General features: G+C 37.7%; 7 protein-coding genes, 1 long non-coding RNA gene and 3 other non-coding genes across 18 annotated transcripts; 2 read left to right on the top strand and 9 right to left on the bottom strand.

Moving 5' to 3' along the window:
* Positions 1–2,266: 2,266 nt before the first annotated feature.
* Positions 2,267–17,465, bottom strand: LOC127643286 (LIM domain transcription factor LMO4.1-like). 3 transcript variants are annotated; one of them, XM_052125958.1, is made up of 5 exons: positions 17,100–17,465; positions 10,573–10,818; positions 6,287–6,383; positions 4,375–4,533; positions 2,267–3,810 (listed from the first exon to the last, which is right to left on the bottom strand). In XM_052125958.1, the coding sequence occupies exons 2-5, from the start codon at positions 10,809–10,811 to the stop codon at positions 3,802–3,804; spliced, it is 504 nt and encodes a 167-aa protein (XP_051981918.1). In that variant the 5' UTR covers positions 10,812–10,818; positions 17,100–17,465; the 3' UTR covers positions 2,267–3,801. The 3 variants fall into 3 exon arrangements, with proteins under 3 accessions (XP_051981918.1, XP_051981919.1, XP_051981920.1); XM_052125959.1 differs by having other exon boundaries at positions 10,573–10,814; XM_052125960.1 differs by lacking the exon at positions 17,100–17,465 and adding an exon at positions 14,363–14,442.
* Positions 17,466–24,624: 7,159 nt separating this feature from the next.
* Positions 24,625–29,363, bottom strand: LOC127643074 (CCN family member 1-like). The gene is made up of 5 exons (XM_052125629.1): positions 29,059–29,363; positions 28,195–28,408; positions 26,790–27,140; positions 25,658–25,860; positions 24,625–25,392 (listed from the first exon to the last, which is right to left on the bottom strand). The coding sequence occupies exons 1-5, from the start codon at positions 29,131–29,133 to the stop codon at positions 25,081–25,083; spliced, it is 1,155 nt and encodes a 384-aa protein (XP_051981589.1). The 5' UTR covers positions 29,134–29,363; the 3' UTR covers positions 24,625–25,080.
* A 20,933-nt stretch (positions 29,364–50,296) lies between these two features.
* On the bottom strand, positions 50,297–54,863 carry LOC127642895 (uncharacterized). The gene is made up of 5 exons (XR_007970435.1): positions 54,725–54,863; positions 52,457–52,714; positions 50,834–50,913; positions 50,448–50,543; positions 50,297–50,367 (listed from the first exon to the last, which is right to left on the bottom strand). It is a non-coding gene; the product is annotated as an uncharacterized LOC127642895 (long non-coding RNA).
* On the bottom strand, positions 50,625–50,751 carry LOC127643340 (small nucleolar RNA SNORA65). Its single transcript, XR_007970492.1, has one exon. It is a non-coding gene; the product is annotated as a small nucleolar RNA SNORA65 (small nucleolar RNA).
* On the bottom strand, positions 51,077–51,203 carry LOC127643341 (small nucleolar RNA SNORA65). Its single transcript, XR_007970493.1, has one exon. It is a non-coding gene; the product is annotated as a small nucleolar RNA SNORA65 (small nucleolar RNA).
* LOC127643339 (small nucleolar RNA SNORA65) lies at positions 52,784–52,910 on the bottom strand. The gene has a single exon (XR_007970491.1). It is a non-coding gene; the product is annotated as a small nucleolar RNA SNORA65 (small nucleolar RNA).
* A 90-nt stretch (positions 54,864–54,953) lies between the features above and the next one.
* Positions 54,954–82,731, top strand: LOC127642914 (E3 ubiquitin-protein ligase LRSAM1-like). Of its 2 annotated transcripts, none has more exons than XM_052125361.1 (25): positions 54,954–55,050; positions 55,349–55,520; positions 55,669–55,725; positions 58,590–58,634; positions 58,724–58,801; positions 58,894–58,962; positions 59,475–59,559; positions 60,352–60,473; positions 60,632–60,722; positions 60,942–61,051; positions 61,322–61,351; positions 61,447–61,557; positions 64,934–65,067; positions 65,203–65,247; positions 65,610–65,680; positions 65,998–66,097; positions 66,293–66,380; positions 68,327–68,401; positions 68,876–68,956; positions 69,819–69,914; positions 78,270–78,368; positions 78,466–78,597; positions 78,714–78,783; positions 78,964–79,124; positions 80,826–82,731. In XM_052125361.1, the coding sequence occupies exons 2-25, from the start codon at positions 55,449–55,451 to the stop codon at positions 80,946–80,948; spliced, it is 2,145 nt and encodes a 714-aa protein (XP_051981321.1). In that variant the 5' UTR covers positions 54,954–55,050; positions 55,349–55,448; the 3' UTR covers positions 80,949–82,731. The 2 variants fall into 2 exon arrangements, with proteins under 2 accessions (XP_051981321.1, XP_051981320.1); XM_052125360.1 differs by having other exon boundaries at positions 61,435–61,557.
* Positions 82,726–103,089, bottom strand: fkbp15a (FKBP prolyl isomerase family member 15a). Of its 3 annotated transcripts, none has more exons than XM_052125357.1 (25): positions 102,888–103,089; positions 99,654–99,760; positions 99,424–99,502; positions 99,267–99,336; positions 97,899–97,973; positions 97,714–97,812; positions 95,831–95,980; positions 94,938–95,006; positions 94,682–94,825; positions 94,444–94,574; positions 94,169–94,217; positions 93,957–94,076; positions 93,393–93,483; positions 93,221–93,297; positions 88,289–88,337; positions 88,053–88,159; positions 87,854–87,952; positions 87,680–87,774; positions 87,143–87,239; positions 86,874–87,045; positions 86,157–86,293; positions 85,156–85,308; positions 83,253–83,318; positions 83,068–83,176; positions 82,726–82,872 (listed from the first exon to the last, which is right to left on the bottom strand). In XM_052125357.1, the coding sequence occupies exons 1-24, from the start codon at positions 102,950–102,952 to the stop codon at positions 83,090–83,092; spliced, it is 2,388 nt and encodes a 795-aa protein (XP_051981317.1). In that variant the 5' UTR covers positions 102,953–103,089; the 3' UTR covers positions 82,726–82,872; positions 83,068–83,089. The 3 variants fall into 3 exon arrangements, with proteins under 3 accessions (XP_051981317.1, XP_051981318.1, XP_051981319.1); XM_052125358.1 differs by having other exon boundaries at positions 87,149–87,239; XM_052125359.1 differs by lacking the exon at positions 102,888–103,089 and adding an exon at positions 101,664–101,780.
* A 1,182-nt stretch (positions 103,090–104,271) lies between these two features.
* Positions 104,272–112,583, bottom strand: crata (carnitine O-acetyltransferase a). Its single transcript, XM_052120864.1, has 14 exons — positions 112,438–112,583; positions 110,721–110,999; positions 110,439–110,557; positions 108,756–108,809; positions 108,255–108,420; positions 107,833–108,007; positions 107,361–107,539; positions 107,128–107,228; positions 106,911–107,030; positions 106,390–106,512; positions 106,138–106,273; positions 105,536–105,598; positions 105,276–105,413; positions 104,272–104,962 (listed from the first exon to the last, which is right to left on the bottom strand). The coding sequence occupies exons 1-14, from the start codon at positions 112,462–112,464 to the stop codon at positions 104,747–104,749; spliced, it is 1,896 nt and encodes a 631-aa protein (XP_051976824.1). The 5' UTR covers positions 112,465–112,583; the 3' UTR covers positions 104,272–104,746.
* A 1,515-nt stretch (positions 112,584–114,098) lies between these two features.
* LOC127639048 (serine/threonine-protein phosphatase 2A activator-like) lies at positions 114,099–131,081 on the top strand. Of its 3 annotated transcripts, XM_052120877.1 has the most exons (10): positions 114,099–114,142; positions 117,400–117,509; positions 119,908–119,994; positions 120,133–120,258; positions 123,476–123,593; positions 123,996–124,095; positions 124,364–124,488; positions 124,711–124,811; positions 125,783–125,890; positions 128,052–131,080. In XM_052120877.1, the coding sequence occupies exons 1-10, from the start codon at positions 114,118–114,120 to the stop codon at positions 128,124–128,126; spliced, it is 975 nt and encodes a 324-aa protein (XP_051976837.1). In that variant the 5' UTR covers positions 114,099–114,117; the 3' UTR covers positions 128,127–131,080. The 3 variants fall into 3 exon arrangements, with proteins under 3 accessions (XP_051976837.1, XP_051976847.1, XP_051976851.1); XM_052120887.1 differs by lacking the exon at positions 125,783–125,890 and having other exon boundaries at positions 128,052–131,081; XM_052120891.1 differs by lacking the exon at positions 114,099–114,142 and having other exon boundaries at positions 119,905–119,994.
* A 3,280-nt stretch (positions 131,082–134,361) lies between these two features.
* Positions 134,362–136,612, bottom strand: LOC127642281 (immediate early response gene 5-like protein). Its single transcript, XM_052124897.1, has one exon. The coding sequence runs from the start codon at positions 136,464–136,466 to the stop codon at positions 135,561–135,563; it is 906 nt and encodes a 301-aa protein (XP_051980857.1). The 5' UTR covers positions 136,467–136,612; the 3' UTR covers positions 134,362–135,560.
* Between the last annotated feature and the right edge of the window lie 7,567 nt (positions 136,613–144,179).

Below are 144,179 nucleotides of genomic sequence, written 5' to 3'. Positions count from 1 at the left end.
TGTTGCACATATAAAACTGTGTAAAACCAGATCTCAGCCAGCAATTACAGAAAGTAGTAACCATATTTGTGATTTCTTTATTTTAATAATTATATGAATATTTTTTTGATCAACATCCACTGAAATGCACACAGAATGAAATCTAGACTTAATTTTGTGGCCTCACATATTTTCTTATGAAACATTTTCAATCCATATAGTCACATTTGTTTCGTCTATCTGAAGGTGTGTGTGACCTATATGGTTGTAGTACAGGCCAATTACAGTGTTTCGATGGTTGATTTTGTTATGTTGTAGGTTACCATGTTGAAGTCTAAGGCCTGTGCCTCTCTCACAGTCTGATAAAAAATATCCCTTCATCTATTCTGCTTTTTCCCAAACTTCACACAACATGAGGTGAGGAAACAATGTAATTACACCAATTTGCATGTGTTAATTGGATTAATTAGTGAATTGAAGGGGGGAGGAGAGACTGCACACAAGTCATCACAAACAAGGGCTTCTCTAAATCAGTACACTTAAAAATAAAGTTTCTCATTCCTTTACAAGTTGTCAAAGCCGTGTGTTAGAGCTCTGATTTCAGAAACCGTTAATTAGCTTTTGAATATTGTAAACTAATTAGAGATGCACAGTTAAAGCATGATTGGTTTGAATGCAAAGAGCTACTCGAATGGCCAAAGGAGTTTTTATTTTATTTTTTGAGATTCACAAACCCATCCTCTCACTTATCAAGATTTGGAGATAATTGCAATTAGGATCATTTGCATAAGTTAATTAATTTCTCTGCTAATTTACTTAACGATTGCAGGCCACAGAATAAATAATGTTGTGCCAGCTTCAGAACATGGACTCAGGACAGATGTGATCGGAGGTTAAAAAGAGGGTGCAGGCAGATCTAAAGGCATTTTTGAAGAAGGTTGGCTTGATGAGGCTCTCCAAATGATTTCGGATTGGTTAAACAATATGACATGGAAATGACAATCTGAATAAAAATATACTGTATAATACTGTAAGCATTCATCATACACGGTCTGTAATCGAACCACTAATACTGCACTTGTTGACCCTACTGTAAGTGTGTATAAACACTTTGATTAAATTTTGGTTCGATTAAAACAAACTCTGGTGCGATTGCTCTGTTAGTGCGGTTCATTTGAACAAGTGTGAACGCTGCCATCCGAACCTTGGTGCACACCAAACAAGTGGGCCAAGACCCCCTGAATAGTCTGTCTTGGTCTGCTTCCAAACGAACTCTGGTGCGGTTTGACTGATAAATGAACGCAGCATGGACCAAAGATGTCTAAATGGACCCATAACAGGATGTGATGTCACAAGATGCGACCCTAAAAATCACGTGATTTGATAACATAGTAAGAGCGGTGTACGCAAAACAAAATGAGCAAAGGGCAAACATGGAGCAATGAGGAGGTAAAGTTCCTTATTAACATTTGGTCCGACAAGTATATTTCCAGTATACTGGAAAAAAGTGTTCAAAATGTTCAGTGATAGGTTAAGGGAACGTGGGTCCAACAAGCACATGTAGCTCAGCAGCCACCATTTTTCTGTAAGTTCATAAGATTCGTCGCAAAATATACGTCATAAAAGATGTCCAATTAGGTTGTGACCTTATACTTATGCCTTTTGTTTTGTATCTTAAGGTTCGTTGTTAAAAATGCAAGTGTGAACACTAAGCGAACCAGGATTAAATGTATCATTTTCTTTTTTGGTCTGGACCAAGAGAACTGAACTACAAGTGTGAACACACCCTAAGGACGTTCAAGGTGTAAATGTTTTCAGTTTGTGTGGTCTCTTTTAATCAAACCCCATGGCCTTGGTGTTGCAAGCGGCATGCTCTGAACTACAGAAACCCTTTAGCTTCAACTGCAGTTCAGATAGTTACATAGTTGATCATTTGTTCTGATCGTTTTAAATAAATTGTGAACCATATGGCACTGCGAAGGCAAAAAAAAAAAAAAACATCTGGCTGTGCCCATGTGTTTATACTAATGAACATTTCATTATATTAGGAAAACACAAGCTGTTTTTTTTCAGTGTGATCTAAACTTCAGACTTTGAAACCCAAACCACACAGAATAATTTAAATTGAAGTCACAACTGGCTTTTACACCTCTTACCCACCCACCCACATAGACTGGTCCACACATACACAGCAATAATGAGGTATGCTTGGCTTACATTTTTCTCAGAAGAAACACAGGGGAAAATAACTTTTTTTTTTTTTTTATTAATCGTAAAAGTAAATTGGAAAGGAACACCTTGTGATTGCGTCCAGAAGTGAAAAAAGAGAGATGGTTTAATGAGCTAATTAAATAAACAAGATAGGGGAGTTAAATGCCAAAAAGCAATTACTGAAATGCCATAATGAGAACTTTTCAAACCTCAGCAAATCAGATCAGAAAAAGACAGATTTAGAGGAAGTAATGAAATCCTAAGAGAGGGACCAGCCGGGGAAAAAAAAAAAAACTTGGGAATAAATTTAGTTTTTGATAAGCAGTTGTCAATGATGCATCAGACCTCCCTTTAGCAAGACCCACAGATTGAAATAAAGACAGAAGAGAAAGTGCCAGTCCAAATGCCTTACAATACTCTCTTTAATGATGCAGATGCAAGAGCTTGTGTTGAAATATGGAGGTAATGAACCACTCTTTGACCAGGAATTAATTGTGAGCTGCCTCGCTTTCCAGTATCCAGACAGACAAACATGCCAAGCCAAAACCTTTAACACTGTATTTGTGATGGTTATAGTTATTTAATTAAGTACTTTAATCCTTTACAGATATCTTATAACATTTTGAATGTTCCTCCATTTAAACAAAGTGTGCAAGGAAACAGATCCACCATTTAACACGATACAACAGCACAAAAAATAAATATTTACAAATTCACTCTCCTCCTCCCCCACTCTCCCAGCTTTTAAGCAAAAGTCTTGGCAGACACTGAATACCAGTCTCTAGAGGATATGCATACAGACATATTATTTAAAATCAACCAAATCATAAAAATAAATATAAAAAAAACAAGCTTTTTCCTCTACAGACTATGGCTCTTTCAATAGGAGTGCTTCAAATATCTGTACGGTGCATGTGTATAATTACTTGCTAATAGGAAGTAACTGACAAAGGAGGGAAAACTCAACATAAAATATTTTTAGGCACCAGAGCCACCAGAACTTTAAAAAAAAGAGAGAAAACTTGCACTTAAAGTGAAAAGGTCCTGTAAATAAATGGCAACCGCCACTTGAACAAAATGTGAACAATCACATGCTCAATGAAGGAGTGTTTTAACAGTCACTTGAACTATGGAATTCTTTTTGTGAGCGAGATATTTATCATCATACTAACATACAAAAACATCCATAGACCTCCATAGTCCATAGTGTTATGTAACATCCATAACATTCATGAGAAACTTCTCAAAGGGGAAAAAACAATGAGTATCACCCAGCTATAGAGAACTGCTCATTTATGGAGTCTAAGTCTTTCAAGGTCAGGCAGTCCCAGAAAGGCCACAAATGAGTGCATATGGTAATTTTCATCCTCGATGTCTTTTGTCAACTTGATAATGTTTCCCTCATAAGGGGGTGATTGTCTCGCAAAAGACTCATTGTACTTGCGTAGCTCTGTATTCTTCGAAGGTGGCTTTATGCACATAGTGGAGTGGAAGATCTTGGGTGTGGGAGGACATTCACAATGAGAGAATAGAGGGAAGATGAGAGGCAGGTGTCAATAATAGGAGAAAGATGAATAGAAGGCACACTGCAAATTATAATTCCATGTTTGCTCAGCAAACCTGTGTAGAAAAAAAACAACCAGATGAGTTTGATTTTTACTAGGAAGTTCAAGGAATGCAAGACATTAATACAGCTGTGTGAAAATGTACTACACTGTATTAGTCCGTATCTCTCAAACCGTTTTTATCATCATCTGGTATCTTTTCTTTATTAAACCAAATTTTAAAAAAAAATGTTATGCAGCTTTCATTTATGTTGATGTTATAACCCTATGATGCATGAATAATAACATCACAAAGGGATATTTTTTTGAGAGTTTCACATCTATACATTTAAATAGAGGACAATTGTAAATACTTATTGGTTCATCACCACTTTCGTCACCATGCTGAATATATTTCATAAATAATAAACACAATGACATATAAAGAGGGTAAGGGTCAAACGTAATCTCCAATGGCGGTTTAGATGAAACATCACTCCCTGATTTGTTAAAAAAAAAAACATGTATACATGTAAAGACCTGTGCATTGTATTATATGTAATAATAATTGTCAGCAGGTTTGCATATGTCTTAATAAAGTTTTTTATTTATTTATATGTGTTAGTGTGGCCTGTTGTACCTTTTGGTCAGGCAGGAGGGTATTGCTCTGCAGGGGGGTCAGGTGACTACTGAGCAAACCACCACCTGGTCGGTCATGCTCACAGAAGATGGTACCATTGACGTAGTGAAATCGGTCACCAGGCACCAAGCGATTTCGACATGTGGCACAAGTGAAACACTGTAGAGAAGAGAAGCACCATTATTTAACTGAAGGGAGTTAAAGTATTTGTTTCACTAAACCTCTGGTGTTTTATTTTATAAAAGCAAGTCCATTTTTACTGCCTACTACTAAAAAGTTCTACATATTGAACAGATTGAAAACGCAGAGCAGATTTACATAGAACCACATAGAACCACCAATACACAGTAAACAGTTATACATAGCAGCTATATGTAAAGTTGACTCTTAAAACTGTTATAAATTACAGTTTAACTTTTTATTTTGTAAGAAAGAGGAAAGAAACATACAGTATGGTAAATTAGCATAGCTTGAAAACATATTACACTTCAAGCTCGTATTTCTTCAGATACTCACAAATTAGGAATTTTGTCAGGATGCAGTTACCCAATTTTGAAAACTTATGCAAACATGGACCACTTGGGAAACTGAACAAATCCACTCAGCTTAATCAGGGAATGGTTTCCTTTTTCAATCAAATATTATTAAGGCAGGTTGACGCCTACACCACAATAATCAAGGAGGAATGTGTGGAGCAGTTGGGAAAAAGGATAGTTGATGAGTTTTGGTATAGGCTTCTCTTGAGGATACTCTGCTATCAATGTTCAAGCAAATGCAAGACTATTCTAAATTAAACATATTTCCCAAAAAAAGGTTCAGGGCTTCACAGATGTTTCCCTTCCAACCAAATAGTGAACGCATACAGTACACACTTGAGTGACAGATTACATTGATGTAAATAATCTTTGACTTCTCTTCAATAGCATTATAGTGAAATAGTCTCTAATTCTCATTTTGGAGGGATGGGTATCATGTGGGTCCAAGTCTTTGTTTCAAGAACATTTCAGTCTTAGGGGACTGAAAAAATAAAAAAAAGGAACTTCACAAATCGAATTATGCCGAAACATTGTATCAACCTCATATTGAGCAATTCCTACTGTCTTGTTGCTAGACACATAAAACAGCTATTGCTAGAGAAACTACAAAAGAAAAACATTACTTGGACGCAGTTTAGTCTGTTCAAAAATTACTTAATTTTATCACAAATATTCCAATATTTACCAAGTCTTAAAAGGAATATTCAGAGTTTAATACAAGTAAAGCTCAATTAATAGCATTTGTGGCATAATGTTGATTACCACAAAAAAATATTTTAGCTTGTCCCCCCTTTCTTTAAAAAAAAAAAGTTATAGTGAGGCACTTACAATGGAAGTGAATGAGTTTTTGTAGGGTTCAAAGGCTTACATTTTTAAAAAAGCACTTAAATGAATTCTACTATTAAAACATGTCTTGTCTGTGCTGTTACATTGTTTAAATTGTCTTTTTTCTGAGTTTATTTTAAGCGATTTTATCACACTAAAATCATGTTAACACATATTTTTTGCTATACTTTAGAAACTGAGTATTTTATCAATTGAGGATTGGCCACATTTGAACCTGGAATATTCTTTTAACACTACTTGAAACTGAGAATCTGACTACAAGGGTGTACCACTGCAGTGCATGATGAAATTCCATTGTGTTTTTCTTTTTCATATTCTATTCTTGTCTTATATTGTTGTTTTGTTATTACAGATTTCTGCAAACATTTATTGAGGTAGTTTCTTTATCTTGCTTGTTTTCCCATATTTTGTTGTTGGTTAACACTAAACAATAATACATCCCATGTCATTAAGCAGTGAGAGTAACCCTAGTCTCTGTGAAAAAATACTAAACATTTGTGACTATTTGCTGAGAACAGACTATGGCTCACCTTTAGATGGTAGACGTTACCCTGGGCCCTCATCACCATCTCACTGGCAGGGATCGACTGTCCACATGCACTGCAAGCACCACTGTGACCAAACAATCTGAATTGTAGAAAATAATTATCAATTAATGGTTCAATATGTTCAAACGTGGTACAACAAGTATGCTTGAAATTGGTCAGTCCCTAGGAAGGCAACATTCAGTGTGTTTATCTGCACTTTAAATGTTCGATTTCAGTCGAACTAGAACAATGATTTGTCTTTTTAAGGTGTCATCTAAACATTTTAATCCGAATTAAATGGTACACTCAGATATTTGTGAATTCAGACTAACAGACCTAGATAATGCGACTGTAGATTGTCTTTGTCCAGCATGTATACATGTTATTTCGGCATTCTGCTCATGCTCTGAAAGACAAAAGTGACGTGTAACGTATATTCAACACTTCCTCAGCCGATGTCCTTCAAATATTTGGTTACACATTGTGTCATGTATATTTGGACAGACTGATTAGGCAAAAACACACTATAGCTCAATAATAAAAACTGTTTAGCATATTACAAAATATCATTCAAATCACCCTGAAAGGGTTCCTTACATTCCATAAACTGAGAAATTCATTTATGTCTATAGCCATTAGCTTAAAGTAAAAGCTCTAGTTTTTTGCAGTGTATGCATATCCTCACATGGCCCAAATGGCAAGGCACCAAAACCCCTCTAGAACTTTGACTGAATCTGATCATCTGGAGTGGCAGTGTAATTGGTGGCAATTGGTGGGGGGTGGCTTTAGGAGCCTCTGATCCACCCTTGGCTCCTAATTAGGGTGCACTTGATTACTCTGCTGCCTGAGCTTGAGATTGTTATGGGCAATTTTAGGAGAGCATTCAAATGAGTTCAAGTCCTGCTCTTGATGAGCTGAAAGAAAAAAAAATGCATCTACACGCACACGACAACACTCGGTTGTATAGAAATAAAACCCAGATGCAAAACAGCACACACATACACTACACACAATGTGAACAAACAACACGCAACATGCATGTCTTTGACTGGAACACTAATACACACAAACAACTTGCAGAACACCTGGAGCCACCTTGACACAGTCATGTTTTGGTGGAAAACCTTTCTTCCGCTTCCTCTCTGGGGTCTTTATTCTGGCGGTAACCAGACCAGTTTGGCAGCTAATTCTCAGCGTCTCACTCTTTCCCCTTCTCTCGCTCCCTCTCTCTACCCCTCCTCCTCCACTATCAAGGTCCAAGCTCTGACTGCTCGCAGTAATGAATTTTTGATCTTAATCCAAACAGTAATTTAATAAGAGACGGCAGAAAGGAGCCCTGTTCTCCCTAATTAATGCACCCTGCTTTTATCAGACCTCAGGCTCCACGCTGTGTCATTTGGTAATTAAGCTCTACCCTTTTGATTATCTATATTATATATATTTAATACACTGCAGATTGAGTACACTTTACATGCACTCTTGAAGGAAATGTCCAAAAGACAATGTATGATATGTTTGCTGAATTTCAGTACAATACTTAAGATATCCCATGCTTAAGTGTTGCTGTTTTTACTTCATGTTTATGGGTTTATGGGTTCAGTAAAAAGGTTGAGTCAGCATATTTTTGATCTGGATCTGATAGTAGGTTGTAAGTAATTGCACAGCTCTTCTGATGAGGAGGTCTGCATTTGTGAAAAATAATAGTGAGCATGTTTACATGTAATAAAAAAAAAAAAAAATCAGCTTACTCAAATTTGTCAAGCAAGAAAAAACACGTTTACGCACAACACTTGTTGGCAACAACAACCCAGTTAAAGGAAATGGGCAAAAATCTACGTGTGCCAATTGGGTTTAGCTTAAACCGTTTATGACCTTTCCCCGATAAAGAAAAACCATTTAAGGTATTTGCATGACCACACACACACACACACACATGTTGTCAGCTTATTAAGTATAATAGAGCAAGAATTTGCACATAAACGCATTGTTTGGGATAATGGTGTACTGGATATAAGAAAAAGTTGTAGACAGACTGAAAATAATTATTCAAAAAACTAATAATCAATACACTGTTATAAGTTTGACTACAGGTATGAACTCACCACTCCACATTATCATGGTAATGTGATGATAATATTTCTGTAACAGTAATGGGGGTTTCAAATACAAAAGGCAGGACTGCAAAGTTCCTCTAATTTTGGGGTGTGTTGGGGTCTGTGAGATTATTTGCAGTGCTAGCAGTTATCCCTGGCACTTCCACAGCAATCACAGGCGAAAAACCATCTGCGTGGCTATGCTAAATAGTCAGACATCCATGGTTGAGGTCCAAACAGACTAGTGTGGGTCTAACAGGCAACAATGCCGTGCCGTCACGGACCGACGCACCACCGCACATACCCAAACACACAGAGGTCAATTTCCAAGCCTCTGCGATTATAAACAAATCTAATCTCTTCACGTCAGCTCAAAATATACAAGGGAACAGAGGCCAAATTCAATCAAAGAACTATGTAATCAGCATACAGGCATATAAGCAATCATAGATCCCAGCTAAAACCGCAATACAAATAAACGAAAGACTTTCGGTTTGCAAAACAAGGAGGTTATGGTTGATTTGCAGACGGGTCAAAATTTATGACAAAATTACAACTCTGCTGTACAGAGTTCTATTTTGATCACCAGCTAATTGGTTAAACTGTACTTGTAACAGCCTGATTGAAATACTATACAAATACAGTGCAAAAGCTTGAATCTCCAGCAGTATACAACAAATGAAAGAATTGTGGGGAGTCTTGAAGGAGATGCCACGTTACATGCACCCACTCACTTCCTGTCATAATCGGCATATTTTTCTTGTCCTCTAACTGTTCACATAGTAACATTTATTCAAATATGTTGCATTGGAATTAGAGATCTGCATCCTCACAGAACTCCCGCAGGACCCATAAGACTCGATCAGGTTTCTTGCTGTGCGGGACTGCATTTCCGAATTGAAGGCAGGAGCGGATGGAGCGTCAATGAGTTGTGTGCGGGAGCAGGCGGATAGAGAAGTCTAATGTGGGTATCTATTTTTATATTATTAATTTATAAATGCAAATAATAATATATATATATATATATATATATATATATATATATATATATATACACACACATTTATTTTTGATAACAATAAACAGAAAATCCAATGTAAAAATGTGAACATAACACTTGCATCAAATTATCCAGTATTTATAACAGGCTATAGTCAGCTGTGCTTTACAAGAATGGGAGAATGCAAAGCATGGACACAAAGGATGTGAAACTGGGACTGGAAAATGGTCAATTTAAATGTTAAGAAACCAACATCAGGCAAGTCAGATCTGATAATAGCAATAACAGAAAAATAAAACATTATTTGTGTACACTTGATGTCTATTTGTACAGATTTTGCCCTATGTGGAAAAAAATGCAGGGTTGTGGGAACGGGAGCGGTCGGGAATTTAATCACTGCAGGCAGAGTGTGGGTGAACATGGAGTAAAATTCAACAGGAGCGTTCAGGTGCAGGATAGGAACTTGCGGCAGCGGGATGGAAAAAACAGCCCCGAGCAGACCTCTAGTTGGAATATTCTGCCAGTATGACTGATGACATTGTACAGAATATCTGTATTTCAGCCAGGCAACATACAGTATTCTGTCATCTAATTTCAGGCAATAAATGCCTTTGGTTAATTTAGTACACTTGTGATTTATGAAATTTGGCCATAAACAGATCATCCATAGAGAGTTCATCCATAAATTGTCATCATTTACCACCTTTAAATGTACAGAAGAAAAAAAAGATACATTCAAAGAGGATGGTGACTGTGACTACCATTCTACATAACATCAAGTCATATGGGTTTAGAAAACAACTTGAGATTGAGGAAATTATGACAGAATTTTCATTTTTGAGTGTGAGCTATCCCTTTACCTTAATTGAAGCCACAACTGAAGCACTACTACATTTGGAAAGGAAGAAGGATATGTAAAATTATATTAAACTCTTTAATTTAGCTGATTAACTGGTTCAGGAAACAATAACACTGTATTGTTTTCACTCAGTTTTCAGAGATTTTTGTGTCCATTGTGTAATGCAAAATGACTCATACTGTGACCAAGACCAATATTATTAAATCTTGACAAAAGCACAAGGCATGATATATTGCTGTATTTGTTTTTACAAAATATTGATTCAAAATCTAATTTTACTCTTATTTATTATCTGGCCTCAGTCCCTACATCCTTGGCCATCCCTCTTTTTAAGTACCTGATGTAATCGTTCCTACAGAGGATCATGCCTCCTTTGCTGAAGCAGGTGCTGCCAATCTCTCCCAGCTGGGCCTGGCAGCAGGAGCACTTGAGACAGTGCATGTGCCAGTATCGATCCATTGAGAAGAGCAGGAAGCGGTCCAAGATCCGACCTCTGCAGCCCGCACAGGAGCGCACCGCTCCTCCACTACCTCCCGTTACTGCAACGGCAGTAGATTCCACACGGCTGTTCACCATTGCCTGCCTGCAAGGAAGATTGGAGAATCTCATAAATCAGCATATCTGGACTGTGTTTTCCGGAGGCATAGTTTTGCCAATATCAGATGATCAGCCATCAGAGATGTTCCCCAACACTACTTCAACCAAATGACCTTGATATATTATATTCTTATAGTCCTTGGAACAAATAGAGGTATAATGGGACAAAATTATACATTGTATGGCATCTGTAAAAGTTTAAGAGACATTTTCCCCTGCTATATAATTTGTGTCCAATGGAGGAATAGGAGAGGAAACCGACATGTCAAAAAAGTTTTTATATTAAATGTAGTTTTATATTGTCATCAAGAACCTTATTGATCATTTCATTTTTCCTCATCTAGAGATAAGGGAAAGATTCCCAGACATTTTAAACTATAACACTGAATAACAATTTACCTAAATCCATGAGAAAAAATTTATGTGGTAGGCTATATCACAACTACAAACAGCTATTAAAGCTGACAGCAAACAGAGGATAAAACTTCCTTGACAACTTGCATTTCTGAAGCATTCAACAATGCATTCTTTCTGGAAAAAAACAGCCTTCTCTAAGCAAAGAAAACTGGGTGGGAGTAAAAAGAATGAATAATAGATAAAGCCCTTTTTCTATTACCATATTACATTAAAAGAGATATTATTTTAAAAACAAAATTCATTAAATCTGTATTATTTCTTATTAATTGCACTCCAAACTAGTGTTAAATGAAATAACTCTAAAATGATGGTGTTTGTAACTGCCATGGAACAACAACAACCACCGTAGGTGTTTTTTTAGGATTTTTTTTTTTTTTTTGCCTTAACTTTATCAGTTTTTATCTACAACTCATTTCCAGACCTTTCATTGCAAATATGAATGGAGATCAAGCCCAGTTGGATGAAGCGCAGCTCTTAAATGTCTGTAACTGGAACCATAAGAACAACAACTACGGTTTGTTTCCTTAAAGTATGCTATCTCAAAGTGGGAATGCTGATCCAAGAACAAGGGTATCTATATGGCATCTCCAAATACACACACTAATCTAGATATCAGCTATCCTTATCTGTATGAGGCTTTATAAACATGGCCTTGGTTAACCCCAGCTCATGCTGATACTGGTCTCATTGTACTATGTAAACACATACTTCAAAAGTGGCACTCCAATAACTTTTCCAAGATTGTTTTCTTTGATTATATTTCCTAGTATGATTTGTAGTATGCAGCCTTCAACTAGCACAACAACCAAAACACCGTTACAAGGTTAATGATGTTTTTAAAATCAAAGTGCAGCATTGAACTTTCATTCCCTGTCTGATCTTTTAGTTCAAGCATGTTTTCACTGTTGAAAGTATTCCACCAGCCATATCCCTGTGAGCAAGCAGGCCATTCCCAGTCTCAATTATCAGCCTTATACAGTTCCAGAAGGATGAATTCAATCTAACCACCAGCCATCCTCACCACACAAACACTACCATTTGAGTCAGACTAGCTTAAGGCCAACATGATACATTGTCTAACATTAGCTAAAATAAGCACAAGAAATGTGGTTTGAGAAGGTCAGACCATCCAACTGAGCAAAAGACCTTCAGACTCATGGCATAATACTTGTGCTCATGCACTGTATATTTGCACATTAGGAAATGCTTGCGCATTATATTTCTAAAAATAATTTAGTATCTCTGCATTGTTTTCTGAATAGACAAGACTAGATTCTCTGTAGCATTTAGAGATCTCAGCAAAAACCTTTGAGGACCAGACGGTGCAGTTTTATCCTTCTGGAGAGGCAGCAGTGTGAGTAAGAGGGGAGCATGGCTTTGGACATCTGGCTGTGGCTATATCACTTGTTATTTCCTCCCTCTGTTGTTCTGAATGGGAGGTCAGTCGGCAGCAGACTGGAGACGGAGGCCAGGTTAAAGGTCACAACTGAGCCCTGTTGATTGGTAGGGTTGACCAGGGGTCAGCGGAGGGGCAGAAACCAACAGGAAGGCTTTTTTGTGCCTTACTCCATATTCTCAAAGAGGGAATGCTTTCCTTGGGTCCTATCAGTCTCATATGACTTATGCCAGACAAAAGATACTAACCGGCAATGCGCTTTCCCACAAACAGGAGCATGAATAGAGCAATCAGTTAGATAGACTGATTTACACAAAAACTGTTACATTTTGGATGACATATGGAACAAAACATGCTGCATTAGTAAAGCACCCTACACACAGTTTATGCAGTATACACTTGCCTTAAATTATAAAACAAATACATCTTTCAACTGTAACTCCTCATTTTGTTTTTCTGTGTTAAAAGACGGGGGGGTCCTACAGCTAAGTATTGGCAATCTGCAGTAACCTCGAAAAGATTAGTTATGGCCTCTCTTGGAAAAACAAATCAAATTATGAAGAATTTCAATCCATTTGATTCTCATTGACTTGACCTGATAAAACTGGCCGAACAGGTCTAGTACAATGCTTAGATAGCTGCATAATCATTTTCCGCACAAACAGGGTAACATTTTGTGTATCACAAAACTGACATGAACCTACATGTTTGAATACTTATTGGAGAATTTGCCAGCCACCATTTTAAAACAATTTTCTACAATCCTGACTTGATCTGATCTTTTCATTGTCATGTCAGAGTTGGGCATATTTTAAGTCTTACACAAACTGTGAGCCTTGTATCTTATTAAATGCATTGGGACCAGCGGAACAAAATTATAAACCTGAACCAAAAGTACATTTATTCAGTGCTCCTACACAAACAGATTTCGCCTCAGGACCTTTTCTTTATAACTGAAACCAGTAACGCACCATACATTATCATTCCTGCACACCTGCAGAAGCAAAGTTATAAAGCAGGTTGCCATATAACTTTGCTACAGTTAATTTCATGAAAATGCAAATCTCCCAATTTTTAATCATCCTTTGCTGCAGACCTGAGAGTGAGAAAGACAATGCTTCCGAATGGGACCCTAGGGTAATATCACACGCTTAGAGGCTTGGCTGTTTCAATACAGAACAATTACATTATCCCTGTAATAACTTAGGTAAGTTAATCCTTCACTGAAGACGTTTGGCAAACCTTTTTTTAAGCTATGAGGCCTTACGTCTTATCATAGGGTAGCAGAATTTGTGAAGCTAGAGGCCTATATCTTTAGCAGTTTGCATTGTGTTTGACAAATTCGTGATTTTGGAGGCAAGCAAAATATGGCATAAATACTGCATTAAACAAGTGCAAAATTTGTTTAAAGGTTACAGTTAGTGGTCAAATCTGTAAAAAAAAAAGATCCTGGTAAGAATCATAACTTCTGTGCACTTTCTGGCAGTACAGTAAATGAGTGGAGGACATCATAAGCTCTACAGACTCACTCGTTTTGACATATTTAAGAGGTCGGCAAGTCGTACCCCAAACTACTTCTTAATAAAAAGAAATCTTCCTTTTTAAGGTTCATGGGACTGCATTAGATTACTCAAACAAAACTTCAGCTAGAAAGCTGTTTTTTGTCTTTAAAGGGATAGTTCACCCAGAAATATAAATGTTCTCATCATTTACTCACCCTCATGCCATCCCAGATGTGTATGACTTTCTTTCTTCAGCAGAACATCTCAGCTCTGTAGGTCCATACAATGCAAGTGAATGATGATCAGATCTTTGACACATAAAAAAATCACATAAAGTAAACAAAAGTAATCTATAAGACTCCAGTAGTTAAATTCATGTCTTCAGAAGTGATATGATAGGAGTGGGTGAGAAACAGATAAAAATGTAAGTTATTTTTTACTCTAAATCTCCAATTTAACTTTTACATCTGAAAGTCACATGAGGGGCATGTTTAGTTTCACTTTAACATCTGAAAGTGAAAGTCAAAAGAGGAGATTTAAAGTAAAAAAACTACTTAAATATTGGTCTGTTTCTATTATATTGCTTCTGAAGATATGAGTTTAACCACAGGAGTCATATGGATTACTTTTGTTTCCTTTGTGTTCTGCTGAAGAAAGAAAGTCATACACATCTGGGATGGCTTGAGGGTGAGTAAATGATAAGCAAATTTTCATTTTTGGGTGAACTATCCCTTTAAGTAACATTTTATTTCCATAAACTTTATTTCTTACACAGAAAACTATTCCTCAGAGTATTGCTAGAAGCAACTCTGGAAACAGACCAACATCTTCTTTATTCTCTCTAAATGCTGTCATCAGAAAGGTCGAGGCGGCGGAGGTTTGTTCAGTTCAACTCGACTAATGGACTGAATGATGAAATAAGAGGCAAAAACAGAAGCTAATGAAGAGAAACACAATACTGTCGCCGTCCAAGCACAGACTGATGAATTGGTGTTGGATTGATAGAGCAAATGATGGCTCTAGACCGAGAGACAAATCACATATCATCAATTACAAGGCTAAAGGTGTAGAGGTTTAAGTACACACTATCCTGTTGGATGGTTATGTGCCTTAACATTTCCTTTTGTTGGACGTCTGGAGACAGAGAAATCCTCATGGTCACAATATCAATGCACCAAATCTCTGACACCAAAGTGAGAATGATGAATATAATTACACTGTATAAACTCATAACATTAGTGTGAATTCATAATCTCATAAAACTTTGGTTCAAAGAGCAAATAACTGTGCACATAACTAGAGTGAGTCACTCGTAATTAAAATAAATGAGCATAACAGCATGGTTCACAACCTCTAAAAATAGTAGCGAGTCCATTGAGCAAATGACCAAACCCTGGTTGGCACCACAGCAGATTAGCAGTATATCCTTCTCTTTTAATAATGCGCTCTGGGGCCATAGAACTACAGGCTTTGCCGTTTCATTAAAACGGGTCTCTTTTTAATTAACACTCCGCGAACAACTCCCCATTGTGCATGATTCTCTGCTCCTGTGACATTACACTGCAAGGCTGTCTCAAACATAGTGTGCTGCCTATCAAGATATTGGGTGAATAGTGGGCTCGTGCAGCTTTTTGTGGCATATCATGGGTGCAGGAAGTTAAACTGTAGGGGTAGTTCAAAACCAACACATTTTTGCATCAGTCTACGCTCTAGTATTCCTATGTAAACCCGTGCTACAAGGATTTGACAGTGTGTCAAATTAAAAGAATATTCCAGGTTCAATAAAAATTCTGATTACCGCAAAATATTATTTCGACTCGTCCCTCATTTTCTTAAAAAAAAGAAGCAAAAATTGAGGTTACAATGAGGCACTTACAATGGAAGTGAATGTGGCCAATTTTTATAAGGTTTAAAAAGGCAGAAATGTGAAGCTTATAATTTTATAAAAACACTTGTATTGTTTTCTTTGTTATAACTTGTGTATTATTTGAGATATAAAGTTGTTTAAATATATGCATTTACAGTCTTTTAGGGTTAACAGTGTTACATAGTCATGGTAACGAAGTTGTAAAATTGGATACAACAAAAAATTAGCAAGCGATTTCATCACACTAAAATCATGTTTACATGCATATTGTTTACATCTTGTGGCTATACCTTTGAAACTGTATTTTAACTTTACTGATTGGCCCCTATTCACTTCCACTGCAAGTGCCTCACTGTAACCCAGATCTTTGCATTTTTTTAATAGAAAAAGAGGGATGAGTAGAAATAATTTTTTGTGTAATAAATATTATAGCACAAATGCTACCAATTGAACTTAACTTGTATCGAACCTGGAATATTCCTTTAAAAACAACTTCAACAGTTAAAAATGTCTCGAGTCGTGCGTTCCGTTCTCTTCCATTAAGTCTTTAGCGTAAGCAGTGTTCGGTGTGAACGGCCCCTAGGTAAGCAGCTCTAGGTTTTGAGATACATCCATCAAGTAAGAGTTTCTGTAGTCGTAAGTTGCAGCTAAACTGCAGAAATGCAAAGTTTGGTTCTGGTATAATATTGCCATAAAAAACTAAATTATATGGTAGAGGTGTACCTAGTGGTTGAGTCTGGACTGGAAAACAAAAATAATTACGCTCATACACCAGAAAGGGCGACTGACATGAACCATCACCTTAGTGCCCGCTGGTGAACCAATCGTAAATTCCCCCTCTTGTTTCCCGGGGTACTGGTGGTAAGTGACGTGTAATGGCATTAAATACTAACGTCTGTTAGTAGAACTATGAAGGGGTGACATGTTATAGGAGCTAACGCTGTGAGATGCGCGTTTGAACACGCAAAAGGCAAAAAATAAAAACAAACAGGCAATAATTCAAGGCTGACTCAAAACGGAAAACAACGGAATACTCCAAACATTTGTGTTTGGCATTTTCGTGTTTATTATTTTTTTTTACTCACCGATATTTGTATGGAGTTTGAATACAGGAAAGAAGTCAAAACGTTGTAAAAGCACTTTCAACGTTTTTGCGCGGTATTAAAAAGAGAGAGGTTGTCTGTCTTTATTGTCCACTCAAAAGTCTTTGCAGGAAAAAAACAAAGCGCTTTTAATAATCCGAGTGTCGTGTGTTCCAAGAAACTTCAAAATCTTTCCTCTTGTTAGAAGCGCTCCGCCTCAACCGACAAATTCATGTTAGTGTTGAGCTACTGCACATTATCTTCATAGCGTTTTGTGTAAACGAGCGGTCCTATCACTTATTGCCTTAAACCTCCTTTGAGCAACACAATCTTGTTTCTGGCATCAGTTTACGCATGAAGTACATATGAAAGAACGGAGAGTTTTTTTATTTATTTTAATCAGTCCTCTACTGACGTATATAGGCGCAGCCCCCCGCAGCCAATGGATGGTGAGGGGCGTGGCATTTGACAGGATGATGGATGGCTGTTTGGTCAAGTTTAAACTACTTGAAACTAATTTAAATTGCCTATAATCACCACGGCTGAGTTATGCTGAAAGATCTTAATAGCCGTCTTTACCCACAGCATTAAAGCCCGTGCGGCCAGGTGAACAGTTGTATTATTTATGGCCAGGTGAACAGTTTTATTATTTATCAATTATTGCTCACAAATGGAAAGTATTTTATATATAGTCAATATATAAACAAACCGATAATAGATACGAGAACAAACGGTATAAATAGCAAATGTGCTCACGCGAGAGGAAAATAAGCAGCTGTTAAATTAACGTGCTCTCACCTTGTATTAATTTGCTACGTCTCTGGGCACGATCGAAACTGCGAACATCTGGCCGAGATGGAAAGCTATTCATCTGGTGCCGTAAATCTTTATTTAACCGATGCAATCCTGTCCAATTTGCCTTGATTTACCATTACATGTTTAAATGAACTGGCATTGCCCTCTCTCTTACACGCAGTGCTACCTACCACTATTAACCGAACACACCTGCGATGCCGAAACAATGCCACAACTGTTAATGCTAATTGCATAATTTGACGATTATAACAGTCTCTTTATAAATAACTTCTGTACAATGCAGTCGTTAAATATAATCAAAACACCCTATTAGAGTGTTCAGGCCCCATGAAAGATTATGTTTAAAGGCTATGACTATGGGTACACGAAGTTAAGGGGGTATGAAACAATACAATGGGCGATTAATTTTCGCAAGCGCAGAAAAACAAACATAACTTGTTTAGACATACCGATGTCTTCCTTCCACAGCCAAAGTAAAGAGTTGGAAATGGGGTTATTATAACTCCTGGGCTGAAGATGAGTATATTGTCCGCCATCTAGCGGATGACTGCTTGATCTGTTTTCTTAAAGGAACTTTCCGGGTTCGATAAGAGTTGAGCTCAATCGACAGCATTTGTGGCATAATATTGATAACCACACAAATTAATTTGAACTTGTCCCTCATTTTCTTAAACAAAAAAGGGTAAAAATCTATGCTACAGTGAGGCACTTACAAGGGAAGTGAATGGGTAGTGTAAGCATGATTTTAGTGTGATAAAATTACATACTAACCGTTTCTGTGTAAAGGTAGCCTATCACTGAAGATGTAATGTCAAAAAACACTAAAACCCTAAATGACTGTAAAAAATACAATTTAATCAAATTTACAGCTCAAATAATACATGAGTTTTAACTAAAGAATTAATGTAAGTGCTTTTTAAAAATTCTAAGCATCAAATTTCTGCCTTTAAACCCTCCAAAAATTGGCCCCATTCACTTCAAATGTGTGTGCCTCACAGTAACCCATATTTTGGCTTTTCTCTTCTTTTTTTTTGCTTAAAGAAAAGGAAGGGTGAGTCGAAATTAAATGTTGTGATAATCAACATTATGCCACAAATGCTGTCGAATGAACTTGTATTGAACCCGGCAAATATTGTGACATTGGGCAATTATTGTTGTTCCTCTCTAGAACAAATTTATACTGTGGAATTATTCCCTAATCTGTTCAACACGCTTGTTGTGCATTTATTTTTTGTATCTATTTTAGGTATTTTCAGGTTAACTATTTTCTACTAAGCTATTTTAAATTATGCATGTTAAGAATGCTTGCCAATCTTTATATTTGAGGTATAATCTTTATACCTTCATTTTCCCACATATCTCTCGGCAAACCTGTTTGTAGGTACACCATTAGTGCATAGTGGTGGGGTCAAAGATGGGTCACACAGAAGGATTTTTAAGTGTTCTATTCTGATGTAAGACAGTGTCATTTGTTTCAAAATAAGGGAAGTGTAACACATTCTTGACTCTCCAGAAATGAGCAAGCAGGAGCCAACGAATTGCCACATTCTCTGATCTTTTATTTTTAAAGCACTTTTCAGTGATGCACCAAAATGTCCAAATAAACATACATCCAACATGTGTCACTCCTCTACCTCTGTGGCTCTCATCTCCCTTTTATCTCTCTGTCACTTCTCACTGCAACACAGAACAGCTGTTAGTAAAATTGCCCACAGGTGTAACTCCTTACACTCTCATCTCACGGTCTCATTCTCATTCACAAATCAGAGCTCGACCATGCCCCCACCTCCACATACACCCATTGCCTGACTTAGGCCGTGGGCCCATCCGGCTTGCCAGCTACTCACCCCCCTGACATTTCGAGAGAGGAAGTCCGCGACAGCCATCTGCGCCCCTGGTCTGTTGAACCACCTCGAACTTAAACAGCTGAAGAGCCAGATACTAACGGGTGATCATTGCTGTGCTTCATGCAATGAAGACACTGGAGCAGGCGTGTTCTGAACAGAGGGTGAAAGCCTGTCCCAGGAGGTAATACAGAAAGGTGAGGACTGCCCACTTTATGGCCACACATTCCTTCTCCATGGTGCTGTACCTCGACTCTCTTACTGAGAGTTTTTGTCTGATGTACAGCACCGGATGCTCCTCCCCCTCGACCACCTGCAACAACATGTCTCACTACCCCCTGTCTGACGCATCGGTCTGTAAAACAAAAGGGAGAGAGAAGAGTGTAGATGTGGTCTGCCACAAAGTGCAGCTTTTACTTGAGTAAAAGCCTGTCAGCACAGCTCCGTCCACTGATCGGATTTGGTGCTCCCTTTTAAGTAAGACCAGTCAGCATGCTGGTTACAGTTGAATAGTTATATACAAACATACGGTAATAGCCAGACATCCCCGGGAATTGTCTCACCTCCTTATTGGACTTGGGTGTTGGGCAAGTAACAATCACTGCGGACTGATCAATTTGGGGATGCACCTTGTCACCCATGTCACAAGTTGAAGTCCAGATACCGTACTTCCACCCATCCAATTGCACACTTCACCAGGTTTGCCAAAACCCCCGCCCATGCAGCAATCTCAAGACAACCCTCAGGTGCTGCATGTGTCGCTGCCAATCATTACTGTAAATTATCTATCATCCAGTAGGCAGCGGCATATGCAGCATGTGGGCAGAAGATTCTGTCCATGATCTGCTGAATCTGCCCAGACAAACCGAATGGAAGGGTCACAAATTGGTGTAATCCAAATGGAGTGTTTAATTCCATTTTTACATGGGACATGGGAGTCAAGGGTATCTGCCAATATCCCTTTATGAAATCCAGTGTCAAATAAAAGCGATCTAGCAGTTTGTCAATACGAGATATGCATCAAATTTAGACACCGCATTGACTTTTCAAAAATCCACACAGGACTCATTGATCTAAGAACTAGAACCACCGGGCTGGACCATGCACTGTTGGATTACTCTATTACTCCCATATCGAGCTTGGCCTTAAGTTCCTCCCTTACCACTTGTTTCTTGTGTTCGTGTAAACTATAAAGGCGGGTGCATACCACTACCCCTGGGGTTGTCTCAATGTGTTGTTCTATGAGATACGACAAGGCAGATGCGAAAACATGTCATACAATTCCCTTTGCAATTTGACCATGTCCATGATTTGGGACGGTGAGAGGTGGTCTCCACATGTGACCGGTGTGACTTGATTTTGTTGTTTAAATTCACCTCCGGCCCAAGCTTCAAAAGTACTTTATCTCCCGGTGCGAACTCTCGTAGCCGAGTACCCCTATTATAAAGTCGGGACTGAACTTCTTGAGCCTGTAGCAAATGCTCCTGTGATAATCTTCCTAGTGTGTGGAGTTTTGCTCTCAGGTCAAGAACATAATTTCTTTTCAGTCTGTGAATGGCCCTCCTCCCAATTTTCATTTAGGACGTCCAACACACTACGTGTCTGACATCCAAACAGTAATTAAAATGGGGAAAAACCTGTGGAGACTTGTGGGACCTCTGGAACTGCAAATAATAGGGGCTCGAGCCACTTGTCTCGATTCCGAGTATAATTATGAACAAACTTACAAAACATTTTCTTAATACACCTACTCGCTCTCCATTCACAAATCAGCGCTTGACCACGCCCCCCCACCTCCACAGGGAGTGAAAAGTAGTGTGATTATATTCAAATCCAAGCACTGCATACAATGACTTAAAAGCAAGCAACCCCTAGACACACACACTGCCGTGGGGATCACCTGAGCAGACTGGTATTTGATGAGACACTGTGGAGTCCCTTACCACTTTTACAAAGGTTCAGCAAACTCAAAAATATGAACGATTATTAAGTCCAATAAATATTTTACTCTGCCACAAATGGCCTCTTCAGGACTGAGCATCAGGAGGTTTGTGCCCAAGCAGACATTTCACAAGTTTGTAAAGGGCATCACAGTTAAGATGTTATGAAATACATCTGTATTTTGTTTGCTTGTAATAATTCAGATAAATATACTATCGCTAAGACTTATAGGAATAGTTCTCCCAAAAATAAAACAAATATTTCAGAATTTACTCACTGTCATGCCATCCCAGATGTGTTTGACTGACTTTCTTCTGCTGAACACAGACAAAGATTTTTAGAAACATATTTCAGCTCTGTTGGTCCACACAATGCTAGTGAATGGGTACCAAAAATGTGAAGCTCCAAAATGCACATAAAGGCATCGTGATTTCAAGCTCGATTACACTTACTAGTAGAGTTTGCAGAGTGTTAGATGGTGCTGGGAAATATAATCAAGCTTCAAATCATGATTGCCAATGAGATTGCTGATGTCGAGATTTACTATAAAAAAGGACTTAAATATTGATCTGTTTCTCACCCACACCTATCATATCACTTCTAAAGACATGGATTCTAAAGACACTGAAGTATTATGGATTACTTTTATGCCATCTTTGTGTGCTTTTCAGAGCTTCAAAGTTCTGGCTCCTGTTGACTTGACCTACAGTGCTGATATAGTCTTCTTAAAATCTTCATTTTGTGTTCAGCAGAAGAAAGAAAGAACTATCATTTTAATTGTTTACTTCCCAAAGATTAGTTTAGTAATGATTTATAATCATTTAAGGAAATACATATGGATACAATGGGGATCAAGCTTAAATGTCCTGTCATTTCACCCATATTCACCCTATATTGTGTGTGGTGTGCAACATTTACATTTATATTTATGCATTTGGCAGACGCTTTTATCCAAAGCGACTTACAAAGCCCTTATTACACGGACAATCCCCCCCAGAGCAACCTGGATTTAAGTGCCTTGCTCAAGGACACAATGATGGTGGCTGTGGGGCTCAAACCAGCATCCATCTGATTACTAGATTACCAGTTATGTGCCAGTTATGTTCTTAGACCACTACACCACCACCACTCCTTTACAATCCACATTAAACATGAACATACCACTAGATAGAGGTAACACAAGAATGCCCTGAGAAATGTAATGATGTTAGACTCAGCTTTGACAGCCAAAAAAAATTCTAAAACTAAAATAAAAATGAACTAAGCTGAAACAGAGAAAATAAAAAATAAACAAAAACTAACAGACAAACTGTGAAAACTAATGAAAACTAAACTAAATTGATATGACAAATTGAAAATAAAATAGAAATAAAAACTACATTAAATTTACAGACTTGAATATTGATAGTTTTTCACCCACACTTATCATATCGCTTCTGATTTGTATGTAACCACTGGCTAGAGTCTTATTAATTACATTTATGCTGCCGTTGTGTGCTTTTGGAGCTTTAAAATGTTGGTCACCATTCACTTGAATTGTATGGACCAAAAGAGCAGAGAAAGTCTTCTAATAAACTTTGTTTGTGTTCAGTCATACACATCTGAGATGGCATGAGGGTGATTAAATGATGAGAAATTTTAAAATTTTCAGTGAACTTCCTCTATACACAAAATTCTAATGGTAAACAATGTATTGTGTTGTTATTCAACATTCAAAACTTTTTCTGACTGATCAAGCAAAAAGTGACAAATGTGTGGCTCAAATGTTCTGTGTGTTTAACTGTGGGATTGTCATCACATATTTTCACCAGCCATTCTGCACATTGTCAACACATTTACACATTTCCTGTTCCTCTGTCATGGCATTGCCGAAAGACTTAGCTCTCTGTGAGAGTAAAGCTGCGTTCACACTGCCAGGTACTTTGCCGTTGGCGACCGGATGAGGGCGTGTCCAGTGACGCGACAAAGTTGAGAAATGTTTAACTTTATGCAAATGAATAGCGACTTTTGTGAGCAAACTGTGCTGTTTAGACTCATACACAACACTATCGACCTAACCACAAGCCACTGGCGACATGCAGCAATAAAGTACCTGGCAGTGTGAACGCAGCTTGAGAGAGACAAGGAGAGATAAAGCAAGAATTCTTGAGGGAAATTGAGAAATTCCTTTGGAGGGTAGCTGCTTAATATTAATGTTGCAGCTGACTCAAAATGTTGAAAACCTTACACTGATATATACATGATTTTATTATTTACACTTATTGTATGTACACACAGAGTTTAGTGAAGGAGTTTGTTCTCCAGACCTGAATCATTCAGTGTGCTCACAAGACAAAGGCAAGCACCAAATGGAGGTCTTTCATAACTGATATGGAAACATTGGATGGATAGAATTTTATGGACAGGGATGCTATGTGTGTGGTATTTGAGAGACCTTTGTAATTTTTGCAGTACATATCAAGCCACCAATTATGAGTGCAGGACAACCGAGACAAGAAATTGGGCCTTCAACTAAACCTGAGCTTGACACCTGAGCTGACCAAATAGAGTGCCATATCACTTATCCTCTTTTATTTCTCTCATTCATCTAATATAGGCCTATATATCTGTATGGCTTCTGCTCTAAAAACACAGCAAATCTGGAGAGTGAAAATACGGTCCTACTTGAATGACAAAGCACTATAATGCATTGAGCATCATACTTATTGACCTAAAACTGCCCAAACATTATTACTGTAAATGCATTTTTCTAATGTGTGCTTGCAATGTTTAAGCCTGAAATGCTATGCAAGCTTAACAAGTAGTCTAGATAAACTCAGCAACTTTTGTTATATTTAATTTCTTTGAATCATTGAAGGTATTTGCACCTTGAAAGTCTCTTTCCTAGTTCCCACAAAGACCACAAAGCCAAAACTCTAACAGGTACATTTTATTTACAAAAATAAACTAATTTTAAATATGCATAAAATATTTGTTATTCACCTCAAAAACAACTTGAGGATATGACACTTCATAATAAATGAAGTTTGGATAAATATTAGACAAGGAAAACTCATTCAAATCAGATATGTACACTTGGATTGATACAGTACATATTTACAGTATGTACAATAAATCTGGCTTTATGAATACAATTGTGATGTCAGTGTATCCAATTCTGAATTATGGTGTGAAATGTTAAAAACAAAAACTGTCTTCTATCAAACCAAATGTCCTCTGAACATACAACCTCTGTAAGACAAAACCACAATGCCAATGTTATAAACTTATATATAAAGCCCTGTACTGATGGGTGCAGATCTAAGAAGTTTCCACAGAATGACTGAGTACAGCAAATCCATAGAGAATTCAGAATCCCATATGTGTAAGTTCTTGAACTAATATCAGTGTGTGTATGTGTGGATATCATTTGGCAGATTGAACAACTCTGCTTGTGATGACAAGCCTTCTCTGTTGTTTCTTTGACTGCAGTTGCAACGCTGTATCCACATGACATTGCGGGTAAAGTCCTCTTGTTCTGGCCCAGGACAGTGAAAGTGTAGACGAACTGTTCGTGTCACGGAGGGAATGCAGAGACGACCGTCTGAGCAGGAGCCACATGAACGAGGCCGGTAATGGCGAGCAGTGAAGCAACCTACAAATGTGATTTTCAAAGGTTTCTGCGGCCGTGTGGTCCTTTGACACTTCTTTCCTTTCTGCGTAAGAGAAAGAGAAAGGACGTTAAAAGGATAGTCCACCCAAAATTTTAAATTCTGTTATAATTTATTCACCCTTATATTGTTCCACACCTGGTTGACTTAGGGATTGCCAGAATGTTAGCCTCAGTCAATGTTCACTTTCATTGTATGGAAAAAAGATGCGATAAATGTAAATGTTGACTGAGGCTAACTTCCTACACAGCATTCCAAGAAAGTTTTAAATCACACTACCTCAGTTACAGATTCTAATGCAGCTGCTTACCATTAGGGATGGTGCAAGGTTGACGCCACATTCTCGGATCTGACAGAGCCTAGTTTCCATGACGAGCCGGCACTCAGCATTACTATTAGTTACACGGCTGGATACACCCATTCCACAGGTGGTTGAGCATGGGGACCAATCAGTGACCTGCAGGAAGCAGGTGGATGGAAGGATGGCTTGGGACTTTGAGGATGAAATCCACTCTGAAGAGACAGCAACCGAGATAAAGTAAGAATATGTTTGTTAAGTTACTAATTCCTGACCTAGAGGCATGCAAATTTATACAGTCATGCAATGCAAAGTGCTGTAAGTTTATTCACTGTATTTAAGTGTTTAGGTAAAGTGTACATACATCATAGCCTGCTTCTCATTAATGATGCACCGCTAGTGTAACTGGTCCTACTCAAGCCACTCCACGAGTGGGTTTCATTGAAGGTGAATATTGAAGGCAAGCGTGCTAATGAGGATGCTAAAGGCTACACCTTGTAGCATCAGTCGCTCTTGAGGCCAGTGAGGTTTACACACTGTACAGCTACCTACCAGCTGGCTCCCATTACACTAGCTACTAGCAAACTGTTTAAGACATTTGTTTCTTTATTTAAAGTCTTTTGATGTCACTTATAAAGGCAGACAGCATCAGAGCAACATGATCACTCAGGAAGTCAGGATGTTGTTTCCGGGAGTTTCAGTACCATATGATCGGCCTCATTATGCAGACTCACCTACAAGCAGCATCTCCTATCAGACATTTTTGCATTGGCCCCATTGTGTTTGCATTGTGTCAGCAGGGTGGTGGGAGACGCGTTGGCATAATCAGTGATGGTTAAGTTAAAGGTTTGCGATTTGGGTTGTGGAGTACAGTTTAGCAAATGTGCATTTCTCTTCACTATATTTCAGCTTTTACAGCTGAAAACAATTGCTTCACAATCTCCGGGCTGCAATAATACCTACATGTGAAAATGGAACTCTCGTGCCGATACGCCCAACAACAGGTACCGATTTTGCATTTTCGGTAAGCACAGACTGGATTTAACTAAAGAAAAGTTACCTACTGTTTTCAATTTCACTGTAAGAACAGTCTGATCAAAACATACAATTTAATAGTAAGTTCTTGCCCAAGTTATTCTGTTACCTTGATAAGGGTCTCCTGCACTGCTGTCCCATGTAGACGACAGAGCTACAAGCAACTCGTTGCCAGTGAGGTCAGTGTGTTGTAGTAGTGTATGCTCGTCAAGCACCGGATCCTCCTCAGCGATGCGATTGTCATCATCACAAACCCACTCCTGGCAGCAGTGCCCAGGCAACTTGGTGAGCCGATGGCGGGAACAGCGTCCATCCGGTAGAGAGACGCGGTGTGGACAAAGCGGAATGCAACCCACGACTCCATCAACACAAGTGCACTGGTGCTCGCAGGTAGGTTGAAAGTCCTCACCGTGCTGATACACCCGTCCATCCAGCTCGCACGGACGACCGTGAGCATCCGCTAGACGGCAGAATCGAGAGAAGTGCCATATTTAATTTTTGACGGGAATGAAAACGAGGCTTACAGTCTCTTCAACATGTTGTACTGCAGTTTTAAGTGTTATTTTGATCATTCCGCTGTCAAAGCTTTGAAATAATGTACATCATTCCAAGAAATATAATTTGACAAAAACACCATAACATTAGATGTTGGAGTTTTATAGTTGAAGAGGCTAGTCTAGTCCTTGTTTCACTCACGGCAAAAATGAAATATGGTACTATTTTGAATAAGGCCTATAGAGCTGTTTAATTTTCAACCTACAGTATGGATTCCATCTTTTTTTTTTTTTGTTTGTTTTTTTTTTTTTTCAATTTGAGTAAAATACATTTGCATCTTTATGCGACAGTACTTGAAAATACTTCGACATTTTGTTCTACTACATAAATTACCCACAGTCATACCCTAATGAGAATTTTCAAGCCAAAAGTTGTTGATTGTTGCTATCAAGTTGCAAAATAAGGATTACAATGGTTTTCCGTTCCGTCAGCTGTACAGTCACATGTTTATGGTAGTCCTCATTATTTAGCAACTTGTTAGCAACATACTTTTTTTTAAAACACGGCCGCTTCAAATTTCATGTTTGAGGTATGACTGTTTGTAATTTACGTTGTAGAACAAAACATTCAAGTGTCTTCAAGTAATGTTTACCAAAGACCAAATTTTACTCCGAAATGGAACAAAACACCATTATTAAAACCCATTGGAAAGCCTTAAGGGTTTCCCAACAATTTGATGTCACAGTTGAACAGCTGTTTCAGGATGACAATTAATTACAAACCATTTTTAAAAATGTACAAAAAAAAGAGTCAGAATTTTCCCAGATACTCTCAAATAGATGTTTTTAATAGTGCAGTATTCAAATGTTTCACATTTATACATCTGTTGCTTCATAAATAAATAAAAATAATAAAAAAATATATAAATGTAAAACCTTTCATATAAATATAAACGTTTAATCTAAATGTAAATCTTAAATATACTGTAAATCTAAATGTAAAATTTAACATTTCCTTACCTCTACACAAGCCACTCTCAGGGTTTCGTTCGGCCACTAGGTGGCACCGCAGTCCTTTGATATGGTCGCAAGGCTCAGCATGGCTACACTCTTGGTTAAACTGTCTGGCACAGACACGACAGCACCCACATGAGTCCAGTACCGAACTGACACCAGGAGGACACGAGGGGGGCGAGGAGGGACAAGAGCACTTCAGTGGACAACCACCCTGCACCTGAGAAAAGACAGAATGAGTGAATGTGGAAAGGACAGCTGATAGAATGCACTGCCTATAATTTAAGATAAGGTTTCCTTTTTTATCAGAAATAAAGGGAAATATGACTTAAAAATATAGGGAAGAGTTTAAAATGCCATCATTTTGTAATAAAGTGGATGATTTAATGGGTTATTGCAGTAACCCCCTTCGCCACTTTATAGACATTATAAATTCATGCTGTCTCAATATTAGACCATATACAAAAACAATACTTGCTCTGTGAGCCAAAACCTGACACAAATCAGGCTGAAAAGAAAATCCATGGTCTTTTATCTCTAAACTAAACCGCAACAGAAGCTTATAGTTAAAAATTACATCATGATAAAGGAACTTTTATCCTACTCCAAGTGCAAAATTATATTTAACCAATAAAGGATTAAATGTAATTCACTAAATTATTGATTAATGACAGTCTAAAATAAAGATAATATAGTTTTAGAGATTGTATAGTTACATTTTAGTCTTTGAAAGAGTGTTACAATGCTTTAAATAATACCATATAATTCAAATAGTGAATATAGAACATTTAGTGAGCAGGACTGTCATATGTAAAACAAATAAATAAATAAATAACCTTAAAACCATCAAATAAAGCACGCAGCACTCACCTCCACAGTGACCCATGACAGCAACATCAGAGTGAAGAAATGTCCTTGCCTCAGTATGGTCCTCAAAGATGACATAGTTTTATAAAGTTAATCAGTGTGTTCCCTTCAATTAAGTTATAAAGTGACTTTTAAAGGCACCAATGTAATGTTTCAGAAATTCAAAGAGTGCTTTTTATTTTAGAGGTTCTCTGCATCAGTCAGTTCAACAGGGATTGGATGGTCTAATCTGTAGTCCTGCAATCCACACTAAACACCAACTCTTGAAGTCTATTTATGAGTTGGTGGGAAAAAAAAACATAAAACTGTAAAGCTCTGCTCCTCTTGATTCCCTTAGTGACTGCCACTTTTATAGACAGTTGTGCACAGCCCCCTGTGACATCATGTGCACACACACACATGCACGCACATACTTTCATCCTCCACCCTCAGACACACACACTTTAAAGACTTGGCAGAACATTTTAGGCATAGACCTCAATACAACTAAAACTTTTCAGGGATGGTGAAAACAAAATACAATTTGAATGTTTTTAATTCACAGCCTTTGTCCTAGTTAACAGTTAGAATAATTAATGATTGAAATAAACATCTGAAGATAGATAGATAGACAGACGGACGGACGGACGGACGGATGGACCGACTGATTGATTGATTCAGTATTCGTGAAAGCTAGTCAGTGGTGGTTCTGGCTTACTTGGTGCCCTAGGTGAGATCTGACATGGCGCCCACCCTTAACTTCTATCATCATTTAATCAACCTCATGACATCCCAGATTCTCTTTGTAGGTCCATACAATGCATGTAAATGTTGTTTAGAACTTTGAAGCTACAAAAATCACATAAATGCAGCATAAAATTAGTCAATATGGCTCCAGTGGTTATATCCATGTCTTCAGAAACGATATAATAGGTGTGGGTGAGAAACATAAATATTTAAGTAATTTTTTTACTCTGTATCTCCACTTTCACATCTTAAAGTCACATGCAATGCCTGTTTAGTTTCACTTTCAGATCTGAAAGTGAATGTGGAGATTTAGAGTAAAAAGGGATTTTTTTATCCATTTCTCACCCACGTGATATCATATAAATTCTAAAGACATAGATTTAACCACTGGAGTCTAATGGATTACTTTTATTTTAGGGTATAACTAGACAATGAATATAGAAATTAAGTAAATATCTATCTATCTATCTATCTATCTATCTATCTATCTATCTATCTATCTATCTATCTATCTATCTATCTATCTATCTATATGGCAAATTATATTAAGATGTACATTATATGCCTATATTTGTACAATACAATTATAGTCAATTAATAAAGAAAATGGCAGAATACTTACAGGTTGCTGCTTGTGCACATAATTCCTAATTTCAAATGTAACCCTCCCCTTCTAGTTTTCATTTATATAAAATCATCAATGACTTTGTTAAATCTGCCCAGCAATCACATGGTTGATACTTATTTTTTCAAGACAACTGAATCATTGTACCTATACTGTTGATTATGGTTATCTTATGTTTGTTCAGAATGTAAGAATGCATTATGAACAACTACAATCCTAAGGCTGAGTAGCCTGTCAGGAACAACTCTGGGCACCTTTCCCCATCGCGATCTTGCGAGCTCGGGGCGGGGTGGCACGATTTGGGACACCTTTCACCCATCACGAGCCAGGGGTGGGGTTGCACAATTCGGGGCACCTTTCTCTCATTTCAAACTTACGAGCTCTGTGCAGGTGTGGTCTATAATTTACCCTGTTTTGTCGCCCCAGAGAGTGTTGGGCGCCTGCCTATATCACCTATTCCAGGATCCGCTGCTGGCTTGTGTAGCCAGAGATTGCAATGTTTATTAGCCTGATTTCAGGAAATGTGTCTGTCATGAAATACAGGAAATTTGCTCTAGCTCATTTTGGTCAGAGGACAGTCCATGCACACACAAACACACACACTCAAACTGAGCAATCCCTCTCACCTCCATTGCAGACAGCACAGACAGTATGTCAGACGGCACTTGCTTTCACCGCAGCGGAGGTGAGACATCACACATACATGACACATAGCTGCCGGCCTGTTCAATGACGTACTGCATCCAGATTTGAAGTCTAAGCAAGAGAGAAGGAAAGAGAGGAAAATTAAATTGATATGTTAAGCTTTTGATTTATGTATTTTTCATTCTTTGAAAAGTGTTTTCCTTCTGGAGCTTTTCATACATATATCTGAGCAAAGTGATAGTTCGGCATATGTGTGAACTAAATGTGAGAATGAGGAACTTAAGGCTAGAGCAGCTGGAATGACATTCCAGTGATGATGCTCGGTGCCATCTCTAAAGAGTCAAGAGTTGGAGTCTGATGGAGATTAGTCACAGCATAGCAGAAAATGGTGGTAATGACTGACAAAAGTGTCATATATGATGGAAATCTGCAAGTGCAATGAGACACTCAACAGGCAAATTATGTACACAGCTAGAACGGCTTGTGCATTTGTCCATGACGCAGCTCAGTGGAACTCAATACACAATGATGAGACCACAAATGGTTAGAAAACAGTTATAGAACTTATTTGACTCTTTTCTTACAAATGGTCAATCCCATATTTGTTAATACTGTTTGATCATACCTCTTGGGGTTTTGTGGGGAAAGCTTCTTTAGACTCTCTTATTCTGATTCACCTCAAGTCACAAAAATCTAAATAAAGCTCTTCCCCAAATGTACAATAATATCATATAAGTAATAATCACTATGCATAAAACAAAAAATTAAATCAGGAGATTTAGGGTAAATTAATGACGTTTTTTGTACATCCGAATTTTACAATTTACTGTAATGTAACTCCAACACAAACAAACAAATAATATAAAAATTTGAATGGTAACAGACTTGCATGTGATGGAGCAACCACAGTTTAAGTAACTCAGCTCACCTTAATTCACACTATTTGATTACACCATTTGATTACATTAACCCAAACTTCTAACTATGTTTTGGTTTGTCTATTTATCAGACCAGACAGATGGCCATCCTAAATGTTAAAGTAAGAAAAAGTAAAGATAATTTCATTGAGCAGAGACCAACTAATGTCTGAAACAGTTGACAAGCATTACCAGAAGCGGTTTATTTAGGGATCAGCTCTGTACATTAGCAAGAGAAATATGTCAAAACTGCACAGTGGGAAATCAGTGTGTGTATATTTGTCTGTCTGCCTGGGGACAGAATAATAAAAGTCTTTCCTAAAAATAGAAGTAAGAAGCAATAGAGAATTAACTAACTAATAAACTAATACCATGGCAACACTTGGACTTTTCAGACAGTATATAAAGCAGTGGAAACAACATCTGCTGAAATCCAAACAATCTCAAAACAGTATAAATCAAAAATTTGTTTTATACAAGCTTTTTGAAAGGATGTTACACTTGGTTGTTAATGTGGATCAAGTACTTAGAACTCTTTATGCAGACATACAGCATATTATGAAGGTCTGTGTACTACACACCTTCTCTGATCGAGAGATGGAGCAAGTAAATGAGAGAGAATCTGGTGGGAATCTGTGTGTATTTGTGGCCATGATGCTGTTCAGCTTTGTTTTATGATGCCACAACCATGGACTTATTTGTGAATATGTATACATTGTGTTGGAGTCCACATTCAGCATCTCCTTTAAAAATTGTTCCTGGAAAGAATCCCCCTCATACACGCATGAGATGGAAAAAACTACACCACAAGTGCCAAAATTAACTCCCCAAATATGTATCTTTCTTCTCTATACATCCGTTTTTCAACACAAACTCGTCTTGTATCAATAACACCTCTTTTATGATATTGTTCAGAGAGCAGCTGATGTGGAAAATATGTCACTCTCAGGCCAACATAATCAAACAGACCGTTTACCCCTTGATGCATCAAAAACTGAAAAGGTGGGGGAAAAAACTGGCAAGGAATACCAGGCATGGTTTGAAACACTGTTAGCGGATACCAAGGATACCTCAGGGATATTCATGAGAGCGTTTACAGGATTTGATGATTCACTTAAGAATGCTCTGTCATAAATTATAGCAGGGGGAAAATGGTAGAGCGGTGGATATTAATTATTTTTGCAGTTGAGATTTTGCAATTTGGCGGCAGGGTTACAGTATGTTAGGTCTAGAAATGTAGACTCAACAGGAACTCAAACAACCCGTTGTGTGTATGTGTACGTGTATGTATTTGTGTGTGTGCACATTCTTGTCTGGGTATTTGGAGGTTCTTCCAGTTTCCATTTAAATCTAATGTTAATTTTGCAAAGTAAAATTTCTTATTTGTTTCCTACATTAATATGTGGAGTTAAGTGCAAATAAGCCATTTGTAGGTGGTTTTCACCTAAAAGTGTAGCAATTTGGCTCTGTGGCATTATCAAAACATTGCTGGTTTTTGATTAGCCTGTTCGTGAATTTCCGAAACACAGCAGGAAGAGTCAAAAGCGATCTTATTAGACTGTTCAGTAATATTAAACAGAAAAGTGTTCCCTTATTGGTCAGAGTAAAAATAACCCAACTCTAACAAATTAGGTAGCGCCTTATTCATAAATATTGTATAAATGACTCTTCCCTTGCAATCCTACGTTTCGGAAATCTGCTTCCCATCCTGCCTGACACAGCAACATTGACTGAGTTTTGGGCGGGACTATCTGTTTGTTCGCGACTTTGTATGAAAACAGTGATTATTTTAGCAATTCCATTGGTGTCCTTAGTGGTGCAGAAATTACATAAGATTTAACTTGCAGAGTGAAGGTCAGTTTTTCAGAGTGTTTGTATGTGTGCTCTTATGTGTATGCGCAAGTACATGAGGTTCAGTGTGTGTGGTAGCCCACTTGAGTGTGATGGATAGAGAAGTTCAGGTGTTGTCTGACCTTACACTGGCTGGTCTGTATTCAGCGCTCGGCGCGCTCTGACAGGCTCATGCATCATCACAGAGCCGCTTTTGTTTGTTTGCCTCTGATGAGCCCTGTGTCCAATGTGTACAGAACATCCCCGCTTTTTCCACTGCCATTGGTGTGCAAAAAGACATCCCTCAAATGACGTCTGTTTAGAATGCCTCATTTCATTTCAAAACTGCTACATTGATCATAATATTTTTGAGCCAAGGTCCATTTCTGGAGTATTTCCTCAGAAGAGATGCCTTCAGTATGAAAGCAAAATAAGGGATTAGTTATATTAAGTACTACTAAATAAAGTCCTGGTACTTTCATTTGAATGGAAAAGCAGCATTCTGCATGCTACCATTTAGTATTTCAGCACTGGAACATTTCACAGCGCGTGTTAACATGCATGACACCAATTATGCCGACAACGTATATGGTTATGGAAGCGACCTAGATGGCTTTTCTTTATTGGGGTGATGTAAACACATTCTTACTGGCTTATCCAATGTTCTCAAGCATTGTGCACATGCCTGTATAAGTTTCATGTAAACATGGTTTTCTTGCGTTATCTGAGTTTGTTTCTTGTGTTATTTTTATTTTATGTAGTTATTAGCATATTGGTGTGTACTCAACAAACTCCGCAAATGGCTGATCCTGCTTTGGCTTCATTTGTAACTGTTTTCTTAGTGGAGCTAAAGTAGACAAATTAACTGGCCATATTGTGTCTAAAATGTAATTTACTCAACATTATCTTATTGTTTATGGAACTGTTTAATAAAAGCACTCACAATCATGCTGTTATACTGAATATCATAATGTAAATCAGCAAAACAGCACTCTTGCTCTTATGTTGCATAGATCGTGTATTTTTTTGTTTGTTTTTTCTCTGGATATATATTTGCTCATAATTCTTATCAGCTGTGTCCTAGCTGGGGTGAGCATGTGTTATCTTACAGCATAGCACTTCAGAGATATATATAAAAAAAAAAGAGGCCAATGTCTTAATGACCTGCGGCTTCACATCTGATTAAGTCCTTGGCATTGTAGTGTATGGCCCCTTAACCTCATAAATAGGTCAGAAGTTCAACCAGGTGAAGGTGGTGTTTTACACAGGTGTGTCTCAATGAGGTTCATTCAGACATTCACTTCTCATCACTCGCGTGAGCTTTGAGAGCCTGTTATTCATTCACTTTGAGTTCCTTCATCCACTCAAAATGGAGGTGTTGACAGCCGAAGGGAGAGCGTTACCACCCTCCTCCACTCCAATACACTGCCCAAACCTTCAACAACAAAACTGTCCTCTGTGAAAGACAAGATCTCCAGGTGTGCAGTAGATATGAAGTGTAATAGATGCATGGGTGAAGATGAAGACCCTGCTTAAGGGCAGATTAGAAGGAAAGTTGATGCAACTGTTGATGGTGCAGGGTGTACGCAGCTTGCAGGCAATGTTTTGATTCTGCTCTTGAAAGCTAAAATATTTTGTTATGACAGCAAGGAACTATGGCTGGATAATGGATTTTATCGGTGCATAAAACTGGGTCGATCAATGTAATTAATAATAAAAGAATGTAAACAGTTTCAAGAAAGGAGGTCCAACTTTGAGCATATCCAGAAGAATAACAGAGCATCAAGAGGGGGAATTATCACACAGGCATTTTAACTTGTATGTTTACAAGTATGCAGATATATCTCTCATCCCTCTTCTATTTCCAGTTTGTATAAAGATTTTCAGAATGAAAAATGCCTGAACCTTTTACCCTTCTGAAAAGACCAGCTTAGACCTACATACATTTCCATGCTTGTTAGTGCTGGTTTGGTTCTGGCCTAGCAGGTGGAATGCCATCATAACCATGTTGATCAACAGCAAGAAATGGTGGTCAACCAGCGTATTATTTCTGATGAAGCTTGTTGACCAGAGGAGGCTTGTTTTTGCATACATCTGCACACTTCTAACGGTTTTTATTAGTTTTTCTACATGCACTAGACATTTGTTTTTGACCGCTGTGCAACATCTTGCTGTTTTTTTTTTTTTTGGCATTTTAGATGCGGTGTCAAGTTAAAAAGAACTTTTGACACCTACTTTCTGTTCAATTCTTTGCACTGCACCTAGCAGTTTTTTTTTGTTGACAGAACATGTTCTGTCTGAATGATTCCTTAAGACTGGTAGGGACAGCAGCATACATTGTCCAGCATTCAAAACACAGCATTTGCTGATGACCAGTATTGCTGGTCTTTTTTATACTCATTAAAAGACTATTTCCATTCATTAAAAGACTGTTTTCCATTCAGACAATAGTGACATGTGGTGGGTGAGAAAAAAGATTGTTACATTATACAAAAGAAATCTAATAATTTTCATGTATTTTGAATGATTGTAACAACTGGCTGAGAAAGGAACAAAATAAAACACAGGGAATCCAAACTAATATGAAAGGGATAGTTCACCCAAAAATGAAAATTCTCTCATAATTTACTCACCCTCATGCATTCCAGATGTGTATGACTTTCTTCAGCAGAACACAAACAAAAATTTGGAAGAAAATCTCAGCTTTGTTGAACCACTCAATGCAAGTGGATGGTGATCAGCACTTTAAAGCTTCAAAACGCAAAGACAGTCATAGTAAAAGCAATCTATTAATCTCCAGTGGTTAAATTAATGTAGTCTTAAGTGATACAATATCTTTGGATAAGAAACAGATTAATATGCAAGACCTTTTCACTATAATTGTTTACTTTAGATCGCTCTTCAATGCATGTCCATGAGGGATCCAGTTCATGTTGCCTCTAGCATGACATAAGCTGTAAGCTGGCATGTTGAAATGAAAGCCAAACCAATGAAGCTTGTGAACAGCATTCTCTTGTAAACAAATCAAACGGCACTTCCATGTTGTATTGTGTCACTTCTTGCATAAATATGCCAATCCACTTATAGTGAAAATTACTTATATTTATCTGTTTCTCACCTGAAGTGATTGTAGTGCTTTGGAATACATTCATTTAACCACTGGAGTCATATGGATTAAATTGACTATGACTGTCTGTGCTTTTTGGAGCTTTAAAAGGCTGATCACCATCCACTTGCATTGCGTGGACCTACAGAGCTGAGATATTCTTAAAAAAATCTTCATTTTTGTTTAGCAGAAGAAAGAAAATCTTACACATCTAGGATGGCATGAGTGTGAGTAAATTATGATTTTTGGGTGAAATAACCCTTTATGTAAGACATCAATCGCAATACACAAAAATCAACTTTTACACATAGAATGTATTTAGCTGAACCCGAGATCCACAGTCCTAACATAAACTTATATTATCTATTATAAGAAAACAGGATGGTTGAAAAGTGTCACGCTCTGTAACTTGTATGTGTGTTGCCTAACAACATTCAACAAAAAATGGTTTGGTACTTTTACAAGATGACTGAAACTCCCAAATACTTAATGAAAATCCAAATATACTGGCATAAACCATACATTAACACACACTTGCACACATTTATTAGAAATGTAGGAGTGTTTAAACAACATTGTGGTCATTCTTATGAAATAGCAGGGTGGTGTTCACAAATAGACCATTGAAGTCTCAAAATTGTCAACACAGATTAAGACAACATTGCGACTGCATTCATGGAAGTGATGAAATTCTCCTCATGGAAAAGGCAATGAATACATTAGACCAAAAATTTTGCAAAGGTTCTTTGACATAGTTTGTAAATATTGTCAAACTTTTTGAGCAAAATTTAGCTTTCAAAAACAGATTTAATGCTTTTGCCGTGGACCTGCACCACCCTAGAAGTAGGATAACCTCTACTGGAGGTTATAGTCCATTGTCAAAGTACAGGTATGAAGTATTTATCAGAATAGTGCTTTCCAAGTTCAAATTCATGTGAGTTGGAACCATGAGGTGAAGTGAACCATATCTTTTTTAATCTTCTATGAAAGGTTTTCACAGAGCATTGATGGATGAGTCAAAATACTAAAAAAGAGTAAAAAAAAATAAAAAAAATTAGTTCATTGCTTCAAGTGGTTTAGTGCAATCAGAAGCACTGATCATCAGGATGGATCATTGTTGCCAACTTAGCGACTTTGTCGCTGTTTTTAGCGACTTTTCAGACCCCTTTAGCGACATTTTTTCAAAAAAGCGACTAGCGACAAATCTAGCAACTTTTTGGACAAACCTTAGCAACTTTCCAAATTCCAAGTATCGCCAGTACTGCAAGCGTGAGGTCTTACTTCCCCGCTGCGTCTGCTCTGTTCAGTGAGCGGCTGAGAGGAGCAGCACATTCCGTTGACTGCACGCCAGCGGTCATAGACATGAATGAGCTGCGCATGTGCATGCTGTGTTAGCAGGAACCAATCAGTGATCACATAGCAGCTGCCTTCTCCTTTGTTTTAATTCAAAACATTTAATTTGACCGTTTTTTCTTGGCATGCGCTTATATTCACTACTAATCAGAGTTTTTTAGTTCATTCCGGTTCGGTTTCTGAACTCTCCGACTTCAGATCGTATATTTACAGACTCTATACATTTTACTTATCCAAACACAACAATAAACCTTCTTCAAACTCATAAACATGTAACGTTAGCTAAGTTCCGTTCCGTTGTCTAACAGAAAATATGTAATTGAGAACCGTTTTACTGGACATTCGGCTATATACTTTAGGGGAGATAAACACATCTGATGGTTTAGGGGAGATAACCGTTATTATAAACTGAAGTAGGCTACAGTACCGACAAATTAGGCAGAATGCAAATACGACGCGATGACGTCATTAATATGCTAATGACGCATGACGTCATCTGGCGACATTTAGCTACTTTTCGAGCAGGCTTTAGCTACTTTCCATTGAAAATAGTTGGCAACACTGGGATGGATTGATTGACTGTAAAATATAACTAATCACGCGCAAAGCATTAACAAATGGACAAGTTGTTTGCAGACTGTTAATAATGTTCATAAAAAACATTGTCCTCAACCAAATACATTTCCCATAAATCTTAAAAGGACAGTTCACCAAAAAATGTAATTATTTAGTCATTTACTCAACCTCATGCCATCCCAGATGTGTATGACTTTCTTCTGGAAACAAACAAAGATTTTAGAAGAATATCTTAGCTCTGTAGGTCCTCACAATGCAAGTGAATGGTGACCAGAACTCAGAAGGTCCAAAAAGCACAAAGACAATATAAAAGTAATCCATACGACTCCAGTGGTTAAATCCATGTCTTATGAAGTGATATTATAGGTGTGGTTAAGAAACAGATCAATATTGAATTCCTTTTTTGCTAGCACTCTCCTTTGACCAGCCTCAAACAGTAGGTGGCAAAATGTGAAAGTGAAAGTACCTTCCACACTAGAATGTTTTAGTGAAAGTAAAAGTGTATAGTTACAGTTTTAAAAAATACTTAAATATTGATCTGTTTCTCACCCACACCTATCATATTCCTTCAAAATTATGGATTTAACCACTGGAGTCTTAAGGATTACTTTTAGATTTTTGCTTTTTTGCTGCCTTTTGGACCTTCAAAGTTCTGGTCACCATTCACTTGTATTGTGAGTACCAACAGAAATATTCTTCTGCAGAAGAAAGACACATCTGGGGTGGCATGAGGGTGAGTAAACAATGAGAGAATTATTATTTTTTGGGGTGAACTATCCCTTTAACTGTATGATGTACAGTTTTTAACCTTTTAAGGGACATTCTCTGCTATCTGCAGCCTAGGGATATAGAAGAACAACCAGGTATCCACAACAGTCACTTCACAAAGATAATTTCAGTACTTTACAGGGTTGCCAACTCTCACGCATCTGGCGTGACACTCACGCATTCAGCCTCAATCTAACGGTGAGGCTGAATGCGTGAGTGTCACACCAGATGCGTGAGAGTTGGCAACCCTGACTTTAAATCTCAGATGTATTCCAGTTTAAACTTCTTTTAACCATAATTCAACCACGAGCCTTTGGATGACCTCTTCAGAGATGCTTATCTGTCTTGTGTCTTCAAGCAGAAGCAGACAAATGTCCAGACAGTGACTGCAGTATTTATGTTCTATTGGTGTCCTTTCCTGAAAACATATATTGGAGTGGGCTTGATGGATTTTCCTGTTTCTATTCAAACTTTGCTCAAATGGAACTTGAGAGGAAATGAATGAGACTAGGCAAATCAGACTTCTTATCCTTCCTTAGGAACTGTGACCTGTGGAAGCATGTGACTAGGAATTATAGTCATAATATGTGAGAATTCTTGGAAAAAAAATAAAAATGGGTTGAAAAGGGGTCTGACACATGTCGTCTGTGAATGAACTGAAGAACACTTTTCAAGAAAACTTTCAATGGAGCTCAGTAGAGTTTATTTTTTAAAGAAATTAAACGATTGGCCTACATACGGTACGTTTGGTTCGACTCAGCCATAATTGTTATTCACTACCCACAGATCTCCTGTTTTTCTTTTTCTGGTTGGAAATTTTCATGTAATTTAAACCATTTCTTATTTTTATTTTTTTGGTCTCAAATCTATGTCTACTGTACATTTGACCAAGCTTATACACATTACTATTTTTGCCTTGTACTTTCCCCAATTCCCATAATGACACTGTATTAGTCATCTGAATTGATGGCACAATGAGTTTTATTGTGTATCTTTCTAAAATGGCTTATTCTGCATGTACAACTTTCAATTACAAATTTTGTGATACTCTTACAGACTCTTAACTGAAGGCATGATCAAATGGTTAAAATCAATGGCAACAAATACCATAGGCATCATCATCCTTAAAAATACAGTTTTATGGCTGTTCCTTATAGCAGCCCTTCCACTACTCATAATTACGCATCACATGGAGAAATTAGTTGTTAGTTAAGTAGCAGTTGAGAAACAGCTGCTACTTTTGTCTAGTGGGTGCTGAGGAGCTGATGGACAGCCAATGGGTGTTCACACAAACAGGGAAAAGCTGACTTCATACCACTCTGTGAAAGCCAACACTAGGAAAAGGAGAGAACCATGGGCAGGCGTGATATTGTCAGTAGATGAACTAGGAGTTAGTTTTCAAGTGCGTTTGATCATGTTTTAGCAGTTATTTGGCTTGATGTTGAAAAGATCGGTTAACATCTGAATATTGCAAAATTGCTTTAGGCCAGTAAATGAAATGCACATCAGGTTTCTGAAGCAATTTTAAGTTTACACTCAGTAAATGCTTTAAATCTGAATATAAGAATGTATGCCTCTTGAGCAAGTATGGCAATAGTGTCTTGGAGTTTAACTCCCTTTTTGTTTTCTGCCAGCACTGTGACTAAAAACAAAGTTTTGGTATTCTGTGAGTAACTTTGCAACAAGGCCTCTTTTATGGATATTTTGAAGTCAATAAGAATTTACAGCAAACCACAAATGCTGCTCTATACTACTCTATTATCTACCACTCAGGGATAAATGGAATTCACCATGCTGCAATACTTCTGTGTTATATGGCTAATATGGAAATAAAATGTAGTCTACATTACTTAAAGCAGCAAAGGATATAAAATTGAAATTCATTGACAAATGCTGATGAAAATCACATGTGTAAACTATAGAGATGAATAGTAGAACTGCATCAATACGTGAACGAAGGTTGTCATACTTGACTTAAATTAATCAAATGTATTCCATCTAATTTTGAACTGAATGACAACTATAATGCCAAGACAATTATAATGCCAACTAAAGCAGGTGTGTTTGTGTATATATTTAATTATTTAATAAAAATAACATGGAAATGTACGGAAGCGGATTAGGGCCAAGCAATAATAAAAAAAAATAAAGCCATCTCGAGATTAAAGTCATTATAATGCGAGATTAAACTCGTTAAATTTCGAGAAAAAAGTCGAAATACAATCTTGAGAATAAACTCATTAAATATCGAGATTAAAGTCATTATAATGCGAGATTAAACTCGTTAAATTTCGAGAAAAAAGTCGAAATACAATCTTGAGAATAAACTCATTAAATATCGAGATTAAAGTCATTATAATGCGAGATTAAACTCGTTAAATTTCGAGAAAAAAGTCGAAATACAATCTTGACAATAAACTCATTAAATATCGAGAGAAAAGTCATTATAATGCGAGATTAAACTCGTTAAATTTCGAGAAAAAAGTCGAAATACAATCTTGAGAATAAACTCATTAAATATCGAGAATAAAGTAATTATAATGCGAGATTAAACTCGTTAAATTTCGAGAAAAAAGTCGAAATACAATCTTGAGAATAAACTCATTAAATATCGAGAATAAAGTCGTTGTGTTTCGAGAAAAAACTCGTTAAGTTTAATCTCGCATTATAATGACTTTATTCTCGATATTTAATGAGTTTATTCTCAAGATTGTATTTCGACTTTTTTCTCGAAATTTAACAAGTTTAATCTCGCATTATAATGACTTTAATCTCGATATTTAATGAGTTTATTCTCGCATTATAATGACTTTATTCTCGAGATGGTTTTATTTTTTTATTATTGCTTGGCCCTAATCCTCTTCCGTAGAAATGTGAATAGTCTCCATGCAGCAGAAAATAGTTCAGTTAAGTCAAAATTAATCATTATGAAAAGTTATTATTTTTGCTGCTGGCATGTTTACAAAACTCTCTGCTGAAGTGGCCTGTTGCTATGTAGGTGACACATTCGCTTTGCTTAAATTACTGTAGAAAGAAAGCAAGAGGGCTTTATACATCAAGGAGAATGACTACTACGATAAGTCATCGCAGTACTGTAAGCAAAGTAATTAAATGGATATTTATCAAAAAAAAAATTTACTTTATGAAAACAATTACCCCTATGCAAATATTTAGCTTAGTATATCTCCACCCCCTCGTGAAGCTTAACGGAAGTGATGGATTATAGTTTAAAAGTACTTAAATATTGATCTTTTTTGCACAAAAGAGATCGTATCGCTTTAGAAGACATTATTTTGTCTGATAGATGACGTTTATGCTGACTGTCTGTGATTTTTGGATCTTCAAAAGTGAAATCAACATCCACTTGCATTTTAAGGACGTACTGAGCTGATATATTTTTCTTTAAATGTGTTCTGCTGAAGAAAGAAGGTAATAAACTAATTGGATATCATGAGGGTGAGTAAATAATTAGATAATTTTTGGGTAGACTATCCCTTTAAATATTGATCTGTTTCTCACTCACCTATCATATTGCTTCAGAAGATATGGATTTTACTACTGCAGTCGTATGGATTACTTTTATGCTGCTTTTATGTCCTGTTTGGACCTTCTGAGTTCTGGTCACCATTCACTTGCATTTTGATGACCAACAGAACTGAGATATTCTTCTGTAAATCTTCATTTGTATTCTGCCAAGGAAAGAAAGTCATTCACATCTGGGATGCATGAGTGTAAGTAAAATGATGAGAGAATTTTAATTTGTGACTATTAAAACCTCTGGTCAATATTAGTAGTGACACCAGGGTGTTACTATAATACACTACCAAGACACCAAATCAATCAAAACAAGAAGAGAGAGAGAGAGAGGAAAAAAAGAAAAGGGTTTAGCGGTCCTAAAATAAATGCTTTTCAAGTCTACCAAAGAATGGAATGTTGTGGTTTGTTTACTCTCTTTCCATACTTGACTAAAATTACATTTAAAAACATGAAATTACATTTATGGTTACTTGGCAGCCAGATTTAGTGATCTTGTTAACTTCAGCCATCTAAGATGCCACTAATTTCATTTGGAATTTTTAAATGTATTGTTGTTGCTGTTTTAGTGATTCAAATGTGTGAGTTGTGTTGGGTTATTGGAAGATTAGATCATGCCCAAGGTATTTTAGGCAGAATTATTCATTGAATTTGCTCCATAATTAATTTTATTCCACCCAAAAATGTACTTTAATGAACAGAAACTTAACTGCTGAACAGGCTCAAGAAAACTGCAACCAAGGCCATGCAAAAAGTAATATTCAAAGTGGTCATAAAACATTTCTCACAACCTCTGAGCTATCTGAATGACATCATCTGCTAGAGTTTGAAGAAGAAGAATTAAACTTTACAAATTTCCATAAAAAGACAACATTATGTTAAATGTTATGTGCTTTGAGAAACTAACCTCAGGACTTTTGATGAACATCAAAGCAAAGGAAAAATGTTAATGGAAATGATTGGCCATTTACCACAGTTGAGGTTGACAATTGTATGGCAAATAATAAAATGCTAAAGCTGTGAAAAGACGCCACACTCCCGCCAGTGCTTCTTTATGGGTCTGTGTAGATTGGATTAGTGATGAAAAAACCACACGCAATTTGGTATTAAATCCTGAAATACCATTTAAGGGGGACCACACATGGAGATGTTAAACTTCTCCTTTTACACTCATATCCACAAAAATACACTCCACACAATCCTCTTCGTTAGACGCATACACCGTTATCAATATTCTATCATTAAACAGTTAACAAACTTAATAAAATACATCTCCAGTTACATTTGGATAAACTGTGTTATGCTACGAAAAACCTCTCGCAAAATCGACCGTTGCTTCTGGTCCTGCTAATCAGAGAATCACATCAGTCTTTCACATTTATTCAGCATTACTCGCTTCCAACATTCATATGAAAGCTATGCCATAACTGGAAATTACTGGTATACATTCTGTGTAATTGTGCAGTAGCACTGAACTGCTACGTGACTTGCACACGCTTTGGAAAGCCCTGCTAATATGAAAATAAACACAAATGATTTATGAAGAATGTGATAAGAGGAGCAAAGAGGCAGAATTTGATAAAGAAAACAAGGCTTTCACATTCAGTTTGTGATGCCTGGGGGTTCATTCTGACAGTTTACGCTTCACAAGATCTAGCACGCAGATAAACGATACCATTTACCAGCTGTTCAGTTAATTGACATCCAAATGGTTCGTACTGAAAAGTGCCCCAAAAACAACAGCCGTCTGGTCAACTGAAAGTAACTCTGAAACAATCGTTTTTAAAAGTTATTTTTCGTTTTAGCTTTGATAAATCACGTCATTGTTTATTCACACCGAGCACATTTTTGTGTCCGTCTGCGCACATTTTTACAGGAGCGCTGTTTTTTTTTTTAGATGCCATATCAAATAGAAAAATAACTTTGTGTTAAACGCGCCTCGAGACACTTGCGTTCTGCGTTGACTATTTTTTTTTCCAGCGCAGAATACGTTCGGTCTGAACGGCCCCTGTCAAAGAGACGGGCTTTGAACGCTTGCTATTGGTTGGAAGTACTAGTGACGTCAAAGCAGAGCGCTGTGAGAGGTGAAAGGTGAACCGCATGGGTTCGGATGATGAAGCGGGCTGCAAAACAAGCACACTGTACATTTTTTCGTTGCATTGAGTTGATTTAGGGACAAATCGTTCAAATACACACGAGGTAGCGATATTAGTTACTTAATGGGTTTTAATCATTTTACATTACAACGTTAGTAACTTAACTCTCAGATAAGTGAGACGGCTAGTCGACACAAAATTGTTCATATAAAACAAACAAAACAAAAACCATCGTAGAGTCGCATTTCTATTGTGTATAGTCAGTGAGATAGATGGTCGAGAGACCGGAGGACCTCAATCTTCCCAATGCTGCCATAACACGGATTATCAAGGAGGCAGTAAGCGTTAGCAAGGCTACTTTATTAGTCCGTTTAATTACAGCATCTAAAAAAAAGTTATATTATGAAAATGTATATATCAAAAATATTATGTCATCATTTACTCACCCTTATGTTTTTCTTGTGTTTGATTTTGGCAGAATGTCATTAACTGTCTTTTGTTGCACTTTTTTCCCACCCAAACTATGAAAGTGAATAGTGACTGTAATAGGGATAGGCGGATCGACCCTAAAAGTATCGATACTTCCGATTAAATATCGATTCTAAATTATTTATTTATTTTAACCAGGGAGATTATTTGGTTACCACGAACAATAATCATGAGCTTCAAAGTGAAATAAAATTGATTAGCCTATATTAGCAAATATTTGTTCAGGATGTGAACTGTTTCTTCTCCACTCATCTTAACATTCATAAATGCTGAAAACACAAGCAGACAAGCGCTTGTTACGTCACACGACTCGTGCAAACAATAGAGATCAGTGCATTGTAGAGGTAATAATGATGGAAAATCAGAGAAACGGCTTCTGGTGTGTAGTCTAGGGCATACACAGGCATATACCGTATGCCCTCCTATCTGTTTTAGGATTTTACGTGTGCCCACCTGAAATAAGTGATGATACGTGTGGCCACCAGAACAACGAGTCAAGTCAAGTGGTTTTTGTCGTTTCAACCTTTTACAGTTAGTACAGTACACATTGAAACGAGACAACGTTCCTCGAGGACCATGGTGCTACATAAAACAACATAGGACAAACCCTAAACCACATGAGACTACACAGACACAATTAGCATACCTATATAGTGCACGTGCAAAATGTTCGGGACAATACAATACATTACTAACAATGAACAGGACAATAGACTCAGTAAGAGACAGTGCAGCGCCGTCTAAGACACAGTAGTGCAAAAGATGAGTGTCTTAAAATGCCAAATGTAAACATAACATACTATGAGATGGTGTTCTATGCACATAGCAGTTATTGAGGTAGCAGCCAGCTATAAAGTGACAAAAATCAGTAAAGTGCAACTCAGGACACGTGTGTGTGTCAGTCCAGTCTGTGTATTGAGAAGTCTGAATGCTTGGGGAAGAAGCTGTTACCAGTGTTGCCAACTATTTTCAATGGAAAGTAGCTAAAGCCTTCTCGAAAAGTAGCTAAATGTCGCCAGATGACGTCATGCGTCATTAGCATATTAATGACGTCATCGCGTCATATTTGCATTCTGCCTAATTTGTCGGTACTGTAGCCTACTTCAGTTTATAATAACGGTTATCTCCCCTAAACCGTGCTCATACTGTTTTTATATAAGTATATAGCCGAATGTCCAGTAAAACGGTTCTCAATTACATATTTTCTGTTAGACAACGGAACGGAACTTAGCTAACGTTACATGTTTATGAGTTTGAAGAAGGTTTATTGTTGTGTTTGGATAAGTAAAATGTATAGAGTCTGTAAATATACGATCTGAAGTCGGAGAGTTCAGAAACCGAACCGGAATGAACTAAAAAACTCTGATTAGTAGTGAATATAAGCGCATGCCAAGAAAAAACGGTCAAATTAAATGTTTTGAATTAAAACAAAGGAGAAGGCAGCTGCTATGTGATCACTGATTGGTTCCTGCTAACACAGCGTGCACATGCGCAGCTCATTCATGTCTATGTCCGCTGGCGTGCAGTCAACGGAATGTGCTGCTCCTCTCAGCCGCTCACTGAACAGAGCAGACGCAGCGGGGAAGACAGACCTCACGCTTGCAGTACTGGCGATATTTGGAATTTGGAAAGTTGCTAAGGTTTGTCCAAAAAGTCGCTAGATTTGTCGCTAGTCGCTTTTTTGAAAAAATGTCGCTAAAGGGGTCTGAAAAGTCGCTAAGTTGGCAACAATGGCTGTTACACAGTCTGGCCACGATGGCCCGAATGCTTCGGTACCTAATGCCAGACGGCAGGAGGGTGAAGAGTTTGTGTGAGGCGTCGTCCACAATGCTGGTTGCTTTGCGGATGCAGTGTTTTTGTAAATATCTTTGATGGAGGGAAGAGAGACCCCGATGATCTTCTCAGCTGTGCTCAGTATCCTCTGCAGGGCTTTGCGGTTAACGAGTATTTGACCCGGAACTTTTAAAATGTAAAATAACGCAATGCCGCAGCTCCGTTGAGTGAATTGTTTTATTTAAAAAAATGTAAAGGCACATAGATGCACTGGCAAGACAGACAGTCGGAATAAACAGATCCACCAATCAGAACGTTCATTTCGGACGCGATTGGATATTTGCGAACCAATCATATTTTCCGTTTCAGTAATGGGCGGGACAGCACATAATAGTAAACAAAAATAAAGTTTATGTAGGCTATAAATGGTAATAATTAATACTCAAATTTATTGCATATAATGTATTCATTTAGTTAGAATAATGTATTAATTTTCTTAGTAGCCTAATAAAAGGAACAATAATGATACCTATTAATTTAATACATATTTAACATTAAAGGTGGGGTATGTGATTTTCTTTTTTGACCATTTTTTCAAAATAACTTGAAATCCTATTCCTAACCCACTTACTGGCTGTAAATTAGAAGCACTGAAATGAAAATTAAGCAATTTAATCATCTGTGGAACGAGCAGGACTCGAAAAACTCCAGCCAATCATTTTCAAGACCATCTAGAATCATTGGACAGAAAATGTGTCAATCAAACGGTCGTACCATGCCCCCTCCCCCACCACCCTGGCGCGCGTGTCCCGTTCGTGCGCATACTCAAAGCTCGTGACCCAGTAACAGGAAGCGATTGTATTTATGTATGGAGAATAGAGCTTTTATAGTGCTAGTGGGGTTGTTCCACATTTCTATGAATCCTGTTTTGAATAGAAGACCGCTGTACAGACGCCAGGGCTGGCGATGTTCTTTTTTTTTACAGTTATGAGAAAATCAGCTCTACACCTTTCAAGAGTGGTATGCGACCCCCTCCTCCTGCCGTGTCAACAATTTGCTCTGAAAAATTGTCTGACAGGTGAATGCACTGTTTGACTAGTGAGTCTAGAACACTGCGCATCTGAGTTTTCGCTCGTGCATGATTGCGCGTCCATGTTTTTCGAATGGGTGGAGTCAGGGCCAGCGTTGGAGGAGAGAAGGTAGGACCTTAGAGTTGTGTATTTTCAAAATCTGCCGGCCGTTTTGCAAATCACATACCCCACATTTAAGTTACCATACCATTGTTCTTAGCAGTGCACTCTACACCATGCCAGTAAGAAAGTTAGAGTCTTACACGTTTACATGAATTGTGCATAAATGTAAATACATTTGAGATCAGGTGCATGCGTTTTTATTTTTCTCCCCAGTTTTGCCACCTCTTCAGACACTACTACTGCTTCTGGAGTAACTTCACACTAAAATAACATATCAAAAGGTGACATTTCTTATAATTGTGTGTAGTTGTTAAAAAAAAAAAAAAAAAAGTTAACCATGGTTTTACTAAAGTAATATTGTAGTAACCATGGTTAATTATCCAGTAACTAAATACCATGGTTAAACTATAGTTACTGTAGTGAAATGGTTAATTTTTGTAAGGGTAAACTAAACAGAAGCCTAATAATTTTCTGTTTAGGCTATAAAAATAATGACTTGAATTACTAAAAATATTCTTTTAAATTACCCATTTTATCCCAAGTAATCACAACAAAATGTAACAGAGGTATCTGTATTGAAGATATTGGACTTGAAATTATTGGAATATAAGTGGTATAGCCCATCCCCAGACTGTAGCTGTCAGTCTCTTAACATTCTGCTTATTTAATATATATTTTAGACCAAGTTTGTAACATGAGGGTTATTAAAGTAGAAAAGTGAAATATTCTTTTAACGTAAACCACTGAGTCAAGAAAATGACCACTGACTCCAATAAGATAAGCCAGTATTATATGAAATGTTCTACTGGTGTATTCACTTTGATTAGTTACCAGATGGAGTAAATGTGTTGGAGGCAAGAAGAGCGATATCTCAAGCAGCTAGTGTTTTCGTTCTCTATGCAACATCTTGGTAAGTCAATATGGGAGGCAAGTTTGGTTTTAATTTGTGTTATAAAATCAAAGCCGATTACCTGCCCATGCATTTTTATTTTTTGGTGTGACCAGTGCAAACAATGTTTGCAATGAAGTCAAAAAGACACTTAAGTGCTGGAGATGTGATGGAGGGGAAGAGGATGTGGAGAACTGAGACAGCAGGATTGGTTTCATTTGCTCAGTCAGTCCTAGTTTCTATAACCAAATGTAATAGTAATTTCCACTTTAGTAGTGGGAAAAGGATAAAAAGATGGCACTTAGATTGGACCAAGCCCATGGTATAGAATACGGTTTCACTCAAGTGGATTAAAGGCAGCAGTCACAAATGATATGCCGAAGCTTGATGTACATCCAGTTATTAAATAGTTTTATAAACCCATACGGTTTCGTAATATTTGACTACATGCAACATTTCCAAAATAAAGTTTTTCTATTTAGTTCAATTTTGTCTTCAGTAATTTATATTTTTTAAAATCATAAAGAACTCCGGAATCATTTAAAATGTTTCTTAACTCACTTTAAAAGGGTTACTTTAAGCATAACACAAAAAAAAGCTTAATACAAACCAACTGAAAATATTGATCTAGAACACGTGCTCACGAGTTTGTGTCTGATATTTAAAGTGCATTCAAAATACAGGACCCACCAATTCATTATATGCCTCTAATTGATGGAAGTAATTGACAGACTTTAATTATGACCCAATTTTTATTTTATTCTTTTCATCTGCAATCATTGCATAATATTCCTGCAAGAAAGAATAAAGTTGAGTTAAAACCAATTAAAAAGGCAAAAAATAAATCCAAGCACAATGTTATTGATACATACAGATGGGCACTCGATTTGACAGCTATTGCTGTAGTTAAATGGTGACCGCCAACTGTGCAGCCCACAGACATGCCAAGACGCTCCGTAAAATGGTACCTAAGAAGCAGAGACAAGAGCAGGTTTAACCAATCATCATTAACAGAATTCATTCATGCATGCATGCATGGTTATTACACATGTTGTTCCAGGCCTTTTGGCACAGGGTTACCCATTTAACGGAGCAGCCCTGCTTCCTAGAGCTGGGTCATTATCAGCCTCCACTGGATTATACATTGTCACTTTTACAGACAAGCATAGTGGCGGGAGGCTGGTCATAACATTTTCCGAAGATGCAGAAGTTAAAAATATAAACCCAAAAAGGTGTTTGTATGTGTGCAACTACGTACCAGAAAGCTCCCTGGCAATAGAGGATGATCTCATGACATGGGCAATGTTGACAATCACAAAGGGAAACACTCCCAGAGTGCTTAAGCAAGAGAAAAGAAAACACATAAGGAAACATAGCACACTAGTATCATTTATACATGAAAGCAACTAGTTACTGATATTTTATAGTCACACACACACACACACAAAAAAAAAAAAAGACAGCAAGCACAACTAGAATGTAAGGTTTACTCCTCCAAGGAATTTGTTCCAGGCCTTTCGGCACAGAGTTACCCATCAAGTTGGGCAGTACTGCTTCCTAGAGCTGGGTCATTATTAGCCTCCACTGGATTATACATAGTCACTTTCGCAGACTAGCATAGTGGCGGGAGGCTGCTCAACAGAGCAGGACCACATACTCTACAAGGTGGCTTACAGTGAAGATGGGGCTGGGCGATAAAACAATATTGATACATCACAATAAAGAAAATCCAGGATAAGCTTGAGAAATGTTCTACATTTACTGCGCGTCGCTAAAACAAAAGCAGTTCGGCTTTCTTAGGCGGCTTCCATTGGGACGGACGAAATCCGCTCAAATCACTCACAGCGCTGGTAGAGAGCTTGCTCCGAAACCGCTGCCAATCCTACGATCCACCTTACAAGTATGATGCTCTGCTTTCCTAGGAATTAATTGAAAATGCTCTCAGCTTCGCTCACAATGCACCAGTGGTAACTTAGGGTCAGACTGGATGAACTTGCTAATGCTAGCTGCCTTGCTAACAATTAGGTTACATCAGACACCAGATTGATTCCATCCGCAAGACGTGTGGACAATAGCTCTGATCGTTCTGTGCTGTAATCTTGAATATTGTTCTCGAACACCAAACATTTATCATTTCTGCCCTGTCCCACTCCACACACACGTTCTTTTTCCTGCATGTGTGTAGACATGAAGCGCTGCATGAGTTACCCTGGTTTCAAACCCCCTTTAGACTAAAACGTTTTTCCCCTTCTAAATGTATCTTTATTAATCAGTATGTTACGAGCCTTTAATAATAAAATCAATTTGTTCTAATTTTGTGAAAATTAATTAGATGTCTGGAATGGATAAGGAAAGACTAAAATTACTAGTTGGTAGACTAGTCTCTCACTTTAATGAAATTATACAAATGTTTTACATTTTTCTCAGGACAACCCTGAACCCACATTCAGCATCATTCCTGTCAAAAGGGCTTCTATGTCCCCATACTTGGGTATCTGAATCTAAACAAATATAAAAAAATATTTCATTTTAATTTAAAAATATTCAAATACTGGACTGCTGTCACAATGCTTCAGGACAAACAGATGATCTTTTAATATTAATTTTCAATTGATACATGGTAAAATTGGTCAAAGATCCCACAGACCCCACTGCTTGGGCCGTCTCTGGAACCCCTGTGCAGTTTTGTAGAGACTATTTTGACTTTAAGTTTCTTATCTTCTGTCAACTTTGGGTGGGGGGGGGGTGCAATGTGTAAATGTATATCGTGATATAAATTTTGGCCATATCACCCAGCCCTAAATGAAGAACCACCAAGTTCAGCGCACACGCAATGTGAGAATTCCTACAATGCATTCACATGGGGTAAAAGGCAACTTACTGTTCTTGATCTTCCAGTCACATGGAGGATCTTTCAGGGCCTTGATGAAGGCAGAGGGTGATGGCACAACTTCAATTTGGGATGATTACAAAACTTGTAAACATCTTAGGGGTAGAGAACCTCACAAGCTGACACGCAGAGTGAATCTCAGAGGCATACAGCTGCTTGCCCATTCTGAAGAGTCAGCTTCTACACCGTGATCTACAGGACCTTCCAGTCACTGGTGGCCTTTGCAACGTCAACCACCTTTTTGGGGGTCTGAGAAGAGAAAAAACAAAAAGGTAAAAATGCAGAATGGATGAGAATCACTGCTTTGTGATAGGACCAGTTTGTTCCAGGCCTTTCGGCACAGAGTTACCCATTAGGTTGGGCAGCCCTGCTTCCTAGAGCTGGGTCATTATTAGCCTCCACTGGATTATACATAGTCACTTTCACAGACTAGCATAGTGGCGGGAGGCTCTACAAAAACAGGAGCAGAACCACATACTCTACAATATGTATACATTGTTAGAAGGTAAGAGAAGACCCAGTGAGGAAGTGGCACCAACCTCTCCTCCGGAGTAGCTCATGTACACTGCATAAAAAAATGCAGTGTAGAGCAGGCCAATTAGAATGCCAAATTAAACTTTTAAAAATGATAAACACTAGATTTTATTACCCAAAGATCATTCTACCACAAAACTAAAACTTCTTTCAATGAAGTCCAACAAAGGCTAACATACAGCATAAGCTCCTAAAATTAAGTGAATCTTATATGGAACAAAGTTAATTTAGCATTTGTGCAAGGAACCAGCAACAAATGGAGAAAATGAAGCTATAAAATAAATCCTGGAAAAAACAAAGTTACAAATTAATAGATACGGGGTACTGCACAAACACGTAGCCTGAATTAAATAAATTGATGTATTTGTTCTGATTGAGCCCAAGAGCGGACATGTGTTAATTGCTTGTGGTAGACAGCATACGGAGGTACCAGACACTTGCATGAGATAAATAGGTTAATTCAACAAAGGCTCCTTGATGCGTCTCAATTTCTATACAACAGCCCAACCTGGAGTATATGCAATGTGTTGAGTTTCCATAGACAGTTTATGTAGTTGGAACCATCTGATGCTCAAGTAATGTACAAAAGGAATAATTTACTCACCCTCATGCAATCCCAGATATGATTGACTTCTTGTGCATTCTGAAAACAAAGATTTTTTGTAAAATGTCTCAGCTCTGTGCAAGTGAATGGTGGCCAGAATTATGAAGCTCCAAAAAAAACAAGGAAAAAAAAAAAAAAAAAGCATATTTTATGCTGCCTTCATATGCCTTCTGTTGCCCCAGTTCTGGCCACCATTTACTTGCATGTTATGGACCTACAAAGCAGAGATATTCTTCAAGAAACAAAAACTTGTATTTCGAAGAACTAAGTCATACACGTCTGAGATGGCACGAGTGAGTGAAATTTCGTTTAAAAAGTGTACGATTTTAACAAAAGAACTCCCAACGACTTTCCAAGTCACGTGTAATTTCTTAAGGTCTTCTAAAATAAATAATAAAATAAAAAAAGTCCTACAGACAATTTTTAACCGAATAAGGGCAATGAGTTTAAGATCCCGTATTCATTATGAATTAAACATGAATCAATTCAGCAGCCTTTGTCTTCTATTTAATGTACGCTACGACACAGAGACTATGGCGTTATGGTGCCAAGTATCACGCCGTTTCAGCCACTTCTATTGATTTCCTGATCCAACATAAATTAATGCTTCATTATCCCGTACAAACACAATCAGATGTTGACTAAAATTTATCATAACTAAACACGTTAAGCGGGGCATAGCATGCAGCAGCACGCGGATGCCCGCGAGACCGTTTCACCACGTTGAACGGTCAAATGTTAAACATTGCACGTGCTATGTTCAGCGGCTACTACATAAATCAAATTCTAATTGGCATATTTCTGAATATCACATTGAACCGTTAAAATGCATGCATGCGTTAAAGTGCATGGATTCACTATAACTAGCAAAGATGTTAACAACAGCAATCACGAAAACGTTAAGTGCATACTTCACACATCTCAGTCGAACTAATTCTTCTAGGTTTTCGTCCAAATAGTCAAATGCCTCGAAAGCTACAATTAAATCCTGCTTTAAAGTAAAGCGTTGCAGCTTCACCTTCAAGCACCTTATTCTCTGTGACACATGAGGCCTGAACTCAGACATATCCGCTCGAAAACTACAATAACAAACCCAAAACGTTACCGTATTTCACACATACCAATTTGAATCTCGTTGGAGTCGAATTTAGGAGGCATGTTGTGTCAGCTGAAGTCGTACTCAGTTTATCATGAATTTGTGAGGATATCGGTTTACTGATACAACTTCGGCACTTAAGAGAAAAAGGAAAAGGCCGAAGCAATGTTGCACCACGCTTATATATGTCACAAATATCGCGAGATCTGAGCAAGCGTTTACATTGCGGTGAATAATTACGTCATTCATAACGCCCGAGAAGTTGTTCTTGCTTGGTGTGTGTACAGTCCGAGAGGGAGTTCACTAACTAGACAACACTGGGCAGTTCATTGATATTGAAACCTTCTGGAGGTATGTCTCAAGAAACTAATGTTTTTTTTTATATAAAAAAGATGTTACACTGACTATTTATCGAGTGTATTCGTCTTTTCGCGTCAATGTTGCATTACCCTGTTTCCAGGCTAAGGTTGATCAAACCAAAGTCACATAAAATGGGTCGTTTTTTATATAAATGTCTGAGTGATTGTGAGTATCTGTGAGAGAGCGAGTACATTGGTCAATGTGCATATATGTTTTTTTGTTTGTATCGCTTAAAAGCATTACTTATATTCCTTGATTCCATCCCACTTTGTTACTGTCGGATTGATAGCGCCTCAGTTAATCAAGTGTCACGCTGGACAGACAGTGGCTTTTGTGGATGTTCTGGAATTTTAACCAGTCAAACAAAAACTAAACTCGCTGGCTTCAGGATGTTTCTGTTCTCTAAAAAGAAGAAACCCAGCGAGGACTCCAAGAAACGCCTGGAGTACCAGCTGTGCTTGGTGAGTTTGTAACTGCATCCCAGTGTGCCCACATTTGTTTATATGTTTCAGATTACTGTCTCATGTATCAGCAATGAACATATTTGTAGCAACATTCTACAGTCATAGGACATTGTTTGAGACCCTAACTCATCTATGTTTTGTGCAGGCCAAAGAAGCAGGTGCTGATGACATTCTGGACATTTCTGCCTGTGAACTTTCAGGGGTGAGTTACGGAAACCATAACCTAATGACTTAACATTTTTTTACTTAGTTAAAGGGATAGTTCACCCAAAAATGAAAATTCTTTCATCACTTACTTACACCCTCACATGCCATCCCAGATTTCTTCTGCGGAACACAGATGTTTAGGATAATATCCCAGCCCTGTTGGTACATTCACTGCAAGTAAATGGTGACGAAAATGTGAATCTCCAAAAAGCATAACAAGGCAGCATAAAAGTAATCCACACGACTCAAGTGGTTAAATCCGTGTCTTCAGAATAAATATGATAGGTGTGAGTGAGATGCAGTATAGAAACCGTATCAATATTTAAGTAAAAATTTTATACTATAAATCTCTATTTTCAAGCAAGCCCTCCTTAGTGTTCTTCTTTTGTTTTCGTGACTCACATTCTTTGTGCATTTCTCACCCACACCCATCATATCCTGTATGAACAGGGCCGGTTCTAGACATTTGGAGGCCCTAGGCAAAATGTATGTTGGAGGCCCCCCACCATGCCCTCCTCCCCTCCACCTTTCAGAATTCACGAGTTCACACTTACATCAAATTAAATAGAGTAAAGATTATGCGTATTTGGCATGCTGTCCAGGGGAGGGCTCCAGGCTCTGAATTTTGGCCAGATTTACACAGTATTACATTGGATTGCATTGTATTTTGGATTGTGTTGTTTACATCCAATAAGAGATTATTAAAAATCAAAGTGAGGAGATGGGGGCGGTGGAGGGATGCTGATAAACTGTCAATGAACAGAGTTAAGTCTGCAGTATATATACCACTTATTTCGTTGATTATCTGAATGTGCTCCTCCCGAACTTTGTTAATAAAACATCATTTAATAAAAAAGACTTGAAAACAAATATGATTCCTAACCATTTTATTTATACAAAACCTGTTATAAGTATTTTTATATTTTTACTTAAATGTGCATATTAATGTAACTTTAATTAAGGTAAACAAAAAAAAAATCATCTGAAAAGTCATCTGGACCAGCACTTATTATTCTTATTCCATGGCCACCTACAGAGGCACTCTTCTGCTTTTTTTTTTTAAGCAAACTCATCAATAACTACTTCATAAGAAATCTGCTGTGCGAGTTCTCTGTTAATACTGATTAAAGCAAGTCCACTAAGCCGTTCCTGAGTCATTGTGGAGCGCAGGTAATTTTTTACAAGCTTCAGTTTTGAGAAACTTCTCTCGGCAGCTGCTACGGTTACTGGCAGGGTAACTGCAATTCTGAGAGCAATCCAGAGGTTTGGAAATATCTCCTGCAGTTGCTTCTGGTGAAGAAATTTCAGAAGCTCCAGGGCTGTGTTTTTTGATGGTAATGGTGGAAGGTTGAGGATCTCTTCTGCCATTTCAATTGCATGCTTAAGATTGCATACTTATTTTCAAGAAATATTGCAACAGTATTTATGATTGGAAAACGAAAAAAATGAAGTCTATTATGGTGTATAGTGTATTATGATAGACTAGAGCAGTTAATGTAGGCTAAACATCTGCGTTTTAGAAGATATACAGACTGTTTTAAAACATAATAAACAATGCTTTAGTATAGTGCGTTTGCTCTTTGACTGACAAACTTGACTTTTTCTGTAGTATTTTGCGAGTCAGCTCCTGACTAGGGCTGGAAATCGATTCTAAAAGAATCGATTCCTTGATTCAGAGGCGTTAGGAATCAAGATTCTATACCACAGGTTGTAATCGATTCCATCGAGGAGAATCGACTCCTTTGTAAGATTCAGTTCAACAGTTAATCATGAATTCGCCTCTATCTCTCCAACAGTGACTGGAAGTCCGATTCATTTCCGCGAATCAGACTCTTTCGGACGGTTCATTTAGAACGTATTTCTTTTTTCTAACAAAAGTCTGCATTGTAGCTACATACGCTCGGATTCAAAGTGTCAGAAGCTAATTCAGTCCATCAACGGTGCTCACGCTCTTTTGAACTGGAAATAACCGTCAAATGATCTATCTCAAAATGACGCTGATCGTTAGAATCAGTTTATTTTTCACAATACATTACAATCACTCAAAAATAGATGATTCATGAATCACGAGCTGCACTTTCTTTGCGTGCCTGCTTAGCCTTACGCTTAGCAGCCCCTGAAGGATGAGTTCGTTTCGGCACCTTCAGATAAATTTGCAGAAAAGTTGGATTTTATTCATCTACAATCTCTTCATTCATAAATTCAGAGGTTGGGAGTGACTCGCATGTAAACGGTGATATTAATTGGTTTAACTACAGGTGAATGACAATTGTTATATCCAATGGACAAACAGCATAGTATTTTGCTGCTCTTGATTGGTGGATAAGCATGTGTATGTTTTGGAGGCCCCGCCTTCAAGGCCGAGGCCCTAGGCAACTTTGTCCTGCGCGGTCATTTGCTGTATTCCACAGCAGTACTTTTTATTCCAGGAAATCCTTAGAAATTATAAATAATTTTTATATATGAACTGAATTGTCCTCCAACTGTTTAAAAAACTAATCCGCAGTATATAGCATGACTATTACCAAAAGAGCTCTGAAACTTGACCTGGACTCGTGACAAAAGACTTTTAAGACTTGAGACTTGCCTTAGACTTGACCGAAGACATTTAAGACAATTCAAGTCAATTGGGCATGTGTCAAAAGATTTGAGACTTAGACTTTACTTCAGAGACTTGTGATCATAGACTATAACTTAAAATGCTACTCACCTACACTACAATATCCTCTGTTATTTTGTAATTCTGAAATTATTTTTCTTTTCACATTATTTTCAACCAAGAAAGATGAATTATTACTATATCTGAATGCTTCAGCTCATGTCGCAACTATTTTCCACATTTTGAATGCTTATCTGTAGGTCCCCTCCAGTGCCTTCTCCATGTGTAAAGTACTTCAGAAGAAAGTGAGTCTGCTAGCATAACAGCAGTGTTTGTTTTCTGTTGGTGGTCAGAGGAAACAGACTTTTAACAGCATTTTCTGACATAATTGCAGGTATTAATTCTTCATGGAAATGAACTAAGGTCACTTGTACCTAAAGGTTGCTGCATTAGTGCCTTAGCAAATTTAAAGGTAAGAGAAACTGATTGACAACACCAGTTGCAATACATTTCTCATTTAACACTTCTATCCAGTGACATTATCTCTGTATGTTCATTCTTAAGGTGTTGGACCTGCATGAAAATAAACTTGCATCACTTCCTGATGACATAGGGCAGCTTTTGTCCTTGCAGGTAAATTTATTGTATATGAAGAAAACTGATGTGGATTCAGACAGTGACTTTGATACAAAGTATAATACAGATAGTTCCCGTCCTGGATGCTGAATGGTCAATACATCATTCAAGCTAAGCTTAAATACAGCTATAATATGAAACACCTGTTCACATATACTATTTTTATCACTGCACAGCACCAATAGGGGTTCTAACTAAGGATTCTAACTTAGAACCGGAATCAGAATAATTTTTTATTGGCCAAGTAAATTATCCTTACTTGTCAGGGACTATATCTTCTAGTGAAAACATGGCTTTTATAATATAATATTTTTTTTTTACTTAAAAAGTTTTTAATGATAATTTGTGTCCTGTAATATACATATATATTTTTTTGTAGTAACAATTTACAAAAGCAACTAAGCCCCTCAAATCAGTGCTACATTGTGCAACTCCATTTACAACATTCACAATATAGCATAGCCTCTTGAATCGTATTGCTTAAATAAAACATTGATTTGTTCTCTAAGGTGCTGAATGTAGAAAAGAATCATATAAAACAGCTGCCGGACTCTATAGGTTATCTACGGCATCTACAAACACTTAACGTGAAAGGTTTGTATTTTGCTTCATTTTGAGCTGATAAGAATTTGACAGTCTTATGATTGGTTTAGAGTTTGATAAATGTTACATTTGAGTATACACTACACTGAGCACTTTATTAGGAACACTATGGTCCTAATTAAGTGCCTGATGTGGTCCGCTGCTGTCGTAGCCCATCTGCCTCAAGGTTTGACATGTTGTGCATAGATACTATTCTGCTCACTACAATTGTAAAGAGCAGTTAGGTAAGTTACCATAGCCTTTCTGTCAGCTCAAACCAGTCTGGCCATTCTCATTGACCTCTCCCATCAAGGCATTTTTGTCCGCAGAACTGCCACTCATTAGATGTTTTTTTGTTTTTGGCACCATTTTGAGTAAACTAGAGACTGTTGTGTGTGAAAGTCCCAGGAGATATACTCAAACCAGCCCATCTGGCACCAAAAATCATGCTACAGTCAAAATCACTGAGATCACATTTTCCCCCATTCTAATGGTTGTTGTGAACATTAACTGAAGCTCCTGACCCATATCTGTGTGATTTTATACATTGATTAGATAATCGCTTGAATAAGTAACTGTACAAGTGCTCGGTGAGTACACTATTATATATTTTTAATATATAATTCAAAAATATATGTTGGCTTGATAAACTACAAAGAATCTCTTATATCACACAAAGTGGGAAAAGAGAAAACCGAAACGTAAAGAGTCAAAAACAAGAGACATCACATTAGCTCAGGTGTATATATTTATCTGTAGTAATTCATGTGTGCTTAAATTAAGAAGATGTTTTGATGGATACAGGGAACTGCCTTACTGTGATTCCTGTGTCTGTGGGTTGCATGAGCAGCCTGCGTACACTGGACCTAAGTGAGAACAGCATCAGAGAACTGCCCAAAGAACTGGCTTCTGTCCGCACTCTGGAAGTGAGTGTCTTATGTAGCATAAAGGTTTAGAGATTGCCCATTTAAAATGATAATATAGTAGTGTATTTATATCAGATCAGATCAAACTCATGTAACCAGCAGGTAAGTTCAACTGAAAAGACAACCTTGTCTTTACAGTATGCTTGTTTATGTGGCAGAACCTGATCCTGGACGCACATGTTATGAGATATCCTCCTGTGTCAGTGTGTATAGGTGGCACAGCGGAAGTGCAGCACTACCTCTGCTCAGGTTAGGATCCATTTTCAAAGACACTGAGCCTCACAAAGCTCCCCACAAACATTTTAAACAATGACTTACACATTGCTTTCTAAAAGTATTCGTGGCATGATTTAAAGTCTTTAAAGGATATATTCAGGTTAAATATTTACATTTGTGAACTCATTCGAAAATATATTATGTTTACCTGGTTTGTTTGGTTAATTCAATTTTGTTATTGTTGTTGTTTAGAGATGGGTCTGGATTATTGCCCTCCATCCCAGTATCTCCTGCCAGTGCTGGAGCATGAAGAAGTGAGGCAAGATTTAGATTGTGTTGATGGTGAGGAGATGGCATGGCAGGTCAGTTAATGCACAGTCATATTGCTGTTGCTGACGTTTTATAAAGCAAAAAGCCACTCAAGACTGGGTTTTACGGTGAAGTTTAAGGGTGGTTCACTCTAATTTATGCCCTGCATAATTTATTGCAATATTAGAGGTTGTTTCGTGTTCTCACTGCTTCAAACCATGAGGAAAGTGTCCAAAAAGGTCAACAACAAGCATTTGTGTGCCATTTTCTCTGTTAATGTAATATTGACTCGCTAATCTCTTATATTCTCTTTGACACTGCAGAGCAAATTCATGGACTATGAAAAGAGGAAGGTATGTTTGATTATATTTCTGTTATTGTAGGATCTTCCAGTCAGGGTATTATTTGCATCTCATTCTCTCTGTTCCTCTGCTAGGAGCAGAAACAGCTGGTGAAGTTGATCTTTGAGAAAGAGTTACAAGAGAAACAGAGAGAGCACACTCAGCTTCTCCTCCTCAACAACTCCCACAAAGAGGACGTCCTGCTGTCTGTCAAACAGGTAGCCATGCCAACTAGATACAACACAATAAATATTACAGCAATTAGCCACAAATTGGTTTGTTACAGTGATATTATGAAAGTTAAAGAAATGGTTCACAGAAAATGAAATCTGTCATCATTTAACCTTAGTTTCTTTGTTTTATATAATGAAAGTGAATGGTGACTGATGTTCTGCATTCTGCCTAACATCTGCTTTTTTGTTTGACAAGAGAAAGTTATGGATTTGGAACATGGTATTTTTTTACCGCAGCTGCCAGTTTTTTTACCGTAAATTTAAGGAAATGTGACACATTGTTCATGGTTCTCTGTAGTCAGGTAATTGCAATTTAAATTTCTTATTGTCAGGTATGTTTTTCTTTGATTATGCATTTTATTTTTAGGAATTGTTTTAGGAATTTGTTTATTCTGATCATATGTAAAATAGGCTTTGATTGATTTTGTAACTTGCGTTTTAAATCCTACCTGGCAAATACATTTTTACTTTTTGATTTATTCTGTATTCCTCCTATATTATTTATCACTGGTAGATTCGAGCGACGCCTTTTGTTACTGCAAACTTCTGTCCAGGATAATGACATTACTGGAGCTTATGAATAGGAAATATCCACGTAAGACTACCAGTCACTACTTATCACAGTCTTAGCAAGTTGTATGAAACGTGACTAAATAAAACTATAATTTGGTTATGAGCAAGCAATAGGCGGCCAAAATCTGATAATATTAGTAAACACTGCAACCACTGACTATGAACAGAACTGGCTATTTTGTGTCCGTGAGATCTGTGTAATTAATCGTCCGGCATATGATTAATATAAAATTGGAGTCAGATTAAATAAATAACAGAATTAATTTGTAAAATGCAAATTTTAATTTGAAATTCTGTTCAAAGAGCGTGCCCTTCGCCCTTTCATGTGTTTTTACTCACCATTTGCTATATTGAAAGCACTAAAACTACACATTATGTGATGTTTATTTTTTATTTATTTTTTCATTTATAATTATGTTTTATATAATGTGCATATAAGAACCTCTTAATTTTGTATTGTAATTTTGTTGAAGAAATATGCATGCATAGTTGCAGTCATGTATAAATGAGCCTACACAATAAGAATTGTTGCCCATCAGCCACTGTGTTTTCCAAATAAATAATTTAAAGATAGATTCTTTGTTTTCCCCGCTGTACCGAAACTATACCAAACTATGACCCTAAAACCGAGGTACGTACCGAACTGTGAATTCTGTGTACTGTTGCAGCCCTAGTATACAGGTTATTTTATATGGCTTTAAACGTGGTTCAGTTTTTAGTGGCATAATCTGTTTATAAATATATACTGTATATATAGCACTCTTATATAACAGATTGTATTAGATTTGCACTACGTGTGTGTATGTGGGTATGTATGAAGGTGAGTGTATGTACGTACAGTGGGTACGGAAAGTATTCAGACCCCCTTAAATTTTTCACTCTTTGTTATATTGCAGCCATTTGCTAAAATCAATTAAGTTCATTTTTTTCCCTCATTATTGTACACACAGCACCCCATATTGACAGAAAAACACAGAATTGTTGACATTTTTGCACATTTATTAAAAAAGAAAAACTGAAATATCACATGGTCCTAAGTATTCAGACCCTTTGCTGTGACACTCATATATTTAACTCAGGTGCTGTCCATTTCTTCTGATCATCCTTGAGATGGTTCTACACCTTCAATTGAGTCCAGCTGTGTTTGATTATACTGATTGGACTTGATTAGGAAAGCCACACACCTGTCTATATAAGACCTTACAGCTCACAGTGCATGTCAGAGCAAATGAGAATCATGAGGTCAAAGGAAATGCCTGAAGAGCTCAGAGACAGAATTGTGGCAAGGCACAGATCTGGCCAAGGTTACAAAAAAATTTCTGCTGCCCTTAAGGTTCATAAGAGCACAGTGGCCTCCATAATCCTTAAATGGAAGACGTTTGGGACGACCAGAACCCTTCCTAGAGCTGGCCGTCCGGCCAAACTGAGCTATCGGGGGAGAAGAGCCTTGGTGAGAGAGGTAAAGAAGAACCCAAAGATCACTGTGGCTGACCTCCAGAGATGCAGTCGGGAGATGGGAGAAAGTTGTACTAAGTCAACCATCACTGCAGCCATCCACCAGTCGGGGCTTTATGGCAGAGTGGCCCGACGGAAGCCTCTCCTCAGTGCAAGACACATGAAAGCCCGCATGGAGTTTACTAAAAAACACCTGAAGGACTCCAAGATGGTGATAAATAAGATTCTCTGGTCTGATGAGACCAAGATAGAACTTTTTGGCCTTAATTCTAAGCGGTATGTGTGGAGAAAACCAGGCACTGCTCATCACCTGTCCAATACAGTCTCAACAGTGAAGCATGGTGGTGGCAGCATCATGCTGTGGGGGTGTTTTTCAGCTGCAGGGACAGGACGACTGGTTGCAATCGAGGGAAAGATGAATGCGGCCAAGTACAGGGATATCCTGGACGAAAACCTTCTCCAGAGTGCTCTGGACCTCAGACTGGGCCGAAGGTTCACCTTCCAACAAGACAATGACCCTAAGCACACCGCTAAAATAACGAAGGAATGGCTTCACAACAACTCTGTGACTGTTCTTGAATAGCCCAGCCAGAGCCCTGACTTAAACCCAATTGAGCATCTCTGGAGAGACCTGAAAATGGCTGTCCACCAACGTTTACCATCCAACCTGACAGAACTGGAGAGGATCTGCAAGGAGGAATGGCAGAGGATACCCAAATCCAGATGTGAAAAACTTGTTGCATCTTTCCCAAAAAGACTCATGGCTGTATTAGATCAAAAGGGTGCTTCTACTAAATACTGAACAAAGGGTCTGAATACTTAGGACCATGTGATATTTCAGTTTTTCTTTTTTAATAAACGTGCAAAAATGTCAACAATTCTGTGTTTTTCTGTCAATATGGGGTGCTGTTTGTACAATAATGAGGAAAAAAAATGAACTTAAATGATTTTAGCAAATGGCTGCAATATAACAGAGTGAAAAATTTAAGGGGGTCTGAATACTTTCCGTACTCACTGTATATGTATAATTATTTATTTTGTGTTCTTTTTTGTTAATTACCTATGTCTTGCTGCTGTTTTTGGTATTGTTTGTATTGTTGTTGACTGGAAGCTCCTGTCACCTAGACAAATTCCTTGTGTGTGTAAGCATACTTGGCAATAAAGCTGATTCTGATTCTGATTCTCTTGACCAGACAAATTAAGCCCTGTAGATTTGCACTGGTGATTGAACATCAATCTGATGCTGGAAGCTAATGAAAGCATTTAAATTTGACCATGTTTTTGATTGACCTTATTATCAAAAAGGCAGAATCTCTCTTGTTCTCTCTCTCAGGAGCAGGAACGGTTGGAGTTAGGTGTGTCTCAGCAGCAGAAGGCCCAGGAAGCAGAGAGGCAGAAAATGCTGGTTAAAGTACGCCAGGCAGAGAGCATGAGCCGTGTCTCGGACCTTCTGCTCGATAACAAACGGTGAGGGCAGTTGTTAAAATATCTTGCTTTTTTGCAGAGGCACTATTGCTGTAATCATGCAAACTTAGTCTATTAGTATCGTGGAGTTCAGGGTTGGTCATTTATTTTGATTTTCACTTTGTGTGTGTTTGATAGACAGGCAGAGAGTGCCGCATTTCTGCAAGCTCTGGAGGAGGACCGGTGAGTGGAAATTGCACACTGGTCTCTAATGGATCAATACAGCATTTGCTAACTGAATTTCCATCGAACTAATGGAGCCACTTAAGAAATCCACAGTACAGAGTTACTGAATTTCTGAGCTGTTTTTGCTGTGCTACTGCTGCTTTACAGCATAGAGCACAATACACCTCTCCTATTATGATGCAGTGCTTACTGTAATTCAGGTTGGACAGAGCTTTTTCCTACATTAGAAATCAGCTTTTTGTAAGATATTCTGCTGTTTGCAAGAAGTTACACACACAGAAAATTGTGAAATTTCCCCTTATGTTTTGATTGAAAATATATATATAGTATGGTTACAAATTTTGTGTTTGTTTTTTTAGAATACGCATGGAGCACCTTACTGCCATCACACATGAAGAAGCTGACTCTTTGAGAAAGAAGGAGGTGGCAAGTGAGTTTTGGAGATCTGATAAATGAGATTTATCATTAAACCCGTGTTTCACATATGTTAAAGAAATCTGATCTTATATTGAGTAGTGAAGCTGTTAGTGCACTAGCCTAGTGGTTAGTGCACATGCTCCAGACACATTGAGCTGTGGTGCTCGTATAAAATGCACAGATTCGAATCCAGCAACAGTGTCTGGCTGAGATTCCATTCTCTTTCCCTATTAATCTTTTGTCCCATCTCTTCTGTCTCGATCAATAAAAAGTGGCAATAGCCCAATAGTAAATTTAAGAGTGGTACTGAAGATGACTGTGTGTTCGTAGGTGCCATGCAGAGGATGCTGTCTGAGAGCTACTCTCTTCGATTACTGCAGGAAGCCAGTGAAGCCAAGAAACAGATTATGATTTCTGAGGCCAGCAAGAGGTGCTTCTTTTTCCACCTATACATATGGTTATGAATTCTGTCTAACAGTTTTGTTTCAGCGTTTTAAAATGTTCAATCTGAATTGCATAGCCTAAACTGAATCTGAAAATACAGTGATGTCTTTTTCACTTTCTCTTATCTTTCTCTGTCTCGTTCTCTCTCTCTTTTCTTTTTTTTCCCTTTTTTTTTGTTCAGTTTGGACTGTTTAGATATGAAGTTTGACCAAGTGTTGTCCCTGCAGCAGCTAGACAAAAGCAAAGCCATTAGGCAGATCCTTCAAGAGGTTAGTACCCTCTACTTTATACTTTTATAAGCATTGGGTAACCTACAAAAACAATATACACCAATATGAACTTGTTGCTACACCTGCCAATAGCTGATGAAATTAGAAAATTTGTGGAGCAAAAATATTTTCTTACTGGCCATGAAACAGTTGCGTTTATTTTTGTCCCTATGACAAAATTGGAATTATATAGCTGATTTGCCTGGCATTTGACAAACGGTCATTTTGTCAAAGCTGTAACTTACATCATCGAGGGTCAGACTATTGTTCCTGCAATTTGCTTTAATTCAGTGGTGGTCGAAAGTTTGGAATAATGTCCAGATTTTACTTTTTCGGAAGAGAATTGGTACTTTAATTCACCAAAGTTTCATTCAACTGATCACAAAGTATAGTCAGGACATAACTGATGTACCTAATCATTGAGTAATCATGCTAAATTGCAAATTTGGTACTAGAAAATCACTTGCCATTATATCAAACACTGTTGAAAGCTATTTGGTTTGTTAAATGAAGCTTAACATTGTCTTTGTGTCTGTTGTTTTTGATTTGACACAATATGCAATAGACTGGCATGTCTTGAGGTCAATATTTGGTAAAAATGTGGGCAGTGGTGGTTCAGTGGTTGAGGCTCAGGGTTACTGACCAGAAGGTCGGGGGTTCAAGCCCCAGCACCACCAAGATGCCACTGTTGGGCCCTTGAGCAAGGCCCTTAACTCCAGGTTGCTCCGGGGGGATTGTCTCTGTAATAAGTGCACTGTAAGTCGCTTCGGATAAAAGCGTCTGCCAAATGCATAAATGTAAATGTAAATGTAAAAAATGGCAAAAAAGAAACAGCTTTCTCTAGAAATTTGTCAGTCAATCATTGTTTAAAGGAATGGCTATACAATGCTTGAAATTGCCAAAAGACTGAAGATTTCATACAAAGGTGTACACTACAGTCTTCAAAGACAAAGGACAACTGGCTCTAGCATGGACAGAAAGAGATGTGGAAGGCCACATGTACAAATAAACAAGAGGGTAAGTAAATCAGAGTCTCTAGTTTGAGAAATAGATGCCTCACAAGTCCTCAGCTGACAGTATCATTGAATTCTACCCGCTCAACGCCAGTTTCATGTACAACAGCAAAGAAAAGACTCAGGGGTGCAGGCCTTATGGGAAGAATTGCAAAGATAAAGCCACTTTTGAAATGGAAAAAGAAAAAGAAAAGGATAGAGTGGGCAAAGAAACACAGACATTGGACAATAGATAATTGGAAAAGAGTGTTATGGATCTTAACCCCATTGAGCTTTTGTGGGATCAGGTAGACTTTAAGGTGTGTTAGAAGTGCCCTACAGGACAGCCACATCTATGGTCAGTGCTACAGGAAGTGTGGAGTGAAATGCCACCTGAGTATCTGGAGTATCTGGACAAACTGACAGCTAGAATGCCAAGGATCTTCTCAGCTGTCATTGCTGCACTTGGAGGATTGTTTTATGAGAACTGTTTGAGGTAGTTTAAGAGGTTCTGAACATTTATTTCAAATTGTAATAGTAATCTTTCATGTTATTAATGTCCTGACTCTACATGTGATCAGTTGAATGCCACTTTGGTGAATAAAAGAATACATTTCTTTCCATAAGAGCAAAATCTGTTTATTACGCCAAACTTTTGGCCTTCAGTGTAGAAGCTGCAGCAAATTTTTACTCACATTTGTTCCTTGGTGTATGCTAATTTTGGACCCTGAATGAACATAACTGTCTCTATTAAAAAAACAATAGATACCTCCATCCATTTATCCATCTTTTTCACAGGTAAAATAAGTTAATGGAATACTTTATATATATTAAAGAAACATTGTCAGCCTATTGAAATATTAATTTATTAGTTGGTGGTCTGTGGTTTTTCAAAATGAGTTTGCCCTCTGTGTGTGATTATGAAACTGTCTATGATTGGCTCTTTGTCTGTAGGAGGAAATGCAGAAAGCTGCCTTTAAAGCTCTTCAGCTCCAGAAAGACAGTGTGCATGCTTACATTCGCAATCAGGTATGCTGCTAAAAGTTTCCATTAGGTTCCATAATTAGGACACTACCAAATATAAAAGAATCAAATTTATTTCACTACAGCAAGTTCAGTGGATAAGTTCTCTTTGAATATACATTTATGAAGGAATATGATTTTTACCATCTCTAATATCTTATAATATATTACACCTGATAAAGACATTTTAGAAATACATTCAGTGGGTATTTTGCAAGTCATTTATAAAGTAATAATGTTTAAGACACTGTAGTCTTGGTCAAGTCATTCAGGTAAAAATCCCTTTTTTTTTTTTTCTTTTATTTATACCCCCTCCTGCTTTTTGGTTCTCTACGCTTGCACAGTTTCAGTCAGCCCATGCTTCACACATCCCACCTCTCATTGAATGCAATCTTCACAATACAGAACCCAAAAGGTGGCTGTGTTTTGCCATGCCTCCATGGGGCCATTCACATCCCCACTCTATGCTTGTATCCATAGATTAAACTCATAGAGGCAGAGTTAATGCAACTTACAAAGCTGGAGGTTATGAGGAGGAATTTGGACACTGAGAACCTGCAGGTACGTGGCAGCAGTAGATGATTTGGTGGCTTCCTTTATGGTCCTGGCAAATATTATGCAAGAAAATAATTCATAGACTCATAGTTTGCTACCTGCCATCACTTTTCTTGTTCGTTTTTGGCTTTCTCCGATTACTCAGTCATTCCATCCCATTCATGTTTAAGCACCATCCTTGCACCACCTTTATGAGTTATCAAAGCTGTCATTCCAGGGCTCAACAAGAAGGAATGTTTTTTTTTTCTTGGCTCGCTTTGGCCAGTAGTTAAAATTGTTACTTGCCCCCTGAAAGCATTTACACTGGCCAAATAAAAAATAAATAAATACACATTTTATTTTTAGTAACAAAGTTTTATATGTGCCAGATTAATTAATTAATTGATTGATTAATAATTACTGGGTTTTTAATATGCAAGAATGGCTGGAAATTATACAGCTGTAATGTAACTCCTTGACAGCTATAAATTCATAAATGCACCTTTTGTTGGAGAAAAAAAACAAAACATTACTGAAGACTATCACACAAGTCATTCTCAAACTTTGGACCTCATTTATGTCAGCCAGCTCGATAACTTTTACCTTGGTTAAATCAGCACAATTTGCAACAACAATATTCAGTTTGTATCAGAAAGCCAAATTCTTGAGATTGCAAGACTTAAAAACACGTGTTCAGAATCAACGAATATAAGCCATTGTGACAACATAGCACTGGCCCAATAGAAGTGATCGTTCAGTCAGCTGGCCCAACACTTTATCACACTGTCTGTTGAGTCTAACATTCTGACAGGGAGTATGAATGCTTTGGTAAAGTTCTGTGTATCTGTTTACACTTGTTTATTTACTCTATATATGTGTGCTGTGGTAGGAGGTTCTATCTGAGCAGAGGACAGCTCTGACTGACCTGCTACAGCAGTTATTGAAACAGAAGGACCAAAGAGAGGAGGATCTCAGGCTGGTTCTGGTGAGTCATTGACACATCAGTGTTCTTGTGGGGTGCTTCTCAAATGGAAGGCTTTAGCCTAGTTAGGCTGTGTCTTTCCTAGACCAGTCCTTCTGAGGCTGTAGGCTAGAGTCCTCCTCAGCAGTCAGCACTAGAATGAGACGGTCTAGTAAGTGCACATGACAAACCATATGCTTGGAACCATGATATATTTGACTTTGTTTAGAAAACCCATATACTTCAGAAAATGAGAAATATGTCCATAATCTCTAAATTAGTTTATCAAAATTTGTTATTCACAAAGACAGTCACTAAAAAAAGCCTTTATATAATACATTTTGCAACATTGATCTTTGAATTTATATTTAAATTCTTTCAATAATGAAAAAAAAAGAAACCTAGACTTTTAAAAAACTATAAAACATGTGAAGCTTTTTAAAAGCATGTAATTGCCCTTTTTGTTTATTAATTTTATTTATATATTTTTGTTGTATTTTCTAAACTACTTGCAATTTTTTAATTTTTCTACTTATTGTTATGCTGCAAATGCAAATAAAAACTTGAAGAGAGAGAAAGAATAAAGTAAGCTGCGTCATAAAAGTTTCAGCCTTCTCGGTCACGTGACAATTTGTTTTGCCTTTAAATAATTTGGTACATGCGCAAAGGATTGTGGGTGATCGAAGGTCACGAAGGATACACCTTATGTATCCTTCGTGACACGATATTCTTTTTTATTTTATTTTTTAAACAATTGTGCAACAGTCTCTGCAAACTCTTGTACAGAGAACACCAAAAAAATGTATATACTATAAATCATACCATCCATTGTTGTCTTTTTCTACTTTTGTCTCCTGTTGTTTAGCGCAAGGAGCTCTGAAATACGGGTTTTGCGACAATTACATCTTCTAGCGCTTCTTTGTGACAGCAATGGATTAAAGGGTTAGTTCACCCAAAAATTTAAATTCTCATCGTTTACTCACCCTCTTGTCATCCCAGATGTGTATGTCTTTCTTCTGCTGAACACAATCAAAGGTTTTTAGAAGGTTTTCTCAGCTCTCAGCCAGTGAATGGGTGCCAACAATTTGAACCTCCAAAAGGGCAAAATAAAAGTACTCCAGATGACTCTAGTGGTTAAATCCTTATATTCTGAAGCGATATGATATGTGGGAGAGAAACAGATCAATATTTAAAACCTTTTTTTAATATAAATTCTCCTACCTGCTCACTCAATTTCCACTTTACTTTCTTCTGTATTTGGTAATTCACATCCTTTTTGCATATTTCCCCCTAAATGAAGGAGAATTTATGACAAAAAATTACTTAAATTTTGATCTCTTTCTCACCCACACCTATCATATCATGTCTGAACACATGGATTCATATGGGTTCCTTTTAATCTCAAAATGTTGGTACTCATTCACTTGCATTGTGAGGACCTACAGAGCTTAAGTATTGTATTAAATATCTTAATTTGTGTTCTGCAGAAGAAAGATAATCACACATCTGCAATTGCATGAGAGAGAGTCAATCATAAGAGAATACATAATTTTGGGGTGAACTATGCCACCTTGTGGACCCTCTGAGTGCAATAATTCCAGGTGAATGCACATACTGCATGGTTCGAAAAATCAGGCTTTAAGTGTTCAGTGGTTGAGCTTTCTGCTGATGAGAACATTTGCGTCTGGCATCCTAGCGTTCACGTCTGACTGAAGAATACTTTTGGCTTAAGAAGTTACCTTAAGGAGCTATTTCTACTCATAGATATAACCCTTGAAATTCTGTAAGTTCGTAAATTTGGGAGGAGCTTGTTAATATAGGCCTTCCAATCAAATCCCAAGGATATACTATAAATAACCGGCTGCTTTCCTCACACCGTGATGATTTTTTCAACATCCCTTCACCTTCCCATCTCCACCTTTGTTTTATAACTGAGGATCTGAGCACAATCCTGTGCTAGAGCCCTTCCATTATGGTCAGCATGCCAAATCCGTTTACCTTAATGTACTCCAGGACTATACGAACCAGTACGACATTTTGAAAACATTTTTGCAGTGTGATCAGAATTTCTGTCTGTCCAAAACTAATTTGCTGAATTTTTCAAAGAAATAACTTTGGAAACAAAGCAAAACAGACAGTTCTGCTTGTGTCTTTCATAGATCTGAGGCTGAGACTACATAAAATCTCACCTTAAGAGTTCAGACATCTTGATTGCTGAATTAAATTGTACCTCTTATGAAAGAACGGGTGGTGGTAGGACCCACAAAAATACAACCTGATACAGTGTTTAATTTACTTTGTCAACAGCACCAAATGCAAATGTGTGTAACTTGTAATTAGATTCCTCCGTAAGGAGGGAATCTATTGTATTTGTCGGTTTTATTATTATTATTATTAGATTCCTCCGTAGGAGGGAATCTATTGTAATTGATGGTTTTATTATTATTATTATTATTATTATTATTATTATTATTATTATTATTAGATTCCTCCGTAGGAGGGAATCTATTGTAATTGATGGTTTTATTATTATTATTATTATTATTATTATTATTATTATTATTATTATTATTATTATTCTTCTTCTCCTTGAGCCCCAATAGCTCAAAAAGTCACTGGTCAAAAATTTTCTAAATTGGCACATTGATACTCCATGCCAACGGGTACCCCCAAACCAAGAATGGCCCACATTCGCCCATAGGTGGCGCTACAGGCCACGCCCAAAAAAACAAAATTCAAAGTGATACAATTTCCACGCCATTTGTCCAAATCTTCTGAAATTTGGTGTACATGCCTCATTCCTCATGGGGAACAAAAAGCCTCAAGAACCCATAACTTCCGCCATGATGGATTTTCCCAGTACGTTGAAAATTTGCGAAAACCTACAAAACTCTTCTTCTCCTGAACCGTAGCTCCAATTGACTTGAAATTTGGTACACATGTGTAGAATGGACATCCTTGAAAGCGTTACTTAGGAAAAATGAATACGATACAAAATGGCTGAAAGGGGCGTGTTTATGTAAATGTCCAAATTTTAACAATATATACGTGTCAATAAATCAAATGTAATTTTGACTGATGGTTTTTCAAACCTAACATGCTTCAAGATGACATCACTCTGAAGTACTGTGCAAAAGAATGGCCATGCCAAAATTCCCATTTTCTGGTCAAAAATGTTCTAATTTGGTAAATTAATAGTACAGGCCAACAGGAATCCACAAACCAAGAATGACCGACATTACGCCACTAGGTGGCGCTAGAGGCCAAGCCAAAATTCCCATTTTCTGGTCAAAAATGTTCTAATTTGGTACATTGATACTACAGGCCAACAGGAACCCACAAACCAAGTATGGCCCACATTCAGCCATTAGGGGCGCTACAGGCCACTCCCAAAATTTCCATTTTCTGGTCAAAAATTTTCTAATATGGTACATTGATACTACTGGCCAACAGGAACCCACAAACAAAGAATGGCCAACATTCAGCCCTTAGGGAGCACTAGAGGCCACTCCGAAATTCCCATTTTATGGTCAAAAATGTTCTAATTTGGTACATTGATACTACAGGTCAACAGGAACCCTCAAACCAAGAATGGCCAACATTCACCCCTAGGGACGCTACAGGTAATTCCCAAAAGTCCCATTTTCTGGTCAAATATTTTCTAATTATGTACATTGATACTACAGGCCAACAGGAACCCACAAACCAAGAATGACCCACATTTGCCCATAGGAGGCGCTACAGGCCACGCCCCAAAAAATATTTTCAAAGTGATACCATTTCCACGCCATTTAACCAATTCTTCTGAATCTTGGTGTACATGCCTCATTTCTCATTGGGAACAAAAACGCCTCAAGGATCCATAAGGTATGATGGATTTTCCTGTAGACTGAAAATGTTTCGTTTAGGATTCAGACAGAAATACATGTTTTTTGGATTCATCCATTGAGAGGGTTTAACCCCAACCCTCTACTGATCAATTTGAAATGATTTGCCATTTTGAGGAGGAATCCGCATTGCTGCTTGCAGCTATATTTATTATTATTATTATTATTATTATTATTATTATTATTATTATTATTCTTCTTCTCCTTGAGCCCCAATAGCTCAAAAAGTCACTGGTCAAAAATTTTCTAAATTGGCACATTGATACTCCATGCCAACGGGTACCCCCAAACCAAGAATGGTCAACATTCGCCCATAGGTGGCGCTACAGGCCACGCCCAAAAACAAAAATTCAAAGTGATATAATTTCCACCCCATTTGTCCAAATCTTCTGAAACTTTGTAAACATGCCTCATTTCTCATGGGGAACAAAAAAGCCTCAAGGACCCATACTTCTGCCATTATGGATTTTCCTGTACAGTGAAAATTTTGGAAAACCTACAAAACTCTTCTTCTCCTGAACCTCAGCTCCAATTGACTTGGAATTTGGCACACGTGTGTAGTATGTATGTCTTTCCAAAGCGTTACTTAGCAAAAATGAATACAATACAAAATGGCTGAAATGGACGTGTTTATGTAAATGTACACACAAAAGATGATCAAAAATTTTTAAAATCCCATTGATTTACAATGGCTGAGCAAAAGTGCTCCCTCTACTGGACAAATATGGTCCACATGTAAAATCACATTCACTTACATTGGCTGAGCAAAGAGGCTCCCTCTACTGGAGTAACTCTGTCTACCACATGCAGCTCTTCTGTAGCAATCTCTCTAATGAAGCATTTCGGTCTCCTAGTGGGTGGAGCTCCAGACTTAGACTACAGAAGACATTTTGAGTCTGCACGGAGGTATGTCAAATCAATTGTGTGTCTTAATGCTTTCCAGTTTGAACATTCAAGCGATTTTACACTATTCAACTCAACAAAGGCAAAACAACTCAAATAAATGTTTTCGAACAGTTTGTGTGACACAGCGAAGCGAGCAGCGTCGCGTCTAACGTTCGCGACGCCGATGAGAGTTACGCTTTCCCTTCTTGCGTTTCAACGGACAATTTCATACACCAAAATACATGATATATTGGGGTGTCTGCTATATCTCAAGTGAACAAACAGTTGATAAAGAAATCGGGTATCAATATATTGAATTATGAATTATTGAAGGGGTCTAGTGATGCAGCTGTGATGTCCTGTTAGATTTTTCTCTATCGAGACAGCGTTAACGTATCAAAACTTCCGAGTATGATGTTGTTTAATTGTCTCTGACAACACGCAATCCTCGAGGCGAGATCATTTTTGCTCGCATCTTCCACGAAGGTTTGTTGGTTGTGTACAATGGTTGCCTGCTTGAACATTCAAGCGATTTTACACTATTCAACTCAACAAAGGCAAAACAACTCAAATAAATGTTTTCGAGCAGTTTGTGTGACACAGCGAGCGAGCAGCGTCGCGACTAACGCTCGCGCGCCGATGAGAGTTACGCTTTCACAGCTTCATGCGTTTGAACGGACAATTTCATACACCAAAATACATGATATATTGGGGTGTCTGTTATGTATCAAGTGAACAAACAGTTGATAAAGAAATTGGGTATCAATATATTGAATTATGAATTATTGTGAACAACACGGATGCCGCTGTGGTGTCCTGTTAAGATTTTTCTCTCGAAACAGCGTTAACAGCTTAAACAAAATACTGCGTTATTTTTGCACATACAGATACATTTAATACATCAGTCACAAACTATGAAAGTTGTACTTTTATTTGTTGTAAAATAAAGAAAATAAACCGTGTGCTCTTTGTCTAAGCGAATATCTTTCTGAAACACGTCACAAAAACTTACACAAACATGAAACATATGTCTAAAGAAAGTAGGGATGGGCTGATCAATCCTAACGTATCAAAACTTCCGAGAATGATGTTGTTTAATTGTCTCTGACAACACGCAAACCGCGAGGTGAGATCATTTTTGCTCGCATCATCATGAAGGTTTGTCGGTTGTATACAATGTTTGCCTGTTTGAACATTCAAGCGATTTTACACTATTCAACTCAACAAATGTCAAAACAACTCAAATACATGTTTTGCGAGCTGTTTGTGTGACACAGCGAGCAGCGTCGCGTCTAACTCACGCACTCCGATGTCTTTCGCTGCTGCTTGCGTCTGAACGGACAATTTCATACAACAGAGTGTCAAAATACATGATATATTGAGGAGTCTGTTATGTCTCAAGTGAACAAACAGTTGAGAAAGAAATCTGGAATAATTATATTTTATTCTGGCATTATTCCAGATGACGTCCTGCTATATTTTTCTCTCGAAACAGCGGAAACAACTTAAACAAAATACTGCGTCATTTTTGCCCATACAGAAACATGCAAGACATCATTACTGAACTATGAAATGTGTACTTTTATTTGTGTACACTTACAATAACAACAAAACCTTGTGCTTTTGTAAAATAAATAAACAGGGTGCTCAGTCTCTGTCTTCGCGATTATTTTTCTGAAACGCGTCACAAAATTCAAGTGAACAAAATCAACCATTCACGCAGTCTGTATTTTATCATCTCACAATGAATACAAATGCAACAAGCATGGCACAAAACGAAAATAATGATACTTCTCAGTTCTCAAAAGATTAAACTGAACTGTGCCTTAAGTGTCGTATCATGCGATAAAAGCCTCTTAAAGAGACAGTAACAATTTAGCCTTCGTCCTGAACATAGACATTCCCAAGTAATTGAGAAGTACAAATGGTATTATTTTAAGTTTTTTTTTATTTCTCTCTTACCTTGTAAAATGCCACGTTTTTGAATGGCATGTAAACACAATCACTCCATTTTTTTCACTGGATCTGTTGCTATTTTAATGATTTAAAAATCAAAGCACTGACCATTTAAAGTGTGAGCTTGTAGGCTACATTTTGAAATAGTTATAAACAGTCACAGCTATACAGTGTTATTATGTGCCTAGATAGTCTTTCAAATAAAATTGCTTGTGATATGCTTATGTAAATCACACAAAAAAAAAACAGAAAAAAAGAGAAGTGAAAGTGAAAGTAGAGATTTTCAAAGTGATTTTTCATTCAAAGTGATACAATTTCCACGCCATTTGTCTAAATATTCTGAAACTTGGTGTACATGCCTCATTCCTCATGGGGAACAAAAAAGCCTTAAGGACCCATAACTTTCACCATGATGGATTTTCCCGTACGTTGAAAATTTGCGAAAACCTAAAAATACTCTTCTTCTCCTGAACCGTAGCTCCAATTGACTTGAAATTTGGTACACATTTGTAGAATGGACATCCTTGAAAACCTTACTTAGGAAAAATGAATGTGATACAAAATGTCTGAAAGGGGCGTGTTTATGTAAATGTCCAAATTTTAACAATATATACCTGTCAATAAATCAAATGTAATTTTGACTGATGGTTTTTCAAACCTAACATGCTTCAAGATGACATCACTCTGAAGTACTGCATAAAGAATGGCCGACATTCAGCCCCTAGGGGCGCTACAGGCCATGTCGAAATTCCCATTTTCTGGTCTAAAATGTTCTAATTTGGTACAATGGTACTACAGGCCAACAGGAACCCACAAACCAAGAATGGCCGACATTCGCCACTAGGGGGCTTAAAGGCCACACCAAAATTCCCGTTTTCTGGTCAAATTTTTTTTAATTTGGTACATTGATACTACAGGCAGACAGGAACCCACAAACCAAGAATGGACAACATTCACCCCTAGGGGCGCTACAGGCCATGCCAAAATTCCCATTTTCTGGTCAAAAATGTTCTAATTTGGTACACTGATACTACATGCCAACAGGAACCCACAAACCACGAATGGCCAACATTCGCCATTGGGGGCGCTACAGGTAATTCCAAAAAATCCCATTTTCTGGTCAAACATTTTCTAATTTGGTGTATTGATTCTACAGGCCGACAGGAACCCACAAACCAAGAAAGGCCCACATTCAGCCCCTAGGGGCGCTACAGGCCACTCCAAAAGTCCCATTTTCTGGTCAAATATTTTCTAATTTTGTACATTTATACTACAGGCCAACAGGAACCCACAAACCAAGAATGACCAACATTTGCCCATAGGTGGCGCTACAGGCCACGCCCCAAATTTTTTTTTCAAAATGATATAATATCCACCCCATTTGTCCAATTCTTCTGAAACTTGGTGTACATGCCGCATTTCTCATTGGGAACAAAAAAGCCTCAAGGATCCATAAGGTCCGGTATGGATTTTCCTGTACATTGAAAATGTTTTGTTTAGGAATCAGACGAAGACATGTTTTTTTGAATTCCTTAATTGGGAGGGTTTATCCCCAACCATCTACTGATCAATTTTAAATGATTTGCCATTTTGAGGAGGAATCCGCATTGCTGCTTGCAGCTATATTTTGAATTGTTTCTCTGCTCTTCAGATGGAGATGGAGCAGAAGAGTGAATCCAATCAGCAAAACTACTGGATGATCCAATACCAAAGACTCCTGGATGCCAAACCGCTGTCTCTGCGTATGCAGGTCCGAGCTGCTCCCAAGTTATACTTCTACAGGCGTAGAGTTCCTGTGTTTGAGGCCAATATAAGTTAAACTCTACTGTCCTCTCTTCTCTTCTCAGGAGGCAGCTGTGGATAGGGAAATTGGAAATTTGCTCTGCAAGCTCTCTGCTCAACACTATCTGCCAGTCATTGCTCACCACAGAATAACTGCTGAGGCCTTGCGTCACATGACCAGCAAAGACCTCAGCAAGGTCCATCTTCTCCCAATGTTTAGATTGACCTTTAGATGTTTTGAAGTAGTGCTGCACTGTTTCTACTGCTTATGTTCATACAATTATTTTTTCTTTAACTTTCATTTTGATTTCAGCTTGGAATCAATGAGGTTGGTGTTCAGAAAGCTCTTCTCCACTGGGCCAGGGAACGCACTCTGTCTGATCGTAAGAACCTACATTTTCTCCTCTTGAAGACATGGAATTTTATGATTAGGCGACATTGTGACTCCTGCTCAATGTTCAGTAAAGCAATTTGCTATAAATTAAAAATAGTGTAATTTGTGGTGTTTAAATCTATTTTATTCATTTGTGATTGGGGAAATCATAACATGTTTGTCACTTCAGCATTCCCCAAAGCAGCCATAGAGGTACAGGAAACTGGTCCGTCTACTCCTAGCGCCCCACTACAGCAGCATCTCACTCCTCCACTCACCCCTGTCACCCCCTCATCCCCCAATCTTAATGGACCCAGCAGCTCCGAATGTGTGGTGTGCATGGAACATGAGGTATAGCCTTCTCCAACATTTCAAAACTTTACTAGTATTTCTTTGGAACCCAAGATTCACTTCACAATGTGGTTCTAGGCTCCGCCACACACGAAGATGTTAAAGGGATAGTTCTTCCAAAAATAAAAATTCTATTATCATTTACTCATCCTTATGTTTTTCCCAACCCATATGCACAAAAAGAGATGTTAGGCAAAATGTTAGCCTCAGTCACCATTCACTTTAATTTTACAGAAGAAATTGGGAAAAAAAATGGAATGATGACTGAGGCTAGCATTCTGCCTAATATCTAATTTTGTGTTCCACAGAAGAAAGTCATACAGGTTTGGAATGACATGAGAATGAGTGAACTATGGGCTCTATTTTCGTGAGTGCGCGAAGCGCCGAACTACGTGCAAGTCTTATCCAATTTTCGTGACAGGCTAAGTGCAAGTGGTCATGGGTGGGAGTGTTTGCGCTCTCTGTGGGTGTATGCATGCAAACTCTGGGTGTTTTATGTATTAATGATTTGGCGCAAAGCACACTTTGCTATTTTCTTGAGAAATAGGTCATTATACTCAAACGTTTCAAAAATGTTTTCAGTCCAGTGTCTAAATACAGTTAATATATTTGCAGTTTGGAGATTCCAACAGCAGGTGGTAATAAAGTTAATGTCCAAACTCTGAAAATATAGTAGAACATCAAATTATGAGTTGTATAGCCATCTTATGCAACAAAAGTTTTATAGATTTGTGTTAAACTACCTAAAGGTCATGGTTTATTTTTCAATTATTATGTCTATATTTACAATTGTAATTAAGGTCTAATTTGTGTTGGTATTTTTCCACCTGTTGTCGCAGAGTGATTTTTAAGTAATTGCAAAGTTGAAGAGGGTAAAATATTTGGATTTGCTTTTTTTTATATATATATATTTGGTTATTTTGATTGGATTTTAGTTTCGTTTTAAGTGTAAATTGAATTTAGAAAAAATTTGGTTTAATTTTTTCAGTTTCTAAAAAATACATTTCATTGTTCAAAATCAAGTGTGTGCTGATACAATCACTATTGATACTAGCCATGACTTGTGTCAGAAGATGAAAATTGTGCCTAATATAATACATTCCCTATAATTTAATGGAGCATACTTTCAAATCCTGACAAGAATAACATTTTCTGAGCATATAAAAGGAGTGTGTCACAGTCCTAGAAATATGGCTGACATTCAACTAGGATGCCGTTAATGCACAAAAGAACACAAGTACATATTTTTATTCTTCTAATTCATTGTATAAAGTCCATTTACACTGCCAACTTGTGAATGTGCTGTCTTTATATATATATATATATCACTGTTGCTTGACAGGAAATAACATATATAATAGGACACATGCACTGCAAAAACCTTTTACTTAAACTGCATGTGAACCATTAGCACATTGTGCAGTCGATTTCCCCAAACCCACTTGCTCTAGCTCTCTTAAAATTGGGCCCATAATAAAAGTTTTGTGTGAACTTTCTCTTTAAGACTCAGAGCACACACTTAACTAATTAGTTACCTTTTAATATTTTCAGAGAAAGGTACTGGTGTTTTACCTCTCAAACGAAATACTTTCATAGACAGGATTTGTAATGAATCTTGAAAGTGTTATTTTATCATTCAAGCAGCTGTAGAAAAAAAAGCATTGAGTTATGTAACAATTTTTTCTCTCCATCTCTGTGTAGGCACAGATGATCTTCCTGCCATGTGGGCATGTGTGCTGTTGCCAGACCTGCAGCAATGCCCTGCAGTCCTGTCCTTTGTGTCGTGATTGTATATCTCAACGTGTCCGCCTTTACCACGGCTGAAGCAGCAGAGCTTTCACAATGTCCTTCAATGGTCTATAACTCATTCATTGATGTTGTACCTTTCTCCCATTTGCTGCATGAAATTGCAATGTGTGAACCTTCAAGCACTTTAAAAGTTAATGAATTTTATCATATTCTCCAACTACAACTAGAGGAACTTATCCAGTATTCCTGATTTAAACTTAGGAAGATATATGCTGATATAAAAATATGCCATGTTGATCATGCATTTTATATACACGTACCTGCTTAAGTCGAAGCACTTGTGCCTTTTCTATTTAATGTCTACTCATTTTCCCACTGCATTTAATTAGCTGCATGTTCTAGTAGAGCTAAATCTCTAGCCAAACACTTCCCTTCACACTATCAAGTTATTCAAGTGTTTGCATGGTTCAAAATGACTAATCTCCACCATTTCCCTACAGCGGCATCAGAAAGTATCTATATACTTTATTTTAATGTTATAGAGAACAGACTTCTAGAGTCTCTTACTGGATTGGGTAAAGCCCCATTTGTTTTTACTTGGCAGAACAGGAAGTATTAGATAGAAAGTAAAATCTTTCTGAAGGCACTAAACAATCTATTACTCCAAGGACTTAACCTAACAAAAGCACTTTCCATCTTTTATACGTCGTGTCAACTGTCCGGCCTCAGTGACTTCGGTGACCATATTCAGTGAAAAGTATTACACAAACGCCCTCTTTTTACATCACTTGTGTGTACTCCGTATCTTTTTTCATCCAAGCACTCTTATGTGCAAGTCTGCTTCTCAAGTCACTTCTTTATAGAACAAAAAATAACTCAATCTGCCCACATGTCTGTAAATAAAGCAATAATACATGTCATGGAATGATCTTGAAATAGTATTTATCAGCATGAAAATCACATCCCTAACTGTTAATGTGTGCTTGGGTGCAATACAGTTATTCTTTATGGACCAGACAGTTTCCTTCATGTACTTGCAGTACAGCTCTAATTGCACCTCTCATTTAAGAAAAAAATAGCATTTTTGAATTTTTAAGTAGATTGTACTATCTTGTGTTCATGGTAGTTTATGTACCAAAAAAAAGGGCTTTTAAATTTTAGTAGCAGGGGTTAGTATAACCTTTGTATTGTCTTTCTAGGAACTGGTAGATGTTATGGTTATTTGATAATACACACACCTCCTTGTGACCCCCAAAGTAAGATTGAAGCTCAATGTAAAATAATTTGTGTAACCATTACATGTTTCCCTGTGTTATTCACATATTCATAATAGTTCATATTTCTACCCAACCCACCAGATCTAGTACTGTCTGTTCATTTGTAAGAATATATGGGTTATCACTGCTGTCAGACTACAGGAAAATAAACCTGCTAGACAATGTGTCATAGTGACAATTTTTTAAAGAACTCCCTTGTACACACACATACACATGCATATATATAAAAGTTACATTCTGTCTGTTATTACATATTTAACAATTATGTTATCTTTTTTTCTTCTTCCATTTACTTGTGCCTGCCTTGCACTATTTACATAATGGATTAATCAATATTGGCCATCAAAGTTAGTTATTTTTAGCCTTACAGTTTGCCCAAGCCAAAAATACAAGCACTGTTTTCTTTCATTGCAACAAACTGAACAAAGATCAGCAATCTATTTGACAACTGTTGTGAAACCCAAGTTTTAAAACTATTGTGCCCACTATTCCAATACTTACGATTTCAAAGAGTGCTTACTCTCTACAGTGTGCATTCAGTTTATATTCAGCAGAATGCTTTGCTCTAACGTTTAGCCTATTTTTCTTTTTCATTTTTTCCCTTCTGCATTCCCTCCAGTTGAAACCCCTTCTTCAGTAGATAGATACTCTTCCTCTAACATAACTTCATCTATGTCTGATTCAAGCTCCCAGGGTTCTGAGAGGAGTTGCATTGTGACACTCTGCAAAAGAAAAACAGAAGTCAGTAAGATAACGAGATTGGATTATTAGTCTTGTAATTGAGAGATTAAATTGGGGTGCTTGCTTTTAAATGACTGGTCATACACCACTGTGACACATTCTACCCTTTATCTAATTAATCATCACTTGTAGTGTGCTTTGTATAGTCTTCCTTGATCTGATTGGTTGGACATTACCTTGATGGTGTTGAGAAGAACCTCAAGTACTTTGCGTCCAGTGTAAGACTCCTGCATATGAAACTCTTGTCCTGAGAGAACGGAACATTCCATTCAAGACTCGCTTTACCTGCACATAAACAAACACAGTTTCAGCTTTACACTTTAAATGGCATAAGCCAAATGCAAAATAACTCGGATCTCACCTCCATAGACAAATGTGTCTCAAGATGCTGTTTCTCATTTGGTGATGCCGTTTTTAGATCCTCAAACTAAAATGATGGAAATTAAGGGAAATGGGAGAGTGAAAAGAGAACATGCATGTTGCATGTAAGATGAAAGTGAAGTGTGTGGCATAAATTATACACTCACCTAAAGGATTATTAGGAACACCATACTAATACTGTGTTTGAGCCCCTTTCGCCTTCAGAACTGCCTTAATTCTACGTGGCATTGATTCAACAAGGTGCTGAAAGCATTCTTTAGAAATGTTGGCCCATATTGATAGGATAGCATCTTGCAGTTGATGGAGATTTGTGGGATGCACATCCAGGGCACGAAGCTCCCGTTCCACCACATCCCAAAGATGCTCTATTGGGTTGAGATCTGGTGACTGGGGGCCATTTTAGTACAGTGAACTCATTGTCATGTTCAAGAAACCAATTTGAAATGATTTGAGCTTTGTGACATGGTGCATTATCCTGCTGGAAGTAGCCATCAGAGGATGGGTACATGGTGGCCATAAAGGGATGGACATGGTCAGAAACAATGCTCAGGTAGGCCGTGTCATTTAAACGATGCCCAATTGGCACTAAGGGGCCTAAAGTGTGCCAAGAAAACATCCCCCACACCATTACACCACCACCACCAGCCTGCACAGTGGTAACAAGGTATGATGGATCCATGTTCTCATTCTGTTTACGCCAAATTCTGACTCTACCATCTGAATGTCTCAACAGAAATCGAGACTCGTCAGACCAGGCAACATTTTTCCAGTCTTCAACTGTCCAATTTTGGTGAGCTCTTGCAAATTGTAGCCTCTTTTTCCTATTTGAAGTGGAGATGAGTGGTACCCGGTGGGGTCTTCTGCTGTTGTAGCCCATCCGCCTCAAGGTTGTGCGTGTTGTGGCTTCACAAATGCTTTGCTGCATACCTCGGTTGTAACGAGTGGTTATTTCAGGCAAAGTTGCTCTTCTATCAGCTTGAATCAGTCGGCCCATTCTCCTCTGACCTCTAGCATCAACAAGGAATTTTCGCCCACAGGACTGCCACATACTGGATGTTTTTCCCTTTTCACACCATTCTTTGTAAACCCTAGAAATGGTTGTGCGTGAAAATCCCAGTAACTGAGCAGATTGTGAAATACTCAGACCGGCCCGTCTGGCACCAACAACCATGCCACGCTCAAAATTGCTTAAATCACATTTCTTTCCCATTCTGACATTCAGTTTGGAGTTCAGGGGGTTGTCTTGACCAGGACCACACCCCTAAATGCATTGAAGCAACTGCCATGTGATTGGTTGATTAGATAATTGCATTAATGAGAAATTGAACAGGTGTTCCTAATAATCCTTTAGGTGAGTGTATATAAAAGTCTGATACAAAAGCACACAGAGGCAATGCATTATTATTTTTCTGTATTGCTTTTTTTTTCACGATAACAAAAAAAAAAAAAGGAAATATTACTGAATTATAGACAGAAAAATAATAATACATGGCCTCTGTGTGCTCCTGCATAAATTATTTTTGCCATTCTGTTTGGTGGCGCAGAAATGACACACTTCACCTCTACATAAAATATTTAATTTGACGACATCTAATGTATAATTCACAACACACTTTGTGTACTGTCCTCTTTTCAATGTCTGTCTGGACATTTCCTATTTTAGCATTATAATTTTGGAGTACAATCTTTCTCCACCTGTTCTTGCAGCTGAGCAATTGTTCCCTCAAACTTTACCCTCTGCTCTGCCAGTAAAACATCACACTTCTCTTTCAATTATGACTCAAGCTCTTCTTGCAGCTGAACACGCGCATCAGGAAAAAGAGAGTGTTAGTGAGTTAATTTCAAATGAAATCTTAAAAGGTACAGACAGTCCTCATACACACCTGCTTAATGTTTGGTTCAGTGGTGTCTCTGGCTTTTCTGAGTTGCATGAGGAGCCGCAGGATCTCCTGCTGACTACTCCTGTACTGTTCTTCCAGCTCCAACAACATGCGCTCCTGTTCTACCTGCCACTTCCTCTTCCTGTCTGACAGGATCTGACACAAAATACAATGACACTTAGAGGTTACATTGCAATAAAATGTATCTGGTTATGGGTTTTTATTAAATTGTAGTAGACACAAGTAGCAACTTCTGTATACAATAATTAATTTAAAAAAAAAAATAGTTCCCCAAAAAATTAAAATTCTCTAAAAATACTCACCCAGATGTGTATGACTTACTTTCTTCTGCAGAACTCAAATTATGTTGTTTAGAAGAACATTTCAGCTCCGTAGGTCAATACAATGAAAGTGAATAGTGACCAGAACTTCAAAAGTTCCAAAAAGCACATAAAGGCAGCATACAAGTAATTCATAAGACTCCAGTGGTTTAATCCATGTCCTCTGATGTGATTCAGTCAGTTTTGAATGAGAACAAAATACAACTCCTTTTTCCCTGTACATATTGCCATTACAGTCTCTAGACATGATCATTATTTCAAACTTGATTACAATTCCTAGTTCTTGATGCATGCGCAGAGCGCTCGATGGTGCTAGAAAGTGTAATCAGGAGACTGCTGATGTCAAGATTTATAGTGAAAAATATATATTTTGGTCTGTTCTCCCTCAAACCCAATTGGATTGCTTCAGAAACATGGATTAAACCACTTGAGTATTATGTATTGTTATTAGGCTGCCTTAATGTCATTTTTGGACCATTTACTTGCATTGCATGGACCTCCAAAGCTGAGATATTCTTATAAAAACTTAAATTGTGTTTGCAGAAGAAGGAAAGTCATACACATCTGGGATGGCATGAGGGTGAGTAAATGATTAGATAATTTTCATTCTTGGGTCAACTATCCCTTTAAATCTCAAACACTTATGTTTATGCACAAACAAACCTGATCCAGATTCTCCTTTTGAGCTTTCAGATCTTGTATCTCGTCATCCATGTTTTGTATGATCAGTTCCATCTTTTTGCACTTCTGTTTCTCCGCTTTCCACTGCTGCTCAGACTGTTCTTCCTTCTTTAGAAACTCTAAAAACACACATGGGTAGTTGATGCAGAATATGTCCATAAGCTTTATAATTTAATCAACATTTTAGGTTACAATTCATATGAATATAAAAGGTAGTGTGCGCTTTTTAAGTGATGTGACTCGTCACCATTTCTTTTAAGTTTTTCTCCATTTTTAATAGACTTTTTGACTTTGCAAATTCAGTTTACAGTAAATGGTTCTATGGTGTGAATGAATTCTGAAAGTTTTAAATAATTAAATGTAATCTCCCAATTAATATGAGGTCAGAAAAACTGTGTGCATAATAAAAAGAATGAGCAAAATAATGTTTAAACAGTTTGATAGGGAGTGTAATATGTCACACTTCCAAAAAGTTACATGCCACTAATAAATGGAGTGGTGGTGGCGTAGTGGCTAAAGCACAGGTTAATCAGAAGGTCACAGGTTCTAACCCCACGGCCACCACCATTGTGTCCTTGAGCAAGGCACTTAACTCCAGGTTGCTCCGGGGGGATTGTCCCTGTAATAACTGCACTGTAAGTCGCTTTGGATAAAAGCGTCTTCCGAATGCATAAATGTAAATGTAAATGCTAGGAAAACCTTCCACATGGGCCTCCAGAAGGCTGATCTGAGCACAGTGCTTGTAGTTGTCATTCAGCGCTGCACTGAGTTCAGTCTGAAGTGCTGTCACCCTCTGCTGGAGATTAACCACCTCCTGCTGCGACTCACATGCTTGTGTGATGGAGGATGGTAATTCTCCAACTAAATGAGCCTGAGAGACAGAGAGAGAAAAGAACAAGAGAAAGGCCACTTAGAAACCAATTAAAAGCCAACATAGCATTTTTATCAAGCCCATGTGTGTGTTGTACCTTCACCTGTTCAGTCTGAAGAGGACGAGTCTGGTTGTGCTTAGTGCTGCGCTGTAGAGCTTCACTCCTCTGATAAAACATCTGACTGCTCTGCTCCCTATACGCGCGTGCACACACGCACACACACACACACACACACACACACACACACACACACACACACACACACAGTAAAGTCACAGACTGGTAGTGAGTAAAGGTTTACCTGGTTTACTAAACAAAAGTCATTATAAGATCAGATCCCTACTAATCTGTTCAGAAATGGTATATAATATTTATTAGATCAAGATAAATTAAATGAATTGTGTTCATATAGGACAGAGGAGCAAAAACGCGCGCACAAACACACACAGTAAAGTCACAGACTGGTAGTGAGTAAAGGTTTACCTGGTTTACTAAACAAAAGTCATTATAAGATCAGATCCCCACTATTCTGTTCAGAAATGGTATATTATATTTATTAGATCAAGATAAATTAAATGAATCTGTGTTCATATAGGACAGAGGAGCAAAAACAGAGCTGATTGTTAAACACACCTCTGATTCTGTTCAATTAGCTCCCCAATTTTGTGGTTTTGATCCTCTAACTGAGAACTTTTCTCCAGAACATCCTTCTTCAGACACATACTTTCCTAACAGGATAAAACACTTAAATAAAGAGCCTTTAAAATGACACCTTGATACAATAAAATGTCCTTGTTAAATCCATACCTGTATGATTCTCTGAATGTTGTGCAGGATCACGTTTGTTTCTAAGGTCACAGAGGAGAGTCCGAAAGAAAAGCAGCCCTCTTTATACAACTCATCCACCTGAAAACAATGAAACGAATCTGAGCTTCTGACATTTACATTTTGATAAACAGAAGAACCAATAAATTGTGCAGTACACATCACACATTCACAAACAAACCTTGCACGTCAGTTGGTCCACTCTGCATGCCACTTTCTCAATAGCAAGCAGAATTTCTGTGTTTTGTTGGCGAGAGTCAGACATCAAGTATGCTGTGATATCAGGCGCTGTTAAGAAAAAACAACAGTTATGATAGTGAAAGGGGTAGTGCAGTGACAACATGATCAAGCATATATTGCATGTGCAAAAGTGATATGTAGGTATGAGAGTTGTTTTGGGCTCACGACAGAACTTACTTTGGTACGGAACATGCTGGGATGTGTAGATTGAGGTAAATGGATTTAGCTGTGATGAAAAATAAGGACTATTATTAAAGTGTTAAAACGTCATCTATCTATCTATCTATCTATCTATATATATATATATATATATATATATATATATATACACATATACTACACATACACACACACACACACACACACACAGTGCATTCAGAAAGTATTCAGACCTCCTTCATTTTTATTCCCATTTTGTTATGTTGCAGCCTTATGCTAAAATTCGTAAAAGAAATACAAATAATTCACATCAATCTACACTCCATACCCCATAACGACAAAGCAAAAAACTGATTTTTGATAACTTAGCAAATGTATTAAAATAAAAAATCAAAACCACCGTCGTATCGTCAGCCAACTTAATGATGACATTGGAGCTATGTGTTGCCACACAGTCATGTGTGTACAGGGAATACAGGAGTGGGCTGAGAACATAGCCCAGCGGTGCTCCAGTGTTGAGAGTCAGTGATGAGATGTTGCTGCCCATTCTAACCACCTGACGTCTGCCTGACAGTAAGTCCAGGATCCAGCTGCACAGTGAGCTGTTTAAGCCCAGAGCCCAGAGTTTCACATCAAGCTTGGAGGGCACTATGGAGTTGAATGTTGAGCTGTGTTCTACAAACAGCCTTCTCACATATGTTCCTTTTTTCCAGATGGGAGAGAGCAGTGTGTAGTGTAGATGCAATGGCATCATCAGTGGAGTGATTGTTGCGGTAGGCAAACTGCAATGGGTCTAGTGAGCTGGGCATCACAGAGCAGATGTAATTTCTGAGCCTCTCAAAGCATTTGCTGATGATGGGGATCAGAGCAACAGGATGCCAGTCATTTAAGCAAGTGATTTTTGATTGCTTTTGTACAGGCACAATGGTGGATGTTTATAAGCATGTGGGACTACAGACAAGGAGAGGGACTGGTTGAAAATGTTCCGTAAAAGCACCAGCCGGTTGGTTCACGCACGCTCTGATGACGTGGCCCGGGATGCCATCTGGACCCTCGGCTTTATGGATGTTCACCCGTCGGAAGGATCGGGTTACATCCGCAACAAAGACTGAGAGTGAACCAACCTCTGTCGTGTCAGCCGTGAGTGCTCGCTCCGCCAGGGCAGTGTTATTTTCCTCTAAACGAGCATAAAATGTATTAAGCTCATCTGGGAGAGAGGCAGCAGTGTTCACAGCTGAGATTTTATTCTCTTTGTAGTCCGTGATGATGTTAATGCTTTGCCACATTCTTCTAGAGTAGGTGGTGTTGAACTGTCCTTCAATTTTGAGCCTGTAATGGTGTTTGGCTGCTCTGATAGTTTTACGGAGGGCATAACTGGCTTGTTTATGCTCCTCCGCGTTCCCGGAATTAAAAGCGGAGGTCCGCGCATTAAGTGCCGTGCGAAGATCGCTGTTAACTCATGGTTTCTGGTTGGGGTAGATACGAATTGTTTTGGTCGGAACAACGTCCTCTACGCACTTCCTGATAAAACACGTTACGCTATTAGCGTAAACCTCAATGTCGTCATCAGAGGCGAACCGGAACATCTCCCAGTCCGCGTGATCAAAACAGTCTTGTAGCATAGAGTCTGATTGGTCCGACCAGCACTGGATCGTTCTGAGGGTGGGTGCTTGCGGTTTCAGTTTCTGCCTGTAAACGGGCAGAAGCAGAACAGAAGAGTGGTCTGATTTTCCAAATGGTGGGTGGGGGAAGGATTTGTAGCCATCCCGGAAAGGAGAATAGCAATGGTCTAAAACCCAGTCCCCTAGTGTGTTGAAGCTGATGTACCTGGTTTCCTCCAGATATGATGCTTGGAATTGAGGCCAAACAGTTCAATCTTCATTTCATCAGACCAGATAATCTTGTTTCTCACATCCTTTAGATGCTTTTTGTTTTTGCAAATTCTAAGTGGGCTTTCATGTGTCTTGCACTGAGGAAAGGCTTCTGTTTGACCACTTGCCAAAAAGCCTAGATTAGTGGAGTGTTGCAGGGATGGTTGTCCTTCTGCAAGTTTCTCCCATCCCCACCCATGATCTCTGGAGCTCAAGCAGAGTAACCATCAGGTTCTTGGCCACCTCTCTTACCAAGGCCTTTCTCCCACAATTACTCAGTTTGGCTGGGCAGCCAGCTCTAGGAAGAGTCCTGGTTGTTCCAAACTTCTTCCATTTAAGAATTATGGAGGTCACTGTGCTCTTGGGAACCTTCAATGCAGCCAAATATTTTTTGTATATTTCACCAGATCTGTGCCTTGACACAATCCCGTCTCTGAGCTCTGCAGGCAGATTATTTGGCTTGGGTTTTGCTCTGATATGCATTTTCAGCTGCAAGACCTTACATAGACAAGTGTGTACTCCAATCAAAGTGTAGAAACATCTCAAGTAATCAAAAATATGGTTTTTGCTATGTCATTATGGGCTATGGAGTGTAGATTGATGTGAAAATATAAATTAATTTATTTTAGCATAAGGCTACAACATAACAAAATATGAAGAAAATGAAGGGGTTTGAATAGGCAAGACAAGGCAAGTTTACTTCTATAGCACATTTCATACACAATGGCAAAATGACAAAAAATTATAAAGAAAATACAAGATATATGAAAAAAAATCATTTAGAAAATAAGACTAAAAAGAAATGAAATAAATTTTAAAAAGTAAAAATTATTAAAAATGAATAAAACAGAAAAAGAATACAGAAATAACATTATGCAGTGCAATCAGTGACTGCAGCACAGTGCTCAGTGAAAAAAATGCACAGCTGAACACATGCGTTTTCAGTCTGGATTTGAATGTGGCTACTGTTGGACCACACCTGACCTCTTCTGGAAGCTTGTTCCAGCTGTGGGTGGCATAATTTCTTAACGCCGTCTCACCTTGTTTTGACTGAACCCTCTGTATTTCTAACTGACTTGATCCTAATGATCTGAGAGGTCTGTTAGGTGTGAAGTTCGTTGCAGTATTCCACACTACTGGTGATGAACGCATGAACAAGTTTATACTGGATACTAAAAATCTCATTCTGCTATATTTTTTTGATGATAGTAGTCTGATTTAGTTATTGCTTTGATGTGACTACTGAAACTAAGGTCTGACTCCAAAATGACACCAAGATTCCTGACTTAGACCCCTGTAGTCAATGTATGTGTTCACTTTGGAATTATGCTTTTGTTGCCAAATACAATGACTTCTGTCTTGTCTTTGTTTAACTGAAGGAAGTTTCAGAGCATCCAACTGTAAATTTAGTCAATGCACAGGCACAGTGCGTCAATGGGGTCATTTGGCGATAGGGCTAGGTACGTAGATCTGGGTGTCATCTGCATAGCTGTGGTACGCTATTTGGTTATTTTTCATAATTTGGCCTAGTAGAAGCATTGTTGAACAGGAGCGGTGCAAGAATTGAGCCTTGTGGGACTCCACTTGTCATGGATGTCCACTCAGATTCATAGTTACCCAAGTTCACATAGTAACCCCTCACTTCTAGATATGGCCTGAACCAGCTGAGGACTATCCCAGAGAGTCCCAACCAGTTTTTCAGTCTGTCTATGAGAATGTTGTGGTCAACAGTGTCAAAAGCAGCACTAAGCTCTAGTTTAGCCGAATATCATTAAGTAACTTTGAGCTCTGTCTCTGTGCTATGATGCACAGACTGGTAGTATTCCAAGTAGCCATTTGTTTAAGAATATATTCAGCTGATTGAAAACAACATTTTCAAGGATCTTTCCTATGAAAGGAAAATTTGAAATTGGTCTGTAGTTGTTCAAAATTGATTTATTCAGAATGTTCTTTTTTAGAAGGGTCTTAACATCTGCAGGTTTTAGGGACTTTGGAAAAGCGCAACATGTGGGTATATCTTATATGGGTATGTCATATCTTCATGAAAACATCTTTGCTGTCAGAGAGTATTTCACAGGGAAACTGTGTTGGGATTAGTCAATCTCTCTACAGTAGCGAAAAAAGTATGGATGTTGTTTATGTTGCTGTTTATAATGTTTGAGAAGAAAGTATCTAGCTGTGCCTGTTTCCATATTGAAAGCATGATGGCTGTCATTTTAGATGCTATAATGGACTTCAAGTTTTGTTTTCTGCCACATTCATTCTGCTTTCCTGCATTTTCTTTTCATGATTTGAACTGCTGTTTTGTTTCTCCAAGGTGCTTTACGCAGTCCAATAAGCATCCTGACCTTTACTGGAGCAATGCCATCAATAGTATTTTTAACGTTTGAGCAAAATTCATCGAAAAGAACATAAACACAGTTTGCGAATATACTTGGTGTAATAGATGTAACCTTCATAAATTGCACACTTGTATTCTCATTTATGTGCCTCTTTTTGACAGAAACAGATCTAACTTCACTGGCAGGAGAAATCTATATATCAAAGAAAATACAGAAAGGGTCGGATAGTGCTACATCCATATAAGATTGGATGAAATGTTCAAACCCTTACTAATGAGAAGATCAAGAGTGCGATAGTATGTGGGTCCATCCAGTAGTGTAGTAGTGTCTGAAGAGATGGTCCCATTGTGAATTTATTAATTCCCCATAATATAATATTTAATGTATTTAAACAGTTTTATATTATAAAAGTATATAAAATACTTGCATAAACACTGTTGGTTGACATTGAAATGCAAGCTTCTGAAGTCTTTATAATCTCTACCCCCTCTAACTCTAACTCTTGCCCTACAAATGCAAATTAATTAAAACTACACAACACTGAAACTGAGAAAATGGCTTCAAGGTTTTGATTTATTTATTTAAAATGACATACTGTCATTTTCTCTGCATCTAAGCATAGCTGAACCAAACCTGTCTGTCACACAGATTATTGTCTAAAAGATGTGGTTTTGGTCATAACTCAATTATGCAGGCAGTACAGTTGTAAAACACAACCTTGTAATCTTGGATCTAACCTTGAAGCTGTGAGTAGTGTTGGTCTCAGGTTGTAGTGGTATGGCTGCATCCACTCCTTCCTGTTTCTGGCATGACACTACAACAAAGCCCAGTACATGAGAGAAAGGAAAGGTCAGCTCTAATATAAGGAATAGTGGTAGGTGGTGTTTGTGATTTTTTTTTTACACCTACAAGATGGAGGACTGCAGGACATTTGGACAGGTTTTGGGGAGGGTGAATGAGAAAGATAAGAATCATAAATCCGTCCAGAATCAATGGCATCCTGTGCAGAGTGGGGTTTATGGTTTGCTTTTACTTAATATAATAAACAATTCAGTAAACAAATCAGAGAATGTAAATGGCATTTGTATGTACTATGTTTGATGTTTGATGTGCTATGTACTATGTTTGATGTTTGATAGCTATGCTGTTCCATTAGCTAGACTAGCACTAAACCAGTACTAAGCAGCATAAACCAATGTAGACCAGTATGAATTACCATGCTGGCTTATGCTGCTTAGTACTGGTTTAGTGCTAGTCTAGCAAATGGATGCTGTTCACAAGAAAAAGAAGAAGAAAAAAAAACACTTAGCTTGTCAACCAGTATGATATTTCAGGTTATGTTTGTTGATTATGGACGTCTTGCAGATTAAACTAGTTTAGAAGCCTAGTGGGGACACCAGCATCCAAAATACAATAAATGCTGGTGGCCATCAATGCTGGTCTTCTCAGCAAGGCAGTATGTGCACTCTTCACCTCTGTTTCTGAGTCCCTGCGGTCAGACTGAGCTGGAATGGCCCCAGCGAGAAATGGAAGCATGGGTTGACCCATCTTGGCAATACGTGATATTAGCTCGGCTTTGATTGTGCCTGGACACTACAATCGAGAGTAAGTAAAAAGATACATTTCAGCCTCTTCTGGCACATGGAGTCTGTTTCTAGTTCTTCTAATGAAATAATATTACTCACCTTTAGGCATTCACTTATAGATTCCACCTTCCCCTTAGGAGTTTGGTCTCTAAATACACATGATCAATAAGTTCATAAGAATCATCTTACTTATGTGTAGATATAGACCCACTTAATTAAAGCCACCTTATCGCAAATTTCCATTGTTACTTTTACCTTTAAATATGTGATTAGATCTTTGTTTACCTCTTCAGCAATTGGAGATTATTATGCTTAAGTCAATCTAAGCATAAACAATGGATTAAATGAATACAAAATGCATGGGCTGTACACACCCCAACGTATTTGTGTCAGTTGTGACCAAATGGGTGGTGAGCTCTTCAGTAAGAGTGTCTGGACTGGGGCCTGGAGATGAACTAAAGGAGTAAACTAATTTCCCACTGTGTCGGTCTTTGGAGAATTTTACCTTCATGTAGATATATAAAGGGATAAAAAAAAAAAAAAGAGTGAAAGGGAAAGAGATTAGAGATATGTTTAGATATATTACATTATTTTACACAGTCAGTTCCTTACCCGACAGATCCCTACATCAAAGACCAGAGTGCTGGTGGGTGGCACACAATTAGGGATACCTTTTGATCCATAACCCATGCTAGGAGGTACCATGAGGAGACGCCGACCTCCTTTCTGCATACCAAGCATCCCCTCTTCCCATCCCTGTAAGAAAAGCCAACCTTACTCACAATGGCACAACAGCAGACAGAACAGACAAGCTCCCACAAACCACCACAACATATTTAACCACATAAAGTCACCAAGAGCTGCTCACCTTTAGAGCTTTGCCTGCTCCAAGCTTTACTCGCTGCAGCTTTTCTTTCCCAAGATTGGAATCGAATATCTGAAAAACAGACAGAGACACTAATTTTTCACATTTTAAGATATTGAGCTACACAGCAAATATGCCCAGGAGAGAGCCAGGGAGCCCTTTTAAATGCCAGTGAATTGATTAGTTCAATGGGGGCATAACATATATTGAGCAGCGAGTAATCACCATGGATGTGCACTGTGCAACATGTGAACTACAAATACATATTAAGAAAAAAAAAATCAAGGAGGTTTATTTGCTTAAAGGGATAGTTCACCCCAAAATGAAAATTCTCATCATTTACCAACCCTCATGCCATCCCAGATATGTATGGCTTTCTTTCTTCTGCTGAACACAAACAAAGATTTTTGGCAGAATATCACAGTTATCTAGGTCCTCACAATGTCCCACAAACCTCATAAAGGAGGCATAAAAAAGTAATCCATAAGACTCCACTGATTATATATATATCTTCAGAAGTTATATAATAGGTGTGAGTGAGAAACTCAATATTTTAGACCTTTTTACTATAAATTCTACTCCCTGTCCAGTAGGTGGCACAATGCATAAAGAATGTGAATCCCCAAAAACAAAAGAAGAAGAATGTGAATGTGAAAGGGAGATGAAAAATACACTTCTTTGTGATCTGCAGAAGAATGAATGTCATACACATCTGGGATGGCACGAGAGTGAGTAAATTATGAATTTTAAATAAAAAAAACACCACCATACTGTACCATGCAATAAAATGCACATCAACACAAAATAAAGGGGAAAAAAGCTAGATTTGTGATACATAATACAGCTGCATATGCTATAATATGATCAGAATTATAAAGAGATGAAAATGGTCACACCTGTCTTAGAGAATGGTTCTGAAAAAGCCATCCAGTAAAGGCCACTTCCACTGTGTCCCCAACATCAATAGCTGGACCCTCTCCATGAACCAGGTCTTGAGTGACCAGAGAGTCTGCTAAAGACTCACTGTTCCATCTGGCTATGCACACCTAACCGAAACAGACTCGGTGTTGTATGATTCATATGTAATTAGTAGGTATTATCAAATTGTAAAAGTGAGTTTTACACTGCGTGCACAATTATTAGGTACATTTTATTCCTCAGGATTCATTTGATTGTTGAAAAACACAATGCTCTCAGTCAATCCAAAATGTTTTTGAATCTCAAACCTGAATGTTTAACAAAGGAAAAGTGAGTTGTCTTTTTCAGGGGAGATATATCACATATATATATATATATATATGTGTGTGTGTGCACAATTATCAGGCAACTAAATTACAAAAATAATTTCTCCAAACTTAATGCTATATTCTCAATTTTTAGAGTAAGTGCAACAAATAAGTAACACAAAATGACAATGAAACAACATTTTTGGCCTTTCAACAATATTCAGTGACCTATATAGCACCCTTCTTTTCAATAACTGCCATGAGCCTTTCATCCATGGAGTCCGTTCATGATCAACCTTCACTGAAGCAGCAACCACAACCTCCCAAATGCTGTTTAAAGAGGTGTATTGTCTTCCCTCACTGTAAATCTCACTTATGAGAAGTGCCCACAAGTTCTCAATAGGATTTAAGTCAGGTGAGGAAGGGGGCCAAGTCATTATTTGGGCAGTGGAGTACTTGGATGCATGTGATGGAGCATTGTCCTCCATAAAGATCATGGCCTTCTTGAATGCTGAGGACTTCTTCCTGTACCACTGCTTGAAGAAAGTAACTTCCAGAAACTGGCAGTAGGTTTGGGAGTTAAGTTTCAGTCCATCTTCAACTCAAGGTCCAACTACCTCATCCGTTATGATAGCAGCCCATACCAGTACCTCTCCTCCACCTTGCTGGCACCTGACTCGAAGTGGTGCCCTGTGTCCATTAGTGATCCAGCCATGGGCCCAACCATCTGGTCCATCAAGTGTCCCTCATTTCATCAGTCCATAAACCTCCAAGATTGGGCAAAGAAATACATGATGCTTCCACTTGTGAATCTTATTCGGGGTGGTCGTGTTTCAGCCTTCTTGTCCTTGGCCATGTCTCTGAGCACTTGACAACTTGTACTTCTTGACACTCCAGGTAGGTTACAGTTCTGAAAGATGGTAGCTTTGGAGGATAATGGGTTCCTGGTAGCTTCACATTTAATTATTCTCAAGCCTTTTGCAGTTAATTTGCACCTTTTCTTCTCCATACGTTTATTGCGCCCCAGTTGACTATTTGCAACAAAAGGCTTGATTGTCCGGAGGATACATGTAAATAGTTTAGCTATTTCAAGAGCGTTACATCCGTCTGAAAGGCATTTTACAACATTTGACTTTTCAGAACCAGTTAAATCTCTTTTTTGGCCCATTTTACCTGAGGTAATGAAACTGCCTAATAATTATGCACACCTTGATATAAGGTGTTAGTCACTTTCGCCACACCCTCACTCATTACACAAATATATATCACCTGAAGATGATTGAATCCAATAAGCATTCAAGTTTATATGGTTTGGACTTGGAAAATTTGCATGGAAATAATGATAAGATCAGAATACTCACTTGCCTAATAATTGTGCACGTAGTGTAGAATATAAATATTACATGACCAATCTTTTACAGGAAAGTTTAAAATGGTTTTCCTTGAACTTTGTAGAACTATGGAACTTTAAAGTAAATAAGAGGCACTCTTAAAGAAACAATTGTTTTATTACAAAACCATTAGTAATTTTCTCTTCAACTCAAACAAGTTACCTCCTTACAGAATTCAGACCTGGACTTTTCTGAGTCAAACATCAGAGACCAGTTCTGTTGCTGATCATCATAGAAAGTGACATAGTTAAAGGGCTGAACCTGTGAACGAGTATAAAGAGCTTATCAGATTCTATCTAGAACATGGCAAAACAAGATAGAATAGAATAGAATAGAATAGAGCTCACTGTGAGGACAAATCCACGATGAATTCTAGCTGTAGTGATCTGCTTTTGCTTACTGCCATACAGCAGAATCTTGTACTGTAGATACAGAGATAAATCATCAAATGCAGTTTGCATATACACTCACCTAAAGGATTATTAGGAACACCTGTTCAATTTCTCATTAATGCAATTATCTAATCAACCAATCACATGGCAGTTGCTTCAATGCATTTAGGGGTGTGGTCCTGGTCAAGACAATCTCCTGAACTCCAAACTGAATGTCAGAATGGGAAAGAAAGGTGATTTAAGCAATTTTGAGCGTGGCATGGTTGATGGTGCCAGACGGGCCGGTCTGAGTATTTCACATTCTGCTCAGTTACTGGGATTTTCACGCACAACCATTTCTAGGGTTTACAAAGAATGGTGTGAAAAGGGAAAAACATCCAGTATGCGGTAGTCCTGTGGGCGAAAATGCATTGTTGATACTAGAGGTCAGAGGAGAATGGGCCGACTGATTCAAGCTGATAGAAGAGCAACTATGCCTGAAATAACCACTCGTTACAACCGAGGAATGCAGCAAAGCATTTGTGAAGCCACAACACGCACAACCTTAAGGAGGATGGGCTACAACAGCAGAAGACCCCACCAGGTACCACTCATCTCCACTACAAATAGGAAAAAGAGGCTACAATTTGCAAGAGCTCACCAAAATTGGACAGTTGAAGACTGGAAAAATGTTGCCTCGATTTCTGTTGAGACATTCAGATGGTAGAGTCAGAATTTGGCGTAAACAGAATGAGAACATGGATCCATCATGCCTTGTTACCACTGTGCAGGCTGGTGGTGGTGGTGTAATGGTGTGGGGGATGTTTTCTTGGCACACTTTAGGCCCCTTAGTGCCAATTGGGCATCGTTTATATGCCACGGCCTACCTGAGCATTGTTTCTGACCATGTTTATCCCTTTATGGCCACCATGTACCCATCCTCTGATGGCTACTTCCAGCAGGATAATGCACCATGTCACAAAGCTCGAATCATTTCAAATTGGTTTCTTGAACATGACAATGAGTTCACTGTACTAAAATGGCCCCCACAGTCACCAGATCTCAACCCAATAGAGCATCTTTGGGATGTGGTGGAACGGGAGCTTCGTGCCCTGGATGTGCATCCCACAAATCTCCATCAACTGCAAGATGCTATCCTATCAATATGGGCCAACATTTCTAAAGAATGCTTTCAGCACCTTGTTGAATCAATGCCACGTAGAATTAAGGCAGTTCTGAAGGCGAAAGGGGCTCAAACACAGTATTAGTATGGTGTTCCTAATAATCCTTTAGGTCAGTGTATACGTGTTGAATGATAATTATAATTCTATCAACTTCTCTTACCTCTTTGGTCACATGGTTCCCTAAAACAGCAGCTCCCATCTTGCCTCGCTTCACATATTGTCCATTCAAACTGGTGGAAAACCAAAGCTCAGTTAAGAAATGTGTGGATTAATATTAAGTATTAGAGATGTTCCTAAATTGTCATATTTTTACTAACAAGATAAACACATGGACAGGTGTGGCAAAAAGCACAGCTGGAGCGCATGGAGGAAGGGTGGTTTTCTGAGCAGGTGGACCTTAAAGCAAAAGCATACATTTATTAAACCATACTTTACATAGCATTAAGTGAACACGCTCTTATATGCATATGCATATTACAAATAATTCAGACAAATTATTGGAAAACATTAAATGGAGCCAAAAGGCTTTATCTTCCCGGCAACCTACCTAATGTGGTGCAGGTCTTTTTTGGCTGTTTGGGGGCAGTGAATTGGAAGGACTCATTTCCCTGACTCTCTGCCTGGTCCAGACCAAAGAGAGAGGACAGCTTTGCACTATAGGAACACAAGTATGAACACACTTTGTATCTTTACTTATAGATATCACCTTAGCCAATTAAATATTTAAATGAAAAGCATGCTGGCCCCATTCCAAACTAACTGGAATAAATCATAACCATTTTAAATTCTAATGCTCTTTAAAAGTAGAAAAATTTATCAAATGCATTAAAATATTTGAGTTTACCATCCTCTTGAAAACTATCCATACAGGCAAGGCCGGATTTACCACTGGGCCGATTGGGCCAGTGCCCGGGGGCTTCTGACCTGTAGGGGGCCTCCAAGACCCCACTAACTGTGTGTATGTGTGTTAACAATAATGTATTTGCACACAAAAAAGTATCATGATAAATTCTTTGGCTGTGTCAGCTGTGTCTGATGATGACAATGAGTTAGGTTACCGCAAGACCGGCGGTAAAAGATAGTGTGAGAAAAAGAGAATTGAGGACATCGAAAAAACAAACAACATGGATAAAAAATGGTGGAGCAGTGGAGCCACAAAACAGAAAGCTAAAAGGGAGAAGGATGATGCGGTGACGCTAGCAAAGAGGAGTTTAGCACAACATCCAGCCTTGCTATTTCAGATGAACCTGAGCATCAGCACCAGCATGACAAGACAGAGAACCATAGCCCGGCTGGAGTGACAGACACCAGTTCAAGTGCCCCCCCCCACCACTACAGTCTCCAACTCCGCTTGAGACCAAAACCAAAGCAGGCGCTTCGGAAGCCGCTGAAGGTGGCAGAGACCCGGCAGTGACGGTAGGTTAACGTACATTACCAGTTTGACAGTCTCAAAATGTAGGTCTATCTATTACTTTTCCCCTTATTAAAAACCCTGATTATTATAGATGCCCGGATCGGCGCCGAAGCCTTACGAATCTGCGTGCACAGACCCACCTAAATAAATATTTTTTCTGATTTAGCTAGAGTCCAGCACCCACATTTCACCACCCCTCTGTCCCTGTATGATAAATTGCTTTTTAAATCATGTAACGTTGTTGTATTAATGTTGACTTCTCATTTTTATGACCAGATATGTGGTCTAGGCTTATCAATGCATAATATGTGGGAGTCATTCTCTAGTTCAGGGTACTTTCACGTAATATTTCACATAATATTTTTAAAGTAGCCTATATCTTTCATATTTTTCCATCAGTTCACTGCAGAGAAGTATCGCTTTGTTGTTTTTAATATTTTTAGAACCTTCCGCCGAATCCTCCCGCTGGATTTTTTTTGTCATTACAGCGGAAACATCATAACATTTTCCGTCATTTTTGGGCATACAGATAAGTGTAAGACACCATTAGAGACTATAAAGGGTCTACTTTTATTTGTGTACACTCACAATAAAAACAAAACCTTGTGCTTTTGTAAAATAAAGGACATAAAAAGGGTGAGCTATCAGATGTCTGTCTCCACGAACATATTTCTGAAAATTTCTGGGAGGGGGGACCCTCCAAGAGTTTGTGACCAGGGTCTCTGCTTTCTAAATCCGTGCCTGGCTTTGAGAATTTTTTAAGTTTTAAAAGGAGTCTCTCTCAATTGTCATCAATTAAATAGTCACACACACACAGCCAGTCGAACACAAGCTGTCAACAAGGTATAACAAAATACCTTAACATTTTAAGTAAAACTTAAATACATTTTAAGACACTTATAATATTATTTGCCTTACACAAACCTAAACCATTAAAATAAGCAGTTACATTAAATATGATATGCACATAAATACATGTTGAATTCTCCTAAGACCAAGAATCAATGCCCCAGCATGGATCTTTTTTTCCCCTCCAGATATGAGATCAGAACCTTTGACATTTGCAATCCAATTAAAGGAGAGCAGAGTCCAGTCAAGCATCTATGAATAAATCAACATCAAAGAAGACACATTTGCACCAACCCTTGGACCTCCCTCCACAGATAGTCAGTGTCCCATACAGCTGACATGGCCGCCAGCCTTCTGTCACTGAGGAACAGGCTAAGAAGCCTCAAAAATGAGAGAAAAAAATAATTCTTCTTTCTCAGATGTCTCCCCTTTTCTTGTTCTTTGTGCTGGGATAGATTCAGCTTCAGTGGGTCACCAAACAAGATGTGTACCATCCCAAACTAAATGTACTGTAATCACATGTGAATGAAATTACTGTAGGAGGAGTCTCACCAAATGTTGAACAATTCAGTCTTATTTATCACTGCGTATGTTTTCACACGTGTTTTCAACAAGTAAAAGGGCAAATAAGTTATAAATAATTTATTTACAAATCTGTTAAATTAAGTTATGTCTGAACATTCAGCCCAACTTAACAAGTTAAGTTAAACTGAGTCCCTTTGGATCTGAGTTTAAAACTTCAACCTCTGTATCTATTACCTATGTTTAGATCTACACTCATTTCATCAAACAATTTAAAAATATTATGTATTGAGAATTTTTTCAGAAAAAATTCTCAATACAAATACATAATATTTTTAAATAGACATATTTAATCATATATATATATTATGATGTATTTAATATATTAAAAATGTATTTAATATAGTAATCCTATAGTAGGATTTCCTAAATAAAAACTACAAATTCTTCATGTCTATATCTCTTATGACTACAATCTGTTATATTGAGACTATTCATCTGCGCTTAAATAGACAAATTACGCCAAAACGACAATTCAAAGTTATTATTAGGCCTATTCCTCACACGGTCGCAAGACGACATGTAACATGAATCTGACATGGTGAGCTGGAACCTGCTTACGTCAGCTGTCACCGCTTACGTCACGAAGTACCGCAAACAGCCAATAGGAAAATGCAACTGCAGTAGCCACCGTTCAACCTGAAGAGGGCAGCACTCAGACGTTTTTACACCATATATTGTAGAATTAAAACACTTTATACACAAATGTCAAAAAAATTACTTGAATCAATGACCAGTACTAATAAAGCCCCATGCTTACAGATCATTAACTAAAAAAAGTTGTTTTAGGGTTTAGTTACCCTTTAAATAGATAGTGAGTGTGTAGCCAGAGCAGATGTGGTTAAAAGCAATCATCAAATAACTCAGCGATCAAATAAACTCATTACAAGTGTTTGTTAATTAGTAAATAACATAAAACAAAAGTATAACACTTACCCACTTTTAGGGCACAGACAGTCTCCATCATAATAATCAGGAATAATATCTTTAATGTTTTCCATCCTCTAGACGTCTGATTGTCACACACAAATGTGTTCCAAGCACTGGTACCTGTAGACCAAACTCAGAGACAGAGCGGCCTCATGAGTTTGAGGATATGCTTACAGACAATTTTAACGTACCGTGATCAGCGCAGACAGAGCAGGCCACTCGACTTTCTGATATCACAGATGCCTGATACCACACATAAACATGTGACGAGTGAGGACTCCGATCAATGAAAGCTCAATTGTTTGTGTGTAGTTGCAAAACTGCACTAACTACAATTAAGTTAATCCAGTACACTGAAAAAGTATACCTTCAATTATAACTTCGTACCACTAGTATTTATACAATATAAAAGTTGCAGTGCCCTTAAAGGGATAGTCCACCCAAAAATAAAAAAAATCACTCATTTACTCACCCTCACGCTATACCAGATGTGTGACTTTCTTTCTTCTATAGAACAGAAATTATGATTTTTAGAAGAATATTTCAGCTCTGTAGGTCCATACAATGAAAGTGAATGGGTGCCAAACTTTTGACGCACCAAAAAGCACATTAAGTCAGCATAAAAGTAATCAACTCTGGTGGTTAAATATATATTTTCAGAAGTGATATGATAGGTTTGTGTGAGAAACAGGTCAATATTTAATTCCTATTTTGCTTGAAATTCTTCTTCCTTCCCAGTAGGGGGCGGCATGCATGAAGAATATGAATCACCAAAAACACAAGAAGAATGTGAAAGTGATTGGTTTCTCACCCACACCCATCATATCACTTCTGAAGATAATTGATTTAACCACTGGAGTCTTAGGGCACAAACATACTTAACGGAAGTATGCAAAAGCAGATGAAAGCGCTTCCATAATCATGTCCAATGCGTGGTCCCATTGTTCATACATTACATGCGCTCATGTGTTGCTCTGGCGGCTACAAACCTTGGACCACAAGTGGGCAAAACTTTTTTTAAGGCACCACGAAACCGTGTGCTTTTATATTTGCTAAAAAGATGACAGAAAAACATTTCATAACGCAACAGCGCATGAAATCGAGCTTGCATAGCAATTTGCGTTTGCGTTCAAGTACATACGTAGAGTATGTTTGGGCCTTTATGGATTACTTTTATGCTGATTTATGTGAATTTTGGAGCTTGAAAATTTTGCCACCGATTCACTTGAATTGTATGGGCCAAAGAGCTGAGTTCAGCAGATGAAAGAAAGTCTGGGTGAACTATTCCTTTAAGTAAGGATAGCAGGCTTAATTTTTGTGAAGACAAAATGGTCTGAAATAATGTATGTAAATGTTATTAAAGAAAACATAATATTTATTAAAACATGTTAATGTGCAAATTACAATAGTGTACAAAGAACTAAGAAACAAATGCTTTGCAAATGTAACTATTTACATTATGGCATTTAAAACAGTGCATAACCATGCACACAGTAGATAACCTTTACATAATTTTTCAGTACTTGATAACATTTAATCTCTTATTTGTAAAGGAGAGATCATCACATGAACTATTTCCTTTAATCACAAATTCAAATATAACAAGTTATTTCTGGTATAATGTCTGTAATCAGAAAATTAAATACAAAGAAAACACAAATCAGCAAAACCTGATTGATTGACAGACCTATTTCTTTTTTCTTTTTGGTAAATTTGAACAAACAAACTGCAGCGCATAGCACATCATTTTAATGATTATCATTCGGTTTCAAGGCTTGTAAAAGATCCAGTCTGGACTGGTCAAATACAAAATAAAGGTCTCTCCTTAAATGGTCAAAGAGCAAGTCTAGTTGGGACAATTGTCCTTAGAGCTTGGCTTTGGGCGTCTGCTCCAGAAGGGTCTTCATGTCTACGAGAGCGTATTCTAGCGCTTGGGCCAAACGTGCAGCATTGGTGTCCTGGCAGCTGTTGAAGGCAGAGACAGCAAAGTTAATGTGTGTCTCCATGGGGTTGTAGCAAACGCCATAACCATCTGGAACCACTGGACCAAAGCACATCACACAGTTGGTTTTTGCTGGCACCTGGGAGAGGAGAAAGAAACAGGACAGAGAAAAGAAGAAAAAACTAAATAAAAGTACAGTTATGTTTCACAGTTAAATAAAGACTAGATGTAAAGAGCCACCATTTGATTATTTCAATGAGCCAAATAATTAAAACAAACACTGTGAACATTTAAAGTTACAATACATTTACTTCTTTGCATAAAACCCCATCCTGAACACAATGAAAAGACATAGTTTTGCAAATAAGAGTTAATTTACATGTGCCTCAGATTCAAGTTGTTACCTCTGAGAGTTTTAATCAAAGTGATTAAAGTGAGAGCTCTGTTAGTACCTGGCTGGTGGAGAGGTTGTAATGCAGTGCCACAGCATATGATGTGTCCAAGAATATCTCTGGCAAGGCGGAAAGCTCCTCAATAGCCTGCAATTTCAGCCCGAGGAAATGCCTGTCAATGGCTTGACCCCGGATCGCCTACACATACACGCATGGGATGAAGAATGTGGAAAAGCTTTAGAGTAGACTAATGGTGACAGACAAAACATATTCAACAAAAATTATGGTGAACTAAACACTCTCGGTGTGACTTCACTTACCATGTCTGTGTACATTCTGTGTGCTTTGACAGCTTTTTCAAGCAGAGACACTTTCTCGGTGTTCTGTCAATCAAAATGACATTGTTACGGTTATGTTATTTCTTCCATGTTGGATCAATCAAAATACTTATACACAGGGTGTGAAATTTGCACAATGTGAATATCAGAAATATCGACAGTCGCTAATGTTACTGAACGAAAAGAACATAACAGGCATACTGTTTTACTCACAACACGATTTTGACCCGGTGTGAGTTATAGTTAGGTGCGACTTTATTTCCGGAAAATAAGGTATATACAATATATATATATATATATATATATATATATATACACATACATAAAAATAAAATCAAAGTGGCTGGTAAAATTGGACAATCATTTGCCACTGTGGTTGGTGGGCAAAAAAGTTAAATTCATACCCTTCTAACGCACCCTTGGAAAGGATTGGTGATCTCAATGACTAAAGATATCTACAGACAAACTCCACAACAAAACATCTACTGTATATCAAATTAAAAGTGACCATGTAGACTTAATTGATGCCATGATATTCAAACTGTGCATAATTCAACTCAAGTGTCTACAAGAGATGACCACACCTGTCTGGTTGGGTCATCCATGGCCTTTACGAATCTGGCCGAGTCAATTGAGGTCGAACGAATGGTGTCTGTTCGACCCAGTCTGAACATGCGGAGAGAGGCGCTCTCATAGGTAGAACAGCAGCGCTTGTACATCCTGAAATTCAGTAAATTGTTAACCTGAGTATCAAAGATATTAGAATAAAGGAGGTTACAATCAAGGAATAAATAGATAAAATTAATAACAGGAATGACTGTGATAGTAAGGATTACCTGTAGTATGCTAGCTGGAGAGCCATCTGAATGAAGGCATCAGGGCTCATCTTCTGAGACTTTGGAAAATCTTTGCCAAAATGGGAGAACACACTGACTTTCACATCCAATTCACGAACCATACTGCAAGAAAGAAAAGAGTACAAGTTAAGGATCGTGGCTGGCTCATCTATACATTTGGTCTGATCTGCAACACACAGCATATGAAACCATTTTTGGTGGCTGGCTCATCTATACATTTGGTCTGATCTTACTATAGATTGTATTTCTATGCAGTCAGAAATACAATCTATAGTAAGAGGGTTCATTAGTCAACAATAGTACCATGTTGTTCATCCCATAATACCAAAAAAATATATAATAATTGTATATAACTAAACTGTAGTGTGTCTGTTTATTACAACAACAGGTCCATTCAAATGCTACACAGATAAAATGAAACACCTCTCAGACCAAATTATTTCAACGTGGCATGAAGACAAATGAGGTTTGCAGTTGAGTGGAATCTCTCAGTTTCTCACATATTCATGTTTTGTTTGGCCTCCTCAATGTCCCTTTTGATCTCTGGCGTGATGTTGAAACGAAGCTTCAGAGGCATACGCAGCGGGATCATTGGAGTACGGACCATCTCAGACTTCTTCCTGCACCAATACAACCAAGTGGCATCTTAGCTACATTTACTATACTGGAGTTACAATCTGAAATTAATTGTTCACATTTAATCAGTTTTCGTCTTACGTGTATTCAACCACATGGTCGATCAGCGACACGATAGGTGGGCCCTCAGCAGGGGCATGTTCATAAATCAACCCACATGTCCCATCCTCTCCAATAATAAACTACAGATACACAAAAACAGTGATTGGAGAGACATCATCTATGTCATTGCCATAGATCTCAGCTTATTCTTTTATTTCCATATGAGGGACCATAAATATGAAAACAAATCTATCATTGTTTATAGGTCCAACCTGCAATGTTTTGTCGAACCAGCGATTTCCGCTGTTCCACCTGCTGCCTCCTCCATGCAGCATCTGAACTGCAGCTCGGGTGCGGTACATGTCATCAGATGCTCGTGGCATAGGAGCGTCCAGACAGACTGTGAAGATACTCTTCTGAATGGCTCTCACAGACTCTTTATTCGTCTTATCTGAAAGTGACAAAGTATCAATTAAGGATCTTCGTGGAAAAATGCATGCATAACACATGTCTCTAGAGTTATCATGGCAAATGTACAACCCTAATTATAAATAAATTTATAGGTTTCAGACTGCTTTAAAATGTATTGAATTGTTGTTGTTTTTTCTTCAAGTTTTATATTTTGAGCTCTTACTAACTATGCTTTGTAGACTTAATGTTAATGTCACACAGTATTTTTAAAAAACACATTATACTACCAGCATTTAAGACATTAATATGCCTGACTAAGCCTGACATCCCCACCCTTGATGAGGTTGTTGTAAGCTTTGCCCCAGCTGTTGCGGTGGTTGGAGGTGAGGATGCCAATAGGCTCTTTGTTGCTCTGTAAGGAAGAGTTCCAGATTTTCTCCAGCTGCATGTAGATCTGATCTACGGTCAGTGGGGTGCCATCACTGTTGTATACATCCAGCACAAAGAACTATAAGTTAAAAGAATAAGAGAGGAAGGTGCTTATTACTATACTCAGCCAAGATGTGGGTTAAACTGTAGTTGACCAGACTGTCATTGGTCATGTTTTAAAATAAAAATAATACAAAATATACAGTTGTGTCATTACTGGTAAGAAATATTTATGGTTGGTAAATATTCTCAATACACAAGTCACAGGCAAGTGTGACAGAAAGTTACATTTGCACCCTGCTTGGAAGTATGTAACAGGGACTGACCTGGAAGTTGTGCACTACGGTGATATGTGTGGGAGGCCTCTTGTCCAGGGCATAGTTCACCACAGTGTCCCTCTTTGTTCCAGGGATCCGACAGGACGAGAGCACCTGATAGTACTGGCTCATACATAGTGGTTTCCCACCTAGATACTCCACTGGCAAAGTTTCACTGATCAAAAAGGACAAACATAATACCCAATGTTTTAATTTCAAAAGTCTCAGAATCTTAAAAATACTTTACATTTACAGTATAATGTATGGACAGTCGGGAGAGAGAGCTGTGTGTGTTTATAGAGGTTTTCTGCTGAAAAGCGTGTAAAAAGAACAATAAAGAAATATTATTTGAACGAAGTACGCCATCTCCCGTTTCCTCATTCCCTGGAACCAAGGGATTTGTTGCAGGGGGTATCCACATACTTTAGGCCATTTAGTGTAGGTTAAACTGTATTGTACTGTATGTTTTTTGGACGTTGGAATTTTCAATGGAAAGAATTTGTCACTCACTTGTCAATCATGGTCTTGAAATCTAAAACTCCAGCGATTAATTTAGCAGCATATCTGTGAAAAAATAATAATAAATTATAATAGACTGCTAATTTTACATTCATTTTAAACAAGTATTTAAACATATTGCCAATATAACAATTCTACAGCAGATATAGAAGGCACCTGCTGTGTCATGTGCCTTTGGTTCATGTATGGGATTTCAACATACCACATTTTACAGCTGATCTGTGACCAGATTGTTCAATATATAATACTGATATATATATATATATATATATATATATATATATATATATATATATATAGTATTCAAGAGTAAAGTCTGGCACCCGACCATAAATCTACTGAGAGCAACAACAATTTGTACTCTCTAAATTGCAAAGCTCAGCTTGGTTAGAGAAGGTTAGTCTGTACAAAGGTGAATAATTAGGGGTAACACAAAGCAAGTGCCTCACCCAGTAGTAATGTTACTCTGTGTCAAATCTAGTGCTGCCTGTGTATTTAGTCCATGTGAAAATGCTTGAAAAATATTTACATTTTCTAAAAGAAGCTCCAGCAACAGGTGAGCATGTTGCTAGCAACAAAGTTATGTGTTCCATTCCCGGAGAGCACACATGCTGCTAAAAAAATATACCTTGAATGCACTGCAAAATGCTTTTAAGCATCTGCCAAATAAATAAATGTAAAATGAAAATGATCTGGCTCACCAATCAAACATACTTAGACCCCATTTACACCTGGTATGCGTTTTGGTGATCCGATCACATGTGGCCAGCGCTAAATACAGGTCTAAACTGGATCTGAACAGGAAAGCATTTTGAGATCTGATCACAAAAACCACATACGAGGGTAGACGAATGTGACCACATCGCATTTGAGGTGTAAATGCTAATCCGTCCTCAATAAATCCAAGACAGCAGCGATGCGCCATCCTCAGCGGTCAATCAACTGCTGCGCTAAAACAAGAGTTTAAACATGGCGGTTACGAGTGGCTTTAAAACGAAATTGCCGTCCGAACTGAAAATGTAAAAAAGAGGACACATACAAAAGCAACATAACTCCATAGATCTTCTTCAGTGTCAAATGTAAACACAGATGAGAAGCATGAACATCTGAAGCTCTTTTAATACAGGTAATCCACTAAAATATCAGAGAATTCTGCTCGAAATTTTGTATTTGTGCTTAGATGAACTTTCAGCTGAATCTGGGAGAAACACGTGCCGATTTGTTGTGCTTTCTTGTCTATCATGACTTTTTTGCAGTTTATCATCATACAGTAACACTCTGACATAGTGATTGATGCATGTCGTCATGAGTTCCTCCCCTCAAAATCCAAACACATGCACACGCATTTAAGCGACCAGGTGTAAACAGCGATGTGTCTCACCTGACCACCACATGTGATCGGATCACCCGAGACACATCTTAATACCAGGTGTAAGAGGGGTCATACTAAAAAAGTTGCTCAGATAAAACCTGAATAGCGTTGATTCAGATAATTCAGATCTAGCCTACTTTTCATTAGTAAGTTGGCCTAATAGTATTAAACACTGTGTCAACATAAGATGTTTTAAGTGGCACATAACAGCAGACTTCTAAATGAGCTGTGTAAAAAATTAGTGGTTACTTTTAAAATTAGTTGACTACTTCTGACAATATATGAATCCAACTTGGCCTAACCTCATTTGGCCTTGACGATCACTGAACTCTAGACGGGGAAGGATGACCCCAGGACTTGAATGTATGACAACTGGCATCCGGTAATCTAGGTAGGCTGTTTGTAACCACCAGTCAGAGAGCTAGCAGTGAAAGAGTGGGAGTAAAAGAAAACAGTCCCTTAAAATAAGCTACTGGTATTTGGATTGGAAAAGCACTGTGATACTAAGTATAACGATTTTTTTGTTTTACATAGTTATGTATTTGCACCCACAATGGGCTCCTGACTACTCCATATGGTTATACCCAGTTCTCTGTCTTGCTTGCTCGCCGCTCCAGGCCATTCTGAAGTCGCTCTCCAACACCACCTGGCTTCTGAAACTCCTCCACCAGTTGGCGGGTGTGATTCAGTTCTTCTGGGCCTACGACGGGGTCCAGAACAGCCAGATAGCAATCGCATGTTTGTTTCAGGGGTGGCACTGGTAGCTTAGGCAGACCTTCCTGGTGGGCCAAGTAGCGACCGGTGATTCGTGTCACTGACAAAGGCTTTACCAGGCTGGAGGGTTTTACCATGCCAGCTTTGACCTGAAAATACCCCAGGTAATGTAACAGTGATCGTATTAGTCCACAGATAACAAAGATCAGAACATAGATCTTTTTCATTATAAAAATATATATACAGAGCTCTGGAAAAAATTAAGAAACAACTGCAAATGTATCAGTTTCTCTGGATTTACTATTTACAGGTATGTGTTTGAGTAAAATTAACAATTTTGCTTTATTCTAGCATCAGAATCAACTTGTTCTCTCTCTCTTTATTCTAGCATCAGAATCAAGTGTTCTCTCTCTCTCTCTCTCTCTGTGTGTGTACAGTACTGTGCAAAAATGTTAGGCACTTGTGAAACATTTTGCATAGTGAGGATGTCTTAAAAAATAATTAAATAAATAGTTTTTATTGATCACTTAAAGTCCAGTAAACATTAAAAAGCTAAATCAATATTCGGTGTTGCCTTTAAAACAGTCCCAATTCTTCTAGGTACACCTGGACACAGTTTTTCTTGGTTGTTGGCAGATAGGATGTTCCAAGCTTCTTTGAGAATTCACCACAGCTCTTCTATCTATTTAGTCTCAATTGCTTCTGTCTATTTCTGTAATCTCAGACAGACACATGTTCAGTGGAGGACACTGTGGGGGCCATGACATCTGTCCTTCTATTCTAATCATTTCTATTCTATTTATATCAGGAGTATAACATTTCTATTTCCTATTAACACACTAAAGCCGAAGATATAAATAACAATCTTAAGACAAAGACTTTTGCACAGTATGGTATGTGTGTGTGTGTGTGTGTGTGTGTGTGTGTGTGTGTGTGTATATATATATATATATATATATATATATATACATATATACATATATACATATATATCGCTAAACTAACAAAGTTTTACCTTGCATAGACAATATGAGATAATAACATTGGTCACTTGGCATATTTTATAAAGATGGTTTCAGATTAGTACCAAAAATGTACAGAAGACCAACGAATTCAAACAAAAGTAGAAAATTAGAAAAAACAATTTGATCTAATTAAAGATCTAATCACATATACCATCAATCTATGAATAACTGGACGTGAAAGTGAGCAGACTCAATTAAACCATATGACTCAGCGTTGTACATGACTGCCAGTAATGCAACATGTAGTAAACATATTGTTGCATCTGTCATTAACAAAATAAACACCTTCATTAGAGCTGACAAGACCCGTGATACAATGACACGATGGTGTTATATATCTGCATAAAGTACAGAAGGAGCTGTCGAGTGGACATTGCTTTCCTGTACTGTACCAATATTGGTAAACTGCAAATACTTCATATTCCGCTAGCTTTACTGCTAACTAACAATAAACAACCTGCACGCCAGTACAACATAACACATACTCACCACACAGACTGACAGTTAGCCTTGTTTATGCCCGCTAAAAGATCAAATTACCTTTAAAAACTTGCTTACTCACCATCGTCCTGACTAGTGTTCCCCACATAACTCAAAATCACAAAAACGCCCTCAAATCAGACAGGCCTGAGGAGGAACAGACGCGATCAGAGTCCACTGGGCAAGACTTGCAAAAACGCCATCACTGCTGCGGTGCTCCAATTCACCGCTAGACGGCGTGCTAGAGTCGACAACACAATCCACGTCCAGCCCACTGACAAATGAGGTCTATGGGATCAAAATCCCGCCAAAATTATTGCGGTCACGGATCCAAAAACAATACGCGTGAATCAAAATAATAAGCGTGAATAAAAAAATTGTAAGTGCAGATAAAAAAATAATAATAGCAAAAAATATATAAACACATTTAGAATATGCTGCAAAAAAACAATAACATAAAATGTAAGCAAAATCATCAGAATTGCAAGGAAAATCATGTTTTCCTTGGTTATATTACTGTTTTTGTGCTCTTTGACAATTTTGCTCATATTTAAAAAAAAAATGTACACTTACACTGTAAGTACACTTTTTGTTTTTTGCTTTTGTTTCCAAGTTGTGCGCTTGCGTTTTCAAAACTTGTGAGCAGAGTTTTGAGGGGGGGGGGGCATATTTCATCCCTATTGGTCCACTATTTCTTGATCAGAAGCTCCTCTAGCCAATCATTCGAAGAGGGGAGGTGATGTCACTCCAGTGCAACTCAGATAGCTGCTGCTCAAAATTATATAATTTGTGGTTGATATGTTGCTTTTGTCTGTTTTGAGTATTTTCTGCAAGCTCTAGGAAACAATGTGTTGTCCAAGTAGGCCATAATCATAGTCTGATAACACATGTATCAAGTCAGCTGACTTTAGTTAACAGAGTCTTTAATTTAGGCATTATTTAAGACTTCCTTATTTGTAGGTTATTGTATGCATATCTAAAAAAAATAAAAATTAAAAAAGAAGGTTGGGTTGGTGTGGATGTCTGATGCATGTTTTTACTGGCTGTACCCAATGTAGTCGTGAGTTCAGAACCCAACTTATTGATTCACTTGTATTATTTTTGGATCCGTGACCGCAATAATTTTGACAGGATTTTGATCCCATAGTGGTTGTCCCAGAAAATGATAAGACATCTTTGTAAAATCTACATTAAAACACATGTAACAAGTTCGTAGAAAAGGTGTATTTGTTTCCACGTTTGTTTAGCAAATTTAGGAAAACAATAATAGCATTTTCTACAAAACTGTTGATTTAATGACATCAAGGGTTTTTTTGGTCAACACAGTTTTTCCAAATATTAATAATATATACAAAATGTTTCTCAGCTTATCTTTTAAAGAAATGTTAATAATAATAATAATAATAATAAAAACATTCCAAACTACTAAGCCAACATTCATTTTTTTCAAGAATCTCAGCTTTTATTTTTAAAATTATTTTACTTACACGTTTTTACTTTAAAGGTTGCATTTGACCGCAAACTACACCAGTCACTTCGCATCAAGGTATATTTATTTATACTGTTCTGTATAACACATGTGAAATAAAGGTTCTGATTAAACAAAAAACAACTTTGACCAACAAAACGCACATTTGGTGATTTTTCCTACATCACTTTTAATTTACTGATCGAGTTCAAGTTCACAAATCAGTTGTTTGGATCTTAGAGACGCGAAAGTGCTGATGAGAGAGTTGAAGGGGCGTGTTTCCATGTTCCCACAATGGCGGATACTGAACAGCAGTCAGGTAAAGCACTTCAATCATATCTGCGTTTAAACACACGTCACTTTAAAGCGGTGATACCATTGACACCTGCCGATTATATATTTTGTTGTTCAACGCTTCTGTGCTTGAAGGGGATGTGCATACGTGTTGATAAACGCTTATAGTGTCGCCACGCCTCATGTAATGAATCGACTGGAGTCTTGACAGCTCTGATGTACATTTAGCTCAGCGATGTGGCGCATATATCGGTTATTAAACCTTTTCTTTAGGAAACAAATCTCGTTCTTTGTAATACTATATATTTAATTGCAACAATATTTTGCTTGATTTTAGTGAGAGTCTTGGACGTAGCTTGTGAATTATCTCAGTTTCAAAGTTAGCTGGCTAACTCATCATATTTACATAAATTGCATCACGACTTGATTTGTTTGTAATGGTTCGTATCAGCTTTAAAAATGGCGTGTCCCATGTGTCAGCAGCCAAATCACCTGCAGCCCAATAAAGTTAAGCAGGGTGGGGCGTGAGTACCTGGATGGGAGACCTCCTGGGGAAACGAAGGTTGCTGCTGGAAGAGGAGTTAGGGAGGCCAGCAGTTATTAATAAAGGAATTATGTATAATTGGTTGGTGATCCGTTTTTGCACGGAGATGATCCTGGGAACACATTTTGCACGTGTGTGGAGTTTATTATTTTTGTTAAAAGAACTTGGAAAATTGTTCTTTGGGTCAGAGAAATATGTTAATATGTTGTTAGACTGAAACCAACTTGGAGCTGCTCATACACCTAAAGGACAGGTAATTTAGTTTTTTCATGTTTCAGGTTGTATAACCCTCAAACGACTTTCTACCTCCAAGCTAGGTCCCTCATTCTTTCCACTAATCAGTAGAATGATATAGAAATATATGCATAGAAAGACTCATGGCAAGATGAGTTTAAGTTAAATGTGGGCAATATGCCAAAGTTCACATCACTTTTTGTGTAGATATTTCTATTTTATTTTGTTTGTACATCCAGCACTAACTTAAACACATTAAATTGTGATGCTCATTGCCATTGCACACAAAGTCATGATCTTACTCTGGACATATCAACCCACAGGAAATATAATTTACCTGCCATTACCACAGTGACGTACAAAGGGCTCAAGATCAAGCAAGCATTTTTTCCTCTGACCTGGATCAGAACCCAGGGAAAGAGTTGATGGTGTCCATTCAGCAGTATCATTTATTTGATTTTGTCAAACTAATCCATCAAGGGCCAGCGTGGAACTCTAATCCTGAAGTTTTTTTTTTCTTACTTTCAGATAACTATATATACAAATACTGGGATTTAGGGATTATAACCAATCGTTTTATATGCTTCTGGATAAATCACTCTTTGGGGACCTTCTTAGACAGAATATTGAAATACAAAAGAGAACCAGGAGACTTGACATACGCCATAGCCAAATACAATTAAACTTTTCACAATACCTTACACCTAATCGTAGAAAACATTCCCTGTCTTAGGTCAGTTCAGATCACTACTTTATTTAAGAATGTGAAATGTCAGAATAATGGTTGAGAGAATTATTTATTTCAGCTTTTATTTATTTCATCACATTCAGTGGGTCAGAAGTTTACATCCACTTTGTTAGCATTTGGTAGCATTGCCTTTAAATTGTTTAACTTGTGTCAAACGTTTTAGGTAGCCTTCCACAAGCTTCTCACAATAAGTTGAAGACAGAACTTGTGTAACTGTGTCAGGTTTGTAGGCCTCCTTGCTCGCAGACACTTTTTCAGTTCTGTCCACAAATATTCGATCGGATTGAGGTCAGGGCTTTGTGATGGCCACTCCTATACCTTGACTTTGTTGTACTTAAGACATTTTGCTATAACTTTGGAGGTATGCTTGGGTTATTGTCCATTTGGAAGACCCGTTTGCGACCAAGCTTTAACTTCATGGCTGATGTCTTGAGATGTTTCTTCAATATATCCACGCAATTTTCCTTCCTCATGATGCCATATATTTTGTGAAGTGGACCAGTCCCTCCTGCAGAAAAGCACCCCCACAACATGATGCGTCCACCCCATGCTTCACGGTTGGGATGGTGTTCTTCGGCTTGCAAGCCTCACCCTTTTTCCTCCAAACATAACGATGGTCATTATGGCCAAACAGTAAAAAATAATTTCATCTTGCCAGAAGCCATTTTTCCAAAAAGTGAGATCTTTGTCCCCATGTGCACTTGTAAACTGTATTCTGGCTTTTTATGGTAGTTTTGGAGCAGTGGCTTCTTCCTTGCTGAGCAGCCTTTCAGGTTATGTTGATATAGGACTAGTTTTACTGTGGATATAGATACTTGTCTACTTGTTTCCTCCAGCATCTTCACAAGGTCCTTTACTGTTGTTCTGGGATTGATTTGCACTTTTCGCACCAAAGTACTTTCATCTCTAGGAGACAGAATGCGTCTCCTTCCTGAGTGGTATGATGCTGTGTGGTAGCATGGTGTTCAGACTTGCGTACTATTGTTTGTACAGATGAACGTGGTACCTTCAGGCATTTGGAAATTGTTCCCAAGGATGAAACAGACTTTTGGAGGTCCAAAAAAAAGTTCTGAGATTTTTGCTGATTTCTTTTCATTTTCCCATGATGTCAAGCAAAGAGGCACTGAGTTTGAAGGTAGGCCTTAAAATACATCCTCAGGTACACCTCCATTTGACACCACCTTATCAGAAGCTAATTGCCTAAATGCTTGACATAATATTCTGGAATTTTCCAAGCTGCTTATAGGCAAAGTTAAATTTCTGACTCACTGGAATTGCTTTATAGTAAATTAAATGTTAATCTGTCTTTAAACAATTGTTGGAAAAATTGCTAGTGTTATGCACAATGTGCAAAAAAAACGACTTGCCAAAACTATTGTTTACTAATATGAAATCTGTGGAGTGGTAAAAAATAAATTGTAATGACTTTACCCTATATAAACTTCTGACTTCAACTGTATGTGATTGTAATAGATTTTATAATGCAAGTTCAGAACTGCAGAAACCAAACATACCGTTTGCAACTCCGTATTGCAAGACTTGAAATGAAAAAACTATGCAGCAAAAATAAATCAGTATTAATAAATTAAGGTGTACAAATATGTTAATATTGATTAAAAGAAGGTGAGAGTGCCTGAAAATGTCATCACTGTTGTACTTTAATTTCTAGATTAGTTGTCCCTCATAGAGAAAATGGACAAAACATTAATTTGGCTCGAATTTGCAGTATCCATTGATATTTTTGTCTCTTACACAGGCTCCTCCCATGAGGATGACAAGCCTCCCAGTCCTGTCAGCTTCAACTTTATGGTACCAAAGAAGGAGATTAGCATGGTGCCTGATATGGGCAAATGGAAAAGATCCCAGGTATGTTTTACAACCCACCAATCAAAGAGAGATGGATATTAGCTCATTTTCAGTCTTTTCTTTCCCAGTGCCCCTGGAGTCTAAAATAAGAATAGGAAGCTATATTGTTTGACACACTTTTATCACGCAGCATGTTGCTGCAGTGTTATTGTATTTTGGAGACAAAGCCCTAAAAGATCAAGAGATAATCATGAAAACCTCTGCATAAATTCTTCCAGTTAAATTGCGCTCTGTCATTTTTATTTTCTTATTAAATATAGTAATTTTTCTATCTACAGAAGTCTACTACTACTACTACTACTGAGCATAGTTTATATAGCACTTTTTCAGTGTACAAGGTGCTTCATAAACATAAGATCTTTTAACAATATAAGCAGATCAAATAATCTAACAACACAAACAATATTCAGTGGAAGTCAGAAGATTACATACACTCCGCTTCAAATCATTAACAAATGTTTTTAACTACTTCACAGATTTCATAATAGCAAACTATAGTTTTGGCATGTTGTTTAGGACATCTACTGTGTGCATAACACAAGTAATTTTTCCAACAATTGTTTACAGACAGATTGTTTCACTTTTAATTGACTATATCACAATTCCAGTGGGTCAGAAGTTACATAGAGTTATACATACATAAGTTAACTGTGCCTTTAAGCAGCTTGGAAAATTCCAGAAAATTATGTCAAGCATTTAGGCAACTAGCCAATTAGCTTTTGATTAGCTTCTGCTAATTGGAGTCAATTGGAGGTGTACCTGTGAATGTATTTTAAGGCTACCTTCAAACTCAGTGCCTCATGCTTGACGTCATGGGAAAATCAGCCAAGATCTCAGAAAAAAAGATTGTGGACCTCCACAGGTCTGGTTCATCCTTATAAACAATTTCCAAATGCCTGAAGGTGCCACTTTTATCTGTACAAACAATAGGATGCAAGTATAAACACCATGGGACAAAGGACCTTGTGAAGATGCTGGAGGAACAGGTAGACAAGTATCTATATACACAGTAAAACAAGTCCTATATCGACATAACCTGAAAGGCTGCTCAGCAATTAAGAAGCCACTGCTCCATAACCAACATACAAGTTTGCCAGACTACAGTTTGCATGTGCGCATGGGGACAAAGATCTTACTTTTTGGAGAATTATCCTCTGGTCTGGTGAATTATTTTTTTAACTGTTTGGCCATAATGACCATCATTATGTTTGGAAGAAAAAGGGTGAGGCTTGCAAGCCAAAGAACACCATCCCAACTGTGAAGCATGAGGGTGCCAACACCATGTTGTGGGGGTGCTTTGCTGCAAAATATATGGCATCATGAGGAAGAAATTATGTGGATATACTGAAGAAAAATCTCAAGACCTCAACAAGGAAGTTGAAGTTTGGTTGCAGTTGAGTCTTCCAAATGGACAATGACCCCAAGCCTACTTCCAAAGTTGTGGCAAAATGGCTTAACTACAACAAAGTCATGGTTTTGGAGTGGGCATCACAAAGCCCTGACCTCAATCTGATGCTCAATCTGAAAGAATGTGTGCGCAAGGAGGCCTACAAACTTGACTCAGTTACATCAGTTCTGTCTGGAGGAATGGGCCAAAATTCCAGCAGCTTATTGTGAGAAGCTTGTGGAAGGCTACCCAAAAAGTTTGATCAAAGTTAAACAATTTAAAGGCAATGCTACCAAATACTAATGTATATGTAAACTTCTGACGTACTGGGAATGTGATGAAATAAATAAAAGTTGAAATAAATTATTCTCTCTACTATTATTCTGACATTTCACATTCTTAAAATAAAGCAGCGATATGAACTGACCTAAGACTGAATATTTTCTACGATTAAGTGTAAGGTATTGCAACAGAGCCCATGTCAACAGTGTAGTCTAGAGTGATGTTACGGAGCGAAATGTGTGTGATCCATCAGTCCAAACAAAATCAAATACAAGTACAGAAATAAAATGTCCAAACACGCACTCTCTGCTAGAACAATATAACAAACCACAATGATCTGCAGCACAGTGTTTGTAAAAGACATGCCATTGCCAGCACAAACTACCAACACCGCATGAAAATGATTTGGACCTGAATCCAAGAATGTCCATTTTATTAGTTTGAGAAGACAAGGAAATAAACAAATGATGAGCAACTCTGGTGTGAGGCAGCTGCAGCAGCAGATTATAAACTTCATGTGTCTTTGCAGATAGGTGTCAGTATAAAGTCCAACACCTCTAAGAGCCAGCCAAACTATCTAGAAGCTGATCATTCCAATAATGGAATGGTATTTAAATTAATTTTTTTAATTTTAGAATCTCTATTTTCTGTGTAGTATGAATTTGCTGTCACATCATTAAATCCCCTTTTGCTTGTGTTGGTGCATGTGTTTCTGTTCTGTGTAAGTAGGCATATGCAGACTATATGGGATTCATTCTGACCCTAAATGAAGGTGTGAAGGGAAAGAAACTTACATGTGATTACCAGGTGTCCGAGGTGGGTCACACTATCCTGCTGATCACTATACTGCTACATGTTTATCTGTGTGTTCTGGGTTAATTAACTGGTACATAAATGTTGCTGCTGATAATACAGTGGATCAACTTTTAAAATGATGCTTCTCTGTGCTATTAGACAGTGGAGAAGTTGCTTGCTGTGTTGGGAATACTAGATCGCTGGATCGATGAGACTCCACCAGTGGACCAGCCTTCTCGCTTTGGCAATAAAGCCTTCCGTACCTGGTGTGCCAAGCTAGACCAGGTTAGCAGACAATTAATCAAAATCCTGCTCATTTGAATTTCTTTCATACTCCGTTGTAATAATATTCAAAAATAGGGATGCAAGGATATGAAAATGTTTGCCTGATACTGATTTTACAAAAAACCATAGACCGATACATTGTCATCAGATCACTGTTTTACTTAAGAATTATGCTCTAAAAATTTAAGTGGTACAAAGGCTTTTTTAATTTTCGAACAAGAAATAATTTCTATTGAACATTGATTGGATTGGAACACATGACAGGCCAAGATTTTAAAGAAAGCCACTATAAAAGATAATGCAGTATAAACATACTTAAGGTGTTTTTTTTTTTTTTTTTCATTTAATACAATAGAACTCACATTTTACATGTATGTACTGTATATTATAAAACATTACAAATTCATACTAGGCATAACCTAAATGTTGGGGAATTCCACGTAAATGTTAACCACACCATGGGAAAAATAAAAAAGATTTAGCCCAAATCCCTCTTTTAAATTCGGTGTTATACTAATTAAATGGATATAGTTATCCAGCCCGCTAGAAGGCGCCGCTTGCTCACAGAGATCCGACTGAAGTGTTGAATACAGACTATATTTTGAAATATAGCTTTTTAAGGCTTAGTAATCAAGCAAGGCCATATTGCGATTTCAATCAATCATGCAGTGCAAATGAATATTATACTGATGTCTCAAGTCAAAGTCTGCTGGTTTCAAAGCATGTTGGATGGTTTACCTCATCATGTAGCCTATAGATAAGGGCCACTTTCACAACTGTCACGTTTCGCCACAGTAATATGAGAACAAGAAGGAATACAAATTAAGTATTACATGATCTTTGGTGTGCCAACCGTTCTACATATTGTGGCTTTTATAATTCTTAAAAGTTTTTACAAAGTGTGTTACTAATTAATTACAAATAAACCATCGGTTTATGAATTCAGCATTTTCATGCTTTTAACCAATATGCTGATGTTTTTAATTTGGTCAGTAATTGGCCGATAAGTATTGGCAGCTGATACATCAGTGCACCTTACTTAAAATGCTTTCTATGTACATGTATATGACCAGTTTTTAACATGTTTTAAAGTGGTAATAAACTGAATGAAAAATGAAACTTCTGCCATAATTTTCTTACTCTAATGTTGTTCCAAACCTATATGACTTTCTTTATTCCATTGAATACACAAGAAGATGTTAGGCAGAATGACAGCCTCTGTCTCCATTTCCATGTCTACTTTTTCTCACATATATTTTTCTTTTGTTGCAGCCTTATTCTAAAATACAAAATAATATTTTTTTTACCACATCAATCTACACTCAAACATACCCCATAACGACAAAGCAAAAAACAGATATTTTCTAATTTGCAAATTTACTAAAAAAAATTAAATATCAAATTGACATAAGTATTCAGACCCTTAATTCAGTACTTATTTGAAGCACCTTTGGCAAGTCTTTTTGGGTATGATGAATTTGGGGATTTTATGCCATTCTTCTCTGCAGATCCTCTCAAGCTTTGTCAGGTTGAATGGGAACCGTCGGAGGTAGCCATTTTCAGGTCTCCCTCGATTGGGTTCAAGTCCGGGCTCTGGCTAGGCCACGCAAGGACATTCACAGAGTTGCCCCTAACCCACTCTTGCGTTGTCTTGGCTGTGTACTTGGAGTCATTGTCCTGTTGGAAGGTAAACCTTCGGCCCAGTCTGAGGTCCTGAACGCTCCGGACCAGGTTGGTCAGTGAAGATATCTCTGTATTTTACTACGTTCAGCTTTCCTTCAACTCTGACAAGTTCCCCAGTCCCTGCCACTGAAAAACACCCCCACACATGATGCTACCACCAACATGCTTCACTGTTGGGATGGTATTGCATGGTACCTGGTTTCCTCCTGACATAACATTTGGAATTGAGGCCAGACTTTTCAATCTTTGTTTCATCAGACCAGAGAATCTTGTTTCTCACAGTCTGAGAGTCCTTTAGGTGCTTTTTGTGTCTCTTACACTGAGGAGAGGCTTCCGTCTGGCCACCCTACCATAAAGCCCAGATCAGTGGAGTGTTGCAGTGATAGTTGTCCTTCTGCAAGTTTCTCCTATCTCCACACAGGATCCCTTCTCCCACAATTACTCCATTTGGCTGGGCAGCCAGCTCTAGGAAGAGTCCTGGTTGTTCCAAACTTCCATTTAAGAATTATGGAGGCCACTGTGCTATTCAATGCACAGTGGCCTTCAATGCAGCCAAAAAACTTTTTGTGGCCTTCCCCAGATCTGTGCCTTGACACAATCTTGTCTCTGAGCTCTGCAGGCAGTCCCTTTGACCTCATGGCTTGGATTTTGCTCTGATATGCATTTTCAGCTGTGGGACCTTGCATATAGACAGGTGTGTGCCTTTTCAAATCATGTCCAATCAATCAAATTTGCCACAGGTGGACTCCAGTCAAAGTGTACATCTCAAATATGATCCAGAGAAATGGGATGCACCTGAGCTAAATCTCAAGTGTCATAGCAAAGGGTCTGAATACTTATGTCAATGTGATATTTCAGTTTTATATATATATATATATATATATATATATATACACACACATGTGCAAAGTTATCAAAAATCTATTTTTTGCTTTGTTCTAGGATACGGACTGTAGTAATGTGATTGATGTGAAAAAAAAATAATAATTTAAAGCATTTTAGCATAAGGCTGCAACATAATAAAATGTGAAACAAAATTAAGATCTTTGAATAATTTCTGAATGCACTGTAAGCAATTTCTGCTATACAAGCCCCACCGAATGGAATTGCAAAAATAAACAATGTTTTCTAAACCGCTTTCTGAATACACCCCTCGTCTGCTGTTGTTCAAGTCCCACCCCCAACTCATGCCGTTGGTTGAGTAACGTTGGGGTGGTCGCTCTAAACAAACACAGAAATGTTACAGTGCCACAGAGACAAAGGCTTTACAGTTTTTGAGAAATGTAACCTTTGAATGACTTCTAGTTGCCTCTGCATATTAAGCTGGGATAGAAGAAAGTATTTTAACACTGAAAGGCATATACTTCATATACATACTTCAGCTTTAAGTATAAAGTACTTTCAGAAAGTATTCACTGACTGACTTGAAGAAAAAAATATATTTTCTCAAATGAGCCTGGAAAAATCTGTGTAGAATGCTTTTTTTTTTTGTGATTTTTAAAATTGTTGATGTAAGAGTGTTTTGTGTGTGCAGGAGGCTGATGCTCTGGTGACTTCTGTTCTCCCATCAAACCGTCATGATGCTGCTCCGGAGATAGCTGTATACCTGAAAGAGTCTGTCGGCAACTCCACCAGAATCGATTATGGCACAGGTCTGTGTTTGTTTGTTTGTGTGTGTGTGTGTGTGTGTGTGTGTGTGTGTGTGTGTGTGTGTTTCTACTTGCAGCAAGTTATTATTTGTTTGTATGTTATGTTTGTTTGGTTGTCCAATGTCACCATCAGACATTATGTCAAAGTCTACACTGTCAAAGTCATTATTTGTACAAAGAAAAATGTTTCCCGTTATTAGAATAAGCTTGTGAATTCAAAGGTAAAATGTTGTTATAGCACATTTCCACTAGAGGGTACTGTTGACACACCAATTTCCTGAGCACTTGCATCCTCAATGCAGCTGTGTATGTATTAATGTTGTCTTTTCACATCAAAGTCCACCTATAAGAAAATAGTTCATTTTTACATTATTTAGCTTAAGAATTATATATTTGGGTGTGCAGGTCACGAGGCTGCGTTTGCTGCATTCCTCTGCTGTCTTTGTAAGGTGGGAGCTCTGCGCATAGAGGACCAGCTGGCCATCGTATTTAAAGTTTTTGACAAGTTGGTGGATCTTCTTATTTCTTTTCTTCCAGCATTGAATATAATGCAGATTGTCTTCACATGAAATCTATACCTCTTATTAGTATCTCTTTGTTAAACTGGCTTCTGTATTGAACAAGTCACCTCACTGCTCTCTCATTCCTGCATACTAAATGCCAATAAGAAAGGTTTTGTAATATAGATCCAGCATATTTTGGTTGATGGTGTGAAGGTCAGCCATGGCAAACTCGTTTGCATTATTGCAAGCATTATAATCTGATTGTCTTAGGTATCTGCTAGTGATGCGCAAACTGCAGAAAACGTACAGGATGGAGCCAGCGGGGAGCCAGGGCGTGTGGGGTCTTGATGACTTTCAGTTCCTTCCCTTTATATGGGGCAGTTCACAGCTTATAGGTAACTGCTTGGTTTTTGTTGGCCATTTTCCTTACAATTGTATAGTGTTAAACACTGTTAATGCGCTGTCTTTTCTGGAAATGCCTCTTCATTTATAAACATTTTTCTTTTAAGAAGACTTTTGTTAATGGCTTCAGTAACTGTTTATTGGACCTAGAGCTCAGAAATATTTTGTTATTATATTGAGCAACTGAATTGTGTTTGTTCAACAATTGTGTGTAGACCACCCAACCCTGGAGCCCAGGCACTTTGCGGAGGAGAAGTTTGTTAATGAGTACCACCAAGACTACATGTTTCTGGAGTGCATTAAATTCATCAATGAGGTGCATGTGGTCTGACAACTTCTCATATTTGCTTAATGAGAATTTTTCCTTATTTTGATTTGGGGATGAAACACACACAATGTATTCTTAGAGTAAATACTTGCCATGTACTATTAAAACGTGTTGTGTCATCTGGGATTCAGACTCCAGTAGCTTTATTGGCATGGTAAAAAAGGTTTACATTGCTAAAGTCAAATTAACTAGTAACGTTAAAAATACACACTGTATTGAAAAAAAATACAAAAAAATAAAGCAATAATAAGAATTTTAAAAAATTAGAAATAAAAGATTTCTCTCTCTCTCTCTCAGGGAGGTTGTGTTTGGACTCCACTCACATGAGTCATTTCCTTCCTTCCCTGCACGTTGTTGTGAATCACTCCTAGGGCCCCTAGGGCCCACCCCCTCCTTTCTTTTTCTTTTCCCCCATCACTCTCTTTCTCCTTCTCTCCATTCCTCTATGAGAGTTTAGTGGGTCTTGGGAAAGTCCAACTTGATGAGGGCAGTCTGAGAATCTGTGTGTGTATGGAGTAAAGCCACACAGCACTATCATTCATAAAGTACTCTTTCCCAAGGGCAGCTCCCCAGCTCCTCCCGCTCATAAACTATCATGAATAGGCCTGATAGTTCAGTGACTTTGTTGATAATTACATTTCAAGTACTACAGTATAGTTAAAAAAAAAAACTGTTTGTAAAATTATTCTATTATTATTTTTGTATACTCTGTGTACATATTCCGTTTATTTCCTTAGTGTTAAAAAATTCCAACTATTTTTATGAACGATCTCTAAGTTGTTTTGCCATTAATTTACTAGTATCAGTGGTTTCCATACACTTCATATAAATTAGGTAAACAAATAATTGAGGATTTGAAGAGAAGTTGCCACTGTGAAATGTTGCTGATTACACAGTATGTCCAAAATATAGGATCTTTTTAATCACAATATTCTTGTTTCTTTATTTCCTTCCGTTAGATGAAAACAGGCCCCTTTGCCGAACACTCTAACCAGCTTTGGAACATCAGTGCTGTTCCTTCCTGGTCCAAAGTCAATCAAGGTCTCATACGAATGTACAAAGCGGAAGTAAGTATTATGGTATAATGAAAACTAATAGATATAAAAAAATATCTTTGAGTTTACAGTGTTTCAAAAGGATATTTCACCCAAAAAATTTAAATTCTGTCATAATTTACTTACCCTCACATTGTTCCAAACTGGATGATTTTGTTTTCCATGAAACACAAAAGGAGATGTTAGGCAGAATGACAGCCTAATGGTGCATTCACATACAACGCAAAGAAAAGTTTCGCGTTGCATTGCTCGTGCAAGTATAAATGTGTGTTTAAACTTGTGTTCGCGCGTAATGTAAACCTGCGAGAATTCCCCCTCTCTTCCGGAAAAGGACAGGAGGAGGTGCTTCTATGACTCTGTTCATAGTAAAGTACAACCAATAGCTGTAATCAAGTAGCCGCACATATTTTCAGAACTTACCAGGTAGTCCAACTTCCTCGCACACTTTCCTCCAAGCTATGTTTTTTTTCTTCCAGTCTCTGTACATGTTTGACATTGTGTCATACAATTCCGGGTGCCCACACACCGCTACAACAATTTCCAGATTTCTTCTGCTACTACGTCAGTACGTCAGTGACATCCGGACAATCTCAATGCTGATAGACTTTCGCGACACCACGTCATGCGGATTTTCGGTCGAGTTGAATGAATCTATTTTACCTGTTTGATTATTGCTCGCCATTCGCTTCATTCGTGACGCCCAGCATCTATTCTAATATTTGCATTGACTTTGTAATTGCACCGCACGAAACGCTCGCTTCGCGTTGAATGTGAATGCATTATAAGTCACCATTCACTTTCATTCCTTTTTTTTTTTTCTTCATTCAATGAAAGTGAATAGTGACTGAAGTTAAATTCTGCCTAACATCTCCTTTTGTATTCCACAAAATAAAATAGTCATATGGGTATGACACAACATAACAGAATTTTTTTTTTGGGTGAACTATCCCTTTAAGCTGATTCAATGGATTCCTTTTATAGTGTATTTTATAGTGTGTGCAAATGGTACATTGGTACTGGAAGTTAATCCACTAAATCCTTTGTTATCATTATAAAAATAAGGAATAAACACTTTATTCAAGATTTAGAATTACTACCCTACCCACCAATTTCACTTTACTGTCTGCAGTTTTTTCATTATAAAGCTAAGGCATTGACTCTTAAGATACTCTGTGAAGTTTTAAGAATGGACTAGAAAGAGTTAATTGAGCAAGCATGTGTGTTCCAGGGGAAGAACCCAGTGCCCCACCCCCTCCTCCAAAGCCCACATCCTGTGTTGAGAAGATGCCTGTGCTCCCTCCCCCTTTTCTCCCCTCAGCACAGAGCAAAGCTTAGGGGCCAGTCTGTCTGCAAATTCCCCTCCTCTCTCTCTCTCTCTCTCTCTCTCTCTCTCTCTCTCTCTCGCTCTCTCTTTCTCACACACCCTGTCTGTCTTTCCCCACCCCCGTATGTGTCATACTCTCAGTTTCTCTTTGACAGTGTTAGCCCTGCTCTTCTATGTGCCGGGGATAGGTGATTTTAACACTTTTCTTACCAATTAGATGATAAGACTCTTAAGAGTATAAGAGTATGAAAGTTATATTAAACATTTTTATCTTTTTTTTCATCAGATATATTAATTAAAAAATATCTTCATTGACATAATTGTTTTACATACAATAATGTCAAAGTACAGATTATTTTTTATATTATATATTACTATAATTTAATATAATTTTTTTTATTCTTGTCACAAGTGCTGCATTAACCATACTATGCCATGTACAGTATACTACGGAACTGTCAATAACAGACTGGCTTAACATTCCTAAATTTGTGTTCACTGATTTCACCCTGTTGCGAGTATATATGGACAAAACTGTATGTTTGTGTGTACATGAGTGATTATGTCCATGAAATTGTAATTGAGACTTTGATAGCAAGCAAAGTGACACTATATTAGATCATTTGCCAGGGCGTATCCCTTAGGCAGCAGTTGTTCACTTTTCTTTTGAAAAGCGGACATTAAAATAGTTTCCCAAAATAAGCACAATCATTTTAAGAGCAAAGATGTGTGCAGATATACCTCTGTTGTAAACCTTATTCATGGTATCAGACATTTTTAAAAACTTGCAAATCTATTCCCTTGCTGCACAGTTGAATTTAACTAACTTTTTTTGTTGCCCTCTCACAGTGTCTAGAAAAATTCCCAGTCATCCAGCATTTCAAGTTTGGCAGCCTACTCTCTATTCAGCCAGTCAAACCATAAGTGACAACAAAAAGAATCCACATCTTGTCAGAGCACAACCAAACCTCCAACGTTGGACGAAACTGCTTCATACCACCCAACCCCCGTTAACAAACCTTAATATGCATCCTCTACACCAGAGGTGGTCAGTTTTGCTCCTGTAGATCTACTTACCTGTAGAGTTCTGTTCCAATCCTGCCTCTAATACATATTCATGTAGACCTTGATTATCTGGTTCATGAGTGTTTAAGTTGCTCTACAGGAAATTCTAAATTCTTAACTCTACAGGAAGGTAAATATCCAGAAGCAGGATTAACCTTTCCTACTCAACACAATCTGCTAGATGTGTATTTGACAGAAATTCCACATCTGATGGTCACATCACTAACTTCCACTTATTTGATGCAATTTGTGTCTATGGTTTTATTTATCTACTCCCTGCAAGCAAGTTGAACTACTCCTTGGATCCATGCAGTGAGCACCTTTGATACGGTTATGCACATATATTTTCAGTTGGATTGGTATTTATATTTATTTGTGTATATAGACACAGAGCTTGTCACAATGAGGCTTGGTTTTGGTTTAATGTTCAGAATTTCGCTGTCCTTTTCTGCATATTGCGGCGCTGTTTTGTGGTCTGTTCTGCATAACGCGGCGGCCCATTTTAGCTTATTGCAGCCGATTCGGCACGTTTCGTGGCAGACCAGTCAGCCTGCTCAGTTATCCTGATGGCTAGTCTGCCCCTGATCGGCCCCAATATGCGTCGGCCCACCGGGAAAATTCCCGGTATGCCAGATTACCAGTCCTGCCCTGCCAGTGGTTAAATCTATGTCTTGGGAAGCGATATGATAGGTGTGGGTGAGAAGATGATCAATATTTAAGTAATTTCTTGCTAGAAATTCTTTTCCCTGCCAGTAGGGGGTGATATGCATGAAGAATGTGAATCACCAAAAACAAGAGAAGAAGAATATGAAAGTGATCTGTTTCTCATCAACACCTATCATATCGCTTCCCAAGACATTGATTTAACCCAGTGTTTCCCAACCTTTTTTCTGCCACGGCACACTTTTTACGACTAAAATGTTCTACGGCACACCACTATCCCACATAGGCTAATCATAGTCAATATTTTTCCTTTTCAAGAACTTGTCCATGTTTTCTGTATGTCTTAGTAGTGTGTTTACTTGTAATGTTTGAAATTCGGCTATGTAAAAAAAAAAAAAGAAAGTCGCATACAGTGCTTGCATTAGACTTTCTCATCGTCCATCATTTTGACGTACAGGGTTGTAAAAATTCTGTCTCAATCTATTATTACCCATCATTTTAATGGTCATATTTTAATGACAATTAGATGTTTAATAGCTTTTATTTTCATTCATATTTTCATTTTTAATCATGACAGGATGAGCATATAGCAGATTATGCATTTATTAATTTATTTAGAGAACAGATGAACAACAGAGACATGAAGCAGATGAATGTTTCTTTTTTCTTCTTTTTTTTCTCACCACAGTGACAGCGGAGGCCACTAAAACACGACATATATACAACGCAATATTACAAAAACAAATACGATTAAAATATTAACAAAACATGCAAAAAATGTACTGAACAGAACATAATCGACAACTCAAACTATCCTCCTGGTCCACATCGACTTAAACTCACCTGTGCGTAATCAAACGCATCAAGGGAGACTGATGCGGAGGTAATTGTCATTAGATTTTTTGTCTTTGCCTCAGACAGACGACTTCTCATGGCAGTTTAAATTTGGTTCCGGAGGCTGAACTCGGCGTCAAGCGCCGCATTGCCCTCCACATGACAAGAGTTGCAGAAAACGTCACAGAGTGGCGATTTTACAAGTTTGCTACGTAAAAAAGCAGGAGCTGTGCACAATAAACATTGAAAACCTGTATTTGGAAGAGAGGAAAAAACTTGCAGTTGCTTTGATAGCAGAAAGTAATAAAATGACTTGTTTATGTTTAAGCGTTTTCTTGGTGAATTTAATTTAGTTCAGTAACTGGGGTCTCTGATATTTGTAAACAATAAGGTAATATTTAATTAAAAGAAATTATGAGACATTCAATGTCTCCACAAATTTGGTCAGTTTTTAATATTTACTGTTGCTTGGTACTCTCAAAGACATAATTGGTGAAGCAAAAACGTGTGTGTGGAAAAACCCTTTTGTGTAAAGTCACTTCATAGACTTCAATGCAGCACAGTGGTTGTGAAACCCTGATTTAACCACTAGAGATTTATTGATTACTTTTATGCTGACAGAATTGTGGCACCCATACACTTGCATTTTATGGACCAAAAGAGCTGACATATTCTTCTAAAAATCTTAATTTGAGTAAAGCAGATGAAACAAAGTCATACACATCTGTGATGGCATAAGAGTAAATGATGAGAGAATTTTTTGGGTGAAATATTCCTTTAAAGAAAATAATTTGGGTCCAGCTATTTCACTAATATTATACAATTTTGATTTCTAAACTTCATTCTTTGTAAATAAATGGTTTCAGTTTGCATCAGAACATTTCCTCCATCTTGACACACACTACTGTAGTGTCACTACAAAGAACAGGGACAGAATTGTATAATTATCGAAATTTAGTGTAAAGCTTTTGTCACACAAATGCAGTAATGCTGGTACTCTGTTAGAATATTTTGCATCGGCACAAATATTTATCCCATTTTACCTCACACAGTAAGCTTTTAGTTCAGCACAATGCTGCAGGCACCCTTTAGAGTGATAATGGGTGTCATAAATCAAAGATTTAAAGGATTTTAAAATAAGAGACGCATTAAAATGCGCATATAAAACAAATTGATATGAAACTATCAGAACTGGTGTTAAGTTGTAGTTGATCATTCTTTGATCTTGAATTCCAAACTCTTAGGTGAAATGTAATTTGAGAATTACCTTTATCAAAATCTGATAATTCAAATTGAATCCAGAGGAACTGCGCTGTCTATCAACAATTGTTTTTCAGTCAACTGTATAATAAATAAATGTGTATTACACATTTACCAAAGCCTTAACTCATTTTTTGGGTGAACTATTCCTTTATCTCATCATTTACTCATGCTATCACAGATGTGTTTGACTTTTTCATCTGCTGAACACCAATTAAGATTTTTAGAAAAATATTTCATCTCTGTAGGTCCATTCAATACAAGTGAATAGGTGCAACATTTTGAAGCTCCTAAAGCATATAAAGACTGCATAAAATTTACCCATATGACTCCAGTGGTTAAATCCATATCTTTTGAACAATATCATTAATGTGGGTGAGAAACCGATCAATATACAAGTCGTTTTTACTATCAATCTCCACATTTTTTTTTTGTAATTAACATTCTTTCTGCATTACTGGGTTGGAAGGAGAATTTATAGTGCCAAATCACCTAAAAGGAATATTCTGGGTTCAATTAAAGTTACACTCAATCAACAGCATTTGTGGCCTAATGTTGATTACCACAAACATTCATTTTGACTTGTCCCTCCTTTTCTTTGAAAAAAGGAAAAATAGAAGTTACAGTGAGGCACTTACAATGGAAGTGAATGGGGCCAATCAGTAAATGTTAAAATACTCTTTCAAAATTATAGCTACAAGATGCAAACAATATGTGTGTTACCATGATTTAAGTATGAAAAAACTGCTTACTAACCTGTTCTGTGTGAAGTTATAGCAAATTTTACAACTTTGTTGCCATGATGACGTAATGTTAACAAACCCTAAAACGACTGTAAAAACGGCAAAAAAACGACTTTACATCTCATATAATACACCAGTTTTAACAGAATAATTAATGTAAGAGCTTTTATAAAATAAGTTTTACATATTTGTCTTAAAACTCGCCAAAAATTGGCCCCATTTACTTTCATTGTAAGTGCCTCACTGTAACCTTGAATGAATATATATATATATATATATGGAAAGGACAGATGAGTTTAAATACATTTTTGTGGTAATCAACATTATGCCACATATGCTGTTGATTGAGCTTAAATTGTATTTAACCCTGAATATTCCTTTAAATAGTGACCGGTTTCTCATCTATTTCATATAGCTTCTGAAGACGTGGATTTAACCACTGGAGTCATATGGATTATACTTCTATGATGCCTTTATGTGCTTTTTGGAGCTTTAAAATGTTGGTATACATTCACTTGCATTATGAGGACCAGCAGAGCTGACATATTCTTCTTAAAATCTTCATTTGTGTTCATCAGATGAAAGTCATACACATCTGAGATGGCATGAGGGTGAGTAAATTGTGACAGACTTCTCATTTTTGGGTGAACACTAGAGGTTATTCTCCTCACAATATTGTGGCTTTATATCACTTTATTCAACTTTAAATAAAATTCTAATTTAGTTAGGTGAAGTAGTTGAGGTGATTCCTAAAGCAAATAAAGTATTTTAGATCTAGTTTCCGTAAGGCCTAAACACATTCTGTGTTTCAGCATCTGATCAGTCACTGTGTTCTACCGGCCCAACTGTGAAACTCAGCAGAGCTTGCTGAGTAGTTCACAAGAACACAAACGTTCAAAATGAACGCCCAACACCCATCCACCTTCCCATATTCTATTCAAACGTAGGCTCTACTGAGTTCATCAGGCGTGGCTGAGATAAGATAAGATTAAAGTCGGGCCTTTTGTCTTCATTTAGGCTACAACTGATGTTACCACTGAGGCAGTTTCACATTGCTGCTCATTTTGCAGGGGTAAACATTAAATATTTAGTAGCCTATTTGCATCACGTCCACCGGCTAATGAAACACGTGCTGTTTATGTAGAATGTGCTTTATGTGTTAGGTCCTTCCATCGCATATAGGGAGCAAAATAAAAAATATATATAGCCTATATATGCCAAAAAGAATCTGCCTTATTTGGCTGTGCGTGCGCTATCCGTGGTAGGGTTTCCCATGTTCGCCACGCGGGGGAGCTCGCCATACATCACAGAGTACATACCCTGACAAAAATTAAACGAATATATCCTACAAAATGTCTTGCGCTGCGCCTTTTGTTAATCATATTTACTAACGTTAATTTAAAAAGGCTAACTTTTCCTTGCTATTGCCAGTTTGCCCATTCTTAACTAATCAATCAAACAGGCATAACTCTTTTACATTCATTAGTCATACTGCCGACATCAATTTAACATTATTAAATCATTCAGCTATTTCACAGACGTGTTTCTCGCACAACAAACCAAGCTCGATGCGACCGTATTACATATTTGCACGGTTTTAAAATACCTCGCCATACTGTAGGCTATATTATCCCACGCGACCCAATTACTTCCCTTTTTTAGCGGTATTTAAACGCGCCAAGCAGCTACTCGTCGAAATAGCCAATACAACGAATATAACAGCCTATGTAGGCCTATGTTGGACGTTGATGTGTCGGGCGTACTGTGGTGTCTCAGATTGAGAGGAGTCGAGAGGTTTCGGCTACAGATGAGAGAGGACAGGGAGGGGAGGGGGTTGCAGGGACCCGCGGTTTCGAGGTCAGCCCGAGGTGCCGCTACTAAGGCGCTCTAATACCTTCATTCATTGATTTTGAAGAACACCACCATGTGGCATACAGCAGAGATAACAAGTCTCAAAGTTTAGCAAGAGTTGCTTGCTTAAAAAGTGCGCGAGTCTTGAACACAGTGCCCCCCCAATAGAACGTGACTTGTGTGTCGGCCAACATTGTGAACACTAGATTGCTTGCAGGGGTACTTTATCTTTGCATATATGATATGCATTGTGTCAAACCCCTATTATTATTATTTATTTTTTGCAATTATAGAAGAATACTTTCCCCTCTCATTAGTCTGCCTAGTCTTGGCCTGCAAGTTACATTTAAAGATCCCACAGGAAATAGTAGGCTATTTGCCTAAATTCAATACCACGTGATCCAAAACAGGTAAACAAAGCTGAGAATATTCAAGTGGGATCTAAGATTGCACACACATGAGATTCTCAAATTGTGGCCAGTCTGTAGAGCCAAAGAGATGGAGCTTATTCTGTTATAGTTGATTAGAAATGTAATATATTCAGTCACTGTGACCTCCATTGCTGTGAATATGGCCATTAGGTCAATTGAGCTTAGGATGTTGCTCTTGTAGCCTATATGTTATCTTTCAACAATTGCGTTACCTTTAGTATTTTAAGAGTTGATCTCAAAATCACCAGTGGTGACAGATGCTCTCAATTGATCAAATGAAAAAGGAAAATAGGCATTTCAAAGTAACTTTGATTTTTTATTAAGGTTATAAATTTTAAACAAATACTTTCTAAAACAGTTTTACCCGGTGATATACAATTTAATATGCACAAAATTACAAGAATACCAACAAAATATGGAGAATACGTCTGAAACGTCTTTAATTCAGTACACATAGTGCGTATATAATGTGAGGACGTATGGCTAATTTATGAGATTGCCTTTTTAGAACAAAAGGTCTAAGTTTGTAGAAAATAAAATAAAACCCACAAAACCAAGCAAATGCTGGCATCATGAATTACTGTGAAGGCTTAAACTTTTCTGAGTGTAAGGGGGCGGAAAATGGTTAACGCTGTAGACTCAATAGTCAACAAAAATACCTGGCGTTTCAATTACAGCGTGCATTATGGGAGTTGTAGTGTTAATTGATGGCCCAAACGTTCATTGTGATGAGGTGACTGGCATAGGCGAACTACAGACATACTCTGAGGAACTGGAGCTGTAGGTCAGTGCAGTCAACAAAACGCACCAGTCCTCGCCACTTTCTCCAACAAATAGTTCATAGTACAGAAAACAACAAACTAGACAGGGAGGGGGTTAAAATATTGCACCTTCATTAGCCTACTTGATTGCCTTGTATGACATTGCAGTTGTAGTCCGTGTGAGTCAGTCCTCTTCCTGTAGATCTACCGTAAGCACGAGCTCTCGGCTAGTCTTGTTGTTGTCGCCCTTTCTACATAAACTGCTAGTTGATACATTTAAATGTTTAAAAATATTATTACACAGCTACTTAACGTGTTATATCTACCGTCTGAGAGCAGCGTGCAATGGTAGGCTGTTATTGCCAACATTACATGGGTAATGTTATTTTTTACAATACATCTCTGGAGAGAATACTGTGAAAGGGTGAAAAAAGAAACAATCCACGAGCAAAACATTCAAAGACATCCCGTGTTTGTGGCCATAGCTAGCAGTCTGCGTTGGGTTTAAGGCAACGAAATTCAACTTCGTTAGATTATTTAAACCTTTTAAAACGTTTGCAACATTGCCATTTGCTTTAAAGGATACAAGTGGTAGGCTACAACCACACCCCGCCCCCCATTAAAATGAAACTAAAAAAAAAAAACAACCAAATAAAAACGCTTAAATAACTTTGTTGCAAAAATACAAGTCAATTTGTCTTAGACTTTGTACAATTTCATAAAGTATCTGCATTCTCGTTAACCACAGAGTCAACACGCTACAATAGCTCTCGTCCAAGCCCCTAAACTCGCCAGGGCTTGTTTGCTACAGAATTGTCCGTTTAAGGCTTGCTCCAAGTCCGCTTGTCGGCTAACCAGTCCCGTAAACCCCGAGCCGAAGATAGAGATGAGATTGGAAATGTTCGAGGTGTCCAAGGGCTCCATGTTTGCGTATGAGTCCTCGAATTTCGCTCTCTTGCACGGCGTAAAATCCGGTACCTCCTCGATTTCAGACACGTAGTAACCAAAGTCAAGCTTGCGCTTTTTGGCAGAGCTATGTGCGCCCTGGCTGCACGGTTGGAGCGACGCGCAGCAATCCTGATGCAAATACCCGTTCTCTACTGTGGTAACGACATGCGTGTCCAAATCTAGCACTGTAGTTTTGTTGCAGTGCATGCTGCTTATTGGCGAAAAGTCACAGTTAGACACGGGATAGGCTTCCGCACAACAGCTTCGGTAGAACGAGGGATCCGGAGCTTTGCAGACCTCTTCGTTTTGGAGAGGTATGGGCACCGAGCAGGCGCTGCTAGGCTGGATGTGCTGCGCCGGGGCAGCTTGGTGACTGACGGGCAAGAGCGCGCCGCAGAGACCCGGTGACTCGTTCGCGCTGCCGCAGCAGTCCAGCGTCTGCTCCTCGCAGTCCTCCACCAAATCGAGCGGGTTTAGCTCCTGGATCTCGTTGCAGACGGTCATCACCTCCTCGTACTGTTGCATCCTGTAGATCTCGGCGTACTTCTCGTTCATGTAGACCTGCCTAGCGTTCCTCAGCACATAGGAGACCAGCAGATTTTTGTGCAGCTTGATTCCACCTCTCTGCGTACGCGAGTTGTGGATTTTCCGTAAAGATATCGAAATGAGAGTTTGTGCATCCACTGCACACTCCATGGTGTTGATCATGGTCGGGGTTGTGATGGTTTCCCACCTTTCCGACAAAGGAAACCAACTTTCTTTTAGTCAGAATCACGATATTTCGTTCGGGAACGAGGTCTTAAGTCAGCTCTGTGGAGAAACATTGAACGTGGTCGTTTCTGCCTCAGTGTGTGAGCGTAGGCAATCATTAGCTTGCGCTTGCTGCCAGAGTATATATATGACGAAGAAGTTTCCGCCCACCTTGTCTTTAGCCAAACAGAGACCGAGAATATCGTTGAGTGACAAGTAAATCCCACCCACAGGATTTGAGCTTGTCCTATCACAGGGAGGCGGTTCTTCTGTGCTATTCAAATTCCAAACTGACTTTACCAAACTGGAATGTTCACATGTGGCGAATTGAGCATCAGAGAGCGCGGTCATGTCATGTGCGTTGGAAGGACTGCTCAAGAAATGTGACACAAATCACAACAACTTTAAAAAGTTTAGAATAATAAGCATTGTTGAGCTAACATAGTTAAAAACACCCTGTATTGGTTTGAACTCCACTCGATTTTTTATAAGACATGAAAACTGAATTTACTCTGTTCTTGAGCTGCAACATTTTCAAGTTCTCAGAACTCTATGCTTACTAACAATTCAAATTCATATTCAAATAAATAAATGGTATATAGGTATATTTTAGAACATTAATTTTATATTCCAAATGTTATGTATAAGATATGTAATATGCACCATATTACATTTACTTTACTTTTGGCATATTGGATTGAGTTTGAAACCACCATAATGTTTCTCTAATATTCCATTATACAGTCAATAAACAATTTTTACAGTTTTGAAAAGCCAATGCAATCATTTCAAATGACAATAATGTAAAATGTCAATAATATCAATTAATACTGATAAGTTAGTAATTGTTATTAAGTATAGCTGTTGTATGAACATTACGATATGCATGCAATATATTCCTGAACTGATCAGATGTCAGAACTCTGTTAATCACATAATTCAAAAGTGGAAAATTTGAGTGTTTGTTTAAAAGTATTCTTTAGTAATTAACCTATACACAACTTAATACACAAAGGATTTATTAAGAAATAGACATAATTCTGGGCATTTGTAATACAATAAATTGATTTATTTCAAAATAGTAAGAAAACTTCTGTTATAGAATCAAAAAGAAAAAGAGGATAAATCAAATTTGTTCAGGAGTTATTAATTTAGTAATTTTAATATAATGCTTTATCACAAACTTTTTACCTGAACTAAATAATTCCCTCAAAAATACATCTACTGTACAATAAGCTTGCGGGTTATTCTGCACCTTGATGTGCAATGATTCTCTCTCACACTCACACACACTCACTCACTCACTCTTTTAGAACCTCTGCTCTCTAGTGAGTGCTGAAGCTTACAGCTCTGCCTCTTAACAATGCCCAAAACCAGGAACACCCAAATCATCACATTGCACTGAGAGCCAAAAGAAAATCAATAAGCATGTGAGGGTAACTAGCACAGACTAGCAAACAAGAATGATGATAACACTATGTTTTCAAGAAGGAATAGAATGAGAAAAAGGTAAAGAGACTGAGAATTCAGCTGTTCTTTACAATACAAGGCTGAGCCGATGTCTGTACAATTTCAGAGGAAGTGGTCTTGTTTATGCGAAAGACAGAATTGTTATATATCTATAAATGTTATCTTTAAAATGGTAAGATGTGCAACTGTTATAACTCTACAAGCAGAATGGACAATGTTTACTGCACAGTTTCTCAAACTGAGTTGTGTTTGAATGAGTGGTTTGTCATGACACACAGCAACATTATTCACAGACAAGACACCTAAGAGGTATAATAACAGTATGTTATCCTACAAATGTATCCTATTTTGAGTAGTAAACATTTCATACTGACTACATAATACATAAATCTCCCAGCTGTGACAAAGTTGTCCTTTTCATTCAACACATTTGTGCAATTTGGGCAATCTATCAATATTATTTTCACCAATGTATGACCAAAAATAATAGCAATGTTACTAAAATATATGTTACAGTTGCCTCAATGTGAACGCTTCATTCGTACTTAAAATAAATACTATTGCATTAAATAGCAAAATATCAAACCAATTTCAATATGCAAACAAACTAACTCAGAACTAACTTCAACTTTCTTTGCCATTGTTGCACTAACTGGTCCCATTGTCATGAATATGGATAAGTTTAACAACCAGAAGGTGTAAAAATTATAATTATTTTATGTTAGTTGTTTATGATTTTGAATACTTACAATTACAAATGAGCATTTTTTTTCTACCTTTGAAAAACAATTATGATTTCCTGATCATAATTTAATTTCCTGAAAATCGTTTCCTGAAAATCAGATCCACTGTAAAAAGTAAAAGATACTCTAGGAACCATTTAGGGTTCCTTATGTCCCACACTGGGTGAAACCCTTTGGAGATCCTTTATGATGGGGTTACTGAACAAAATGTTTAAAGTTCTAAGAGTTCTTGGAGGAACTAAAAGTATGTTTCTCAGTAAACCGAAAAGATGGTGGATCTCCAGAGGGTTCCACTGGTGTGATCTGAGGAACCTCAAATGGTGCCTTGAGTATCTTTTAATTTTTACAGTATGATATTCTGTCACTTTCGCATACGTATTTGTATATACATACAAATATATTTTGTCTAATGGTCCTGTAAATACTATTTCTCATTTATTTCTTATTATCTTCACAGTATAATCAGAGGTGCAGACTCCAAGTAAATGTTTTCTGTTAAGTAAATTAAAATAGGGTCTTATAAAGTGCACCATCTTCTTTGGGATCAATAAAAGCATTTGATTTTATATGATATGTTTTGATTAACCCCAAGCAATGGTAATTAATTATGGGGAATTAGTAGAAACCTATTAGAGCACTATATTGTTTGCTTTTAACTAAAAAAAATTTAACCACAGAAAAGCGGCATTGTTATGCATTTTCAGCATTTATTTTTTCAAAGCAAACTCACATATTATTTCAGAGAGGTGGGGAATGAGTGATTGTAGTTGATGTAAATGGGACATTGAAACACTTAATAGCTAATGAATGGAGATTTCAAGCTTTTATCTACAAATGGCCCCATAAATGGCCAATACAATATAACAAGTATGTGGTTTATGCATAGATCAAATAGCTGTAAATTTTTTAATCAAACACAACAAACGTCTTTTTCTGTTTTGCTAACTTGACTGGACACAGATGACAAATTCTGCAAGACTTCTCTAATTAACAGAACTGTTTTGGTCTTGTGACAGTGCGAGAAGAGTTCTGTCTTTATACTGACTGGAATAATGTTACCCTTATATACTTTTAGACGTTGATAATTTAATATTTTCCACTAATTTGACAACTTTAAAACTTTAATTGTATTTAATTTAATTCAAAATTCACAATTTTTTTATTTGTATGTGTATTTACTGTATAATATATGCATGTTCATAACTGAATCCAGTTATGAACTGTTTATTTATCTTTGTCACATATAGGGACATTTACTTGAGTGTTAAGTTCAAATCAAGATTTACATTCATGTGTTTCCCTTCAGAACACTATGGAATTTTAAGTGAGTTCACTTAAGCTCAATTAATTGACTTTATTATTGGTCTAGCAGTATAGAGTATGTGCAACAAAAAATAATTACAACACGTGTTCTGCTTTCCTAGTCTCACATATTGGTAAACAGAAAAAGCATAAGCATTACTCTTAGTGGTAGAGAATCATCAGTCAATAGTATCTCAGTGGCCATAAACTCCTGTAATCTATTATTATTATATATTATTATTATCTCACAAATCTCTCTTATTTCTTGTCTTTCACAATGGAGGTTTGCATTTGTATAACATGATTTACAAACCGTTTCAGCATTTTAACAGCATATTACTTGGCTTTTTAACAGAAACATCACAATTCCTATGAAATTGAAAATACAGTATATGGACTGCTGAAAAATATCACTTTTCATTTCAGAATCTTTAATATCAAATGACATAAAACACATTAAACAGCACCTTGTTTCTTTGAATATTTGTCCAGCAATTTTCTGTTCTTTGATGCTTGGTCAGGTAACAAAACTGAGACATATACAGAATTCAAAATTATCCCATTTAATTAGTGTAATTCTAAATTAAAGTGATAAAAAAAACTACATTCCCCGGTCTTGGGACGTCATCAAAGTACTTTTTTCAAAAGAGGAGCATTGTGGGATTTGAAGTGGAATTTGCGCTGCTCAGGACACTCACGGGCATTCCGGTGGCAGGAGGACAAGTGGGTGAAATATGAGGGCGGAGCTTTTTCCGCTTGGCAGATGGATGTCTTGTGAACTTAAAGGCAAAGTAATCAACTTAACATAAATCGCAAGATGCAATTTCACAGGGTCGGACGCCACCATACGTTCCAGATTGTCGTAGACCTACTGTTTTTATCATAGTAATATAGCGTGATTGCAATGGTGCTAATGTAAAAGTAAGTTCTGATATATCTCAAAAGGCATAAATGAATAACCCACGAGGCACGTGCATTGATATATATAAAAAAATAAATAAAATCTTAAACGAGGTCTGATTAAATTTTCGGTATGACGTGGTGGTTCTTTGCACGGTAAGAAGTTTATATCTGGATATTCTGGTGCCAGTTTATACAGGAAATGTTTTCAAGTGTGTTATTAGTGCTTTGTAACATTTGGCCAAATTTGTATGGCTTTAAGTGAATGGTGATGGTGCACGTTCTCTCGTGACAATTAAAATGTCAATGAATGCATATTGGTTCGCAAGTTGGTTTATTGTTGAACAATAGCCTATTTAACAAGCAATGATAATGTCCACGTGTGAGGAGAGTTTTTTTGAGAGAAAAAGGCTAGTCTTTCAGTTTTCATTGCGAAAGCTGCAAGATTATATCACGACACGCACAACTGCTCTCATCTCCCTTCTGCGTTTGGGTGTTGCGCAACAGACTTTCTATTTTTGTGTCGATCGGGGACAACAGTGTACGGAACTGCGACGAAACTGCGACATTGTACCAAATACATTCAAGCAACATTTTGACGATTCCTTTGCTGAAGTATTTTTAGCCCCGGTTCATGAATTGTATTTTTATTTCCCCTTTAAGAGCACGAACTGCGCTGGGAGGGAGGTGTCGAGCCCAGAGGCTGCATTTCGGCCAATTAAAGTCGTCGACCCCCTTTGCAATACGTCAGCCCACTAAGGGAGGGCTCTGAGCTTGAGCGATGTGTGCGGTTTCTAAGGCAACCACTTGTCCTGACCTCCCCATCCCCATCCTCCTCAGGCAAGATTAGTTTCCATGGCAATGATTGTATCTCCCCGCATTCCCGTAAAGCAAGCTGAGCGAACGGTCGGAAAGTAGGCTGCTTTTCACCAAAGTCTGTCGGACAATTTTTATTTGCTTTAGTTCTGCAAGAAAATGCCACAATGTGAAATTATGCATTTATGGGATTTTTATTTTGGGGGGTATTTTCACAAACCCAAATAAATTAACGTCTGAGACACAATCTCTATAAATAACAGAGAGATGTGAGCATGAATTAATGTCAAATTATGGCTGTTTGATTTTTTGTTCTTTTTCTCCTCCTTATTAGGACTAGTGGCTGATATCTTTCTCAGATGTTAATTTTTAATGTATGGCGACAAATAGGCTGCACTGAACATACACTGTCTAATTAGAATGAAGAGACCTGCTTGAGATGAGACAATCAATGACTTTCTTAAGAAATGTTTCAAGGCAGATGTCACATATGTGACAAATGAACTCACTGAACAGACTCTGTTCAGTTCTCCTGTCTGTGCCTTTCCTGCTCTTCTGGAATTTCAGCTTCCTGTAACATGTTGAGACTCATCTGCATGCCACGGACTGAGGGTGTGTTCACCAAAGTGATGGGTGAGGGAGGAGGGGTGAAGTTGAAAGATAACAGAGAATGAAAGAAAGAGGGAGCTGTATCTCTCTCTCTCACACACACACACAGGTATACACACGCACACACAAACACTCTTAAACTCTTTCGCTCTTTTGATCTCCAACACAAGCGTATGCACACACATACACATTCTTTAAGTATTTTATTCATATTTTCTGTAGAGAACTGTGTGATGCCCTGGCTTTCTTGAGACAACATATTTCAGGTTAATAGTGATCATATGAAATGTATTATGAGTTTAGTAGGTATTTCACCTGTATATCCCACATATTAAGTCTGCCATATTGATATTGTAAAGAGGTTGTTTTTGGTATAACATAAACATTTGTAGTGCTTCAAAGGATCAGTTACTTCCTTAAAGTTACTCTTGATGTTTGATTGATATACTATCAAAACATGTTAATGTACCAAATTAATCTAATAATTCAATAAAACTTTTAATGATATTTAAATAATTAGACTTATTTTCAAGATATTTTTTTATTTATTTTTCTGATAATGCATTCCTTCATTATCCACCAAGAATAAGAACATTCTTGCAATTCACATGAATATTCTTTCTATAAATACATATATTTATTTTTCTATTAAAATGTCTCAAAATTGTTTGAGTAACACAAAGTGTTTGTATACATCTCACAAAGTCCAAGATCTGTATCCTTTTATTAAAGTTTCTGTCTTTGATCTGGTAATCAATTTAATTGATTTCAGCATGAATGGCAGCCTTGGTTCAGACCAAAGTACAAATAACCCCAAGGATTTTTAAAATGCACCTTCATTAGGTAAAAAGAGAAGTATTTGTATGCATTTTTGATGGCTACTATGTGGATATGGACATAGAGGTGTGCGCGGATGGATGCATGCACTCTGACATATACCTTTGCGCACGCACGTGGATTAGCCAACATACCAAAATAACTACATAAACAATTAAAACATACTCTAACAAAGATTAAATATTAAAATTAAATGTTTAAGGTTAACATTTTACAGTTTAGAGGAAACAAACGTGCATTTGTCACCAAGGATGAAGATTTGTCTTTATTAAATCATTTCATCATTGCTTTTAAAAATTAAATCGTTGTCAATAAAATAAGTTCTGCAGTGAAGAAGCGACTCACAACTTGATTGTTCTTCTTGTCAGTGTACATGTTTACTTGCGTGCCTACTCTCCTCCAGCAACAGAGCGTTCACAAGCTCGCCCATGTGTGCACGCTGCAGGATGACAGAGGTTATGCATGCAGCACGCAAGCACAGGAATGAGCGAACTTTCCTCAAATAAGAATATAATTGTTTTCAAACTTTAATTCATATCAGTCAGTTTCCACAGAAATTTAAACCCCCTTAAATGTGTGAGGTATATGGGCATTCTCAATAGTGCAGCATGTGCCCTATTTTTATCCTTTGGCTGTGGTTACACTGTGCGTTGATTTCGAGGTTCGCCTACTAATGCTCTCCTGCAGAGGGCCCATTTCCCCTTGAAGTGCTTTGACTAGTGAGTGTTTGTGTGTGAGTGAAATATTAGCACCACCGATGCTATCCCTGAAAAATAAGAGTCAAATCAGCTCTGCCAATAATGGCTTGCTCAAAAGACCAGGAATCTGAGAGTAGCCTTTTCTATTTTCTGAGATAGGCCCTACTCCTAGGGATATTTTATAAAGTATGTATCCATATTGTTTTTATTTAATTAAACATTAATATCTAGATTTAATATAAAACATATAGAAAAATAGTTACTAGTTAATTAAAATAATACTAGACACAAAGAGG

This window comes from Xyrauchen texanus, chromosome 4 (genome assembly GCF_025860055.1).
Source record: "Xyrauchen texanus isolate HMW12.3.18 chromosome 4, RBS_HiC_50CHRs, whole genome shotgun sequence".
NCBI classification, from domain to species: domain Eukaryota; kingdom Metazoa; phylum Chordata; class Actinopteri; order Cypriniformes; family Catostomidae; genus Xyrauchen; species Xyrauchen texanus.
This window is presented reverse-complemented; position numbering and strand designations above follow the sequence as displayed.

Excerpts from the sequence above, each read along its gene's own strand:
- LOC127643074 (XM_052125629.1), bottom strand. The coding sequence starts at position 29,133 with ATGTCATCTTTGAGGACCATACTGAGGCAAGGACATTTCTTCACTCTG. Across the intron at positions 27,141-28,194 it reads TGAGAGTGGCTTGTGTAGAG|CGGATGCTCACGGTCGTCCG; the intron begins GTAAGGAAATGT and ends TCTGCCGTCTAG. Across the intron at positions 25,861-26,789 it reads TGCAGGAGACCCTTATCAAG|AGTGGATTTCATCCTCAAAG; the intron begins GTAACAGAATAA and ends CTGTCTCTTCAG.
- LOC127643286 (XM_052125958.1), bottom strand. The coding sequence starts at position 10,811 with ATGGTGAACAGCCGTGTGGAATCTACTGCCGTTGCAGTAACGGGAGGT. Across the intron at positions 6,384-10,572 it reads TGTAGGAACGATTACATCAG|ATTGTTTGGTCACAGTGGTG; the intron begins GTACTTAAAAAG and ends TCTACAATTCAG. Across the intron at positions 4,534-6,286 it reads GTAACGTCTACCATCTAAAG|TGTTTCACTTGTGCCACATG; the intron begins GTGAGCCATAGT and ends TCTTCTCTACAG.
- crata (XM_052120864.1), bottom strand. The coding sequence starts at position 112,464 with ATGTGGGGAACACTAGTCAGGACGATG. Across the intron at positions 111,000-112,437 it reads GAACACTAGTCAGGACGATG|GTCAAAGCTGGCATGGTAAA; the intron begins GTGAGTAAGCAA and ends GGGTATTTTCAG. Across the intron at positions 106,274-106,389 it reads CTCCAGCTAGCATACTACAG|GATGTACAAGCGCTGCTGTT; the intron begins GTAATCCTTACT and ends ACTGAATTTCAG.
- fkbp15a (XM_052125357.1), bottom strand. The coding sequence starts at position 102,952 with ATGGAAAACATTAAAGATATTATTCCTGATTATTATGATGGAGACTGT. Across the intron at positions 93,484-93,956 it reads GCAGGGACTCAGAAACAGAG|GATGCCATTGATTCTGGACG; the intron begins GTGAAGAGTGCA and ends CACTCTGCACAG. Across the intron at positions 87,046-87,142 it reads TTCAGACTGAACAGGTGAAG|GCTCATTTAGTTGGAGAATT; the intron begins GTACAACACACA and ends TCTGTCTCTCAG.
- LOC127639048 (XM_052120877.1), top strand. The coding sequence starts at position 114,118 with ATGGCGGATACTGAACAGCAGTCAG. Across the intron at positions 114,143-117,399 it reads GGATACTGAACAGCAGTCAG|GCTCCTCCCATGAGGATGAC; the intron begins GTAAAGCACTTC and ends TCTCTTACACAG. Across the intron at positions 124,096-124,363 it reads GTATTTAAAGTTTTTGACAA|GTATCTGCTAGTGATGCGCA; the intron begins GTTGGTGGATCT and ends TGATTGTCTTAG.
- LOC127642914 (XM_052125360.1), top strand. The coding sequence starts at position 55,449 with ATGTTTCTGTTCTCTAAAAAGAAGAAACCCAGCGAGGACTCCAAGAAA. Across the intron at positions 61,352-61,434 it reads TGGACTATGAAAAGAGGAAG|GAGCAGAAACAGCTGGTGAA; the intron begins GTATGTTTGATT and ends TTCCTCTGCTAG. Across the intron at positions 68,957-69,818 it reads TGGACACTGAGAACCTGCAG|GAGGTTCTATCTGAGCAGAG; the intron begins GTACGTGGCAGC and ends GTGCTGTGGTAG.
- LOC127642281 (XM_052124897.1), bottom strand. The coding sequence starts at position 136,466 with ATGATCAACACCATGGAGTGTGCAGTGGATGCACAAACTCTCATTTCG.